Here is a 144,179-nt window from a genome sequence, read left to right on the forward strand (position 1 = left end):
AAGTGCTTGAGTAATCTCAGAGCAAATAAAGACAATGTAATAAGCGGTGCAGGAATTAACTGGAATGTTGTCTGTAGCATTTGAATTGAAACAGAAAATTCAAATCAATTAGATGGTGGCCTGATTGGTGGGGCCAATGTGGGTCCATCTCTGTGTGCACACATTAAAGGATACTGGAGCTTAGGATGTCAGTGACTGCCTATTGGCTGGGACTGCCTAGTGGGCCCCATTGGCAGAACTTGGGGTCTCAAATTTCAGCAGCACCACTGAAATTTGGTGCCCCCTGCCTCTCACCTTCCATTCAACAACATAGTTACTGTGGCACCTCCAAGGCTCCATGCCCAGTGTGACCAAACTGATTGCGCTTCCCTAAATCTGCCTCTAGTGGAGAAGGAAGAGATGGCAAAGCAGCCATATTTTTAAAATATTTCTCCCCCCCACCCCCCGCATAAGTTTGCACAAACTTTCATCATGTTGTAGATGAATTTACCAAGACTACAGCTATGAATTGCTTTCCACAATCCATTACCTAATCAAATTTTGAGTCCTTGTAAGGAGTCAGCCACAAATGACTTTGGAACCGAACAATTAAATATATTGTAAGAAGTTATTCCAAGTGTTTACTTTCAACTGCTGGGGTGATTCCTGCTCAAAAGAATATCACAAGGAGTGGGAAGAAATATTTTGAGTACCCTGTATTAAAATAGGAATGTGTTATTCCCTGCCCCGGCTCTGTTTTCAAGTTTAGTTTCAGATTTAACATACTTAAGCATTTGTTTATTTCATTAAACCTCATAACAAGAGTTCACTGGAAAGCTTGCAAAACAAGGAAACAAATCTTAAAATACAATATAAAAGCTGCCATCAACTGATTAAAACAAAGCACTTAGTCGTAATACATTTGCTGGACATTTTTTACTTGCTGTAGTCATTTTGATTTAATCAGTATGACGTGTTTTTGCAGCAGATGTCATCAAGCTGTTGCCACTGAAGGGCAACGAGTGTAAACTACTTTCACGGTCATGTCTTTCTCGTTAAGGAATCCTGGGAGTTGTAGTCCCCGGTAAACACTGAAAATCTGGGCGCTGCTGTTTAAGGGCTGCATACATGCACACCCTTCTTAAACCAGCTTCTTAAACTAGCCAACCAACCTCCTGACTGTGAGTCTTAAAACCTTTTACCTGGTTGAGGCCACGTTAAAACGAGCCAGATGGCACCCTATTTGGGCTTTTGCCTACGTAGGGATGGCAGGAAGGAAGCCCAGCTGTGAGCAGAAGAGCAATTAATAATTAATGAAGTCGCAGGGCATCCTTTCCCGCATCTCTCTAAGGATCAGTGTTTACGTGAGCAAGAGATGATTGGATTAAAACTGGCAGCCTTATTGTGTTAAGTGAGATGACGTCAGCGGCTGCTCAGCCAAAAATGAAAAAAGAATGAAAATGAAATCAGCTCTTTATGAGAGGGGCAGAACCAGGGATCGCTGTTCTATCCCCCGTAAAATAATCAAGAACTGCTGTAATTGCAGCACCTCCATGAGTGAGGCAGGAGGATTCTAGCCAAAGCAAGAGAGCACAGCTATAGTGCCCCGTTGCTGGAAGTTGCCTGCTGCTCTTTTGAGCTGGTGCATTCGCTCCGACTGCTGTGCAATTTCTCCCAGCTTTTTTTTTAAGGGTCCAATCCTGCGTTTCCCTGTTTGAGGAACTGGCATGGTTGCGACCATGCTACATGTGTTTTTAAAATCGCTTTTCAGTTGTAAACCAAACAAATGCTTAACATACAAATGCAACCAAATGTAGCTTGGCGAATTAATGGAGAAGAAAGCCAAGACCCTTTAGCAATTAAGACATGGAGACACAAGTGAAGAGCAGAACGTAACGCAAACGGCTTAATCCAACGAGTCTCTCCATAGTCCCCTGTGGGCTTGGGTTGGTCGCCTTGTTTGATCGTCCCTGTGTTTACAGGAGATGAATTGTTGTCTGGGAGACTAAAAGTAGAATGGATTTGTCTTTCCTTTGGCTAGTCAGGTTTTCTGCCAGTGTGACATTCCAAAAACATGGCAGCTATGGTATTTTGGACAAACCAATAATGCAAGGTCAAGAATGATCCGGGTCAATGATCTGGGTCAATGTTAATATACTGTCAGTGGTTCATAAGCAAAGCCTTAAAAGAATGAAAATACCAGCATCCCTTCCATTCCACACATTCCTTCCTTCTGCCTTTATCTTTATCCTTAGAGAAATGTTATCAGTAGTATTTGGAATCAAATTTGTGGCAAGGGGGTCTGCTTGGATGTGCACCATTATTTTGGAGATTTCATACATCACTCTGAATGAATGCTGCAAATACCAGTTGACTAAATCAATCCGGTTAGAACCTGAGGTTCTAAAGTGGTGTGTCAAAGGTAAAGAAAATGTGACAGTGAAAGTACTTCAAACATGAGCTGGTAACATCCTTGAAAAGGACATTGTGAGCTGATTATTTGATAGCATTAGCTATATTGAGCCTTAGGACAAGGAGGCTTTAGCTCAGGGGTCAGCAACCTTTTTCAGCCGTGGGCCGGTCCACCGTCCCTCAAACCATGTGGTGGGCCGGACCGTATTATTGGGGGGGGGGGGGGGAAATGAACGAATTCCAATGCCCCACAAATAACCCAGAGATGCATTTTTAATAAAAGGACACATTCTACTCATGTAAAAACACGCTGATTCCCTGACCGTCCATGGACCTTAGCTTGCCTACCCCTGCTTAGCTAGTGTTAGCCTACTATCTTGTACATGCATCACACTAAACAATATTTTACCTTTCCCACATGCAGACCTCAAGAAGGACTCTGTAGTGGCACATGGAGAGAATGGTGTTTTGAAATACCGGTACCTATTTTCTTTATGATGTCTGAAACCAAATCAAAGTGAAAACATTCCTTCCTGACCTCCTTTGCCCAGGAGCCTTATGTTGAGAGATTATTTTTTTTGGGGGGGGGGGGTATCTTGTAACTTGCTTTCACTAACAGAACAACAAAACAGGATGCAATGCTTTAAAAAGGCAATCTGGTGAGGGGGTTGGTCTCCTTAAAGCTTTTGCCCTCCAGAGATGCTGCATTTGAGCTGAAGAGTTCTTTAAAAAAGAACTTTTTATTTGTCACAGCACACACAAGACTTTAGGAGTATGCATGTTATCTGTCTTTAGAAACCTGTCTGTCTTTTCAGCTACAGGTAGGCAGTGGCGTAGTGTGGGGGGTGAAGAAGTGTGCATGCACACGAAAGCTCATACCAATAACAAACTTAGTTGATCTTTAAGGTGCTACTGGAAGGAATTTTTTTATTTTATCTTTTCAGTAGTATGCATTGAAATAGGAATGTTAATCCTCCCCCCGCCCCCTGATAAACTATTTAAAATACAGTATTATCTTTTTCTTAATCCATTAGTTTTGTTATTGTAATGAAAGTGAGATTTTGTTAGTGTCCATAATTGAATTGTAAAGGCTAAAGGCTGAAGTTAAGTAGTTAAAAGAAGTTTAAAGCTTTTAATCCTCAGCATGCTAAGAAGATGCTGCTCTTTCGCCTCAGGTGTGAGGCTGTTTAAGGGGAAAGAGGACACAAGGTGACTGGGAGACTTTTGAAGACCAAGGGAAAGAAAGGTCTCTTTAACCTTCACTTTAACCCTCTGATTCAGCTCAGCTTTACCTACTAAATTCTTGAAGAATGATTTTTAAAATCCTGCAGAAGAAATCAGAAAGGCATGCTAACCACACAGAGAGGCTTTCGGATAATAATTAAAGTAACACAAGGCACATGACCTGCTCTGTAGCATACTAAACTTGCTGGTTAATCAAGCCCTGCTTCTTAACACCGTCACAAAATTTGTCATGGAAGTCCAATAAGATGAGGTTAGCATGGTCCTTCATCTCTCTTTATAGCTTCTGACAGATTCATGATATTGTGTTAATGTGCTATGGTTTATTTATATACCTTAAAGCCCCCAAAGCAGCGAAGAACATATCTAATTCAAAAAATATATACAATAAATATACCATCAATTCACTCAATAGAATATTATAATATGATGTCATGTACTGGCTAGATGCAAAGGAGTGGTGGGAGGCACCAGCTGGGGAACCCCCAGCGGAAGAAGGCTCAGAGCCAAGGGGTTGGTGGTGGGACGACAATGAGGAGCAGAGGTGGTCAGAGGAGCAGACTGGGAGGAGGGAGGAGCAGTGGGAAGCTGAAGAGGCAACAGGATTTAGTGAGCAGGAAGAGGCTGTGGCAGAGAGCGGATCAGACTCAGGAGAGGAGATTGTAAAGGGTTCCCCATCCCTGCTGATACTGAACTAGATGGACCCAATGGTCTGACTCGGTATAGGGCAGCTTCCTATGTTCCTGTGCTATCAGATCCTTGTAAATGAGTCTGGCAAAGATGTAGAATTATTGATCAACCCCTTTCTATAAAACTCTTGCTGAAAAGCTGCAAGATGGTCTCTGTTACAGCAAGAATACAAATTCTACTTACTGTTGCTATCTTGGTGGCTTTAACTGATTTACTTTTATGTAGTGTAGAAGGAACATTTTTCAAGAAGATTCTCTAATCACATCGCTAAATAACAGATTGCCTGCAGGCAAAAATGCCACATTTTCAAACGCCCATGATCTTAACTTCCAGCAGTGACAATCTCTGCAGCAAGTGTGATATTGAATAAACACATCATTCCCTTCTTCTTGATAACTGGCTGTGAATAAACTCTTATTTCAAACCCACATATATTTTAAACATGAATTAAAAGATAATTTTTTTATTCTGTGAATTGGCCTGAAATCTTATGATGATGGGTGGAACAACAACAACAACAACAAAAGCTAGGCAAAACTCAGCTGATCACATACAGAATAATCCGAATTGTTTACAGTAAAGGTGTGGAATGATGTACATTGTAGTAAATAAAACAAGTGAACAAATACAAAACCAGCAGAATCTTCAGAGGAAAGGCTGGTGGATGAGAGAGTACACTAATAGAACTCACCCCTCCCCCCCACACATTCTGAGCCCATTCCAAGCAGTTAAACCTACTTATTTGCTTTATTGTGGGGGTGGCTAACCTTTGGCCCTCCAGATGTTGTTGAACTACTAGTTCCATAATCCCAGAGTATCGGGCAGCAGCTGAAAGATGCTCGGGAGTCAACCATATCTGGAGGCCTGCAGCTTAGTCATGACTAGGTTTTAATCCTAGCCAGTTTTCTCTTGAAGTTCATCTTCAGGCAGCACAGTGTGGTATTTAGGGTAGCGGAATAGGATTAGGGAAACCAAGCTTCAAATTCCTACTCAGCCAAGAAGCATCCTGGGTGATTAAGGAAGAGACATAACTCCTCCTTTTCCATGTCCCTGGATGCTGAAGCTGAAACAGCACTGCCTCAGTTCTCATCCCCTTCTCCCCTCTCTGGGACAACTTTCCAAGGTTTTAATGCTTTTCCATTTCTGCATAAACTCCAATCTTATCCCTGTTGCTCCCAAAGAACCTTACATGGAAACTCCACTACCTTGTCTAAAGTTACTCACGCTGTGCTTCTCTATATTTGGAAAATGCTGGTTTCTGGGTCAGCTTTAGTAGACAGAAAACAGCCTGTCCTCCAGCAGAACACAGTCATGGTTGCAGTGAGAAGCTGTTCCCCTAGCACCTTTCAGTTAAGTTCTTCCTGGTAATTTGTGTTGAGGAGGCCCAGCGCACGTTGTGCATGTGTGATGTCATGTGCATTGCATGTTGCAGGTTCAGTGGCCAGCTCCTCCAAAGTGCTCGGCCTCCTCCAGATGACACGACAACACGTGTGTGATGTTACACGCCTGTGACATTGCATGCTGGGCCCCCTCAATCTTAGGGGGCAACCTGGCACCTCTGGTTGGTAGCGTAACTATGCCTCTATCTCTACAAGGATAACCTGGCTACAGTAATATATGCTCTGCTCACCTCAAAATTAGATTATTGCAATGCATGTTATAGAGGACTTCCTTGGAAAATGGTTTGGAAGCTTCAGCCAGTGCAGAAGGTGACTTACCTGGTTGTTGACAGGTTTGAAATGAACAGATAACACCAATTCTGCTCCACTTACACTGGCTGCCTTTGTGCTTCTAAGTGCTGATTTTGACCTTTAAAACTTCTTATGGTTCAGGACCCCAATTTCTTCTAGAATGCCTTCCCCAATATGAACCTACCTGGACCCTTAGATCTTCATCTGAGTCCCTTTTTCAGGTCCTCTCCTTTTCAGTTGTTGTTCCCCATCTGTGGAATGTACTCCCCAGTGAGGTCTGCCTGGCACCTTCATGGGCATATTTTCAGCACCAGATAGCGACTCCCTGCCCCCGGCTTTTGATAAAGACAATATTGTAGGAGTGCCAACTTGGCCTCATGACTGTGGGTGCCTGGGGCCGTGGATGCCACGGAGTGTGCATGGCCCTGGCACTGAAATTGGTGGATGCCTGGCAGCTTCATGGGCGCTGGCACCTATGCAATATTGTCATTATGCTGCCAAAGCTTCCTGTGGCTGTTGATTTTTTTCTGTTTCGTGCTATAAAATATTTATTTGTAGGAGCAGTGGTTATTGTTTTGTTATTGTTCTACTTATTTGTGCTTTTATCTTGTATTTTTATCTTGTGATTCGCCCTGAGATCTTTGGATAAAGGGCAGTATATAAATTTAATAAATAATATTATTAATAATAACAGCGTTGTAAGTCACTTGGACTTCTGGTAACAAACAGCTAACAAATCTAATAAATAATCATCATACAGAGACATGTCCTGAACAAGCATGATAACACATATGTATGCCTAACGAACAAAAATGTGAGCTTTAAAATTAGTGTCCTCTTACATATGTGTTAATTACTATGTAGACAGATAAAATCAGGAAAGGCATTTTCTTGAGGTGGTGTGATGATGGTGCCTAATTATTGCCATTTACTGAGCACCTAAGTTGTATATTGCCTGGGGAGGAAGTTGAAATAAAAAAATTAGAACGAGGCTCACTTCTACATACATTTTGCTGATTTTTAGAATGTGATAATGTTCGCCTGCTCTTGAGTTAAACTGGGGGTCAGTTTAATAGGTAGCTAATGTATCAAGCTGGCATGGTATAATGGTTTTGTAGTGTTCAGACCTGAACTGGGGAGACCCTGAGTTCAAATTCCCACTGGGAAGCAAACTGGATGATCTTGAATCAGTCCCACTCTCATCCTAACTCCAGGATTGAGGTTGAATCCTGACAAGACAGAAGTACTGTTTGGGGGGGACAGGAGGTGGGTAGGTGTGGAGGACTCCCTGCTCCTGAATGGGGTAACTGTGCCCCTGAAGGACCAGGTGCGCAGCCTGAGAGTCATTTTGGACTCACAGCTTTCCATGGAGGCGCAGATCAATTCTGTGTCCAGGGCAGCTGTTTACCAGCTCCATCTGGTACGCAGGCTGAGACCCTACCTGCCTGCAGACTGTCCCCCCCCCCCCCCAGAGTGGTGCATGCTCTGGTTATCTGCCGCTTGGACTACTGCATGCTCTTAATGGGGCTACCTTTGAAGGTGAGTAGGAAACTACAACTAATCCAGAATGCGGCAGCTAGACTGGTGACTGGGAGTGGCCGCCGAGACCACATAACACCGGTCTTGAAAGACCTGCATTGGCTCCCAGTACGTTTCCAGGCACAATTCAAAGTGTTGGTGCTGACCTTTAAAGCCCTAAACGGCCTCGGCCCTGTATACCTGAAGGAGCGTCTCCACCTCCATCATTCTGCCCGGACACTGAGGTCCAGCACCGAGGGTCTTCTGGCGGTTCCCTCACTGCGAGAAGCCAAGTTACAGGGAACCAGGCAGAGGGCCTTCTCGGTAGTGGCGCCCGCCCTGTGGAACGCCCTCCCACCAGATGTCAAAGAGAAAAACAACTACCAGACTTCTAGAAGACATTTGAAGGCAGCCCTGTTTAGGGAAGCTTTTAATGTTTGACGGACCATTGTATTTTAATATTTTCTTGGAAGTCGCCCAGAGTGGCTGGAGAAACCCAGCCAGATAGGCGGGGTATAAATAATAAATTATTAATAGTATTGGTATATTATTATCTCACAGTTGTGTTGTGAATAAGGATGGGAGTGATGTATTTATGCTGCCGGGAGCACCTTGGTGGAAGCGTCACATTTAAATGTAATACATCGCCACTACTCATATTAAAATCTATCCAAAAGAATATATCACATCACTCCAAAAAGAAAGAAATACAGAAGAATAGTACTGAAAGCAGATAAATTGAAATGAAGGAAGTTATATTACTATCAAAGAGGTTTGATTCTGCTGTCTTGTTATATCATGGAGGTACCAATCCCTAATGCATGGCACTTCACTTTCTAAAGATTACATTATTACCCATCAACATCTAGCTGATTTTCTTTCTTTCTCTTAGCCACAGTTGAAACACATTCTAGTTTATTCAAGTTTTAAGACATATTGGAATTTTCAAAATGAAAAGTGTCTTTGAATTGTATAGGCTTTCAGAAGTGTATTTCTGTGAATTCTGGTAGGTTTCTAAAAAAAAAAAAAAGATGAACTCATACAACCTGCTTACTTGAAGTAAACACTGGGGTGAGTCTTCATGTGATGAGCAATAATTCCTCTTCAGGATTCTTTGGGGGAAATGCCATCTGTCCCCAGTGCCAGGTAAGCCTTGGGGACCTTATTCACTTGTAGATTCGTAAGGTGAGAGAAGCACTACAGGTGCCTTTAGGATAAAAATTGTGGTTGCATTGCTCTCCAGAAAATAGGATTTTCCCTAAAGTTTTGTGGCACACACCCACAATTCTAATCAAAGAGATTTCATATAAATTCTGTCAGATTATTTCCACTTCCACAAAGAGCTGCAGCATATGATATCTCCTGCCCTGACCCGTATCACGCAATTGTACCAAAGTCAGCAGGGCTAAGGTTGCAATACTGGACACAGTTACTTGGGAGTAAGTCCCGTTGAGCTCAATGGGGCATACTTCAAAATAGACAGGTGCACGACCGCACTGTACATCTCCATGTTTCTTTACAAAGTGCCCTTTCACTTAAAGACGTAGTCCGCACAGTATTATGTGGCAGTAGCTATGGCAACAAGTCTCTGGAACAGCCAATCAGATTAGGCACACTGGAATATGAATATGGGCCATGCGTATAATTTTTTAATGCACACCCTTTTAAAGAATTTAATTTCTAATGAGTAGTTCAAGTGTGTAATTGAGCATAGGAAGCACTGAAACCTGATGTTCCTGTTTCATATCAAAATGCTTCCGATAAAACACACATGCACACCCCTAGTTACAGGGATGGATCTAGAGAAAAAAGACCTTAACTCCCTGCCCTTATTTATTATTTATCTCTTACAGTTAGCTTCCGGCCTCAGGGGCACATCCAGTACAATCTCTACTTTGCCAAAGCTGAGCTGCAGGGAATATGAAAATGTCTCCTAAACTGTAGATCATTCAGAGGCTGGTTTATATAAATGTAGCATAACAATAATTACTGATATAAACATGATTGCACAGCAGTTTCAGAAGCGCACTGTTCATATCCATGCCTGAAACAATGAGCTGCTGTTCTATTAAATAGAACGCTTAACCCCTTCTTCCTCTAAATTCAGATAATTTTTCTGGCACTTGAGAAACATAAAGCAGTATGTACCTGAGCATCTTGTGCTATACTAACACAGGGCATTGGTACCTATATAATTCTATGCTCACTAGTAATTGTGTCTAATGCAAGAGGTGCAGATTCCGTTTTATTTCTGTTCTGCAGGTCTTCACCCCTGAGTCATATATATTGATCTGCGGTATTGCATTTCAGAAGCCCGAAGACACAAAAGTAATTTGAGGTTGCTGTTTTATTTGTGTAAAACTGATGCTTTTCAAGCCTAGAGCAGCGGGCAAAGTACATTGCAGAATCTCAAATGAAGCTGAAATGTGGACAGAAACATTTCTCACTTTGCTAATTCTTGGCCAAAGGGGGAAATACACGTGACAGGTTGAAGAAATCCATTATTTTGTCATGTTGAGGAGTAGGACAGGAATTCCTCTTCAAAGTTAAATATGACACGGTGAAAATGCCCCAAAGAAAAAAAAGTATCTTTGGAAAATATGATTAAGAATTAAAGTGGTATGCTCAGTTTTATACTGCTGTGCCTGGTGAAATTGTTGAGGTTCCAGGCCTAAGCATGAGAGAAGAGAAATGGCTTGGAGGTCTGTTTCCAGGAGCCCCCAACAGAGGCAAAGTTAAAGCTAAATGGTAGGTCATGCTTGAGGATTATTTATTATTATTTATTAAATTTGTATACCGCCCTGTACCCAGTAGATCTCTAAGGATGTTTATGCAAACTTTCCCCTTTGTATCTATATGCGAGAATATATTGTAAGATTTGCTGGAGCCAACATGCCTCCCCCATGAGGGGGTTGGAAGGTGCCAACATGAGAATGGGTCCTTTTTACAGTGCCTCCCTGTTTGTGGAAGGGAGGTTCAGTCAACGCCTTCAATATACATCTTTAGGCACCAGGATCATCCCTGACCATTGGACACGCTGAGTGGGGCTGATGGGAAATGGATTCCAAAATCTGGAGGGCTTAGGGGTTCTAAGGTGGAATTTCTACTGTCTTCCATGTAAAAGGTGAATAGGAATTCACATGATGAAAGACAGGGGAATGTACCTGCTGAAGAGTGAAATGTAGCCTACAATAAATGGCCAGTGGTATATACCCTTTGAATGCACCCTTAGACACATAACTATGGATATATGTTTGCAAGGTCAGTCTATAGTGAGGGGTTTTTTTGGTATGCATGGTATTCCTCACTATGCAATCAAATGCATATTCGAAATGTGCTTTTTTCATTGTGTGCTAAACTGCTTAGTTTTATCTCTGTGTTAGAAGAGAGGGACACACACACACACGAAAAGCATGTGTCTGGGCAGCAGGTAGAATTATGATAAAATGTGCTTGTAATATTTTACTCTGACATGAAAAACGCAGCTTGAAGCTCTCCCAACCAAATGGCTGGAGGCCATAAGGCTGGAGGCCATAAGGCCACTGCGATGGGAATTGCAGTGAACAGACAAGACTCTCGCAAGATAGCTGGGAAGATGAATAGCATAAAGGTTGCAAAACTAAAGAGGAAGGGTATGCCAAATAGTAGTGTGGCTGCATTTTGTTTAAAAAAAGTGCAATATGTAAACAAAACTATTGTGCAGTAACTAAGCATGCAGCGGATGTAACGGCTTTCCTGGCAGTTCTCCCCAACAGTGTTTTCTAGATAACAGCATCTTATTTATTTATGCACGCAATAATACATACATAGCATGCTAGTGGGATTGTTAAACTAAAGTTCAGCAGCTCATTTCTAAGCAAATAAATGCTGGATTCAATCCTAGCAGAAAATATCAAGTGCTGCCCCACACCCAATCCTAGATGGCAGCAGATTCTGCTTATCAGTCAGTACTGAAGGCACTCTGTGCATGCTCAGGGGTGCTGTCACCTCCAATGTCGTGTCTCAGCAAATGGGTTCTCCGGGCTGAACCCCACTTGGCACATTAGTAGGTTCCGTCCACACACACGTGTGGGCGCTCTCTCGCTCTCACACACACACACACAGACACACACACACACACAGAGCCCTCACCGTCACTCTTGCGCACCCCTTCGAGAGGCACCCCCTGAAAGGAAACGCAGCCCGTCCCCGCCCCCGCCCGCATCTCCCACACACCTGCCGCGCACCCCGCCAGGCGGGGCGAGAGCCGCTGGTCAGGTGGCTCCGGCTGCCTGCCTGGCTGACGTGGACGCCAACAGGATCCCGCCCTATATGAGGCGCGGGCGGGCGCGCCGAGTGCGGCGGAGCGAGGAGCCGAGCGCCTGCAAGGGTGGAGGAGGTGGGACGGGGCGGGCGGCGACGAGCCGGCTGCTCTGCTGCTGCTGCTGCTGCTGCGCGTCCCCTCGACGTTTCCCCTCCTCCTCTCCGCTTGCTCCCTCTTGGCACGCCCCGAAGAGGAAAACGCGCCCGCGAGAGAGAGCGTCCTGAGGACGATGGCTGCCGAAATGGACCCCAACAGCGAGCAAGGTAAGGGAAGCGGGAAAGCGAGAGGGCGCTTCCTCCCTCGCGGGGGGCGGGGGCGGGCATTGTTCGGGCCTCGCTCAGGCCGGCTTTCTTTCCGCCGCCCCCCCCCCCCTTTCCTGTTCAACCGCCCCCACCACCCTCGATAGCAGTTTTTGCGCTTTTCGCGCGCGGGCTCCCCTTCTCTGTTCGGGAGGCGCGGCGCTTAACTCCGGGTGGGCGTGGGAGAGAGACGAGCAACTGCTCTTGACCCTCGCCGTGGGTGCAAAAAGGAAAAGTAGGGGGTGTAAAAGTGCACGTTGTTTTTTGGGGGGAGGGTGGGCGTGTCGGCCGGGTTGGGGCTCCCCCGCCAAGCCGCCCCCCTCGCAGCTCCTCTGGAGGCCTGCCTCTCTCTCTCCCCCCGGGGGTCGGCTCCGCCCTTCGCTCTCCTGCCTCGCAGCACGAGCCCGAAGAGAGGAGCGAAGAAGGCGGCAGCTCGCCTCGCGCCACGCAGCCCCTCTGGACCTTGGGGTGGGGGGGCGTCGAAGCACTCGGCTTCTGCTGAGCAGCCACCCCGTGCTTATCTGGCTCGCTTCCTTCGGAGGCTGCTTCTTCTTCCCCCTCCTCCTGCTTGTTGCATCCGGAGGCGGGAACTGGCTGGCTTGGAGATTTCTATGGCTCCGTGAATGCAGCTGGCGAGCAGAGCCTTCTTGTCGGTGCAAGATGGGCTAGGATCCCGGGGGTGGCTGGGGGCGCCGTCGTCGTCAGTGCGGCTCTTGGCTATAGAAGCGCGTCTGAAGGGCGCAGGAAGAGAGAGGCCAGAAGTGGGACGACGACGACCTGTGGCTTTCCATATGTTGTTGGGCCACCACCACTCTAGCACCCCTTGATGTTGGCCTTGTTGGCTGTCGCTGATGGCAGTTGTGGGGCATCCCAGATGTTGTTGGCCTGCATATCTGGACAGCTTGGTTAGAGCGTGGCACTGATAACACCCAAAGTTGCAGGTTCGATCCCCGTAAGGGACAAGTGCATATTATTGCATTGCAAGGGGTTGGAGTAGATGGTCCTTAGGGTCCCTTCTAACTCTTATGATTCTGTGAAATCCCATCAGCCCCAACCAGCATGTCCAGTGGTCAGGCGTAGTGTAGCCTCATCTAGTGTAGCCACAGGCCCACTGCCACTGATCTAGGAACAGAGGTACATTCCTTCCAGGAGGCTTCTAGGTGCCGAAGTGGCATCTTAGAAGACTTGTACCTAACCCTGTGTGGGCTGGAAGGGGGTCTCCTTTCTAGGCTTGTCTTGGGTGGTTTGAAAGGGTCTGAGGCAAATGGTGTGGGGACAAAGCAAAATGTTTCAGAGGAGACACTAGATTCCTTGCCTCTCCCACCTGTCATTTGTCATCTTAGGCATTTGCAAGCCCGCAACACACCCTTTCTGTTCTGCACCCTACATTAGGGTACTGAAGCCTTTAAATTTGTCTTGTGTATATGTGCAAGTGAAAAAGAAAAGCAGAGAGATATTTTAGAGTATGTACCATTATTCATGTTTGGGTATTACGGTACATTTAGTGCATTTTCACATTTATTGCTGTTTGAGAACAGAAAGCAACACAACACCCACCCTGAGTTTTCATTTGTCTTTTTGTTCGCTTGTGGTCTGCCTGCTTTTCAGACACCCAAGGCTGAGCTCCTTGGATCTGCTGTAACAATGGTAGCCTAGGGTGTGTGACTGAGGAAGAGACAAATGCCTGGGAAAGCCTTTTTGAAGTTTTCCACTTGCTTCAGCTGACTTGAGCAGTTGCTTTGTGGGCTGTGCTGAAGAAGGCAAAATACTCCTAGCACAGCAGGTGCCAAATGCCTCTGTGTGGCCAACAGCAGCCACAGATCTTCTGGTGACCATGTGACTTGGCTTGCCCAGGATAAAGCAAGAGAGCGCTGATTTCTTCCTGCATCGCAGAGAGGTGGCTAGGGCCTCATTTTGTGTTTGTGCAGGAGAGACAGACTGCCCCACTAAGTTCTCTGGTTTGTTTTAGGTATTGGGATCTTCTGAAAGGAAGTAGTAGTCCGTCACTTTATGGCAGGCATTAGAGCCCCAGAGAGCAAGAAATTATCACTGCTTCAGAGTGTCTTCAAAGCTCAGCATGGGCCGTGGAAACCAAATAATGGCTAACCACCAAGGTCACTGAAATAGTATCATTCAGTGAGACTGCAAAACAACTCTAGTTCAAGGTCTTACAGTCCTCTTTCATGCTTTATATAACTTTATATAACACTTGCAATTTCCTTTTAGATTGTCTGTTACATTTGTGTTTCTTTTCTTTACATTTCATTTTTTTCAAATGTAAGCTGTTTTATTTTTATAGGAAGATGGGTAGAAATGAATAATGCATTAAAATGGATCAGGGTGCAGACCTCCTAATGAAGTTGGTGGCAAAGTGCCCATTTCTAAGGAGCAGGATTGTGATACTTGGTATTTCAATGGGGCTTGCTGAGATTTTAGTTTTATAGCCTATATGTGAAAGATATTTAGTCAGCAAAGTTGAGCAGTTGAACACCAAGGGTCACATTAAAAGCATCTAATAAGCTGGACTGGTGCAGCTGAGTGGGATGTTTATGCTCGATCCACATTAGCATGAACTAGGAGGGTGCATGGCCTGCATAGCTGCTAGAGCAGTTACAGCATCCCAGATGAAGCTTATGAGGTTATTATAGGTCCAAAATGACAGCTGTTGAAAGTTATTTTGGGTGGTATAAAAAATTCCCAGAATGATGTTTTTCAAATGGAACTATAAATTTTGGTCATTTACAGTCCCTCGTGATAATAACCAACGTTGCTACGTGTTTAAAATTTAGTAGGTCTTAGAGCTGGAAAGCTAAAGTTGCAAAACCAGTGAGATGAGAAACTGCCTACCTGTCTCTTCAATTGTTTTCTCCTGAACTCCTGAAAACTGGTCCCTAACCTTAAAAAAGGAAAGAAGAAAGTCAATACATTATAACAGGGGTTGGCAAGGTTTACCTCGCCTGTGCCAGTTTACTCCTGTGGAGATCCCTCTGCAGGCCGGATTGCGCCCGTGTGTGAGTGTGCGCACCCATGATTTCCAGCGTTTGCGCAGACGCGATTTCCGGCGTCATGGAAGTAAGTCCCCGTGCCTGGGGGCTGGGGGCCTGGGGACTCACTGAGCGGGTGGCTTGGTTCGGGGGTGGCTCGTGGGCCGGTTAAATGACCCCCCGTGGGCTTGTGGCCCATGGGCCTTAGGTTGCCTACCCCTGCATTATAATCTGCATAAAGCAGGCCTCCCCAGACCATTTTGGGCAAGCCACCTGCCAATACAATGGACTTATGATGTCAAGATGTAAAGCAAGTAAAAATCTGGCCTTGCTGAAATGGAGTTTGCAGTCACCACTGATCAGCTGATTGTTGGGTTTTGCTAGACCCCTTGCAAAGCCTTTTGCCAAGACTCCTGCAGGCAAGAGAAGTTCACCTGACATTGTGATATCAGGCAATTAACAGGTGGGTACCTCTGTTCACTTATAAAGCTTGGCTTGTGAGGGCTGGGGAAAATAATTATCTGGCCTGCTGGCCAGATCTGATTCTCCACCCTAGCCTAAAGTGTCAGATGTAGCTCATAAGCTTTCTACATTGCCTGTTTTAGCTGTGGCGCATGACTAGGCCAAACCCTAGGACGGTTGTGGTCTTTTTCACACGTCGTATAGAGATAACAGCTGTGGATGATGTGGCCCTGTGTCACTAGACTATTTGATTGTCCAAGCACAATGCCATTTGCTTGACCTGGAAATACCTTGAGCTATAAGCCTGATCAATTTTAGTGTAGGAAACGTAAAATCTCGCCAGTGTACTATAGTCCTGTGTACCTCAAAGTAAACATGTTTAGGATCGCTCTGTATTTTTTTTTGTCATATGAAATGACCACTATTCGCGTAATTTCAAAAGTGGATGATCTAACAATACATGGAAGTTAACTGTTGTCAAAAGACAGTTTCACATTTAGAGTTTCCCATTCTTTTTCTAAAAGGTCAATAACTGGGGAGGCGCAGGGAAGAATTTAGATAGTGACCATGGCACTGAGGAAGCACTGCCAGATGATGTTTACCATTTTCCAGGTGAAAATTGAGCTCCCTTCCCCTACAAGCTATGTGCTCAGTAAGCAAAGTAGACCATTCTCCTACAGATGATGGTTTTCACCCTGTGGGCAAACAGCTCTGAGGGACCACATTTAATTGGGGGAAATGGTATGTAGGAAGAAAGAGTTTAACCTCCTTCCCCAGTGCCAAGAATTATTTTGGGCTACTGTTAGTGCTTTAAAGCGCATGCACACACACAAAGTCCTATTTGTGTATCTCTTACATCACATCTTGTTTGGCCCTCATGCGTTCAGTCACATCTGAGTTGCCAATATTTACTAGGAACTCTTGATTTTTCATAACATGGAATGTGGTTACTAACAGTTCTAATAGTCAGGTCTAAAGTGGTTATTACTTCAGCTGCTTATCTTCAATTTGTATTGCTGTTTCTGCCAGTTCTGCTATCAAGGGTAGGTGATCAAGTGTCAATCCGATCCGTGGATATCAGCAGTGCTCCCTCGTCCTTTTGATGCCGTTTCAGCGTTTCTGAAGAGTTCATGCCAGCTGAGCTATTTCTGCTGACTTCTGCAGAGCAGCTGAATCGAGTACAGTTTTCTGTCTGTGACTGGGATTCAGACAGAACTGACGGCAAGGAAAATAACTTGCAAAATGGCCATGTTTAAGTTATTGGGAAGATTGCACTTAGAAGGCACAAGTGTTGACCCGTGACGTATGGCAGAAAAGTTTCCACGGAAGAATATAGCAGTGGAAAAGTTTACACTTCTAGGAATTTTCCACTACTATATATTTCTGTGGAAAATATTTCATTTTTAAGAAATGCATTTTGTGATAAGCTAGTTAGTATGGCGTGTGGCTGGTATTTTGTTGAATCTAAAATTGTTTAAATGCCCTGGGATTCTTTCAAATGAAAGGTGGTTTAGAAGTGAAATAAACAAATGAAGTCAAAGTTATAAGTAACTTTACTTCAGATAACTAGCACTAGGAAGCACATATATTTATGTGCCCCAGTTCTTGAGGAATGCTAAAATTAGTATGTTAACAGCTCTCAATTCCACTTAAAATATAAGCAACGCCAGGTAAACAACAAGCTGTTGAATTGTATCTTAAAATATCCACAAGTATTTCCAATAAAAACGTCTAAATAAATATTTTAATTTCTTTGAATATAATATTTAAACCATACTAAGTGTGCTCTATTTACAGCACCCCCTCCAATAGCATGTCAGTTTTCTCTTACTTGCCTTTTCTTTCTACACTAAAGAGCCTGCAATGTTGTAGTCTTTCCTCATATGGAAGTTCTAGCTCCATAAACACTTGGCTGGAACTTTTTCCAGCTCTGCAATAACCTTTCTGAGATACCATCTATTTCTAAAATGACATTCATTATGATATTGGCAGTTTTATTTTCAATCCCTTTTCCAATGATCCCTGACCTGAAATGTACCTTTTTCACAGCTGCTGCAGGCTAGTTTGCCATGACTCCCAATTCAAACATTATAAATATAAAGTTAAGAGTTTTCGTCCCAGTGTGCTGACACATGCTGACATTGGGTCATCTTTGCCATTTTGATGGCAGAGCCCAGTTTGGAGAGAGTCTTTTGGAGCTTCGTGCAATCCTTTGTTTTAACCACCCTGAACAATTTGGCATTAGGAAGCTTGCTCACTTCACTGATCACCTCTAGCTCTAGATAACTTATGGACAAGTTTTAAAAGCTCAGATTCACTGAACCATTGAGCACCTCACCTCTTACATCCCTACACAGTCAGATGGGTGGTATATAAATAATAAATTGTTGTGAGAATTGTCCATTTGTTTTTATTCTCCGCTTTCTGCTCTTTACACATCCATAAAAGGACCTGCCCTCTTATCCCATGACTACCAAGCTTACTCATGAGGTTTTGATGAGGGGCTTAATAAAAAACTTGTTTGGAAGTCTTGGACTGCAATCCTCACCATGCCTACTCAGAAGTAAGACCCATTGAATTAATTGGGGATCATTCCCAGGTAGGTTTGGTTCAGATTGCAGTTTATAGTACACAGTGTTGACTGGATCATCTCTAAATACTTGTTGACTCTCTGAGAACTCTGAAAAGTTAATTAGTGCTGGTTCTTCTGCAAAATTCATTCTTCTTTATGCTTAGTAATTCTGTTTTTAATACCAGTTAAGCTAACTGGCCTATAATTTCATGGATCTCTCTTACAGAATTGGTGTTTCAGTGAATACTTTTTAGTCCTTTGCTATAGAAGCTGATCTTTGAAGAACAAAAATGGTCTCTTGACACATCTGATAGTTCAGGCAACAATGTCTTATGTTGTGAAGAAGGATGAAGATAATTCATTCAGCTTTTCTGCAAACTCCCTTCCCTCTTTTAGCAAACATATTACTTTTTTGTAGTTGGTGATGCATAAAAAGCTCCCAGTAATACCAATGGGAGGTTTGTGTGTTTTTAAAGCTACTACTATTTGTGACACTGGGGAGAGACTTATACAGGGCCACAGTAGGGGTTGAATGTTTGAACATCTCTCTCTATGTGGGTGGTCCAATCTGGATCAAAGCCCCGTGCTTTGTTTCAATTTTTAAGAATTCTGACACCAATTCAAGTGACAAAGTTAAAAGGAATGTGTAGTTAAGCTCTAGAACATGCTTGTTTCTATTCATATTGTCATGTCTAGAATTAAGAGTATCGTGTACAGTATTATTGCCATTTGGATGGCCACCTGTCATGGCTGCTTTAGCTGAGTTTCCTGCATTGCAGGGGGTTGGACTAGATGACCCTTGGGGTCCCTTCCAACTCTACAATTCTATGATTCTATCTCAGGGATGACTAATCTGTGACCTTGTAATATGTGTTGGGCTTCAATTCCCATCAGCTTTAGCTGGCATGGCCAATATTCAGCGTAATTTCTGCCATGCTTTAGAGACATTCTGGACCTATTCAGCATGCATAAGTAATGACTCTGGGTGTACATGGTCATTCCTGGTGCATCCCCTCTGCTGATGAAAATTATGCAAAAGTGACAATTTTATTGTACTCTTGGCAAATGTGCTGAATCAGCTTCAGTTAGAATGAAGTGTTAAACGTTTCACAACATTGCTGATTCTCTTTCCTAAGGCTTATTATAGTACCTTCAGACAATGTTCCAAAAATATGTTTGAAGTGGGAAGACCAGTACTAGGGGAGGTTTGCCTGCCAGCAAAGCCTCTTCAGTATTTTTGGCATAGTGGAAGATAAGATAAACTTTATGCAGGATAAATGAGTGTTTAGACTCCCATTTGACACTTTTAATGGTTTGGAAATACTTTCCCTAACTTTGCCAATATGCATTGAGCAAGTCATCTTTTTTTAGCTTGTGTAACAGCCTGGTCTAAAACTTGCCATTTTGTCTGCATAATTAGGACTTGCTATCCTCTTGCACATCAACACCCACTTGCCACTGGTATTGCGTTTCCCCTTAATTATGCACCGTCATTTGAGGAACAAGGTACCCCCCTCTACAATACCCCACACAAGAGACAGCAATCCATGAAAACCAGCAGGAACAATGAAGTGTAAGGAAAAGGCGTAGATGCAGATCAGTGCATTGGATTGTTAGACCAAAGTCTCCCTACAAATTATCAGTGCAAGCTATGGGCTTCCTAGAGTATTGACCCTGAATTCCTAGTTAAGGATTCCAAATCTGTTCAAAGGGCCATGTGCTAATTTTTTGTATTGGTTGTACGAAATATTTTTTTGGGGGGGGGGGCACTGTCAATAGACCTTCATTATGTATTGCCTGAATCTGCACACTGATAGGAAAAGGGGACCTACCAACAGGGAATGAACAAATTATTCTCCCATTCCTAGGAATGCGGATACTGTATGGGCAGTGCAGGAGTTTTGTTTCTGTTTGACGCCACTGGAGTTTCAGCAAACTATAAAGTTTGGGCAACTACCCACGTTTTCATGGGAGAAACCAAACTATCGAAACTCTTTTTTTTCCTCTTCTGAGACAGGCGTAGCTGCTTTCTAGGGTTCATGTATATCTACATTCTCAACTGGTTTTGACAAATGATTTAGCAAAATTGAGCAGAATCCCTCTGAAGAGGGGAGGATGTCTGAAAGCACTTGTGGAAAAAGCAAACAAGACCTGCAGTTCCTGAGCAGCTCTAAAATACGAAATGGGCAGGCCCTGGGCTTAGTTTGTCTTACATGGCCCGAGGTGTGAGTGCATGTCCTACGATTAATTTGAACTGCACATTTCCTTGTATGTGTCCTGGTAATCCTATTACCTTAAAGGCATAGTTTAATCTGGATATAGGTGCCAGAGCAAGCTTTACTTGCAAGTAGGGCTTCCAAGATTGATACTTGTATTATAGTAAGAACTTTTGGCATTTTCATGCATCCTAGTGAGGAAAGAGTGCTGTACAGTGGAACCTCGGGTTACATATCCCTCTGGATATGTAATCTTCGGGTTGCGAATGTGGCAAACCTGGAAGTGTATACTTCCAGGTTTTGCCATGCACGCATGTGCAGAAACGATCTGCACGCATGCACAGAAACGTTCAATAGTGTCGCGCATGCACGCAGAAGGGCGCCTCTGGTTATGGACTTTTCGGGACACGGCCGGGCCTCCGGAACGGATCCCGTCCGTAACCAGAGGTGCCACTGTACTGTATTACAGCCTTTTAAAACAAGCCCACAAGAGCTATTGATAAGCAGTTTTGTGATTTTAATTTAACTGACCACAGAGGAGGGGAAGCTCCCTTCTCCACAGCCAGCATAGAAACACAGACTGCTGACCTCTTTGCAGGCAAGTACCCAAAAAGAGAGCCTTCTATCAAGCAGATTGACACTGCTGGTCCATACACTTGTCAGCATAGAATTCTGTACACTGTGATGGCCAGGTGAGTTGTTAACCATGAGTTAAAATGCAAAGCTGCCATACAGCTGCCATACTGTTGTGGGTGCACAAGCACCAGTGTGGAGTCATAGTCAGTGTTGGATTATGACCTGGGAGACCAGGGCCCCAATCCCCACTTAGCCAAGAAGCTTACTGGGTGACCTTGGGCCAGTCACTATCTCTCAGCCCAACTCTCACAGGGTTGTTGTGAATATAGAGTAGGGAGGAAGACAACCATGTACACAACCTTCAACTCCTTGGAGGAAAAGGTGGAGTATAAATCTAATAAATAAATGATAAAACAAAGTGCAGTCACCGAGTACCAAACACATGCTTACCTTATTAGAATAGCACCTTAAAAGCACAGTAAGTAATTCTAATGTGCCTTATGATCTAAAGTACATAGGATAGCTAATTTAGCATCAGGGAGTCAAGTCCATGGATCAGTTGGGAATAAACTCTTAATATCTGTGATACAATGCTATTTGCAGCTCCCAATTTCACAGTACCAGCCTTTTGACCTGGTACAGTTACTGCAAACGTGGATTTGTCAAGGCTGTTCTCGTGACAGCTTTCTTTAAGCACACTTTTTGTTAAAGCAGTGTTTACTGACGTAGAAATCAACCTCTTATGTCTAACTTTAATGTCTTTGCAAAAACCTGAGGACTTTGTGGGTTCTTTCACAACTCTGACAAAAGCAAGCCAATACCAATAATGCTATGTGTAAACTTCCTCTTGTCGCACCTGTTGCTTAATGTCTGCCCTTCAGTGCAGGTGAAAACCAGGTTTCAACTAAATGGGTTGAATTACAACTACATGGAGATTTCTGGGTGCTAGGGTGGTGATGGACATCTTCTGCTTCTGCGCCGCCCCACAAATCATGCACTGGGCATCTTAGTCCTCCATCATCACATGAAGGAAAGTAAGTGCAGGGCTGAGTACAGGTACATTTTACTGTGTTGCTGACTTTCCACGGGCTATCTAGATGGAATTCACAGGCCACAATTAAGAAACCTCTGCCTTGGTCCATAGTTAATACTTTTTCCATTTCTCCTCCTTGCCTACTGAAACAAGTGAATTGTTGTAAGATCAAGCAAGGTAGTTGAAATCATAGAATCACAGAATTGTAGCGTCGGAAGGGATTCTGAGGGTCATTTTTAGTCCAATCCCCTGGCGAATAGACATTCCGATGTGGCGACTGTAACCTAGGTTTCAGGATCCATTTCATGCCTAGCTTATATAGCTATGTGCTTCTAACACTTTATACAGTATTCTGAAATGAATTGCTTCGTAAAAGTACAGTTCAGAGGAAGTTACTAACTGCAGACTCATGACAGCTGGCGAAACAAAACTAGCTTTTAGTAGTTGTGATTAGTATCTCATGACTGTCTTGCTCGATTTCATGCAACAGCCTTACTGTACGTTAAAATCCATTCTGTTTCAAAATATAAATGGGGCAATCTAGAAAACATAGGCTTTCCTGTCAGAAGGATTTAATTCTAGTGGTCTGGGCCAGAGTGTATCTCTTGGATCGAGAAATGACATAGTTCACATGGAAGCGCTTTATCTGAAACATGAGTGCATGTGGCTAATTTGTGACACCTTGGTTTTTCCATGGTGCAGAGGAGAGCCACTGTGGTTTAACCATAGAGTGGATTATGACTTTCAGATGGACAGGGTTCGAATCCACACTTGGCCATGGAGCTCACTGAGTGACCTTGGGTCAGTTACTATCTCTCAGATGGAACCTACCTCCCATGGTGGTTGTAAGTATAAAATGGGCAGCGGGAGAACCTTGAGCTACTTGGAGGAAAAGGCACTCTGTATATGTAATAAATAAAATACCAACAGTTGAATGGACTCTTGACATTGTAATAATTGACAGTCTTATTGATCTTGGGGTGTTAAAAGCCATACTGAGTCTAGAGAATGAAGAATAACATTAAAGGGCATTATTTCACCTAGTGCAGAAGGTATTCTCCCCTCCCTCTGAAGAAATCCAGGGCCACATTTTCTCAAAGGGATCCATTAGTTTGCTTTGGGAGCAGGGCAAGAGTCTCTGTTTCTCATCTGTCACTAGGGCTGTCAGAAGGCCTTGCTTCCCATTTTGCCCTGCATTCATTACATACAGCGGTGTTTCCATTCTTCTGCAGTTTGTCTCCCACCAGAAACTCAAGTTGTCTCACTGCCTGTTGCGGCAAAATTATTGTCTTTATGTTATCCCATCTTACTCATTTTTGTACAAAGAAAACACAAGTATCATTTGCAGACTGGAGGCAGCTGTTGGCTGCTGTGGGAAGTAGGATCCCCCCAAAAAGCTTGTAGAGATAATGCTGCATTAAGTTAAAATTTGTTTTGCCATATCCATGTCCTTGTAAACTAGCAAATAAAACTAGTGTGGAAAACAAGGGTTGAATAGACACAAGTCTAGAAATCTGAGTCGCTTTGTATATATGTTTGTTTTGGTGCACGATTTTTTGTATGCAGTTTTCCATGTAAATATTCATCCAACCCCCCCCCCCCCAAAGTATACAGACACAACAGAATGTCAGTAGGGGGAGCTCTCTTACTTTATTTATATGGCTGTATGGTATTCTGTATAAAAATGCAGAACGTGTAGAATACTTACACTCAAGTGTTTTAAGTTTGTAGAAAATTATGTTTGTGCAATTTCTGTGTAAGTGGATGTTTGCTAAAGACATCTTAGTAAATATTGGTGATTGTTTATGTGGTCTTGAATAAACAATAAAAACAGCAATATAGGAAACAGCAATATAGGAAGTCATTTGCTGGGTAAAATTGCTTTAAAAGCTTGTATATTTTAGAAGGGCAATAGATTCTTAAGACTAGTTTTAAAGTTCCCCTGGTAGAGGTGAGATGGAAACTTGGCATCTGTGTGCTTTATTGAGGGGAAAACCATGAACTTTTGTGATAAGGTACCTTGCAATTCTTTCTTCCTGAAAAACTAGCTGTCTGGGCAACTTGTGGATACTTCTCGGCTTCTGAACTGAAAGATCAGCCAAGAAAGCTATGACGTGTGGTTGTGCAACCCTTGTTTGCAATTAAAAAAACAACTGTCTGATAGCCCCACCCCATGGAACTGGCTTTCGCATTCAGGTGGACAAATATTTGCACAATTGCACCTAACTTACCTGTGCAAGAGTGTGGGTGGAAGTGGCATCTGCATAGCATGCCATGTTTAGGAGATGGTAGTAGATTTATCTTTGATTATTGACATATGGGCCAGTTACACATTTAACTGCACCCTGATAGGGCATTTCCTCCCTGATTTTGGCTACCAATGAGATTGTACATATTGAGTCATCCTTACGTTGACCTTCCGTCCCTCAGATAAGAGGGCAATATAAATAACTACCATTACACAGCACTATTTTGTTGTATAGAGACTCCATTTTTGGAAACCGAAACCATATGCCGTGGGTGAAAACAGGATCCAGTCACTCTAGTCTTATTTGGGAGGGGGAGCAAAGTGAAAGGAGCGTTAACTTGCTCACAATTGTTCAGAATCTATTAGCACTTTCCCATGGTAGAACTGCTGCACCACATTATACAGTGGTACCTCGGGTTACATACGCTTCAGGTTACAGACTCCACTAACCCAGAAATAGTACCTTGGGTTAAGAACTTTGCTTCAGGATGAGAACAGAAATTGTGCTCCGGTGGTGCGGCAGCAGCGGGAGGCCCCATCAGCTAAAGTTGCTATATTCAAAATTTCTGCGCTGTTTCTTCACTCTAACTAGAGACCTGGTCCAGCTCCATAATAATGTTTCATTTTGGACCTGGTGTTACCAGACACTTCCTGGTTTTTACAGGTTCCTCGGAGTGAAATCTGCAGAGAAATAAATGGGTTTTAATGCCATTCCTAGGGCTGTAGTTAAGCACACAAAATAGGAAATGTTTCTTTCAAATCTTTAATGAAAGCAAGGGATGCCAAGATCATGTCATTCATAATCTAGTTTTATTTCTTTACTTGAAACACTTAAAACGTTAAAATCAATTCCTTTTCTCAAGTACATACGGGTTACATACGCTTCAGGTTACATACGCTTCGGGTTACAGACTCCGCTAACCCAGAAATAGTGCTTCAGGTTAAGAACTTTGCTTCAGGATGAGAACAGAAATTGTGCTCCGGTGGCGTGGCGGCAGCAGGAGGCCCCATTAGCTAACGTGGTGCTTCAGGTTAAGTACAGTTTCAGGTTAAGTACAGACCTCCGGAATGAATTAAGTACGAATTACCACTGTAATACAGTCTCCAAGCTACTTGAAAATGACATTTCAGACTCAAACTTTATAGCCCTTTGTAGAAGATAATCCTCTACTAGATAAAATCCTCTTAAATATATATATTTTTATCTGAACACCCCCCCCACCAATAGTATGGAGTGTCCCAGCCTCTCTCCTTTCTGTTCCATTTCAGCCTCTAAAACAAATTGGAACAGAGACGTCAGAGCTGTAAGATGCAGTTTATGTAAGAATGATGCTTCTAGTTTTGTGGCTGACTGCCAGATGGACACAGAGGCCAGCTTTGTGATGTATAAGCTAAAACAAGTCTATAATGCTACCTGCTTTTAAAAATAGCAGTCACTTCAAAGGCAAGAATCTGCTTTTAAACACATTAACAGTTCCCGTAACACAGCCTCCACAATCGTTGGCTGTTCCTGTTCATATACACCTTGACTTGATCCAGGATGTTGACTTATTCTAGTTATCCTTTTGTCTGTCCTGTCTTCCCCCACAAGACATAGAGGACTTTTGGAAGAAGGAAGATCTCACATTCCACTGAGTGTGGAGGCACTGTGCCTCTGCTGCTATCTCAGATGTTTGTATGTTCTAGTGGGGAGAGTATAATCTGAGCAAGCCCCTAGGTATAACTGTCTGGCAACAGCAGAATATCAGGAAAAGCTAGTCTTTTGAGCACTTAGAGAAAGACGATGCAAACCTGCATTTCTAGTGCTGTAAAACGAGCACCCGCCCCTTCTTGCTCTTGAGAAGCAGTTGAATCCTGAGCTGAATTGGGCTGCTTCAGAAAGATTCAGGGCTTTTTTGATGAGAAGCAATTGTCCTCTGAGTTGTCCCGAGGAAGATGCTGTTGCTCCCAAAGCCTTTGGCCTGCTTCACAACTGTCACTGTTTAAAATTGCTGCATTTCACAAATTTAGCATCTAGGCATTGGCGGGGTGGGGGGTAGTTTTGTGACCAATGGGTCTAGCTTTCTGTCAGGAAACACCTTTACTAGGGCTCTGCTTTTTACTACTAGTCCCGATTCTTTTGGAAGGGATGTACCATAGGTATCAACTGAGCATAAAATAAAAACTTCAATCTGTTTTCAAAACTCTCTGCTGGAATTTTGCAGATGACTTACCTGGGACCCTTGATGTTTCCATCTGCATATAAATTGCCCAAAGACTAATCCAGACAAAGCCTTGGATTTACTGAGATGGACTTTGGTTTTGAAGATGAAGTGGGTTGTGTTTGAGGTGACTTTCTCAAGCGCCAAAGTGGGATCCATACTGAAACTTGTACAGTATTTGGTACATGGTAGTTGATAGTATGCCCAAAAGCAGGAGTGAAGGTTTTCTTTAGTATGGAATATAACTCTGAAAATGTTGTTACTTACGATTGCAGACCTCCTTTGCATTAATTTTTCTGCAGGTCTTCCCAGCTTATGACAGTAACATTGAGGGATTATACTGAAAGCTACACTGTAGTAGGTTACATTGAGATGTTTCCACACTTGCGGGTTGCTCTCATCCATCATTTAGCTACACACCTGGTGGGAAATTGGGGATACTACCCCCTGATGTTGGGAAAGATTGAGGGCACAAGGAGAAGGGGATGACAGAGGACAAGATGGTTGGACAGTGTTCTCAAAGCTACCAGCATGAGTTTGACCAAACTGCGGGAGGCAGTGGAAGACAGGAGTGCCTGGCGTGCTCTGGTCCATGGGGTCACAAAGAGTCGGGCACGACTAAACAACTCAGCACCACCACCACCACCACCACCAAAGCCAACATGGTAAGTTGGACCAGGAAGTTGTAACTTGCTATATTAAGGAGTGTTCTAACCTGTCCTGTTTTGATATGGAGGCATGTACAGGGTGAATCTGTACTAAAGCTAGGAAGAAGAAGAAGAAGAGCACAACAACCCTCTGATGGAATGGTAACAATGCCAGCCTGTCACTCCCGGGATTAGAGCAGTTTCCTGGAGTTGCATCGTGCGCTCTGTCTCTGTCTGTCTTAGGACCTCTCTCACACAGACTTCTTTGTAATTATCTGCAAGACCTCTAAGACGGGCTTTTCCAGCTCTCTGCACTGTTTCATGTGAGAGGATTCTGGATCAACCTTGCCACATGGATGCACTAGAGTACCTGCTCTCCTTCAGCTGCCCAATTAACCGCTGACGGTTGCTAATTCAAGCGATGGTTTAGCAACTTAGTGGAAGGAAGACTAGGCTCTTCAGAAGGAAGGAGCATGGCAGTGTGCTTCAATGCCACTCAAGAAGAGGTGTTATGTTGCGTCCTCAAAGTTAATCCATTTTAGTAGCATTCTGCTGTCCTTGGAAGGGGTGTATGAATTTTCCCCACATAGCTGTGACAGACTGCCTCTGCAGTGCAATATGTTTTTGCGTCTGTGTGTATCTATTTAGGTGGCTGCTTGCTGGTTTTCCCAGGACTGCTCCTGAGGGATGATTGGAAAAGAAACGGTGCCTCAGCAGATAATATTGCAATCCAATTACTGCAACCAGCGTTGAAGACACTTGATAATGCTTGGCTGAGCCTGAACAAGCCAATTTACGTTGCAGCGCATTCAGGTTAATTCCATTATAATTGGCTCAAGTGCCTTGGCCACAAGCAATATACTCTGTTGTCTCATCAACACCTCTGTAATAAAATTAAAGCTTCTGGCCCACAGTTAACAAGGAATTGTGTTAAGATTCAACTGCAGTAGGCATTTACAGGCTTGTGAACAAGTGCACTGCGGGGTTGTGCTCCAGAACTTCCCTGCACCTTCTCAACAGACATATACTGGCTCCAAACTCTTTGGAGAAGGAAAGTACAGTTGAATGTTGAGGGTGGAGGTGAACATGAAGTGCCTTCTGTATTGCCTTGAAGGGAGGGTGGTAGTTGCACAAGAAGACCAGCATTTGCAGAGGAATTGTACCTACTGTCAATCCTCCCCAGCTCCTTTATGCTCACTATTTTGGAAAATGTTGGGTTGGGAGTACAGATCTTTAAATAAAGCATCCAGAAATGTGGGGTGGTGGTGCCATTTGTAAGCACCAAAAAGGAAACCAGTTAATGAGCAACATGGTACATCCAATTTCTGTTGGTGCATGTGGCATATTAATGACCACCCAAGTGTTCAATGACCACCGAAAGTGCTATTCTAGATTGAAAGGAACACAAATAACTCATGCTAATTTTTTTGTATTATGTTCCTTAAAAGCTATTAATATTTAGGTATTTTAAAAGTCAGTCCTGTTCGCTCCCTCACTTCTACAAATTGTCCTTTCCCTATAACTTTATTACTCTTGCAATGACTTTTTAGAGGCTTCTGGGGGCTTTAAATGACCTGCATAACTATCAGGGATCAGTGTAGTAATCCATCTAAAAAGAAGCTCAAACTTTTCCATGAAGGCACCCAGCGTATGGAATTGTCTCCAGTTTGAAACATGGCAAGCACAAACTTGGATGGGCCTGCAGTGCTTATTAAAGGTGCATCTGTCCACCTAGGGATTTGCAGGTTGATATTGAGCTTGGGAGTTATGTTCTGTGGATTGTGATGTACCTTATATATTAATGTGTTGGTTTACTTGAAAATGTGTTGTGTTGTTGTGAACCGCCCCAATATTGTTGATGAAGGGTGAGATAGAAATACGTTCCATAAAACAACTTTTTAAAAATAACGGACAGTAATATTTTACAAATAAAGCATGGTGATTTTCTTTAAGCTCTTTTGAGTTCTTAAAACCATGTGTCTGCAACACAGCACTAGCAAGATGCCCACTCAATACTTGAAATGTGGCTCAAGTATAGAGGATCTCTTGCATAATTCTTATGCTTGAACCGTCCTAAGATCTTCAGATGAAGGACAATATACAACTCTCTAACAAATAAATAAAATATAAATAAATAAATAAGCCAGCTTTTTGTGCAAGGGCTTTATTTTGGGGGCGGGGGAAGAGGCCTGTAGTGCAATTGTAGAGCCTTGCATGCAAAAAGTCCCAGATTTAATCCTCAGCAACTTCAGGTGGGACTGACAGAGACACTCTACCTGAAACTGGGGAGAGCTGCTACCTGTCAGTGTCGACAGTATTGACCTAGATGGAACGATGGTCTGATTTGGTATAAGGCAGCTTCCTATGTTCCCCTCCAAAATAATCACCACCACTTAAGTTTTGGACCAGACCCTGAAAAATGTGTCTTGCTTCCGTATCCTACACAGTCAATTTAGTTCGGCATCCAGTTAGTGCATCTACTGTCCGCTTGCAATTCTGTGCCTGTATTCATTACTCATTTTCTCCCCAATTTTCTTAAATGGATCCTTTCTAAGGATGACAGTTAGCATCTTGTTTCTTCCTTTGTAACCTATTATGCTTGCTGTTGTACTTTCCTGAACGATGGGGAGCCACATATCCCGTACCACTTCTGAGTTCAGCAGAGCTTGACAAAGGCTACATTACATGCCAGGACCTTCATCTGAGGTGAAGTCAGTTGACTGACACATCTCTGCAGTTGATAGTGTAGAATGCACAGCAGCAACGTGATGAAGCTGGAAGTAAGAAAAGGGATTGTTGCAGTCTGACAAAGAGGCACTTCACTCATAGAAACCTGCTGTGTGCAAGCAACAAACACAGATCCCCCCCCCCCCACTAGGAAATTTGACTAGAGCTGTCTACTATATATACAAAGACACACAGGGCTGGCAAGCTACACACTGGAGAAGAAAAATCTATTCCATTAATCAGGCATAAAGTCCTACACAGATGGCTTATAGGATAGATTATGGCTGGTAATCCTTTTGTGCCCTAGAAGATTAAGAATATCCTGGTGCAACAGCAGTCAGCTGACGCTTTAAAAAAAAAGACTGAAAACTCTGGTGTAATCCTGCACAGGACCGAGACTTCCCAGAGCCCATGGCAATTCAGTTTACTGAAAATGCCTTGTTGCGTACAGTGGATTTGGGCTTACTGAAAAGTTGTAGCCTTAACCACCAACTGCACAAACTACGGCAGTTAAGGAGTACCCGAGCCATTGCTTTTTAAGTTGGTATCCTAAACCTCGCAATTATATCAAATGCTTACGATTCTCCAGTGGAAACCTGGTACACGGTGTGAGTGCCTAGCATCTTTAAATCGGTGCCTCGGATTTTAACAAGTCAAATGACTTGCGCAAAGAAAAGGAAAGGAGAAGACTGGATGCAGGAGCAACATGAATGGCCCCCATGCATGCTGAGATCTCTGTGATGGACTGGCTGGATATGGATTTATATGAGGATTACAAATCTCCTTTTGATTTTGATACTGGAGTTAATAGAAATTATCTCTACCTATCGCCCAGCATGGCTTTTTCTCCTCCTGGATCTCCTGTGTTGAAGGATTCTGGTAACTGTTTTTATATCTACAGCCTTCTTAAGAGAATCCATACTATAAGAGCAGATCATAGCTCAATAGTTATATGTTTGTTGTAATGTTCTCTGTGCTTTTCAGATGGAATGGAAGTGATCATAACAGGGTTCCAGAAGGGAACAAAACATAGCATGTTAGATTTAATGGATGAAGAAATAGGGATGCACTCAATAATATGGATGCAACTGAAAGCCTGATTTGAATAATAGGTAATTAAATGTTAGTGGAACTTTGCCTCAGAGCTGCCTTAAACACTATCTGGCATAGACAATGATTTGAGAGAATGGGGAATGTTGTGTTAGCATCCAGTTCCAAAAGAAGCTTTCACACGCATCTGACAACAAGGACTTGCGCAGAAGCTGTAAGTTTTCTGTGTTTCTCTGGTCCAGGGTCACCCAACGAGCTTCATGGCTGGGTGAGAATTTGAACCCTGGTCTCCCAGGTCATAGTCCAACACACTGTAACCATTACGATGCCACACTGGCTCTTGGAGACACGCACAACCAGTTAAATGTTCTTCTGGTTCTTGGTCCAGAGCTCACTTGAACATCTCCTTTGTGCTTGATCTTGGAAAAAATGTGTGTGTTTCCCAAGTGTTCATAGAATACTGATTTAGGTAACTATAGCACAGCCTTCCTTACCCTGATGTTCTTCAGATGATGTTGGAATCCAACTCCCATCAGTTGTCCAAAACATCTGGGAGGGCACTAGTTTGGGGAAGATTTTGGGAGTGGAACCTTTGTGAATTTCAAAGTGATTATATATATTCAACATAACTGCTAGAAACTATTCCAAACAACTTAGAATAAAATTAGCTCTGTCAAATTTGAACATAGTTTGGCATATTTTGACCCCACCACCTTTTATTTATTCTCAAAAAAGAATGAATAATGCTCAGATTTCAGCAAATCTTTTTGCAAAAAATTAAAGGTGTGTGTGTGGAGAAATGAATTTACAAACATGAAAGACTTCCTTAGACATCACAAGCTAGGTTCTGACAGACTAGAATTTCTGGTTTTGTAGAGATGGTGTGATGCCTAAGGCACCAAACTTTTAATACTATTTCATGCTTGCAGGCCATAACTAACTTACTAAGTTATTTGGTAAAGCTAGATACTTGCCACTACAACACTTTTCTTAAAATTGGACCTTGGCATACTTTTAAAACTGATTACAGTGTTTAAATAAGATTGCAACTTAGTTAGATAAAACTGAATTTGGAATCTGCACTTAGACACGCTCTGCACAGCAATCTTCCAGCAGAGTGATGGGTTATTATGTACCCCATGACTACTATACACATCCTATGAAAAGCGGGTTCTTGCTGTGAATATTGGTGCTTTCTACCGTGAGTACATATGATGGAAATGACCTCTGTGCAGTTTCGTCTATGGTAATGAGATCTATGTAAGAATATATCTGAAATGCTTCTTGGCCTAGTTGGATCCTAAATGGCATTAGTAGCAAGGCATGTTTAGCTAAGTGGGTAGGATTCCACATAAACTTGTTTACCGATGACCAGTGTCCTTCCAGTACTTCTAGCAATACTCTTGATTGTGGAAGAGAAGCAAATCTAACTCTTCCCCACTCCATTCTCTGTGAAGGGAAGTGACCGGCCCAGGGTTACCCATTGAGCTTCACGGCTGACTTGGGATTTGAGCCCTAGTTTTCCCAGATCCCAATCTTAACGCTCCAACTGCAACACCGCACTGACTCTCTTCTGCTGATGTGTTCAGCTGTCATTCTGTGCATCCTGAGACAACTTCCCTGCAGCGTGACTGGGAGGCAGCCAGGAGAGTTGTGTGGCACAAGAACCAAAAACCCTTTTGCCCACCATCCTTCTGGGGGATGCAAGATGGCACATTCCTGGATGGATATCCCCAATAAAGTCACAGCACAGCTAAAAATATAACTAGAATACTCTACTTGTATAAAAAATTAAACCAGAATGCACTTACTGCAGAGAACTAGAGGCGTTTGGCGGAATGTTTTAATTCGGTTGCTTGCTGGCTCATGAAAACTTAAAACACTATTTACCATCCTTTGAGGATAGGTTTTGCATAAATGATTTTTATGTTCCTGTAATGCAGAATAATTCTCAATTGGTTAACTGCCTTCTTGATAGTAATCTGAAGAGAGCTTTGCAGGAAATGCTTCCGTTTGCTATTGGAAAAAGAACATTCTCTTTGGTATGTGGAGTGACAAGATTGTATTGGTGTTATTTACTACATCGGTCTTTAGCACCAACCTCTGATTTTCAGACTGTTCCAGGGAACCATATTGGGGGCAGTTATGTCCTTGAGAAGACTGGTAATGCAAAATAGCTTTTCCACCATTACTGAACTTACTGTGCAGCTGCATAGGAGTGTTGGTTGTGCTCTGGGATGCATTCTGGGCATTGGGAACAACTTAGGACTTCCGGAACAGACCAGTGTTGAACGGTATACCCTCTACAGTATTTGAGTTGTTTGGCACACAGATTTGCAAGTTTCAGATTTCCAAGCTTCAGGAATCAGATTCATGTAAACCAGCGTCTTTGGTTGTCATTTCTGCCTTGTCCATATGATCTATAAAACCCTTGCCCAGTTTTTGCCCAAGATGAAGATACCATGAGGGCATGAATATGATGTGAAAGGGAAGGTGTGAAATGGGGAAATCTTGGATCACACAGAAGTAGTAAGGATAGAAGGTTTTAAGAGGTTAGATGAGGCCAAGGCACTGAAATCTGAGTAGCAGTTAATTCTGATCTTAAAATAACAAAACCCTGATAAAGCAGCTCAGTGTTGTAAATGTAGTTTTTGCTTCTTCCTCTATTGAACTCTGTATTCACTGTCAAATATCGTCTGTTGTCATGCATCCATTCATTGAAACGCTCCTTACAGCAAGATAAATCAGACAGTCCTCTTATCAGGGGCATGGGAAACCTGTGACCCTTCAGCACAGCCAAAAGGTTGGGGATGATGCAGTCCAATGTGTGAGGAGCCACAAGTTCACCATCCCTGCACCATTGCAGTGGTGGGAAACCCCCACTCTTGCTTTTCACACACCCCACCAGCCTTGATGACGAATGTTTGACAACAAAGCAATCTTAAAGTAGTGATTCTTTTTCTTTTTAAAGGTCTGCTGAAAAATGAAGTAATTCCTGAAGTTGGAGAAGATGCTGCTGCTTCAGTTAATGTTGCAGAGGCTTTGTCAGAAGAAGAACAGGAAGAACTTAGAAGAGAGCTTGCTAAGGTAAACCTGTTATGTGTGGCCCTCAAAAATGATCTGATTCACATGTGTGAGCCACAGCTGCATTTAATATGGAGTTATGAGGCTGTCTTTCTGATAGTGCTGTTGGAAAGTAATTTGTTTTTATAATGGACACAGTGAATGGCCTAAGGCTGCGTGGTGCTGTTCTGTAGTTAATTGTGTCTTGGTCTCAGTGGAAGGTCCATGTAAAGCAGCCCTGTGTTTGCTGGAAGAACAGTACAATATGTACAACCTTGATTTATGGCTTAAGCTACCTCTGCATGCATGAAAGGTTCAGCTGATTTGTTTGCTTCATATATTTGGGGGTTTTAACAATTGCAAATTCATTAAAGGGAAAACAAAACAAACAGAAATACATTTAAATATCAATGCATCCATTTTAATTTACACATATTTATCAGTATATTATTTTGCAAGCAAAAGTAGTTCCTGGTTACCTGTTGCCACACTTGCTTCGATCAGCTCTGTCTCCTTACAGAATTAAAAAAAAGAGCTGAAGCAGAAGTTGGCATTTGGAATTGCAAATGCAGAAGGCTTTGGTTTAGAGTAAGAACACTTGAAAGACATCGCAGATGTAGCACTCACTTTGCTCTGATTGTGCCTTCAAAGCTTTTCATGTTTCTTGCTCTTAGTTCTGTGACATTGGGACCTGAAACAAAACATTGTACTGTGCAGCGATGCTGTTCAGGAACTCAACCATTCTTTTCCATTACCCCGCCCCAAACCAACATGGCCACTGAGCATTCTGTCAACACCAAACTTTTGGGGGGTTCACCGTCGCTTAGGGGTTGTTGGTTTTTTGGGGGTTTTTTTTGCCTGAGGGCTTTCTGTAGTTCTGTTAAAAAACCCCAACAAAAAACCAACAACCCTGATTATCTTGCAGCCTGAACATTGGGAACAGAGGGAATTATATTGCCTTCAGTCCATTACAAGTTTTAGATTTTTCTGTTTTGGTTTATGCTGTTTTTAATGTGAATGTTATTTTGATTGTAAGTTGCTTTGAGTTGCTTTTGTGGAAAAAAAGCAACCAATAACCAAAAGCAACCAATAAGTTCATTAATAAGTAGATGTGAAAATTACCCATGCAATTGAATTGGGGCACTATTAGTTGATTACTGAATCAGAATCTGTTGGTGTTTTGTCTCAAACTGAAACCTATAATTAACATATATTTAAACCCTTAAAGGAAGCAAGTGTAATTTGTTCCAAACAAGGAAATGTTCATAGTAAATGTGAAAACATCTGCTCTAAAATAATTCCTCAGTAGCTTATGCTTCCCTAGTTGATTTTCTTCATGGGCTCTATCTCGTAGGTGGAAGAAGAAATCCAGACTTTGTCACAGGTACTAGCTGCTAAAGAGAAGCATCTAGCAGAAATAAAGAGAAAACTGGGGATCAGTTCTCTGCAGGAGCTGAGGCAGAACCTTTCCAAAGGGTGGCAAGATGTCACAGCAACAAATGCGTATGTTTCTTCACTTAAATTATTTTGCCTGAATGCAAGGGATGGGCTTGAGTTTCCTTGTCAGCTGAATTTGGTGGGCTTTCTGAGAGGAAGCCTTTGTTTCAGGGTCTAGTGATGACAGGTTATATGTTTGTAGCGAGGGTTTCAGCGGGACCATTCAGAGGAGACCATTCTTCCTAAAATGTTAGTTTTCTGTATGCCTGAATTCTCTTCGGTGATGGGAGAACATTCAGACACTTTGCATGAAGCCTGAGCTAGGAAAACTTTGTGAAGTGGTCCTTAATGTCTAGGCAAGGTTTAGTCAAAGCAGAAGCGAGCTTCTTTCTAGGGTTGGTTAAAATTGTCATATCATTAAGCATCTGGCTCTTCCAACGTTGTTTAACGACAACTCTCATCAATCCCTGGCAGCATGACCATTGGTCAGGGTTAAGCTGTAGTTCGACACACATATATTGGAGGCAGTGTTTTTGTTGTTGTTGTCTGTGGGTGTGAGAAGGCCGTTGCAAATGTTTTTGAACATTGATGTTTTCATTGTGAAAACACTTCCAATGTATTTTATGGGAAGCAATTGATAAATGGAATCAAATACATACAGTGATGCCTCGCAAGACGAAAAACTCGCTAGACGAAAGGGTTTTGCGGTTTTTGAGCTGCTTCGCAAGACAAATTTCCCTATGGGCTTGCTTTGCAAGACGAAAACGTCTTGCAAGTTTGTTTCCTTTGCTTGAAGAGGTGCTGTTGCGACTTGACTTCGAGGAGCAACTCATAGCACGCGGTGTGGTAGCCTTTTTTGAGGTTTTTGAAGACTTTGGCGATTTTTGAAGCTTTTCCAAAACTTCTTTTGCAGCCATTTGGTAAGTTAAACTTTTAAAACTTTTTTGGGGGGTTTTGGATTTTGGGTTGGGGTGTTTGGAATTCAAGGACTTGGTGTTGGGGAGGGGTTTGCAAGAATCTGGAAGCTTGTGTGTTTTTTTCTGCATTTTTATGATTTTCTGTGACCATTGGGCCACTCTGCTGTTTTTTAAAAAAAATTCTGGATTTGAATTTCTGTGTGGTGGGTGGCTGGGGGAACAGTTGAGGAGGGGTTTGCAAGAATCTGGGAGCTTGTGTGGTTTTTTCCTGCATTTTTATGATTTTCTGTGACCACTGGGCCACTCTGCTGTTTTTTTAAAAAAATTCTGGATTTGAATTTCTGTGTGGTGGGTGGCTGGGGGAACAGTTGAGGAGGGGTTTGCAAGAATCTGGAAGCTTGTGTGGTTTTTTTCTGAATTTTTCTGATTTTTATTGTTCCTTCAATTTTTGAATTTATTGTTCCTTCAATTTTTGAAATGCTCTTTACAGTATGTGTGACTTTAAAGAGCACTTAATAAACTCTTGTACCAAATTTGGCTTTGTTTGGACTTTTTTTGACCATAGGAACGCATTAATTGAATTTCAATGCATTCCTATGGGATTTCGTGCTTCGCAAGACGAAAAATTCGCTAGACGAAAAAACTCGCGGAACGAATTAATTTCGTCTTGCGAGGCACCACTGTACTTTCTTCATTTCTACAGCACAAACACACACACATCTCAACATTACATCAATTTATCATTCTCATTGTCCACTGTGGGAGCAGAATGCTGGGCTAGACACAGTCGGTCTAGCAGGGATGCACTTAAGTAACATCTGCAGGACCACAGCTTCCTGTCCCTGCTCTTAAGCACGTGTGCTGAACGTGTGGCCAGATGGTTTATTCTTTCTGGTCAGCTAGTTGCTGAAAACGCCTAATGCAACTGTGTGTAAAAGACTCAATATGGCGTTTTGGCGATTGGCAAAAACGTTTTGGCATCTAAGACAAAAGAACCTGGATGTCTTGCAATTTTCGAGAACTTTTTCTGGTTAAGTTTGATAGGAAGATGAGGCAACTCTCCCAACTGTTTTCTTATCACACAAATTGTATCGTGGAGCAAATATTTTGCCATGTATGTTGCGAAAGAGATGTGTTATTGGCAAACCTTTTCCATTTTAAACCAAATCAGTTATACCACGTGCTCTCCTATAGATGCCTTGTTGTGACTTGTTATGCCACTTTTACAAAAAAAAGAGAGTTCTAAACCCAGTTTCTCTCATTTTGATAGAGGAAAGGGATGCAGGATACAGAATCTAACTTTTCAGACAAATTTGATGTACCAAAGCTAGTGTTTACTGGAAATGCTAAGGGTTGAAGAAGAGCTGCCTTACTAGCAATGCATGACTTCTTAATTTCAAGTGCAATAGGAGCAAAGTAATACGTATGCCTGTTCCAACACTTGTGGTGCAGGTGTTTGAGAATTGTGATAATAGGTTGACTCTTTTTTTAATTTAGGTATAAGAAGACATCAGAAACACTGTCTCAAGCTGGGCAGAAAGCTTCTGCTGCATTCTCAACAGTTGGCTCTGCAATAACGAAGAAGTTGGAAGATGTGAAGTATGACTTTAATTTTCCCCTCGCCTGTAGTAGTATCTGTTTACACTGCATAGGGTTTCAACAGTGCCAAACACAAAATTGCAAACCCTTCCAGGAGTGCAGAGTTTGTGGATTGCAGCTGGGAACTGACAGCTTGATTCTATAACTAAGCAGGTTCCCTGCTTGTTCATTTTGACATGAACAAGCAGGGAACTACCACCTCTGGCCTTGTGCTAATGGCATTCTATTTTTTTAATGGGTGGGTGGGGACTGTGCCACTTACATGTGAAATGGTCCCCAGTCCATTGAATGGACTAATATTGATCCACATTGAGACTTGCATCTTCCCAATGTGCCTTGATTAGGTTCCTCCTATTCAGTGCACTTCCCAAGATATTTAGGTGCATGAGGCTGCAAATTGTGTTTCCTTCCTGAGTGTTAACAAAGCTATCGCAACATTGTGCTTCTCTCTAACGAAACCCCAAAATTTGCCATCTGAAGCAAGCCGCCTCAACCTACCTAATAGTTGGGCTGGTACTGCTCTGAATTGATAAGACTAATCCTGGAGAGCTCCTGCATCTAGATGTTCCTTTCTTGATGTAATCATGTTGGAGGGTAGGCAGTAGGGAATAAAACCTCAGTTGGAATGGGGTTAAACTAGTTGCATCAAGCTACTGAAAGCAAGCATGTGAGAGCTGCATGAATCCCAGGCATATAGAAATAAATCAAGAACGTTCTGAGTACCTGCATTTTTGTGAAAACTAACTCCCATCCTAGAACTGTGGCTTACAAAACTTCTGATCTTTTATTCTGTTTATATGTTTTGTACTGTTGGTGAGGTTTTCTGGGGGTGAGGGATGGAACGTGCTTGTGTTGGGTTGTAACATCTCTAGGTATCCTTAGCAGAGCATGTGTGAACTGTAGGTTTGGATTCTATATCCTGGAAGCTTTATTTATTTTATTTTTTAAAGATTTAAAATATTTGCATTGTTTCTGAGGTTGAAGGGCCCAATTGCTTTTCTTCATTAAAGCAATGGTTGTGGGAACTTGTGACGAAACCAAATGGTATAACAGCAGCCGCACAGTGACCTGGTTTGCATGTCAAGTTAAGCCAAACTTTGACTGAACATGAATGTATGAAGGTGTGGACCCTTGAAGAGCTTGCAATCACATTGCTCCTCCTTGGCCCTTTTATAGCTGCTGCACTGCACTAAGGTTTGGCTTTAGCATGTCACCCAGACCTGGACACGTCATTAAACAAGCTATAACCAGCTTGCATTTGGCTACACCCCATGGCTAATATGCAGGGAGCTTAGCATGGTGTCCCAATCTGGGCTTGTGTTTAAGCTTGGCTTAGTTCTGTGCAGCTCAACATGGCAGCAAAAAAGGACTGGGGAGGGGCAAAGTGGCTGCAATTTCCTCTTTGGGAGCCTGCACTAAGCCAAGTTTGGGTTCTTCGTTACACTCTGGGCAGCTTTTCGTGTAGACGACACAAAAATGTGCATCTTTCTTATTTCAGTTTGTGGGTGCTTGCACTCAGATTTCTTCACTCAGAAGTAAAATCACTTGCATTTAATTGCACAATATTTCCTTGGAACTGCTGAATCTCAGAGCTAGATTTCATTGCTGAAAACGAACCCTTCACTTCTGTTGCTGCCGTTTTCTTCTGGAGTGTAGTCAGTTAACATATAAGTGCACTACCTCAAGCTCACTACTTTTACTGTGAAAATCCCTGTGTGTTTATACTGGAACTTTCTCTTTATTTTTAAATGTTTGCTTGGTGTCCTACAGAGTGCACGCATTTACACATTCCTTTAGGTAAGATTGTGAAAAGTTGCTGTAGAGCATGCAAGTAGTCTTTTCGTTGTCTAGTGAATAGCTCCTGACTGACCATAATACTGGGTAACTTGAAGTAGTTTTCCTTCCCCACCAGAAAAACTTTTTTTTAAAAAAGTGTTTAATAGATTATTAGAAATACTAGGTTATTTCCAATGAAGTTATCCACAGAGAAGACCCATTTGTGGAAGAGACGTGGGAGGTAGCATATGGCAACTCTGAAGAGCACTTCAATGTTGTTAGCCATATATAATATGTGAAATTCAGGGGAGGGGGGATAGCCCTGTGAAGTTGATTGCAATAGCAATGCAATTAAATAAGGAATGGAAGAGGTGAAGGGAGCCAGGGGAAAAGAGCAGAGGGTTTCTGTGGTGAGTGGAAGGATGCTGTCTGGATACCACATCTATCCATCCATGGACAGGTGCCTTACCTGTTGATAGCCAAACAGAGGGATAGACCTTGAATACAGGTTTCTCAGCCGTCAGGTCTACCCCAGGTTTTGCCACCTCTCAGTCACAAGATGTACCAAAAATGTTAGACCTGTTGTTTGATAGTTACATATGTTGGTTTGAATTTTTTTTACTATGAGTAATTTCTGCAAGTTCCTATGAACCAAGCTTCCCCTGGATTGAGCACTTAAAACATATTGAATAGCCTGTTTCAAGAGAATGTTACCAGTGATCAAATAACAACAGATTGACTTTGTAGTTAGTGTTAAGGAAGAGAGTCTTAGCGAGAACAGTTTCGTTGCCCCCTAACACAATGCGCACTGATGGGTGGGATTCAACCAGTGAGTCCCCTTAGTGGAAGCCCTGTGCAAGGACTTCCACTTGTGCAGTGAAGCTTCTCTCCTCTCCTCCCAAATGACTTTTTTTTGGGGGGGGGGTATTGGGAGAATCACCGAAACAGCACACAGGGGGATCGTTCTGTCTGGCAAGCTGGAAATGTTTGCCACGATGGAACGATTTTCTTAGCATGGCATTGAATTTCTCCCTTTCAGATAATACTCTTCTACTTTATTGGAGCAGAATTTCAGCACAGAAATGAGCGATAGCTTTTCTTATTTATCTAAAACTCAGATATTTTTCCTGCCCCCTCTCTAGTTCCTTCTATTATATGACTGAATGTTCCAGACCTGCTGGGGAAAGTAGAAGGGGATAGTGCTGTGCACATAACACCTTCTTCCAGTGGAACACCTGAAGAGGGAGATTTCTGTTGCCTCCACAGTGAGATACCTGGGCACCAAACAAGAACAGAGGCAAGATAATCCTCCTTTGGATGGCGGCACTGGAAGAATGAAAAGCAAACGATGTTTCTGCCGAACTTCCCTGTGCAGGATCACAATGGCCAAAAAACATTTTACCTTTTAATTCTTAGCAATTTTGACTATTGCTCACTTGCAACACTGGGCACTATATTCCTTTAGAAACATTGGAAGTTTCTTTATACTGAATCATACCAGTTGGTCCATCAAGTTCAGTGTTGTCTACACTGACCGGCAGTGGATTTCAGACAGGGTTTCTCACAGCCTTACTTTGGAGGTGCCAAGGATTGATGCTGGCACATTCTGCATGCAAAGGATATGTTCTGCCACTGAGCTATGGCCCTTTGGGGTGTGCTGTAGCTACAGTAAGCATTTCAAGGTGGATAGCTTGTCTTTAATGCCTAAGCAAGTGGAAAGTGTGCTGTATTCTTTCCAGTTCTGTTGTCAATGATTGTGCAGCACTTTTGAGAGAAATTGGATCTGTGGCAATATAGGTCAAGGGGTTGCAGGGATAGCAGCAGAACTGGGACTGCTACCTGACAACCTTGAGGCTGCTTCATCGCCAAAGAGCAGAACAGCTGGAAAATCAGGAAGAGGAAAACAGAAAAGAGCTTATGTGTGAGAGAAAGTGGCAACGAAGATGATAGGGCAAGAAAGTGAATAAATGTTAAAAGGTGAAAATGAGAGGTTAAGTCAGGCATAGGCAAACTCGGCCCTCCAGATGTTTTGGGACTACAACTCCCATCATCCCTAGCTAACAGGACCAGTGGTCAGGGATGATGGGAGTTGTAGTCCCAAAATATCTGGAGGGCTGAGTTTGCCTATGCCTGGGTTAAGCACTGATGCTCCTGCGGGAATGATGTGGTGAGTTAGAGGTGCATGTTCACACATGCACCTTGACTCACTTTTGGGGTATATGTGGTGGCATGAATGCCAAATTCCTATTATGTAGATGGTGGTGTTTTGGTTGTCTATGCCTAGCATTCAGATGAGCTGTTAGCGGTCTTCACAAGGCTAAAAAAATTCAGATGTTAAAATAATGATCCAGTGACTTAAACTCCAAGCTAGAAGACAACCTACAGTGTGAACCATGGTTTGTACCCGCTAAATCATACTCTTTGAGCAGACCCATTGAAATCAGTTCAGAAGTTAATCATGACTTAGTTGGACTCAACCCTATGTAGCTAGTATCGGTTGTGTAGTTGGCAGACTAATTGGTGTTGCCCAAACTGTATATAGAAATAGTTTATATAGGAACATAATTGAAACATTCGGACCAGTTTAAGTGAGAACCATTTTTGCTTTTTCTCAAGATAGAAAGCGTTTCTGTAGAACAACCTGTCCCTTGTTATTAACTGATAGCTTTCAATAGCTTTGTTTTAGCTTCCTGATCATCTGGAACATGTCATAAAACTGACTTGTTTAACAACTGCATCACTAAATCCGGATAGGCTTGGCAGCATCTAATGGCCTATAAAGTAACAGCTCACCATAACAGTGTAGTGACTGCCCCAAGGCATTATCTACTCCTGTGTTGCTGAAGGAACAAGCATTATTAGTATATTGAAAGCTATTGTGATCCACTGTATAGTTATTGATAGTCCAGATCCGATTCTTCCTTGCACTTTTCCAGGCTGGGTGAACAGATAAAACAATAGGTGCCTGGTGTATCCTGTAGGATGGTTGTGAGGATGAACATAAAGTGCTAATATAAAAAGAGGCATGGTTTTTGGCAGAAGCTGATTGGCCCCATCCTGAAAACACATTGAATCATGTTTATATCCCTAGGTTAAGGTTTTAAAATTCTGGGTGTACTTACTCCTGAAGTTTACACTCATCTGATTAATCTGTAAAGTTTGGCATTCTTGACTAAATCTGATCAGTTACTTTAAGAACCACCCTGTGGAGTTTGTTTACTAACCTAGCATGATGTGCTTATATGTTGCTACTGCTTGCCTCTTAGTGGTGCATGGTGACAGATTTGCATGCCTGTTTTGAGTGTGTTGGATAAATATTCTCATAATATGTTGCTACACGAAATGGCAGGGACATGGTGCACCTCTCCTCATAATCTGACTGATTCTCCTTTCTTTTAACGCTGCCGTGTAGTATACGTTGTCTACAACATTCAATTAGCATGCCTGCTATGAGGTAATGTATGTAACTGCATTAAGTTTTAGTTCCTATTCTAATGTAAGGAGGGACAAATAATCTTGATTGCTGCAAATGCATATTTAAAACAGGTAAAGGTGTATTTGACTTGCCCCATATAGAGTGCTTGGGTAATGCCATTTTGTATTGAAGCAGGAACATACCCTGCGTTGTCACCACTGATCCAGTGGACTTCTGTTAGAGTAGGGAAGGTGGGGGAAGGAGAGGTATATATGTGTGTGTGTGTGTGTGTGTGTGTGTGTGTATTAAAAGTTTCATTTAACATATGTGCTTCTGCATAACTGCAAATACTAGAGGGGAACAGGGAGTGGAGAAACAAACACAAATAAAACAAAGGAATAATTGGAGCTTTAAAGTGTGCTGCCTATGGCTCCTTGGCAAATGGGGTTTTCATTTGGTGTATTATATATTTGGTGCCAAATGCAAGGTGGGATAGGTTACACTCCAAGAGTTCAGCTGATTGGTGCTGGCTGAAGCTCTTACTAAAATCAGCTGCACAGAACTTTCTTTGCAGCCCAGTTTGAGGTTAAGCTGGTCTGTGAAGAGTAATGTTTAATCTGACAAAAGAAGATTGAGGTGGGTGGCCTAACTTGTCTGGCAAGTGCCCCCGGGGGAGTGTGTGTGTCAGAATCTGGCCCACTGGCCAGATCTAGTTCTCTCTCCCCTGGCATATAGGATTGTACTGGAAAATAATTAAATATAAAAAGGAAATTGTATAATTGGAATCTTGCAGGCTGCTGACTGGCACCATAGCTGCATCTTAAAAGTACTGTTCTGCTTTTCAAGTTTTTCTTTAAGTGGTTTGCCATTGCATATACATTTTCTAAGGCCAAACAAGAAATGTAACTCTTGTTTTCTTTCCTGAATAGAAATTCCCCAACATTCAAGTCCTTTGAAGAAAAAGTGGAAAACTTAAAGGTAAATCTAACAACAAACTTCATTCTTAAAATAAAATTTTAAAATTAGCTGAGATTTCTAAGAATCCTTGATCTGTAGGTATTCTGCTTCCTTGGAATACTGGAGAACATTTAACTACTATGGTGTCTACTACCAGTACCACACTGTTGGGAACTAAATGAAGTTTAATTTCTGCATTGTTGGAAGAGAAAACACAGGACAGGTTATTGGTTCTTAAGGGGACCAGAATGAAGTGTGCTCAGTAAAAACAGCCTGAGAAATGCATTAGCAGGACAGTGTTAGTTTCCCCCTTTCTCTCCCCATATATCAATTTGAAGCACAGTTGAACTCTCAGGAAGTCAAACTTGCATTGAATTAGGACATTAGCTTATACAATGCCTTGTGTGCACCTACACCCTGAGGATATGCTTAAGGTAGGCTACTAAAATTATAACTGATTTAGATAGATTTTGTACACCCATAATATCATCATTATTATGTGCCTTTTAAAATAACTCATGACAGTATAGAAAATAAATGTTGCTGGACAGTGTTTTAGCTACTGACCTTAACTGATTTTTTTTAGTATGTCTGTCCAGGTGTGGCATTTCTGCAACCAGAATTATGCAAATTGGCATAACCATCTTTCTACTTTATCTATAGGGCACAGAGATGGTTGTTTTAACATGTTGCTTGCACGTCAAATTGGGGATTACATCATTTATCTACCTCTGGTATTTTACTACAAACTTTCCTCTACTATTGCTGGGGCTAAACTTAAATCTGTATGCTAAGATGCTCACGTGTACACACTTTATTCAGTTGTATCAACCTGTTTTTCAAAAGCTCAGAACTTAAACTGTTCCCAGTAGAAATACATAATGGATTTTAAATTGCACCATTAATTACTGCATGAAGAACAAAACTATTCTGTATTCAGGTTTCTGCTTTGGACATTGGGAGAAGGAAGTTTCATAATTGTGAGACAGCTATGGAAAGCACCTGTGTTCCCTTGCTGTCTAAACTTGGATTGGACAGAGAGAAATAATATTTGGGTATATAGCCATAGGCTGTTAACCATAATTGCAGTTTAACTTCTAAAGAGTGTAATCTGAAGTCTCTAAATCTCTCTTCAGTATAAGGTTGGGGGAACCAAGCCTGCTGGGGGTGACTTTGGAGAGGTCTTGAACTCTGCTGCCAATGCCAGTGCCACAGAAGCTACTACAAAGCAGACAGAAGAGGAGACTCAATGATTGTCCTGCCTTCCTTGTGCTACCCACTGCCAGATGCTGCAAGCAAATGCTGAAGCACAACATCTCTGCTGTAGACTCTTCCAGGATGTCCTTCTGTTTAGCACTTAGCTTTATAGCTGTTCAATGTAAATCGTTTCTATAGGTTCAGAGTATTTTTGAAACCGTAAAATACACTCTTGCCTATGTTATCTGTGGGATGGGGAATTTTTATGCATTTTGAGTATTTAAAAAGATTTATTTCTGGTCCAAAGAAATCATTAAGGTTTTACAAAAGGTTTAGAAATGGGAGACTCATCACTGTATATGATGGATGCTGGGACGAATAGCAGTTGCTTCATGCCATGTCTCTTCATACTTAATTCACTGCCAAAACCTTTGAAAACTTCATTGTTGTTTTAAGTGTGTACCTTTAATTGGTTCTGTTGCAAGAGGTTCCACAGGCAGAATAAGTTTGCTTTGATATTGCAATGTTAAGTTATCAGTGTATGTGTTGTGGTCTTGGTAAGTGGACACTGAAAGTAGGGTGATTCCAACAAACATTCACTATTTTTATGGTTTCCCTAAAAAAATAAAAACCCTGATAGTAAACTTCTCTGAACAGTTCCAACTAGCAGAGATGATGTTTTCTCCTGGGTATTAGAAGTTGACTTCCAAAATGTAAAATGAGTCAGGCTGTTAGCATAAATTATATAGGCTGAAAGCCTACTGCAAAGGGAGTGGTTTAGAGGCACCATACTTATAAAAATAAAATGGTTGCTCCCTTCCACTTGCTAGTTGATGAAAAGGAACATTCAACTAAAAGTCCATGTTATTTCTGCTGCTTATAACACTCCCCCCTCTCAATAAATCAATAAAGTAAGTGTATGGTACCAACAGTGCAGAGTCGGCTATGCATTTCCATTTGGGGGAAATGCACATTGGAATGTAGGCAATATAGACCCAAGCTCTGAATTGGCTGCAGTGGAAGATTGGAATAAAATAAAGTGGGCAATCTCACAGCCTGGAAATACAAAAATGACCACGGTCAACTCCTTCTATGCTTAAAAATGTTCTCTTAACTAAAACCTGTTGCTGATCTTGTAAAAAGACTTGGCTTCCTAGAAGCTAAATGCACTCCCACCTTGTATGTATACTACGTGCCTGCATTAGACAAATTTCTGGCACACTGTAAGGTTATATTTAGGAGAAGTGTTTTGCCACATTAATCACAAAGCTTGAAATGAACTAGAACACATTCTTAAAAGGTGCATTGCAATCTAGGCTTCATCTTTATAGCTGCACCAGAGCTGCCACAAATAATGCCTATTAAGCAATTTTGCTGTATTTGACAGCGTTCTGTAGCATTTCAGATTTAGCCTCAATACTTGATTACTTGTTAAAATAAAAGCATTGTCTTCTCAAATGTAAAATGCTACTTTGAGTTGGCTTGTGTCTTTTAAACAAGGTTATCCTTTTCAAATGAAGGTCTCAATTAGAGCTTCTAAATATGCATTTGAGAGACCACTTCCTTTCTAGATGGGGTTGGAGGAAGAGCAAGCATTTTGCTCACTGATTCAACCTGGGCACCCAGATATTGTGATGGGATGCTGTTTTTAGATCATATTCTCAAAAGTCACGTCTGGACATCAGTTTCCGTTTGGATCCATTTTCAGTTTCAAAGAATGGTCATATACCAAGTAAGTACTGGAATTCCAGGATTTGATTTGGAGAAAAAAGTCCAGAGAATTGGGTGTCAAGCTTTGGGTCTTGATTGTTATTGAGTGTTGTTATACTTACCTGTCCCCCACCCACAAGGCTTACTCTGTCTCCAAAAATATTTAGGTCTTACACACTGTTTTAAATATAAGGAACTTAATCATATGCGGGTGGCGCTGTGGTCTAAACCACAGAGCCTAGGGCTTGCCAATCAGAAGGTCGGCGGTTCGAATCCCCGTGATGGGGTGAGCTCCCGTTATTTGGTCCCAGCTCCTGCCAACCTAGCAGTTTGAAAGCATGTCTAAGTGCAAGTAGATAAATAGGTACCGCTCTGGTGGGAAGCTAAGCAGCGTTTCTGTGAACTGCTCTGGTTCGCCAGAAGTGGCTTAGTCATGCTAGCCACATGACCTGGAAGCTGTCTGCGGACAAACACCGGCTCCCTCAGTCTATAGAGCGAGATGAGCACGCAACCCCAGAGTCGTCGGTGACTAGACCTATCGGTCAGGGGTACCTTTACCTTTTAATCATACCTAAAATAGGCTAGTCTCACAGTAGCCACAAGGTGGAAGCACTTGAACAAACTATTTTAAATAAAGCTATTGAGATAAACCATTATATTTACAACAGCAAGAGGGCGTTTTGTTTTCTAAACTTTTGAAAAAGTAATGTCAGGCAGGTTTATGTCTTGTGCTGAAACCAACCAAGCATCTACTTCTGTTACTTTAATATCCCAATTTTTCCGTAACAGAAGGGTCACAAGTACAGTACATAACTATAGTCCTCTGCAGTCTTGCTCTGCTAGTGCCATAGGGTTAGACGCCTGTGCACAAATTCTTGGGAATCAACAATTTCTGTTTTCCCCATTTTTGCATTGAAGTTAGTCCTGTTTAATAAAACAGTATCAGTGCAATGGAAAATAGCAAACATGATACAATTCAAGGTGGTATGATTCTTAAAACTTACACTATGATAACATTCAGTATAGTGCACCAACCTATATCATCTGCTTATATAAAGTATTTGACACTGTTCTTCAAAAGTTGACTTAGAACTTACCTAGATTTCAAATTCATGTGGTAAACCCTTGTACAGTGGCACCTCGGGTTACAGACACTTCAGGTTACAGATTCTGCTAACCCAGAAATAGTACTTTGGGTTAAGAACTTTGCTTCAGGATGAGAACAGGTTCTCCAATATTGTGCTGCATTTTGGAGACTAAAATAGAGTAACGGGAGGCCCCATTAGCTAAAGTTGTACCTCAGTTTAAGAACGGTTTCAGGTTAAGAACGGACCTCTGGAACGAATTAAGTTCTTAACCCGAGGTACCACCGTAATTCATTGTTGTTGGACTACAGCTCCCATTATCCCAGGCCATTGTCCATGTTGGGTAGGGTTGATGTGAGGTGTAGTCCACATGCAGGACCGTAGGTTAACCACCCTTGCATTATAGTAACTAACAGATCCATACTTGGGGCCATTTGTGATAGTTACCCACCCTTTCCCCACCTTCCACTTCCTCTGGCACATGCACCCCTCTGACCTTAAGAGTGGTGATGTCTCTCAAGTAACACTGGGTTTTGGAGCACAAGGGTATATGCACAACAAATCTAGCTCTGTTTTAGTCTTCTCCAAAATGCAGCACAATATTGGAAAATCTGTTTTGGTTCAGGGTCCATTACCAGAGGCCTGGGGTATATGCTCATGGCAACCTGATCTATAGAGGCTGGTCAAAAGCTATATATACAAAACTGAGCATACCATGGGGCAGACTGAAGCAGGCATATTGTTTGTAAGGAGATTTCTTCTTCTTGGTATGCTACTGCTGGTTTAACAGTGACAAGACTCCACATCTTGCCTGCCTGGCTCAAGAGGGTCATAAAAAGGAGCAAGCTGGGTTAGGCCAATGGCCCATTAGTCCAGCAATTCTTTCTCGCAATGGCCAGCCAGATGCCTATGGGAAGCTTCCAAACAGGACCTGCGTGCAACAGCACTCTCCCCACTTGCTGTTCCCAGCAATTGTTCTCCACCAATCTAGCAGCAACAAAACAAAGTAACTCGGGTGAAGGAGCTATAACCACTGCCAGTAGGGGAATTGGACGAGTAGGAGTGGCAGTGGTGGTGAAATCTCTTGTGCTAGCCCTGATCTCAGCCTCATGTACCTCATAAGCTTGTCAGGAGGATAAAGGGGGCCAGAATCGGGGATGGTACCTTAAGCTTCTTGAAAAGGTGGAATATACATACTAGTAAGTGGCTTCATTGGGGCTAAAGTTTGTAGACTAGAGTCGTACCTTGATTCTCGAACGCCTTGATATTCATCCGTTTTGGCTCCTGAACATCGCAAACTGGGAAGTAAGTGTTCTGGTTTGCGAATGTTCTTTGGAAGCCAAATGTCTGACACGTCTTCTGATTGAGTGCAGGTAGCTCCTGCAGCCAATCGGAAGCTGCGCCTTGGTTTTCGAACGTTTTCATAAGTCAAACGTTTGAGAACCTGTATTGGTATAATTTTACTGCTATTTTAAGTAGCATTGGAATGATTTTACGTTGTGGGATATAGGACATAATAAAATAATAAAGACAGTAGCTCTGCATATTCTCCCTTTTCTCCATACCCTGTCATAGGTGAGATCTGCAACAAAATGTTGCAGTGTCGGGATGCTCCTGTGTGGGGCTTTAGGCCCTGTTCCAGGATTCTCCAAATCATACTTTGCCCTCTTCCTTCCACCCTTGGTCAGCATCTAGTGACCTATTCTGGGGTTCACCCCCCCCCAGGTTTTTTTGGGGGGGGGGCATTTTTCTGCTCTTGTGTTCCAGAGCTTGCTCCTTCCTCCCTCGTGTGTTTCTATATAAGGATCTACATTCTACAATGTCTAAATGGCCTATTAAGAAACTGGTAGCTACAGCTCCTATAAGTAAATAAGCAAGCTTGCTGTCTGGTTTAAGCGCATGCGCGGTTCTCTCAACAGGCTGTCGGCGTTCACAAAGCCAAGACACTTAAGCCCCTTTCCGCATCGCGAGCGCGGTCGGCCACGTGACGAGATGATGCCTGGTGTGATTTCTCCTAATAAGGGAAGGGACGGGCGTCAACGGCCGTCGCTGACGCGCGGGTTGGTTGCTACGGAACTTCATTCGGGCGGAACTGCAGTGAAAAGGGTTGTGCCTCCCTAGGCCACTTCCGGCGCGAGGCCCAGATACGTTTAAACCTTTCTGCCTCGGGGCGGGTTTTGAAAAGGGACCGTTTCCGGCGCAGGAGGAGCTTGGCTGACTGGAAAGCGCGGGGCAGGTGTTTGCCATGGCGGCGGCCGTTATCGTCGCGAGACACCTGAGAGCCTCTTTGTTAGAGACGCGAGTACTCTGCGGGGCTGCAGGAACGGCAGTTGGCTGGCGGCGCCAAGGTCTTTCGGGGCCAGGAGGCGGCGGAAGCCAGGTGCGGCGCGCGCGGACGTGCATCCCTTCTTACCCTCCCCCTGCTTCCTTTTAGCATGGCTTGAGTTTGTTCCGGGGCGGAGGGCGACAAACCCGGCCCTGCTAGTGGACGTGTGGCAGTGGATGCTTTTTTGTGCGGGAATCTCCCTTTCCCTCCTCCCAGTCCCTTCTTTGCCTCTCTTTTTCCTCTCACATTTACTTCTGAGAGGAACTGCCTGGCCACGTGTGTGCGCGTTTACTCGGAAGCCGGTCCCGCAGAGTTATATGGAGTACAGTGGTACCTCAGGTTAAGTACTTAATTCGTTCTTAACCTGGAACTGTTCTTAACCTGAAGCACCACTTTAGCTAATGGGGCCTCCTGCTGCCGCTGTGCTACCGGAGCACGATTTCTGTTCTCATCCTGAAGCAAAGTTCTTAACCTGAAGCACTATTTCTGGGTTAGCAGAGTGTGTAACCTGAAGCATATGTAACCTGAAGCGTATGTAATCTGAGGTACCACTGTAATTAATTACCCCCAGGTAAAATGCACAAGAGTTGTAGCCTTAGGTTTCCACATTTGCATGTAGGTAAGCTCGTCAAAAGGGACGCGGGTGGCGCTGTGGGTTAAACCACAGAGCCTAGGACTTGCCGATCAGAAGGTCGGCAGTTCGAATTCCCGCGACGGAGTGAGCTCCCGTTGCTCGGTCCCTGCTCCTGCCAACCTAGCAGTTTGGAAGCACGTCAAAGTGCAAGTAGATAAATAGGTACCGCTCTGGCGGGAAGGTAAACAGCGTTTCCGTGCGCTGCTTTGGTTCGCCAGAAGAAGCTTAGTCATGCTGGCCACATGACCCGGAAGCTGTACGCCGGCTCCCTCGGCCAATAAGGCGAGATGAGCGCCGCAACCCCAGAGTCGGTCACGACTGGACCTAATAGTCAGGGGTACATTTACCATTTAAGCTCGTCGAACGTAGCGGGACTGGTTTCCAAGACGGGAAGATCCGAGTCTGTGCATGTTTACTTGGGAGTAAGCCCCGGTTATTGCCCAATGTGGCTTACTCCCAGGTCAGAATGTACATGGCTGCAGTCTTGGTAGGTAGTGTTAAGTAGGGATGAGCGGATTTCAAGCTCGTAGAATCTACTGAATAGATTTCTACTAGAATGCTGCGATCCACCAACTGGAGTGGTGGATCTGTGAGACATATACTAATTTGGGCGTTTAGATTACTCACATGTAAATTCTGTTTTGTTGTTCAGGGAACCTTCATGAAAAAGAGTGCTCCGAGCTTCAGACCTCTGTCAAATATGTGGAGGGCTGTAAACAAGATCAAAGTGGTCAGGGCTTGGCAGTGCCCCCCCCCCCCGCCATCAGCCTGATTGTTTACACACGCATAATTTGACTGCTTAAATAGGTCTTGTGAATTAAATAATTCTGAGCCCAGGAATTTGTTTCGAGTACCAGAACAAAATAGAGCTCACACTTTTTTTGGCCCTTGGTTTTTAGTATTCATGATGAAACCGAATTAGTACTCACGATGAAGCCAAATTTTTGGAATGCAAGCTCCTTCATTTGGGTATATTTTCTTATACTTTTTTTATTAAAAGCAGACAACACCATGGGCAGGATATACATTTTTATATAAACAGACAAAATAAATAAAAGACTGCAGTCTTCAAGAATCACCACCACTGAAGTAGGCATAGCGCGCAAACTAATCTGAATAAGTGTGCATAGATTCATCTTATAAAACACATTGAGTATTTGTTTCTAGCTCTTTTTATCAGCTGATATGCAATATTTAGGTTTTAATTAGAAAAGAAAATTTTACAAAGAAAATGTAAAAACTAAACTTTTCTGTTTAGTTCCTCTCAGGAAACAGCACTTTCTAACAATTCTCAGTGGCTCAGTTTGCACAATCCAGACATGCATTTCATTGGGCAAATACATATTTTTAACCTAGCTTTTAATGGAGTTGTACACAAGACTGAAGGTGGCGCTTGGTCCTGGAAGTCCTTTCCAAGTCACAGCTTGGAATCTTAGGGTATTCAAACAGTTGCAGCCATCCTCAGATGTGTGCTCAAACAAGCATAGCATATGAACCAGGCTATATTTCTGATTGTGACAGCTGGGAAATATGGCTCTGGTCTCGCAGACTGCTGCTAAATATACAATCTGGTTTGTTGCTTTGTACTGAAAAACAGTTGGACCCACTTAAATCTGTAGAAAAGTAATTTTGTGGAGCAGCCCCAAATCTTCTCCAAACAGCTTCTTAATGTGTTAGGGAAAAAATGTAACTTGGGAAGCTTTTCTTTCCAGAGCTACAAACTAGCTATATTTAATCTCCAGAAGTCTAAGAATGAGGTGAATATTTCTTGGACAAATACATTAATGAAGTACATAAAATATGAGGCCCCGTCTTTAGGTTAAGAAGTGACACACAAGAAAAGAAAGGGGGAGAGGTTAGAGGTATGAGATCAGTTAGAGAGTAATAGATTGGTTAGAGTAGCATGTATTGGCATACTTTTCTTTGCATATATCTGGTTTGTGTCAGCTACAGATATGTATAAAAACATACCTTTGCAAAACTTCATTTTATGCATGTGTTTATTCTTGCTGTGTTACTTGCAAATAACCCCACAAAGGGTACTTCTTTTTTAATGGCAAACTGGGGGCTGGCAGAGGATGGAGGAAGAACTGCATTTCTATACTAAATGTGCAGCAGGAGGAGGAGGCTCTGTCTTGTAGCAGCCCACTTGATTTCTATGGTGTGAGCTGAGAAAGGATGTTTAAATTGTTAGTTAATTGTTAGCACTCCATCTACCCTCTGCTGGCCCACTCATATGCAATTCCTCATCATATTTGGCTATCTGTTAGTGCCTAATATTTATACTTGCCTTTATTTCTAATTCAAAACTGGTGATTTGTTTGTAACATGACACACACAAGTGGTATGGTATCTTGGATAAGAATAGTTTGGCTTCAGATTTAGCTGACAAATTATTCTAGGTCAATACTTTACTTAGGTTGCTCCTGCTGTTTGTTTTCTGTCGGCACGCCTAAAACATCAGACTGCTATTTTTAAAGCAGTGCTAACAAGGACTAGGAGTGGTTCTCATGTCTCTTACTGGGTTGAGTTGTATCTATGTCTAGTGTTTTCAGCATCTAGGTGATATTTTTGGTTTCATGCTTCAGCAAATGTTCAGATTGTCCATTGTATATTGTTCTTCCGAGTCAGAATGTGTTTGTATTCTCATTACCTTCAGTTCTCACCTTATTAACTTCATTTGCTGTTGGCTTGTGTATACATATAAAATGTACACACACTAATATGTTTATTGACCACCATGTGCCAAATAATGGTACAAAATCTTTTGTCAGATAAACCAAGTAGTTTCTAAGGCAGAAGGAATAGTTTCTGTTGTTGCTGATATGTGCTAGCATAGTTATTCTTTTGGTTTTTAAAATTCTGTTTACCCAAATGTTGATGACAATGTTCAAGAGAGGTTGTGTACTTGTAAAGCAGAAAGGTGCTAATATATGTTTCCACTTGGCTTGTCACTTAAAGCTTGTTACTCAGTTTGTTTGCACTTTTTTATACAGAATGCTGAGTTTCATTCATTCTATCAATATTATGTTAAGTAATATATGAACATTCAAAGTTTGTCTTCGTATTTACTCCAGCCATGTAGACTTAGAACAGGGTTGGCGAACCTTTGGCCCTCCAAATGTTACATATCTTTTACCCATGCTGGTTGGGGATGATTGGAATTGGAGTGTAACAACTTCTGGAGGGCCTAAGGTTAGCTACCCCTGGCTTAAAGGGAAAAACTATGTTGTTCTCATAAATCTTCTTTTCTTTTCTTGGTTATGGACCGGATTCTAGGACTCAGTTGAGTTGGCATCCTAACCTCAGAGACATTTACTTGTCTTTGTGCATTTGCACCACTAGGATAGCTTTCTTAGAGGTGTGATAACTTTCCTGTTTTCTTGTGGCTTTATTAGCTGCTAGGATGATGCAAAATGGGATGGTTCAGGACAATGTCTTTTGTATGCCATTTTTTTTTGTACCATGGGTGTCATGAATGATCGACGTGAAAGTAAGGAAAATATGAATATCTGGATGTCACCTTTTCCTTCACTGTTAAGAAAACATAAGAACAGCCTTGTAGGATCAGGCCACTTGCTCATGTAGCTTAGCATCCTGTTTTTACAATGGCCATGCAGATGCCTGTGAGAAACTCAGAAGATCTCTTTCCCCTCCTGCAATTTCCAACAACTGGTATTCAGAAACAGTGGAGACAGAGTATAGCCAACATGCCTATTAGTCATTGATAATCCTTATCCTTATTCTCCATGCAGTTGTCTAATCAGCATTGAGAGGGGTTTTTTTTACAATCAAGCGGTGTATAAATTTTATGAAACAAGCAAGCAAACAATCCTCTTAAAGCTAAGTTGTTGGCCATCAGTGTCTCTTGTGGGATCAAATTCCATATTTTAACCCTGTGCTGCATGAGGAAGTACTTTATGCGTCCTGTATCTTCAAACATTCAGCTTTACTAGATATCAACAAGTTCAACAAGTTCATGCTAATTAAAAATGTTCTAAATTGAAACTCTACACCTGGCAACAGAATTCTGAGGGTAGATTTACATAATTAGCTTTTCTACCATAAGCTGCCCTTTGGCTGCAACTTTATAGCAGCTCCTTGTTTATCTGGCCTTGTGGTAATGCTCAGTTTGATCATATCTCAGCTTAATTGAGCCAAGTGATGAACATTCCTTTTGGTGTGCATACAGGCAGGCCATTTTGCTCCTCCCATTGTGGCAAGAACACATAAATCAGGAAGTCTTCACTTAACTATAGTTTTGCCCTGTTCTGATCTTTTGAAGTAGCCCACAAGGCTGGGCAGGTGAGCAGTTGCAGAACCTCAGAGAGCTCTGCCTGTGACAGAGGTGGACTGAGACCTTCTGAGCTTTTTCCTTCAGTCCTCTTCTAGGGTCCATTCCCTTCATGAGAACTGCAGTCCTCAGAGCAGGATTAGGGAATATTTGGCCCTTCAGGATGTCCAAGGGTTCTCCACCACTGCCTTAGAGGAACTATGGGTCATACGTAGTGCTGCAGCTCAGCTGGTGCAACAAACTTCAGTGTGTGCAATGCACCTTTCTTTTGTCCCTTCCAGCCTCCTACATGTCCCCAAAACCAGCTCTGGGAGGTTGGGGACCCTCCAGAGCACATTTAGGAGGCACTAGGCAGGAGGGAGAAGAGGAAACAGAAGTCCCATTATAGCAGTTGAGCTTTCTGGCACCTAACTATATAGATTTAACCCAAAGTGCCTGCCAATGGGTGCTTCTTCACTCTCTGTCCCGTTGGACCTGCGTAGTGGGTTGGGAGGTCTTTGGTTCTTCAGACCCAGGGAAGAAGGTACCTATGAGGATTCCATTTCTATCTCCATCAGGCCTAGCTCTGTTAGTTCTGGTTCATGTTGCTCCTGCCCCTCCAGTTCTGGATTTAGTGATCCCCTGAACACCAACATCAGGCTCAGAGTTTGACTACTTAGCTGGTGAATCTGCAGCCTCCAACTCTGTGTCTTGATTGCCACTAGGCTCTGAGGTCATGACAGGTTTCCTGTTTTGCCCATACCAGAGAACTATGGTTAAAAGCTTCGGAACATGCCTGGATCGGAAACCATGATTGGAAGTTGGTTTGATATTCTGGCTTGCTCCCAAGCTGGTTCAAACAAAATAAGAAGTTCTGCTGACACAGAAGTGAAGGGACTGCATGTGCAGCTGAAAGGCTCATTCATATATCAGCCTGTGCTACTTCCTTGATAAGAAGTTTCAGTAGAATCAGTCCCAATCAAGTAAATGTCCTTGGCTGAGGGGTAGCCAATATGGTGCCTTGCAGATATTATGGGCAACAATTCCCATCGGCCCCAGCTAGAGTGATCAGTGGTCAGGGATGATAAGAGTTAATAGTTCACAACATCTAGAAGGCACCTTGGTGGTTATCCCAGCTTATTACAGCAGTTGATAGGTGACGTGCTAGTTAACAGCACCAATCACTCATTCGGTGTGAGAGTGAATTACTCAATCCCAGTCTTTTCTCCACATAGCAGGTTTTAAAAAAATAGCATCGGTATTTTTTTTACTGTATATAGGTGGATCATTGAATGTAGGCTATTTCTGCCTATTGTTGTCTCTAGATTGGGAATAAAATGATCTAAAACAAAAGTATGCTTATTTATTGTTTTGTTGAATGAGCTGGTGCACCAAATGTGTAACTTAAAGAAAAATTAATATTTTTTTATTTAGGTTCCTTCCAGGAAGGCGGAATCCTTTGCATCCATGTTGAGGCGCTCTCCTTTAATTCAGATGGGACCTTGCAAAGACAAAATTGCCATTGGAGAAATTTTCCACATCACAGAAGATGATCTGTATATAGATTTTGGTGGCAAATTTCATTGTGTATGCAAGCGACCAGAAGTAGATGGCGAGTAAGTAAAACATTCATGATGGAAGTTTAGGGAAGCTTTTAATGTTTAACAGACCATTGTATTTTAATATTTTGTTGGAAGCTGCCCAGAGTGCCTGGGGAAACCCAGCCAGATGGGTGGGGTATAAAAATAAATTTTTATTATTATTATTATTATATTATATTATATTATATTATATTATATTATATTATATGTGTGATAAAAGTTGAATATTCATGTATTTCAGACAAGTTCACCCTCAGATATTGAAACTTCACAATCACATAATTGCCTTAAAAGTCTGTTTTTTCCTTTTCTTTCCAGCTGCTAAAGGGAAGTGACGATAAAATATACTTTGCATTTAATGTCAGTATAGGAACCTGTTCACCCCTCTGCCTCTTAATGAGGCAGTACAGGTGTATAATTTTTGTCCTGCTTGTCCTGGCTCCAGAAGAAGGGAAGGAGCTAAAACAGGCAACTATGGCTAAATATTGCTTTTAGTACTTTTTAAATCTGCTCATAGTGTTGCTGGCAATGATCTCCTGCTGCTGTCACATGTGCTCCTGCATTCTAGCAGGAATTGCATGAGGCATCAGATGGGCCTCAGGACGCAGAATGGGTGAAGGAACAGGGTAGAGTAGAAAGCAAAATGAGTAAAACAAGTCTTAACAGAAGAGAGAAAAATGATTTTGGAGAGAGGCCCTTCCCACAGATCTCTATGCTGTTCATGGGAAGTTAGGGTTTGAGATGGTTCTGGGAAGTGAGGTATGGGGAGCAGAAGGGAAATGAGAGCTGACTGAATTGAAATAACTAGACAAATGTGGCTCTGGGTCTCTGGTTTTAGATAATTTTGCCATGCAACAGTGGGGTCAGATAAGATTAAAATATACATACCAGCTATTTCCTAACACTGTCACATTCAAAGAGAAAGAGTTACACTTTGAATTCTCATTCCAATGGGTACTGGGTCTATTTCCTGTGCTTTGTCAGCAAGCTGAGCACATGGCTTTAAGAGTGGGTAACACAGTCCATTTCAGAGGATCTGCACTAATTGCTACAGTCAACTGGAGTAAAGCAGACTTGACTCCCTACACAACCCCACATTGATGGATGAAAGGATGGGAAGCTGGGAGAAGAGTTTCTTATCTTTCTGTCCATCATTGAAGTTGTTGTTGCTATTGGAGGGAGGGAAGGAAAGGCTGGGAGTGGTAGGCAAGGTTGGTTTGTGAGGTCAGGAGATGAGAAAATGGGAGGGAGAAGGGTTGAAACACTTTCCCCACCCCATGTCCCCTAACATGCCTGTGAAACTTTATAATTCTTTAGCTAGTTTACAAGTAATAACCAGTGACTTAAGTGAAATACTTTAAGTTAAATAAATTTGGTTAAAAGTCTGTGCAAAAGGTAAGCAATTTAAATGAAAACTTGTTTCAAAAATAGAGTCTGTAAACCAGGATTGTAAACTATAACAAAAAGGTTTTGTTGTAACTTGTTCCTTTCCTCACTGGATGGAATTCCTAAGCTTTGTAAAATATGTTAAATAGATGTGCTGACTTACACCCTTGCAAGCTCTTTTCTTTTTAATAATGAATAACCAAAGCTATCAGATTATTAACAGTTTCTTTTTGTGTGTGTTCATTTTTCCTTAACTTCCTCCTCAAAAGAAAAGGTGGTGTGAGTTTCAGTGACTTGAGATGGTTGCTGGCAAATAAAGTATGTAATACTTGCGCTTCTAGCCGCAAACTACTGAAATCCCAGAAAGAAATCTTTGACGTTTTTCCTTGTCCTGTTTCTGTATCATAGAAGTGTATGTGTTTTTAAGAGAATAGCTGCTATTTTATATTTAAAGAAGTTTAAATTCAAAGAGGGTAGTATTTTAGAGCTGCTGTTACACATTCACCATAGCTTTTAGTCTAAACAATGCATGTGGTGCCAGTATGTCTACTGTCAAGCAATAGACAGCTTTTCTTTTTTTTACAGCACTCACACATAGTAGCTGTGTGATTGCAGGCTGAATCTATGCATTCTTCCAGCAAATAACTCCCCAACTTTATTTATAGCAGTATATACTTTGGAAATTATAACTCTTTATCTACTGTGGACATCATATTATTCGCTTAGTTGCCTTACAGTGTACTTTTTGTTTTGCCACCCACTTTGTTGTTCTGAAGAAGTTATTTTCAGCCGCAAATTGAGGTGCTGCTTTCTGTGGCTTGGTATTCCACAAAAACACTGTTGCTCAAATTGCTGAGACCATGAATCTGTACCCATTTTTGGAGTACGTCTTTGTTTAGCGCTGTAGACAATTAAGCATTAGCTAGCAGAATTTACATCTTGGAGCCAGAGTGAAAGTCATTGCAAAACACAATCCATCAGTATTGTCATTGTACTTGAGGGTCTACTCAGTTTTTTCTAAATGAACTCGTATCCTTTGCTTGCACATGTAGATGCACTGTTGAACTGAACTAAATGTTAACCAGTTCATGGCACCTCAATAACTTTGGCGACTCCCTAAAATATTTCATTTCAGGAGAACTTTGGCATCCCAGCTGGGGCAGTGGCTAGGAATATATCTCTTCCCTTGTGCCACCTTTTTCCTATGGCCTCTAGAGGCTGTACAGGCTGGGACAAAGGTGGTGCTTCTATCAGTGGTGAATAGAACTTCCTAGTTTTCTGCCCTTGCCAGGTCAAGGACATCTGAGCAGAAAGATAGGGATAGGGTCACCAGATTTATGTAGCCATTTCTCTCTCCCCCCGCCCCTGCTTCACACCTTCTCCCCTATAGAAAATAAAGAGAAAGAGAGAGATTATGGTGGCATGGATAGAAATAAGGAATTTCCTTGTTTACTTTTGGCTCTGGCTGTATGTGACCTCCAACCAGTTCCCCCTGAGGACCCTTAATAACACAGTTTCAATGAAGCAGCATTAAAAATGGGGTCCGGAGAGCCAGTACTAACCAGAGAACAACTCATAATCATAGGCTGCTTTAAAAGAAGAGTCTTTAAGTGCTGGTTGAACACAAAGCGGAAGATGATCAAACCTCTTGGGACAGCAAGTTCCACATATGGGGTGCTGCAACAAAGCAACCATTTTTGCATGTTGCCACCAAACATGCCTCAGAAATGGAGAAGGCCTCATGTTTTCTGGTTCCACATTTGCTTTTTAAAAATTGGGAGAAAGGGGTTCTGGGCTTTGAGGGCTGGTTAGCTGCTTGACTCTCCCTTGCCCACCTACTCACCTACCAAGGAACTGCTCCTGCTCAGGTGAAGAGGCCTCCCATGTCCAACTTTGGGAAGGAGGCAGCAAGGCTCCAGAATCCTGTCAGAGCATCACGTCTCCTTCCCTAAGCTGGGCAAACACTTTCTGGGTTTGGGGAAGGAGGCGCAATGCTCTGATGTGGTCCAAGAGCCTTCCCACCTCCTTGCCCCTCCCCCCAAATGTGGCGGTACTGCTTACCATTATGTAGTGCCAGAAAAAAGCACTGGCTGTGTAGTCTGAACCACTTCTACTCAGAAATAATTCGGTAGGACTAACTCCCAGGTAAATGGGTTAGGATTGCAACCTTTGTGCACTTTTAACACTCAACGTCCCAGGACTTTGCAGTTCTCAGATGTCTAACAAAGCAGTAATGTACAGAGGCACCAGGATTAACAAGAGAGAGAAAAATCAGGCAAAAGTGAATCTCAAGCTCACATCCTAGTGGTAGAAATTGTTCCAAGTCCCTGCTGCTGGATCTTCAGGGGAAGAGCAAAGGTGCTGTGGGAGTAATTAAGGTGGGAGAGAGTCAACTGGTGACTTTAGGCTTCTCATTTGACCTTGTCATGTGCACATGTCATGTGCAGAAGAGAGTGCAGCGCCATTCTTCCTCCTTCACTTCCTAGGCTCTTTAGCCCCCATTGAGCCGGGAACAGTGGCTGAGGACAAAAGCTGTATACACTGTACAAACAGAGCACCAAAGCAGCAGTACACTGACTCATTCTTCGCTCTGTGTGAGAACTGAGGGGGACTCTATTCACTTCCTTTGTGCTGGTGTCTGTCAACAGCGCTGTTTGAGGCAAGGCCTATTGTGCCGGCCAATGTTTCTTATTGACCCAAGTCTGTGCCTGCAATGTTCCCAGGGTCGAAGTTGCGAGTGAGAGAATGTTTGAAAAGGGGTAATCATAGGGTAAATGCATTTTGCTGCATTGTCATCTGACCTATTAAATCTAAACTGTGGTCTTTGTTAATGCAAACAGGTAATTATGTAGTCACAGCTGCAGCTATTGACATCTGGTTACCGCCCTAAGGGGGGAAAATAGGTGGTTTTCTCTACAGTGTCTAGGTCCTTGAAAGCTTGACTTTAATGATATTAAGTGGAAGTAGAGGATGGATTAGTGAGACTGACAGGTCAACAAGGTAGATACTTTTATACATGTAAGGGGGGAAAGCTGTGATCACTGATATGAACTTCTTCATCCTACCTGTTTCAGCATTTTCCCATTGCTGTACATTTGGCTGTTTTGTATTTCCCGATCTAGTTTCTCAGTGACTGTGAGCCAAGTTTGGGGAGTACATTTTGTATCTTGCCTTCCTGCCTCTTTTCATATTCTAATACCATTGTCACTTTCTTTCTTATAACTGACTTACTGCTGTAGCACATATGTATGTTATACCATCCCTCTAGGCTGAGCTGCTAGGAGCTTAATATTTATAGCATTATTATGCGTAAGTTTAAATCCTTAAGTGGTAAGTGTGCTAGGGTGGTAATAGCATTCCTGGCAATAAATTATTTTTATTGCAGCTGCCTTGCTTTCAGCATAAAAAAGGTTGACATTCATGGTACCAGTTGAAAATCCTCCAATGTAAAAGCCTGTTTCCAGTGTATTTTCCAGGGAATTTTAAAGGCAGATGTTTTGAAAGTCACAATTCTCCTCAGGGCCTAATAATGTTTGTTGCAAGATTGGTGATGAACTTGAATTTGGAAAACAAGGCTGTAGTGAATGTAAAGTCACATATAATTCTAGCTCACTTGGATCAGCAGCTGAAGAAGGAGCAAAAAGGGTTTTCTTGTGTGTGTGTTTCTTTGTGGCTGATTAGCTGCTCTCCCTGTGCAAAGGTCAGAGGGGGCAGTGTTTCTGTTGAGGTAGGTGATTAGCTGTGGGAGGAGCTTATCAGAGCTTGCAGGGCAGCGGCGCGCACAGTTTGATCCATCTTTTAGATTTAGGGGAGCTAGTCTCAAACGTTTGTTGGGGGAGACCTAGGGTTTTTTGGGGGGGGAGTTATTTGTCCTGTCTTCACGCTTTTTATGATGGAGGACCGCTGTAGCCACCCCTAACGACACGTTCTCAAGATGGAGGGGGAGGGAACAGCTGCAGTCGCCTGCGGTTCCTGCGCAATGTTTGCCATCTTGCCAAAGGTTGCAGGCAGCTTTACCTGCAGCAATTGCATGTTGATTGCCCTCTTAGAAGACAAAGTCCAGCAACTGGAGGAACGTGTAGCTACGCTCCAAAGAATTAGAGAGCTGGAGCTCTAATTGGAAGCAACAGAGCACACCGTCTCCACCAAGGAGGAGACAGGGGACTCCCCTTAGAAGGAGGCTAGTTCACCAACACAGGAGCCAGATATATGGAGAAACGTGACTCAAAGAAGTAGGAGGCCCAGGGTTCGCTCTGATTGTTTAGAAATACACAATCGCTTTGAGGTCCTCTCCCCTAGCATGGAAAACGAAGAGCAGACTCCATTTCAGGATTTCTCCCTCATTACAGTCGATCAGGTATATGAAGATGAGCAGCAAAGTCAGTCCTCAGGGAATGTGCAGGCGACCTTGGAATGGACAGCTCACAGAAGAACCCCGACCAAACCTAAGAGGAGGCATGTAGTGGTGATAGGGGATTCCCTACTGAGGGGAACACAAGCAGTGATCTGTGGGCCTGACAAAATGTCTCGGGAAGTGTGCTGTCTCCCCGGGGCTAAGATCCAAGATGTAACTGAACGACTGCAAGGAATCATAAAACCCACTGACAAATACCCCTTCCTCTTGGTTCATGTGGGAACCAATGACACTGCAAGCAATAGCCTCCAGAAGATCAAAAGAGACTACGAGGCTCTGGGCAGGAAACTGAAGCAATTAAATGCACAAATTGTCATCTCATCTGTCCTCCCAGTTGAACGACGTGGCCCAGGGAGAGAGGGAAAAATAGTGGAAGTGAACAGCTGGCTTCGCAAATGGTGTAAACAGGAACGGTTTGGATTCTTAGATCGCGGACTGCAGTTTCTTGAAGATGGACTTCTGGCAAGCGATGGGCTGCACCTCACAACGGTTGGGAGGAATGTTTTTGCCAAAAATCTCAGAAACCTCATCAGGAGGGCTTTAAACTGACTAATGTGGGGGAGGGAGACAGTGCTCCTGAAGGTAGGAGTCTATCAATTGATGAAGATGATCATCCAAATGTCATAGACCAAATGGAGCAAACAGCACGCAGACCTAGTGGTGGGAGGAAAAAATCCTTAAATAAGAGACACGGGGGGGGGTGATTAATGGACTTCAATGTCTGTACACTAATGCGCAAAGCATGGGAAATAAACAAGATGAGCTTGAGCTCTTGGTACAGCAAACTAAATATGACATAATAGGCATCACTGAAACCTGGTGGGATAAGTCCCACGATTGGAATGTAATAATGGAGGGATACAATCTATTTCAGAGAAACAGACCAGACAAGAAAGGAGGAGGAGTGGCGTTATATGTCAGGGATGTGTATACCTGTGAAGAGATCCAAGATTTAGAACCTCAAAGCCAAAGTGAGAGCATTTGGGTCAAAATTAAGGGAGAGAAGAATAACAGTGACCTCATTGTGGGAGTTTACTATAGATCCCCAAGCCAAACGGAGGACATAGATGACGCCTTCCTGGAACAGATGGCCAAGCATGCAAAAGGAAGGGAGATAGTAGTAATGGGGGACTTCAATTACCCGGATATTTGTTGGATGTCAAACTCAGCCAAGAGCATAAGGTCAAACAGATTCCTCACTGGCCTTGCAGACAACTTCATTGTCCAGAAAGTGGGAGAAGCAACAAGAGGAACAGCCATTTTAGATCTGGTCCTAACCAATGTTGATGACCTGGTTAGTGGGGTAGAAGTGGAAGGATCATTAGGCGCGAGTGATCATGCTCTTCTGAAGTTTACTATACAGCGGAAAGGAGCAGCCAAGCATACTAGGACTCAATTTCTTGACTTTAAGAAAGCCGACTTCATAAAACTTAGGGAAGTGCTGGGTGAGATCCCATGGACAGTAATACTAAAAGGAAAGGGAGTTCATGATGGCTGGGAGTTTGTTAAGAGGGAGATAGTAAAAGCACAACTTCAGGCAATACCAATGAGACGGAAACATGGAAGGTGCCTAAAGAAGCCAGGGTGGCTATCTAAAGAACTTTTAACTGAGTTAAGATTAAAAAAGGATGTGTACAAAAAATGGAAAAGGGGGGAAACCACCAAAGAGGAATTCAAACAAATAGCCAGCACGTGTAGACACAAAGTCAGAAAAGCTAAAGCACAGAATGAACTCAGGGTGCTAGAGAGGTTAAAAGCAACGAAAAAGGCTTTTATGGGTATGTTCGTAGCAAAAGGAAGAACAAAGAAACAGTGGGGTCACTCAGAGGAGAAAATGGTGAAATGCAAACAGGGGACACAGAAGGGGCTGAACTCCTCAGTGCCTTCTTTGCCTCAGTCTTCTCCGATAAAGAAAACAATGCCCGACCTGAAGAATTTGGAGCAAATGATTCAGCAGAGGAAACACAGCCCAGAATAACTAAGGAGATAGTACAAGAATACTTGGCTAGTTTAGATGTATTCAAGTCTCCAGGGCCAGATGAACTGCATCCAAGAGTATTAAAAGAACTGGCAGATGTGATCTCAGAACCACTGGCAGTCATCTTTGAGAATTCCTGGAGAACAGGCGAAGTCCCGGCAGACTGGAGGAGGGCAAATGTTGTCCCTATTTTCAAAAAGGGGGAAAGAGAGGACCCAAATAATTACCGCCCAGTCAATCTGACATCAATACCAGGGAAGATTCTGGAGCAGATCATTAAGCAAACAGTCTGTGAGCACCTAGAAAGGAATGCTGTGATCACCAATAGTCAGCATGGATTTCTGAAAAATAAGTCATGTCAGACTAACCTGATCTCGTTTTTTGACAGAATTACAAGCCTGGTAGATGAAGGGAACGCAGTGGATGTAGCCTACCTTGATTTCAGCAAGGCATTTGACAAGGTGCCCCATGATATTCTTGTAAAGAAGCTGGTAAAATGCGGTCTTGACTATGCTACCACTCAGTGGATTTGTAACTGGCTGACTGACCGAACCCAAAGGGTGCTCATCAATGGTTCCTCTTCATCCTGGAGAAGAGTGACTAGTGGGGTGCCACAGGGTTCTGTCTTGGGCCCGGTCTTATTCAACATCTTTATCAACGACTTGGATGATGGACTCAAGGGCATCCTGATCAAATTTGCAGATGACACCAAACTGGAAGGGGTGGCTAGCACCCCAGAGGACAGGATCACACTTCAAAACGACCTTGACAGATTAGAGAACTGGGCCAAAACAAACAAGATGAATTTTAACAGGGAGAAATGTAAAGTATTGCACTTGGGCAAAAAAAATGAGAGGCACAAATACAAGATGGGTGACACCTGGCTTGAGAGCAGTACATGTGAAAAGGATCTAGGAGTCTTGGTTGACCACAAACTTGACATGAGCCAACAGTGTGGCGCGGCAGCTAAAAAAGCCAATGCAATTCTGGGCTGCATCAATAGGAGTATAGCATCTAGATCAAGGGAAGTAATAGTGCCACTGTATTCTGCTCTGGTCAGACCTCACCTGGAGTACTGTGTCCAGTTCTGGGCACCACAGTTCAAGAAGGACACTGACAAACTGGAACGTGTCCAGAGGAGGGCAACCAAAATGGACTTCCGGGTTAGCGCGATCGGCAAATGGCGGATTCCCTCCGAGCTCCGGAGGGAATCAGCTTTGTAGAAGACGGGTCCTGCCGCGGCGGCGACGCGGGGACCCTCAGAAACCACAGGCGCTGAAGCCTGTGGACCTGGTAACTCGGCGGGCACCATTTGCGCCCTCCCCGACCAGCGAAGAAGCCTTTTTAAAGGCTTCAGAGCCGGTGACGGAGAGTGGCGTGGTGCTGTGAGTGGATCGCTTCTTTTACGGAGTGAAGCCGCGAGCCATGGCCGGAGAGCGCTGACTTCTTCTTTGAACATTTGGGCACTAAAAGTAACAACCCGTGAGTAATACGGAAATTGGACTTAAAAATATCTTTTAATTGAATTCGGTACGACCGGGGGAGGTGCTAAAAGGAAGTCCGCCTCCCCCCCCCCTTGCAGGCATTTTTAAAGCAAGAATCGGATAACTAAGGTTGTGAGACTGTTTTTTTCTCGTTGAGATAAAAAATTTTAATTTCACGATTTGGCTATATAAGTTTTGTGCTGGAGGACCAGAATCGACTGTGTGAGCTGAAGTTTAACCCCCCCGGATCCGGGAGCGACCCGAGAGAGAGCCTGTGGAGGATTTAAATAGAGTTTGACAGCTGTCAAATGAGCTGTCAAAGTCAGGAAATTTGGCTTTGTGCTATTTCTACCGGTTATCTTTGTTACATTGGACTTTAAGCTTTTGGAAATAAGAAATAAGAACAAAATAACCTGATTGTTGGATACTGTAACCAGAATCCCTCTAGAGGGGATTCTGAGATACTACAATGGCTGCAGATGGAAAAGTACAGGCAGAGCTGGATAGAGTGTTTCATTTCCTGGGAATATTGCAAGAGTTGAGTGATGTTATGGCTACAAATCTTACAACCTTGAACTCTAAAGTAAACAACTCTGTTGAAATCGTTGAGGATTTGATTCAAGAAGAATCTGCAGCTGGAGAAGAAGAAATTTGTGTTGTTTTAGAGGAGTCGAATGGAGGAGCTGAAATGTGGCAGGTGGAAAAGGACAACCAGAGGCCTGTCAGGATGGAAGTTAAGGAAAACAAGGTCCGGATGATGAAAACTTGGTATGAAATGGAAAATGAAGATTGGGGACTCTCTCCTATGGGGAGTCCGAAAGACCTTTGGATTACAAATTCGATAAAGGTGAAAATTGAAGTATTTGGGACATTTGGGACATTGGTATCTGAAAAGACCAAGAAACAGGATCTGGACTTTTTCTTTGAATATGGAGGCCTGGTTCGAAAAAATACAGATCCTAGTGGGTCAAAGCTGCTCCGAGACTTGATGTTCAACATGAAGGATTGTCAACAAAACCGGCGGAAAGGGACTGAAAGAGACTTAAGGGCCTCGGACGTGATAGACCCAGGCTGAGAACTGATAGACTGAAAGACAATTTTTGGGGAGCAAAACCGGGGAAGGGGGGGGAGATTTTGGAATCCAAAGGGGTATAATTATATGTTTTTATTGGATAAGTTGTTGGGTAACAATTATAAAAATTGGGAAACTCGTGAAAGGGAACTTGGTTCGACCTTAGAAAAAGGGGTAAATGTTATGTATTAAAATGAAGTTTAGAAGTTTAAATTCGATAAATTAAGATAATTTAAGTAAAATGTTAATAAGGGAAAATTTGGGGACAAGAACTTGCTGAGTTAATTATTGGAATAGGGATGCAAGAAGGGGAGGTGGGGGAAGTCCGGGAAAGTGGTTAAGAAATTAAGATTTTAAAATTATATGTGTTATGTGTGTGTTGTGTGTTGTGTCTGTATGTTTTTGTGTTTGTCTAAAAAACCTTTTGAAAACCCTAATAAAAATTTTATTAAAAAAAAAAAAAACAGAGGAGGGCAACCAAAATGGTCAGAGGCCTGGAAACGATGCTTTATGAGGAACGGCTAAGGGAGCTGGGCATGTTTAGCCTGGAGAAGAGGAGGTTAAGGGGTGATAGCCATGTTCAAATATATAAAAGGATGTCACATAGAGGAGGGAGAAAGGTTGTTTTCTGCTGCTCCAGAGAAGCGGACACGGAGCAACGGATCCAAACTACAAGAAAGAAGATTCCACCTAAACATTAGGAAGAACTTCCTGACAGTAAGAGCTGTTCGACAGTGGAATTTGCTGCCAAGGAGTGTGGTGGAGTCTCCTTCTTTGGAGGTCTTTAAGCAGAGGCTTGACAACCATATGTCAGGAGTGCTCTGATGGTGTTTCCTGCTTGGCAGGGGGTTGGACTCGATGGCCCTTGTGGTCTCTTCCAACTCTGTGATTCTATGATTCTATGATCAATTTGACTGATCTCTCAGCTCTTTGCTTTATAGCTGGCTACTTGAGTTTTGAGTCTAAGTCACAACAACATTCAACATGGATAGGTGGGTGCCATAATAATAAGAGAAAACTAGGACATTAGTGGGCAGATAAATTTTGGTTGTATATTTCTGGTTATTTTTTATAATATACAAGTCACTTCCATATTTTCATAAGCTTCTGAGTTTTTCAGGAGTGCTTCTAGATTAGCCTTATTCAGTTACTTACCCATTTATTTATTAGTATCAGATATTTTAAGTAAACTATTTCTACCTAGTCTTTCCATCCAAAAGAACTTGCAAGGTGGCTAACAAAATAGAATCACAATAAAACAATTAAATAATCATTGAATTACATAACAGTAAATATACACATAGCTGCAACACCAGCAAGCGGTAGATCAGTCATACAGTAGTAAATATAAACAATAATCAGCTTCACCTATCTCAGAAGCCCCACAGACAAGTCATGTCTTCTCTAGCCTCAGTCTAATAGGACTGCAATGAGTCCCCAACCCCCCTCTTCTGTATTGTGAGGCATACTTGCAAATCTTCCCACTACCCTTTTCTTTTTAAAGATACAGTAATTAAATAAGTTTATAGACTATGAAAATGCATATTACAATCAGTATATGCCAGCCTCAGCTGTGGGCATTTGCCACCCATACACTGACCATTGTAGCCACTTTCCCTTATTGTACGTAGCATGAGACCAGTAGAGTTGAAAAATTGTGTTGTGTGCTTTTTTTTAATATGTGGGAGAAGTTGGGCAATGCAATGCTTTGACTTACAATGAGTTTACTTCTATTATTTATTTTATTTTGTAGCCCACACTTTTCCCCTGAAGGGCTCCCAAAGTGGCTTTACACAAAAGCAATAAAGAGTAAAATTGTGTACAATATAAAAATTAAAATTATAACAGTCAAATCATGTAAAATACAGAGAGTGGGGAATACTTAAGCTGCAGCATCAGCATTATTGAAGAGCCAGTTGTAAAAAGCAAGCAGTGACTGGGCCAAAGAGACCTACTCAGGAAGATATTATCAGCAATGGCTGACAGGTCCCAGGCTCTACTGCTTACCCACCTCACTTCTGAATGCAGGGGAATGAGCAGAGGGACTTGGCTGTTGACAAGAATGCACAAATTGGTACATGTGGGATGATACAATTATTCAGGTATTCTGGCACCAAATGGCATTAAAAGCCCTTAACGGCTAATGGCACCTTGAATTGGACCCAGAAACAAATGGCAGTCAATGACGATTGAGATATGTTGCAAACAATAAGCCTTAGTTAAAAGTCTGACTGCTATATTTTGTACCAGTTGAAGTACCCTGCTTATAGAACAAGGTCTCTGTCTCCAGATTTGGCTCAGTAAGAACATTGGTTTGCTTTTTCTTCTTCTTTGCCTCAGAAGGGATAGTGGGGGAGCTGGGCAAATGCTATATGCAGGCACTTCACCTATTCTGAATATTTAAAATACTTAATAAGCTACTTTTTAGGGTAAAGCTTGCCAAAGCCTAGTGTACAAAGATAAAAGAAAGCTGAACGTTCAACCATACTTTATAAAACGGTAGTTTTGAATCTTTAGATCAGTCCAGCAGTTCAGTCCCGTGTTTTTGCATATTTAAGAGCAAAGGAGTATTCTGGGTAAAAAGGTTTAACAAAATAATATTTTACACAATCTAAGTGATAGTGTTGTTGAATAATGCTTTATTTTTCCTTCTTTTTGTCTGCCTTCCAAGGATTCTATAGGAGTTGAATGACACTGGAGTAGAAGAAATTTCCTACTAGTTTTGGTGCTTATTTTTAATTTGTGTCCCTGGAAAATCTATATAACCTGAAACCCTTAGGCATCCTTGTAATCTTATTAGTATAGTTTGCTCAGTTTTCCCCCTTCCTTTGTTGTAACTAAAAGAACCCAAAGCCTTGGCATGTTACAGCATGAAATTGTAAACCAATTTTCCTCTGGACACCATGTCTAAAGAACAACATGTTGTTTAAAAAGCTTCCTTGCAATATTTGTAACTCCCTATAGGCTGAATAAAAGACACATCTTTCTCTGTTTTGCTAAGTGTCTTAATTAGGTATTGGCTGAAAGCCATGGCCAGTATAAAATGGGATTTTCCTAAGACAACAGCAGAAACTCGTAGTATCAGTTTTTGGCAGGGTCTTGTCTGTTTTAGCAACATTCTGTGCTTGTACTTACCTGTTGTGAGAAAGTAGGATGCTGCCCAGGCTTGAAGTAAGCAGGTGGACATTTTCTCAGTGCAAGTCTAAAAACTCTATAAAGGTTTCGGAAAGAAGGGTAACTGTCAGTGAACATGGTCATTGTTACGAGCCACTGTACTCAACAAAACTCAGTCACAAGTGGATGGACTAATAAACCTGTAGAAAAATGTCAGCTTTGTCAGACTGTACCAAATATAGAGAAGTGCCTCTCTTTCAGATCTTCTGCTTTTGCTTCGACTTAGTATTTTTTTATTACGCTTCATTCCTCTGCATCTGAAATCTGAGCCCAGATGAAACACTTTTCCATATAAGAATACAGCACAAAGAGCAACTATGGATACCATTTATTTCTTATGTGAATATGAGTAAGAATATATAGGAACAAGCCTTTCTGATCTCACTTTTAAGATACCAGATTACTGTGTCAGATTAATGAGCATTTCTTAAATGCTGGTTGCAGAGTTTCTGATAGTGTGAGTGAGATACCTTGAGGGAAGGAATGGGGATTGTGGAAAGGTTAAACGAAACTACCTTGCACTTGCATAGTGCCACATCCCTGTCTGAAATAATGCAAGAAATGCGCTTGCCTCTTCTGTCTACTGTGTGCTTAATTTCAATGCAGTAGAAATGGCAGCAAGTTTAGTTGCATTTTGTTTTCATTAGATTGTAGGCATGTGAAATACAGAAGGATCTCTAGAGCCCGAACAATGCACCGAGAAGGGTATGGTGGGTGGGTGTGATGGTGGCAGGATGCCTAGCACCTCAATCTTGTCCACTGTTCAGAATTTGGGTTTTTTTTTATTGGCATGTACAGCAAAATAATAAAAGGGCCCAGTGTGGAATCTCCTGGAATCTGAGCACCTCTCACAGCCAGCGTCTTCTGGCATACTGCCCAATCTAGGCCTGATCAGACCCAGCCTGTCTCCTGACCACCACCACCACCTGCTGCTGTGAGTTCCCAGGGGGCAGGGGCAGGCTTGGATTGCTCAGCCCTTGATTTCCTCCTGTTGATATCCTAGGACTCAGCTAGATTTGTAAAGAAAAAGCGATTTATCTGCGTTGTATATGCAATATAACATTGTGCCACCAGATGGCGATATGGAGCCCCATTTTTCTCTCCCTGTTTTCCCTGTTTAAATTTACAACACCTTTAACTGAAACGCTTCTTTGATCTAGCCCTACTGTCCCTCTCAGTAGGAGCATGTCAGGGATAATAATACAGTATCACATTCATTTTTTGTCCCACTTTTGAGGGGCCCAAAGTGTAACCTTTTAACAGCAAGCAGAAAAAAGAAGCAAACAAAGCAGATAGCAAGCAACAGAGAAGAGATAATGTAAGAACACTTGAGGAGTCAGGGAGAGTCAAATAATACATCTAATGTTCCATATTGGCATATGAATGTCTTTTTCTTTCAGGTCTGTTTCTTAAAGCTAACTTAGTAGATTAAAAACAAACAAAAAAATAAGGCAGTACTGCCTTGGAGAGAGAGCATCAGTCATGAAATTTGAAAAGAACTTGGGTAGCGGTGAAAGCAATTTCTCTATATCGTCTTCTGAATAAAAGAAGACATTCATGGAATTCTTAGATGTTTTGTGTCTTCTGCTCTGCAAAATCATTGTGAAATGTGAAGTCTGGCAAGAATGATATTAAAAAACAACAACAAAAAACAGCTGCTGAATTTGCCCAACTTGTGCAGCTGTTGCTTGATGTCTGGTACTGTGAGAGCACCTTTCTGGCAGGTTCTCAGGCTCCACTCGGAGGTCAGAACAGGATTAGGACAGGAACCATTTTGCCTATACTGACAGCTGCACTATTCAGTCAGTGGGGTCTGACATCAGCTTTGGAACTTCAGAAGAATTTACAATTGGTGCACAATCAAAAACGTTTATATCTCTAGCCAGAAGTCAGACATACTGAAAAGATAGATATGAGAATATGGTGCGTTGTGGTTTTTTAAAAGCACAACAAATAATATTTCCTTCGCCCGTCAGTTGTATGATGACCAGCACTGGGTGAAATCCCCAAACATCTCTGACTTCTCCCCAGCTATAACATGACTAAGTGGCTGGAGGAGCAGAGAGGAAATGCATGTTTCCTCTGCAGCAACAGGGAGTGATGGGAGCGGTGAACCAAGAAATTGGTTCAGGGTGTAGATATTCTTGTTTGGTATAATTCTTTGTTGATAGTTGTAAGACACCACTGAATGTTGCCCCCCCCCCCCGACTTTTTCCCAGGCCACGTCCCTCCTCAGCCCTGCTCTGAGCCCTCCCCAAGAGCCACTGCCTGGCTAGAATGTGTCCTTGAAATTGGATAGTGCATCTTGCTTGTCTGGATGGAGAAGTGTGTGTATGTGTTTGTGTTTGTGTGTAGAAACCTCTGACTTTTGCGTGGCTGGAATGTCTCAACCGTAATACAGTCATTCCTCTTGTTACGTTTGCTTCATGGTACGTTTTTTCAGGTTGCGTCCCATGGCGACCCAGAAGTACCGGAAAGGGTTACTTCCGGGTTTCGCTACTTGTGCATGCACAGACGCACAAAATGACATCATGCGCAGAAGCGGTGAATTGCGACCCGCCCATGCGCAGACGCGGGTTACGTTCCTTTCAGGTTGCGAACGGGGCTCCAGAACGGATCCCATTCACAACCAGAAGTACCACTGTATAGAATTAAGATTATAATACTACTATAGCACTAACAGTTCAACAATTAATTTTATTTAAGAGAGCATAACACTTATCAAAAAGCCACTTCATATCCCACAGTGGCCACACACAACTTTTATAACGGGACGCAAAAGGTCAGAAACCCCTTAACAGTTTTTCTGGCAGCTGTTTCCTTAAGAAGGCGACAAGGTGGGTAAGTGACAAACACAGTCTCTCTCCCCACCCCACCCCTCAGTGTTCCACCATCAGCTGTCATATGAAGACTTGTGGGGAAGAATAGGTTCATTGAATCATAGAACTGTAGAGTTTGAAGGGGTCCTGAGGGTCAGCTAGTCCAACCCCCTGCAGTGCAGGAATGTCATAAATGAGTTTTCCCAAAGATAAGTAGAATAAACCACATTTTACAGTACTCTGTGGTTCAGTCATACATATGTCACAGTCCTATTTCAGTGGGTCCCATGTGGTTACTCATGAAACGTGAAAATTGTATTCTTCCCTCCACTTTGTAGAAAGAGAATAAAGTTTGCATTTGGGACTTCCGGGGTGGCGCCATCGGCAATGGCGGATTCCCTCTGAACTGGAGGGACCAGCTCCACAGGAATTGGGTCTTTTCCGCTATGGCGAAGCGGGGACCCATTCAAAAATCACAGGCGGATGAAGCCTGTGACCATGGGACTCGGCGGGCACCTTTAGCGCCCCCCCAACCCGCAAAGGAACCCACTAACGGGCTCCGGAGCGAAGAGGGGGAAGTGGCGCGGTGCTGAGAGTCAACTGCTTCTTCCGTGGAGCGAAGCCGCACAGCCGTTGCCGGAGAGCGCTGCCTTTTTCCTGGGACAATTTGGCTTTTAAAACAACCACCCGTGAGTACTTAAGTTTCGGACAATTGGACTCTAAATAAGGATTTGCGAGCAGAAAGGAAAACTGGACTTAAAAGTTTAATTTAATTTGGCACTGAAACGGGAAGGTCTAAACAGGAAGTCAGCCTTCCGTTTCTTTGTAGATAGATTAAAGCAAAGACACAGCAAACTAAAGTTCTGAAAATCGCTTCTAAAGGATTAATTTTCATCATTTAAAATTGTGGAACCCCCTTCGGAAGCAGGAGAAGAGGGGGGATTTTTTCTGGACTGTTTAAACCTGCAGAAGTGAGTGTAAAGTAAAGTAACTTTCCACCGTCTTGATCCTGCAGCGGGGTGTCAGGACTGACGTTCTTTGAAGCTCATTGACCAGACACAAACGTTTTTGACAGATAGCTAAAGGAAGAGATACATAGTGATTCCATTGTTCCCCTTCGCATTTTAAAGGAACAAATATTGACAAAATATCTGAAAATGGAAACTTTGTTGTTAGATTTGTTTTTAAAAGAAAAGAACAAGCAGAAGTTTTTCCCCTAGAGGGAGCCTGTGAAACTGTAACCAATTTTGAATCGGGAAGCTCGCAGCTGTTACAGATTACGATCGTGGGAATAGACTCCTGACCTTGCAGGACAATGTATTCAGAAGCTCTGTTGAGTGCTTTCTGTAAAACAAGTGCCCTACTGGAACAGCTACATGAGAAGACGGATTTTATGACTGATGCATTTAGAAATTTTGGACAGGCAGTGGGATATTATATAGAGCCCACCCAGGAATTAGATGAGGGAAGAGGATGTTGCTGAATCTTGGGCGCCAGGGATGGAGGGAGCTGCGGCCCAGCAGGAACATGAATTCTTGGATTTGACAAATGAACTTGGAAAAAGCCAGATTTGGAAAGATAAAGTTTGGTTTGGTTTGGAAATGGGGGGTTGGATAGACCCCCCCTATGCAGGGAGGTTTGGACTTTTCGAGTCTGGCAATGGGCCGTGAGATGTTTGGGGTTGTGGGGGCTCTCAATTTTGGAGGGTCTTTGAAACATGTTCTTAAATACCACATGGAGCTTAGTGGGGACTATGGAAAAGGGGCTGATTTGTCGAGAAGGGTCAAAAGTATTGTCAAGCTGGAGTTCCCAAGAGTGAAAGAAGTAAGAGATAAAGGAAAATATAGCTATAAATATGAAGAAGAGCTGCGGAAGGGACATGGAAGAGACTTAAGGGCCTCGGACATAAGGTTACCAGGTTAATGCGCTAGATTGATGGGATAGAAAGGACTGACAAAACCCGAGTCCAGGAGGAAGAGACGCTGGATGAAGATTGGATTGTTATTTCTTTTATTATGATTGTTTTATAAAATTGATGAATGTTAGAAAAATGTTGGAACAAAATTATTTGGCTTTAGCAAAAATGTTTAAAGAATTATGTAAGAATATTATGGTTATGAGAAATTGGTAAAAAAGATTTAAGTTTTAAGTTTTAAGGTTTTCATAGTAAGATAAGATTAAAATAGATTAAGGTAAAGCAATGACAGAATATTATGAAATATGGAAAGGATTTGCTGTGACAATTAATAATCAGGATACAAAAAAAGGGAGGAGGAGGAGGTCAAAGAAAGAAGGTAATGACAGTTAAAGATATGAGAATATTGGATTTGTTTTTAAATATTTGTGGTATATTTTTGTTTTTTAATTGTGTCGTGTTATTTTTTGATTTTGATTTTTATTAATCTGTATTGTTTGACTGTGGTTTGTCTTTTCTTTGTTTTTTCTTTCTTTTTTTCTTTTTTGTTCTCTTTTGTAATTTTAAAATTTTCAATAAATATCATTTAAAAAAAAAGAGAGAATAAAGTTTGCATTTGTTTGCTTAGTCTTTGTTGGATGAAAGCTTCCAATCCGGGTGTTTGATCTGGTCATCAGCTGCCAATATGTGGAAGGCCTTGTCTGTACGAAACTTCCTGTCAAATTCTCAAGTAACATAAGGTTCTGAATGAAAAAGAAGAGGGATTAGTGAAAAGCCTAAAAATACTGTGTGTAACATAAAGCCAGGCTGTCAACAGTAAATGACCAACGCCTTCCCCTAAGCCACTTCAGACTTTGTTACTTCATTCAGCATTTTCTTCAAAATTATGCAGGGAACATTTTCTTTAAAGTGGGGAGTGCAAAGAAAGGCCAGAAGCAGAATGGGATATTTAATATGCAGTTGTACTAGTCTTTTCCATGTGATAATACCAGCCATTGTTCAGATCAGGCTCCAGTGACAAAGTGCATTACACTTTTGAGCCTCTTGTAGTTTTTAATATAAACTTTCTGGGATAAGGAGTGCTTGAAAAGTTAATAGCAAGGCATGAGAGGATCTTGGTATTGAACAAAATGTCCTTTCTAATGGAAGAGGAAGGCCTACATTTCATAAAATCTCTTGTACCCAAAACAAGTTGTTCAGCAACAATGTGATGGATGTTTCTTCCATATAGGCAGAGAGGCTTCAGAGTACATGTTAGAAGTCTTCTATTCTTCTTATTTCTTTTGTCCCTGCATTTCACTTCAATGCTCACTTAAAAATGTGGAAATTTCTATTTTCTTATAAATATGTTATCTTTCTGTGGTATGGTTATAATTAAAATCTTAGAAGTAAAGTGCTTGGAATTTAAAAAGATACATTTCTGCTGCTGTTTCTTTCACATTTACTGGAGTTGACGGGAGGGTGTTCCACATGGTGCACGCGACTACAGAGAAGGCCCTCTTCTTGGCTCCTTGTAACTTCATTTTTCACATTGAGGGAACTGCCAGAGGGCCCTTGGAAGTGGACCTCAGTGTCTGGGCTGAACAATGGGGATGGAGACACTCCTTCAGGTATACAGGGCGGAGGCCGTAAAGGGCTGTAAAAGTCAGCACCAACATTTTAAATTGTGCTTGGAAATGTATTGGGAGCCAGTGAAGATCCTTTAGGACTGGTGTTATATGGTCCCAGTGGCCACTCCCAGTCACCAGTCTAGCTGCAGCATTCTGGATTAGTTGTAGTTTCTGAGTCATCTTCAAAGGTAGCCCCACGTAGAGTGCATTGCAATCGTCGAAGCGGGAGATAACCAGGGCATGTACTACTCTGGCGAAACAGTGTGCAGGCAGATCGGGTCCCAGCCAGAATCCCAGATGGAGCTGGTAGATAGCTGTCCTGGACACAAAGTTAACCTGCACCTCCATGGACAGCTGTGAGTTCAAATTGATCCAAAAGTTGCATGCCTGATCTCTTAATGACACAGTTACCCCATTCAAGACCAGGGAGCCCACCCCGACCTGCCTACCCTGCCCCTACAAACAGTACTTCTGTCTCGTCAGGATTCAACCTGAACCCGTTGATTATATAAAGCAAATTTGCCACAAGTGCCACAAAGCACCACCGGAATTCTTTGTTATGTATTGAGAGGTAAACAAAGAACCAAAGAAAAGAGAATGATTAAATATGATCCGAGAGCAATTAAAGATAGTAAAATGAACAGCCTTGAAAAAATGGGCAGTGGAATGGCACAAGCTGATGTAAAGTTGTAAGCTAAGTATTGAATACTAAATTGTTTTTATATCTGAACTGGATTTGGAATTTATTAGATGGAAAATTTTGAAAATTATTGTTTGGTTCCATGTTGATATGCCCTTGGTGTTTGTATATTTTTTTATAATAATATTTTAGTAACTTCACAATTAAATGCTATTCAAATTATGATCTTAATAAACAATATATTTTAAAAGAAAGTAATTCTCATAAACTGCAGTCAATATCTGCTTTCCTGTTTAGGTTTCCAAATCAGGCACCTCCTGTCTCAGAGAGCCAACTGTTAACATTATTTAGATGTCTCAAAGTGTTTAACGAGGGATTGGATGGCCCAGTACATCAGTGGATAGAATCACTTTATACGCACTGCTTTCCCCCTTTTGTCTGAGTGTGAGAAAACTTTCAGAATAATTCTTTACCCCAAGGGTATTTCTAGATTGCTGGTACTGCCAATAGTTTCCTCAATCTTTTGTTGAACAGTAAAGCGGCTCTGTTCTTTTTATTGAGAAGTGTGCTAGAATTTCACCTGCCACTTAAATGCAGATAAATGCTTTTGTTTAGAAAAGTTTGTTTGAAAAAGTGGTTGAAAGTGAAATGAATTATCTCTGAGGTGTTTGGTGTGTACACACCCACACCCACACACACAGAGGCAACTTGATATTGTGGGAAAGCTTCAAGCACCTTCCGAGATGGCAAATAAAAAGAGAGATACTGAGGTTCAATTAATCTTGCTCACACTCAGGTATATGATTTGTGTAGTGTGTCTTAATGTACTCTGCTGTGAAATGGCTGATAACCCTCACCAGCTGAAGGTGGGCTTTTTTCTTGTTCTTGGCAGTGTGATTCTCACCCGTAGAAATCTGTGAACAATCTGGAGTGTTCTTAAAGGCTGTCACATGGAAGAGGGAGCATGCTTGTTTTCTCCCGCTCAGGAGGGTAGAACTTGAACCAATGGCTTCAAGTTACAAGAGATCAGCTGTTTGAAAAGGCATGACTTGGTTGTCTTTTTAGTTCGTTTTTTAAAAAAATGAATTCATATAACATTTTCAGGCCACAAGGCCTGCTTAATTTTTTTTAAAAGAAGGGACAGGATCTTGAAATTTAGTCTTCCTTGGACCTGGTTCTCACTGATGTTGTACACTTGTGTCTACGCTGCATCACCTAAAAATTACAGATGGGACTTAATAATAGAATTGTAGAGTTGGAAGGGACCACAAGGGTCATTTGGCCCAACCCCCTGCAATGCAGGAATCTTTTTGCCCAGCGTGGGGCTCAAACCCATAACCCTGAGATTAAGAGTCTCATGCTTTACCGGCTGAACTATTATATTAAACTTTGGGACATTCCATCATGCAACAGGAGCAGGTAGCAACAGGAGGAGTTTGGAATGTTTCACTTCTATTTTTGCTTAATCACAGTTTTATCATGCTGTCCAAATCAACAAACTGCAGTTCATGTTGATTATGGTTTGGTTTGTGATAAGCCAGTTCAAAAGCCAGGTTTAGCATGTTGTCCACTACATACCCTGTATATAGAAAACTTGATGTCATAGAGAAGGCTAGACTTAGAAGGAAGGGTTTAAGATCCAGGAGGAAAGTAGAAGATCATTTCATCATGTGAACCAAGTGGGACAGCCCAGATACTGGTTTACCAACTCATTGAGAAATAGATCTTAATCGCAGTACAGTTCTCTAAATTTTGACTCTTCCATTTCTACAAACTTCTTCTTCTTCTTCTTCTTCTTCTTCTTATTATTATTATTATTATGATGTTGTTGGCTCCCACCAAGTCACAGTGACTTCCACTGCCACAACAGGACTTCCTCTCCCCTCAAACCTGCTCTCTCAGAATAGGGAGGGCTGCAGGGGGTAGCATAGTGAGAGAGAGAGAAGGGAAGTCCCATTGCACAGGTAGTAGTAGTAATTCTACTACTACTACTACTACTACTACTATATTTGTAGCCCGTCCATCTGACTGGGTTGCCCTGAGATAAAAGGCCTTGTGCTAATTTATTTATTTTTAAATATTTTATTAAGGATTTTCTTGTTTTACAGAAGTAAGTGTAATGCCTCGTATTTTTTCCCCCTGTGTAACATTTTTACAAATCCGTTTCATTTGTTGAGGCATTAGGGGGAGAAGAAAAAAAGGAAAAAAGAAAGGGAGGTGGAGAGAGGGAAGATGGATGGGGGTGGGGTCGGGTGGCGGTGTTTCTATTATGTTTAATGTATGTAGAGTTTGGTGTCAGCTTTGCTTGTGTTGTTCACTTGTGTTCCTTTGGTGGTGAGAGAGGTTGGGGTTGGCCTAGGGTGTGATTGTTTGCTTGTGATTGGCTGTGGTGATCTTTGTTTTCGTGTGTGAGTGAGGTGGGTGGGTGTTTTGGATCAGGTTAGCCATATTGATTTGTATGCTGTTGGTGGATTATTGTCATTGTCCTGTTGGGCTGTGTATGTGATAAAGGGGAGCCATACCGGGGTGAAGGCGTCTTCTTCTGTTTGTCCCCGTGTCAGTTTCAGTTTATTAGTTAATTTTTCTAGTAGGGCTGTTTCCCATACTATTTGGTACCATTGGTCCATGTTTACTCCTGACAGGTCTCTCCAGTGTCTGGTTATGGTGTTTCTGGCTGCTGAAAGTAGGTGGGTTATGAGTTCTTTGTGGTGTAAATGGGCATTGTTGTCTTGGAAGATGTTTAGTAGGGCCAATTCTGGGGTGATGTCTATTACTTGCTTAGTTATTTTACATACTTCTTGTATGGCTGTTGTCCAGAATAGTTGGATTTTGGGACACTCCCACCACATGTGGAGGTATGTGCCTGTGGAGGTGCACCCTCTCCAGCATTTTGGTGAGGTTCCTGGGTGTATTAGCGCTAGTTTCCTTGGTGTTAGGTACCACCTGTAGGTGAGTTTCAGTGTGAGTTCTTTTCTTTTCGTTGATATGGATTTAAAGGGGGGTTTAGACCACATTCTGGTCCATTGAGTGGGGTTAATCTCATAGCCTATGTCATTCTCCCATTGTTTTTTGATTGCATCTAGGGGATTTGCGGGATTTTGGAGTAGTATTTTGTATATTGCGGATACCGTCCCTTTACCGTTTCCCTTTGTTGTTAGGAGGAGGTTTTCAAAGGTTGTCAGGGGCCTAGTTGCTGCTGATTTTACTGTTGGGTTCTTTAAGAGGGCATGTAGTTGGTGTTGTGTTAACCAGGGCATTTGGGTGTCTTCTAGTTTGTCTTGTATTTCTTGTGTTGACAGTTATTTTTATAAAAGTCTATTAGGCGATATAAGCCTTTGGTTTGCCAGGTTTTTATCTGGAGGTTTTGTGCTGCATGGTGGAATAATGGGTGGTACGCCGTGGGGATGGGGTTGGGGATAGTTTGCCCATTTGTGTTTTCCATGCTTTGAGCATGGTCTGTGTGTACCTGTTAAGTGTTGTGGGAATTTTCTTTAGTTTTTTGGGAGGAGTGGGTATGTTGTGGTGCAGGTATTTTCAATTGTGTCCCTCTCTAGGTGTACCCATTGTTTTGTCTCATCTTCTAGTATATATGGGATTATATGGCGTATTTGGTTGGCAGGCCTTGTGCTAATTAATGGATGACTTTGTTAGGTATAACCATTCATTTATTTTTATTTATTTGTTTTATGGGTCAACTTTTTATGAATTTCAAGGCGACTTACAACTATGCAATAAATCATGAAAAGTAGATTTTAAAACAATGCAACGTCTCCCACAGATAAGTTTAAAAACAATGCAAATAAACAACCAGGGCAGAGACCTAAATCCGCCCCCCTCAAGCTTTGAAAAGCTTGTTGACATAAGGATGTTTTTAGTTATTTCTGGAAACGACAAATAGTGGTATCTGTCAGATTTCAACAGGGATGCTGTTCCACGATACAGGGTCAGCTACACTGAAAAGGCTTGTTCCAAGTTGCTATGAAGGGGACTTCTGATATTTTTTGGTTGCTTATTTTTTAAAACGGCATGTAATAATAACAATAATAATTTATACCCCGCCCATCTGGCTGGGTTTCCATCTGGCTGTGTTGTACATATGTTATGTGTCAGGGAACTGCCATCGGAGCTGGAGGCGGAGGGAAGGCTCCAGAGGGATGGCGGAGAGGGTTCCAGTAGGGAGAGAGGCAGCCCGTCCGCTGGGGAAGGAAATCAGCGTAACACCAGTAGAGAAGGGGGGCAGATGGGGGAATCGGAGAGGAGGCTCCAAGACTCCTCGCCGGAGACCAGCAGAGAGAGTACGGGTACTCCGCTGCCCACACCCTCCCTGCGCAGAAGACTTCCGCACAGGGAGAGTAGGAGGAGACTTGGCGTCAAGGAACTTTTGTGCTGGAAGAAGTTTAAGAAACACCCACTGACGGATTCTGCCAGCGACTGAGACAGTCACGATGCTGGAGGCTGTTCAGTCAGAAAGGGTTTAACCAGGTAACCTAGCCAGGAGTGGCGGCAACTTACGCACGAGCAACCCCTAAACCCATTACATTATGCATATGTTATGCATCTGTACAACACAACTACAGAAGGCCTGTTTATATTTCATTTTAGCATCAGCTACTTCCTCCTATTTTAATAGGGTACTTTGCTGACTTTCTTTTGGTCAGAAAGGATAAATATAGCATAGTAATTTATTTTGTTTTTCATAATAAGAGCAGAATTAGTTAAAGCTGCTGTGATTGTTTCACCAATACATAGGCTTATTTATAATTTCTAGTTGGTATTTTAAACTTCTTATGATCAAATCAGTAAACTTAATTTGAATTTATTATATTTTCTCAGAAATGTATACTACTGAAAAAATATAGGTTCATTATGCTCTTAGTAGTATCTTCATAGATTTATTTTATTTTCTACCGTCCTGCCAAAGTAGCATAGTGCAGCAAACAACAAATAATAAAACAATACAATTGAAAATAAAATAGAAACACATTTAAAAACATCTTCACAACATTATAAAACAGTAACATACCTTCATAGCTAATACTTTCAGCACTGCCAGAAACAGTATGTTTTAAGTCACTAAATGACTCACTGAACAGGAAGGTTTTCCATTCCTCCTGAATATTAACATGGGAGACAGACACACTTCACCAGGGAAGACATTCTACAAATGGGGATTGGCTACTGAGAAGGCCCTGACCAAGCAACACCTGGTGGCACTGCTACCTACAGGGCCTCTCCTGTCAGTCATAGGACCCAAGATGGTTGATATAAGGAAGGAGGCCTTTAGATACTTTCATTTCGTTTAAATGAGGTTATAAGCCTGAAAATGTCTGACTGAAGTGCAGCACATTTTTAAAAGTGTGGTTTGTTTGAATGCCCAGACCCAGCCAAGCAGATTAACCATGGTTTGCTTCCTGGCAACAAATTACAATGTGAGGGCAAGGCTTGTTTTATTTAGATTTGGTGTTTGGTTGAAATGGAACAGCCTGGCATAGCTTTGGTTAGTTCGGCCATCCATCCTTCCCAAGCTACAGAGCCAGTAGCAACTGGAGAACAAATCAAGGTTTGGAGAAACAAACCATGGCTTGTTTGCTCATCTGTGAGACAACCTGTGGTTTGTTAAACAAGCCATGGCTTAGTCAAGTGTGAATGCAGCTGATATTAATTTGCAGCCATACTCAGGAAAACAAATGTTTTCCATCACAGAAAAACATAGGTATGCAGAAAATTTTACATCCAAACATCTGCCTAAACACACAGCATTTTCCTTGGAAGGTGGTAGCTCTGATGGTCCTCCTTACAAAGTTGTAGCAACACAACTAAGAGAACACATCTTGATTTGCAGTACTGAATTGTTTCATGCAGATGATTCCCAGGGTGAGAGATGTTACCAAGCAGGGGACTTCGATGAACTGAGACTGTGAAGAAGTCTACCTGTCTCCTTAATGCCCCCTTTTGTTGCCCCTTATGTGGAATGATCTCTTTGTTAGATGGAGCAAGCTGAATCACCACTGCCTGGGACCTCAACAAGCTATGCTTGAGAGAAACAAGGCAAAGAGCAAAAACTCTGATCATGGCCTATAGGTGGTGCTATAATAAATAGAATATGCCGTAATCCTATCACACTGTCCACTTATTTTGGGACACCTTTATGTTTGACTCAAACCAAGTATTCTTTATTACTAACTGTGCCCATTATTAATTGCATCCATGTAAAATTTAAATTAATTTACTATGGTGATCATAAAAACCCCAGTTTTTGCACTGACTGCTATACTTACCCTGATGTACCATTACTACTACTACTAATAAATTATTTATACCCTGCCCATCTGGCTGGGTTTCCCCAGCCACTCTGGGCGGCTTCCAACAAAGTAAATAAAAAATACAATACAACACAATTAACCATTATTTACCCACTTACATTCTAGAGTGTACTGCATAATTGTGGCCCGTAGCCAAGTTCTGTAATACAGCCACATATTCCTCAGTGTTAAGCACACACACTTGAAGGACTTCACAGAACCTGTGACACCTATTTGATGAGCTGAAAAGACAGATTTGGTATCAGACTAAGACCCGCAGAAGATCTGCTGCACTATAGGTTTATTGGAGAAGATGATGATAGAAAACCCCTTGTGGTGGCCAACAGTTCCCAGATGAAATTGCTCAGACACATCCTAAATAACATACAGTTTAAATAACATACAGAATAATGGTTTATTCAAACAGTATGTCTACAGGGATATGAATCAATCATTTTTTTCAAAAAGGGAATATATGAAAAGAAGTAGGGGGGCTATTTTAGTTGCACATAACAACAACAACAACAAAAATACAAGGCCCAGATACAGTAAGTTGAAAAAATGAAATTCCTTATAGTTATTATTGACATTTTGTGCAGCATCAAGAAGATCAGAAGTATTTTTTTTAACTTCAAAACATAGTTTTGTCCTGTTTGAAAGAAATACTGTGAATACAAGTTACATTTAGGGTATGCATTGCATCCATACTTCATATATGCATGATCCTGATTTTTTTGGGGGGGGTGTAATCATTTAAGTTAATTAAAATAGACTTTAACGTGGTACACATGATAGCTTTTTTCCCCTTCTCATTTTAATGTTTCCTCATCTTTAATACCTATTCCTATAAATTTCAACTGCCATATTATTGTTTGGTGCAAGGTGGTCTTAGAACTAATAATGCTTAAAAATGTGTATTTATTAATTAACTGGGAGTGTTCAGGAACAATGTCTGATTCTGGCTTCATTTATTAACTGACATAATTTTGCCCAGCCCTTCAGTTGAAGAGACCCACCAAGGCACCTAACAGTAATTCTTAGACAAACGTAAGACCTGGTTGACAGTGGAACAGACTCCCACGGAAGGTTGTGGACTTTCCTTCCTTGGAGACTTATAAGCAGAGGTCAGATGGCCATCTGTCATGGATGCTTTAGCTGAGATTCCTTCATTGCAAGGGGTTGGACCAGATGACTCTCAGGGTGCCTTCCAACTTTTACAGTTCTATAATTCTGTGATAAATAACATACCATTAAACACAATAAAAACCTCACAAACCATAAAACGAAGAAGTACTTTTAGTTGAATTCCCCATATCTGAAGATTATGCCTCCATGTAAATAATTTTTAAAATGTAGGGTTTTGAAGTTTTTTATGCTGCAGCTCATTGTGTGCAAATATGTGTTTGTGAGTCTCTTGTTAAAATCATGATGAATTACAACATTTCCCCCATTATAACAGTTTGAAAAACTGGTGGCTATCGCCATGATTTTCTGTAGTACAATATACATTATCCTTAGGATTTACAGTAATCTCATATTAGTTTTATTCTGTGATTAAACTGCAACCATTATACCTGGCATTAATGCTACTCAGTGATGAATTCTGCTTCTACAGCAGTTGCTTATTCTAAAAAGAAATGCAAATCAGTGTTGGTGATAGAAGATAAACTTCATGAAACTCAATTAATTTAGACAATGAAACATGCGTTTGGATATAAATAATAAAATACATTTGAGGATATGGGAAGAGAATGTAGGAGTGCCTCCTAACCAAGCAATCACATGGGCATTGTTTGTGAGGGTTTTTATTTAAAGCCGGGTTTGTATAGTTCTGAGCACACAGATGTTCCTCTTGGCGTTCTTACAGTATTAGCTAGTATAGAGATTTTAGTAGCGTAGAATGTGAGTCTCTTTGTTGAAGACAAAGTGCTGCCTGTGGTGGGAACTGCTGCAGAGATGGGAATGTAGTGTAATGTATTGTTTTAGTTTTCTGACTTTCCCCCCACTCCAGTGGAGACTGTACATTTAAAGTAGTTTTGTGAGCAGTGGATTGTTTCATCCAAGCCTGGCTAATAACATACTCCTCCAGCAGACAGTCTTACGAGGTATGCTTCACATAGTTAGCATAGTCATGTGGCTTGCTTCAATTCTAGGTATCAATGCCGCTTCTGTGCGTTTCAAGATTTAACAACATGAATTACAGGAGTTTTGACCCTAGAGGTGGAATAGAATCTCTTCTTGAAAAATAATAAAAAAGAGCCACACAAAAAACATCTATTCTTTGTAACTGTATAGGCTACCACTTCCCAGAGGCTTGGAGTAAGTATCCACAAAATTAGAAAAGGACAAAAGATCTTGGGGGTACACCCAGTAGTGCTTGAGTCAACAGCAGTTTACATAACAAATCTTTCTCTGTTCCTCTGAAGTTACCTGTACCCTCTCCAGAAAGTTGGATAGAGGACCTACCAGACAACTGTGGGTTTTGTTTTGCAGGGCTGTAGTGGAAGGAGAAACTAGGAGCTTTGTTTGTGTGGTGCAAGATTCCTCCCACCTCGCATGAGGCCCTGCAAAATGCAGCTCACAATGTTCACTAGGTCTTCAGGCCCTTGGGCAAGCTTTTCAGGGGGGTGGGGGTGAGAAGGGCAAGATTGCTTGCATGAGCTGCCTTCTGCACATGCAACATTGGATGTAACCACGAATCCCAATTTTAAATCCAGTGTAAGAAAGCTTAAAACCTCAAACTTTGAAACTGCCAACCTGCTGGATTCACCATTGTCGCTGAAAAAGTTGAAATAGAAAGGACTTAACAGTGTTTAGGAGTGTGTGCGGCAGAAATGCATCTTGCTTAATACAGTACAGGAATGTGCAGTCTTACGTATTTGGACCATAACAATTTTTGGGTTGTGTGGGTCAAAAATAGCTCTTGATTTGAACCTAGAAGACAAGATAAATAGGGAACCAATGCAAATGTTGACAGACTATTGTTGTATGCTCCTGGTAGCCCAGCTTCCTGTATCAGGAAAGTAGTCTGTTGTAACCTGAGCCTCTGGGAGCACCAACATAGCTCTGAACTTACATGACCAAAGGAAGCTGAGCCATATCATTGGTGGGAGTCCCTATCATCACTATGCTCCCTTGTGTGAGACCTGATTCTGTTGAAATTCAAGTGTGAGAGATGCTGAGGAACAAACCCATTCATTTGCTGAAATTTCAGCTTAACAGCAGCCTTGAACTACACTGCAGAATACAGACTCCTCTTGTCAGTTCTGTACCTCAGATAGCATGTCATTCTTTTTCTTTTCAAGGTGCAAACCACTGCAGTAATCATTACGCTCCCTCAGAATGGGACTTTTAAGAACAGACAATCCACGGACTTGGCTAATGAAATACAGTAGCTAGTTACATTAAAAAAAAGAAAACTGCATGAAATTTGAAAACATTTGTAAAACGGCAGCTTGATGTCTTGTTGCCTTACATTCTCATTGTGAAGTTGTGCTTTATTTATTATTCTCAAGGTACTTACAATAAGATATACAATAAAACAACTAAAAATAGGTTTAAAAACAGTTTGAATGAACACACAAAGCAACTTGCATTGCTTTTCATCCAACTGAAATATTATTACATTCAGAGTGGTAACAAATAAAATGTTTCCCACATTATTATTGTTAAATAGTAATGAGAGGCAAAACATACCCTTGGATTCAGTGAAATATTTTCAAGTTTCACAGATCTTACACTGGGAAAGGTTTGCATATTGTTACATATCTGCTTGCACACACTGGCTGCTATGGGGAGAATTATGGTTCGGCCCATTTTTTAGCATTTTGCAACTTCACCCTCTAGAACCAGAAGATAATATGGGGTACAGAAAGATGTCTTGATGTAAGCTGGCTATTGTGACATTTAAGGGCTCTTGGCATGCATGCTTGCTTGCTTGCTTCTGTCTTTTTGCTATTCAAGCCCTGATGCTTGACAAGAGGCACCCGAAAAGTATGTAAACCTTATGGTACTGGAAACATATGGCTGGGAGAGCAAGGAAGAGTTATTTTGATGTTATGCATAGATGTGCAGGTACTTCAGACAGTCTGAAGGAAAGAGACGGTTATCTCCTGTCACTGTCCTTTTGAGATGGCGTTTCATCTCAAATTAGGTGATAAATTCTATAATACTGCCTTGAAAGGTGACTGGCATTAACTATTTTTAATGACATAATCACATGCGATACAAGTTTTGCGATGACAGGAGTTACTTTTCCTGAGTTTCAGTTGTCAAATTCTTCTGCGTTTTGCCACAATGAAAAGGTTACAGATTTCATCTTTGATTTGAAAGGAAATGTATATAAGTCCCACAGGGAGGCAGATATGCCTTAAAAAAGAAGAGAAAGGTGATTCCCCACCCCCATCCCCTGGAAAAAAATCTCTCTAGATGCAACATTCTACAGCACACAAGTTTTTCAATGGGCAGCAGCAACAGTATACAGATTATTGTTGAAAAACTTTTTATTAAAAGAGAGTTTGCAGCCTAGAATGCTTTATTTATGTATTTTTAAAATAAATTTATTTTTATTGATATTAGTCATACTCTCAGAACAATTGAAATCCATTGTCTTAGGAACAGTGATTTTAGTGGATCTACTCTTGAGTATGATTTTGTTTGCTATCACCCTATGCCAGGGAAGGGAAACCTCTGGTCCGTGGGCAAAATGTTCAACCAGCCACCCCACTACCTGTCATCATAAGACATCATGTGTGAGACAGGTTAAAGTTGCAGCAGCAGGTGTGCATTCCTGATTGTTTCTTCACATCAGGGCTTACATTCAGTGCTATTTAAATCTGGTGCTGAGTCTAAGCACTGCTAAGATTGGTTCCACTCAGGAGCTCCTGGCTGAAGTCAATCCCTACTGAAAGCTTTTTAAATATAGCACTCAATGCAGGCTCCTCTGCTTTCTGGTGGGCACAGATTCACCTGATGCCAAATGGTGTCAAGTTAGTGTGGATCTGCCAACGTGTCAAAAGTGGCCTGCTGCAGAAGCCATGCAGATTTTTCTTTCATACGGCTTGTTCTTTTATACAGTTAATTCTTTTAGTTTTAATGTTTTCAACAGTGTGCCTGTTTTATAGCACTTAGATTAGCAAATCTGTAATTTTCTGAATCCCACATGGGCCTTTCTGTTTTAAATGGTATTATTTTGTCCATCTTCCAGTACTTTGGGAAGGTGATTGGCTTTGTGTACATTTGAATGAAAATGACGTGTATAATGCAAACTCACCCCCTTTCTACCATACAAAAAGCTGTTCCTAGAAAATAAATAATTCTGCAGTAATAATTATTTATTCTCAGCTGTCCTAAAAATCAGAATATCTCATCACAGGAAATCCGACTGAAGTGTGTTCTGTTGCATGCCTGGCTGTTTATCTGGATTGGGGAGAGAAACCAAAACATCCTGTGATAGCACTCATCTTGACTTGTATATTGAATTTTCCTGAACCAGTGTGGCACTCTCCAGATATTGGGAACTTCATCTCCCATCATCACCGACCATTAGCCATGCGGGATGGAGCTGCTCAACAGTATAGCCCACAATGTGTAGTGAGCAATACATAGGCTACCCCTACACTGGAGACTCCATTGTGGCCTGTTTATGACAGTTGTTTTAGGTTTTGAATACTACGTTATAAATTCAACTGTACTGTATAACTGTATTGGAAGCCCTGATGATCAGCAAAACAAAGCAAAAATTTTATAGTGGCTTGGCTTGCAACAGTAACTAACAACTAGTTCTTCCAACTAGTTGTAGTAAGAGTTCTCTCACTAATTAGGTCCATTCCTAATTTCAAGGCTATGGCAGGTGTTAGTGGGATGAGGTGTCTGTAATAGCCAGGAAGCTCCAGTTATAAAGAAGTACCAGTAAGTTTTTTTTCTAGCATGAGTCCATACCCAAACAGATGATGGGTCTCTTCGCTTCAGTGTGCTTTGCATTCATCATGTCAAAGCCTTAGCACAGAGAATTCCTTCTAAGAAAGCAAAGCAATTTCTAGAGAGAATTGGCACATGCTAAGGAATGCCTATAGGGGGAAATGTAAAAAAGTAAAAATAAAAATCTCCAAGTGAAAAGCTTTCAAATCACCCCCTCATGCAGAATTGCAAAATCAGATTTAATTGCTTTCTTTCTATCCTGTTCAGACAAGCAGGCTCCTTTGGGTGCATAGTAAATGAGAGTCTTCAAGGCAAAAACTAATATTTGTTTGGCTCCGGCTATCGCAAAAAAATTAAGCGAGGGAAAGTGCAACTGGAAGTCAGAACTGAACTTTTCACATGCTATACTTTATTTGCCATTTCAATCTTTTAATGATGAGATTTCTCCTTTCTTGTAACCATAGAGGAACTTGGTGGTGGCAGAACCTAGGATAACAATAGAATGTTTCCAGATATAGCTTGCATTGACTGATCAAAATATCAGGGGTCAGCAAACTTTTTCAGCAGGGGGCCAGTCCACTGTCCTTCAGACCATGTGGGGGGCTGGACTATATTTGGTGGGGGGAGAACAAATTCCTATACCCCACAAATAACCCAGAGATGCATTTTAAATAAAAGTACACATTCTACTCCTGTAAAAACACACTGATTCCCTGACCATTTGTGGGCCAGATTTATAAGGCGATTGGGCCGGATCTGGCCCCCGGGCCTCAGTTTGCCTACCCATGCAATATAACCTTCAGTTATATGGCTCCTTGTTAATGTTAGCAGTTCTACAAGGTGACCAGGAAGGAGACAGTGATGTACTGCAGCAGTCAGGAGAGAGATGCACACACACAAAAGCCAGACTAAGTTAAATGGAAACTCCTGAAATTGGATATTTTCTCCATAGTTCTCCCCTCTCTCAAACCACCATCAAATCACAGATCTCATGTCTCCATTGACTGAACCCTAAAATTATGGCGCTGGTACTTTCTAGTGCTGTCACAACACAAAAACATGAATCGAAAGCATGGATCCTTAAGGACCCACATAATTTTTATGAGGGGTCCTCTCAGATTATAGGCCACAGATGTGTTCTGTGATTTCATGTTTGTTTTATTGTCAAACTATATAAAAAACACGAGGCTCCATGAGGATCTGTACCTTGGGTGACAAGCACCACAACAAAATAGCTTTTCATTTGAAGCAGCTTATTGAAGATCACAAAGGATAAGGTAAAGGGACACTGACCATTAGGGGTCGTGGCGCTCATCTCGCTTTATTGGCCGAGGGAGCCAGCGTACAGCTTCCGGGTCATGTGGCCAGCATGACTAAGCCGCTTTTGGTGAACCAGAGCAGCGCACGGAAACGCCGTTTACCTTCCCGCTGGAGCGGTACCTATTTATCTACTTGTACTTTGCCGTGCTTTTGAACTGCTAGGTGGGCAGGAGCAGGGACTGAGCAACGGGAGCTCACCCCGTCGCAGGGATTCAAACCGCTGGCCTTCTGATCGGCAAGTCCTAGGCTCTGTGGTTTAACCCACAGTGCCACCCGCATCCTTATATCTTACAGTAAATGAAAGAATTCAACACAGTCACATTATTGCCAAATTTAAAATGCCGTATTTGAGAAGATGTAAGTACAAACAGTGCTGAACATTTTTTCCTTTTTCTCACCAGGAAATATCAGAAGGGATCCAAAGTCCGGCTGAGACTTACTGACCTTGAACTTTCGTCTAGATTCTTGGGAGCCAAAACAGACACAACTTTACTGGAAGCTGATGCAGTACTCTTGGGACTTGTGGAAAGCAAAGAAAATAGACAAAAATAGCAAATGCTATTTCCCCTCCCAAAAACCCTCAATATAGATTCACTCCTGACTACATTTTAGCAAATCTAGGTAGTTATTTGATTTGTGCAGCACTTTTAGTTTTTTTGTGATGGCTTGGCTAAGCAATAAAGATTTGAATTGAATTAAAATGTTGAAACCATTCTTCCACTTCTGTTGCCTAATTGATGCAAGTAAATATAAATTAAAAAGAAACCATCTTAGCAAATTTGGTTCTGTAATATCTATTTCCCTTCTGTTGTCTCCATACTATTAATTGTTTATATTAATTCTATTTTGTATTCACATTTAATCCAAGAAAGAGGTATATTTCACCGTGTCTGATTATATGACAAAACAGCGACACAAATTCATGACAGATGAAATATGAAGTTTTCTGATTAAAGAGTGAACTGTTGAATGTCTTAAACTCTGAAGCTTCCAGAGTGACAACCAACTGGCTACATTCTGAAGGCCAATCAACACTACCACCCCAACTACTACTTGACCTCAAACTTGCTGTTTGCACATAGCAGTGGGGGTGGAGGGAGGTCAGCAGGAAACTGGTGCAGAAGCACTTTCCAAATCAGCTCATCTTTCCTTCAGAATAAAAGCTGCTAGTGTAAGCACATTTTATTCACAATATTTTAAATGTAATGTGTATTTTGGCCTCCAAGATAAGTCAGGAATTCAGTATATGCCACTTTTAAAAGGAATTATTCAACACTTCCAGTCATTTCAGTGACGTGTGCTAGGTAAGTTCATAATGCATTTGTGTCTCATATGTTGAATCCCATTATACCTATCTTTCATAGAATTACAACAAGTCTTAACTAGAAGCGTAGCAGAGTACAGTGGAACCTCGGGTTACATACGCTTCAGGTTACAGACTCCGCTAACCCAGAAATAATACCTTGGGTTCAGAACTTTTCTTCAGGATGAGAACAGAAATCATGTGGCAGCGGCGCGGCAGCAACAGGAGGCCCCATTAGCTAAAGTGGTGCTTCAGGTTAAGAACAGTTTCAGGTTAAGAACGGACCTCCGGAACAAATTAAGTACATAACCAGAGGTACCCAGTATATAAATTATTTCTTCCACCTGTAAGACCAGACTATTGGAAATGTCCTGTGTAGCTACTCTTGATCTTCTCTTCAGTATTTCTGGTAAGTAAAAGAGTAAACTGGATTTAAGTCCAGCCCAGTTATCAAGGGTAATTCTGACTCTAAAATAAGCTACAGCCATAACATATTTCCCACAGCACGTTCTGGGTAATAAGATGCCTTTAAAAATAACATGCTTGGAATGGAGACATGTTTTAGCATATTCTGCATACCAACCAATAATGAGAGGTTGTTTGTCAGATCGGAAATGCTCTAAGCCAAAGACAACTGATCTCTCATGGTGTTATTTATTAGGAGAGCTTCAACATGAATTCCATATGTTACCCTCCGGTTAAAAAACAAAGAGAGATGGGCAATACATTTTCAGGAACCAACAAGTGTCACCAGCAAATATTGGGGGAAGGGAGCAGCAACCAGAAATACTTTTATGTCCCTGCTTCTTTTCTATTCCCTACAAAATATGACATCCGTACTTCTTTGGTATGAGCTTTTGGTATTGCTAGGAATTATCATCCTTCTTGGCTTGTCTGTGAGCTGTTTAGTTAAACACCAAATGCTGGGCCAGATTCAGCCAGCAAGTACTGCTAGCAGAAGCCCACGCAAGGACTTCTGCTAGCACAACAGGGCTTTTCCTCCCCCTGTGCCCCCCTGAAATTGGCTCAGAATCCCCCCCCCCCCAGAGTAGTGCATGGGGGAAGGAGGGGGGGTTCCATCTGGCAAGTTGAAATGCTTGTGCTGACAGAATGATTGCCACAGTGTTACACTGAATTCCTCCCCCCAATACTGTAATTTTAGTTAGCTACAATTGTACATTAAATTAAAATTAATTATTTTGGATGTAGGCGAGCTAACCTTGACTCAGATGCAGAACTGCCCAATTAAAGCAGGGTTCCAATGTTTTAATAAAATTAAACGAAACCTTGCTTCACCTCAGCCTTGCACCCAGGTCTGGCAAAATGTTGTATGTTACAGTGTGATTCTTTAGAAATTATGCAAGTCTAGAACATTATTAACTGGTGAGCTGACCATACTCTACAGCTGCACTGCTTCCCAGACTGTTTCCAGGCCCAAATTAAACTGCTGTTGGCATTAAACTTTAAAACTCTAAGCACTTAGGACCAGGTTACCTGAAAGACCGCCTTCTCCATACTGTAGGTACCTTGGCAAATTTTAATATCTTCTTTAGAGTAGTACTGCCAGACCAAGTGAGGCAGATAACCATTAGGGAAAGGTGCTGTTTTGGTGAAACAGCATTGCCAGAGAGATTTGCCTGGAACTATTTTTTATGGCCTTTCTGGTACCAAGTGAACATCCAGGCCTGTAAAATAACTTATGTTTTACGACCAGGTCCTTAAAATCTGTGTTTTGTATGCGTTTTTCATTTTAACAGTTGTCATTTTAATTGTTGTATTGTTTTGTGAGCCACCTCAGAGAACTTACAGTATCACTAGCAAGTCCACAATTGCATCTCATTATTTTACACACCCTTCCCACTTCAAGAACATGGCTATGTCTGTGGTTGCTCATTTATGACTGCTCAGCATCAAATCAGTGGGAAACATATTTCTCCAACAATTATACCCTGCTTAATAAAGTTCTTTGGATTGGGAATATGTAGAGACTCTTCTGACCTGTCAGTCACAATCCAATATGCATTCCCCCCCCCCTACTATGAGATATTATTGGTTATGCAAATTGAGTTATGAAACTTACCGATACTGCTCTGGGTTAATCAGTGTAACCACATGTTCAAACAGACTTTGCAAAGTACACCCAGAATTCAGGTAGACTACTGTGTCCTGAATGAAGTTGCATAAGACATAACGCCAGTGGCTAAAGCTGTGTTTATTAAATGAATTGGAGCAAATTTTCATATGTTGTGGTTAGTGAGGTAGGTCGGTTGAGTACTAGGAGCTAGCATAGCCGGACAAAAGTATCCATGGCTTCAGCATCACCAACACACACACACACACACACACACACACACACACACAAAACACCCTGCCACATTGTTCTGTTTACCATCTAGTCCAGGGGTCAGCAAACTTTTTCAGCAGGGGGCCGGTCCACTGTCCCTCAGACCTTGGGGGCCAGACTATATTTTGAAGGGGGGGAAATGAACGAATTCCTATGCCCCACAAATAACCCAGAGATGCATTTTAAATAAAAGGACACATTCTACTCATGTAAAAACACGTTGATTCCTGGACTGTCCGTGGGCCAGATTTAGAAGACGATTGGGCTGGATCTGACCCCCAGGCCTTAGTTTGCCTACCCATGATCTAGCCCGATGAGTTATGTAAAACTTGAAAAAAGGCCATGTATTTTGTGATAAGGAATTACACAGTTATATAGTGCATCGAAGTAATAATAATTTTTTTTTTATTTGTATCCCACCCATTTGACTGGGTTGTCCCAGACACTCTGGGTGGCTTCCAGCCTATATAAAAACATAATAAAACATTGCACAAATAAACTTTCAGTTGGTCTGCACTCTTCCTGGGTGCCTGCACTTCTTGGAAAACCCACAATGTTCTTGGCTGAGCTACTCTGTGAGTACAGAAGGCAGGGATGCTAACTACCTTGTGCCTGTCTGCTGTTTGTTGTGGTGGTTTTTAAGTGAGCTCTTCACTTTAAATAAATTAGGGCAGAAAGCTTAAAAAGAAAGAAAGATGGAGGGAGTTCCCTTTAGAAACAAAATGGGCATGCACACCAGTCTTAGGTGCTTGGTATCCACCTACAACTTCCCACATCAGTTAAAATTCAGGGAAGGCTGCCATGAGGTAACTCATAGGGCTTTCAGTGAACAGGACGCACAGGCAGCTTGGGAGGCTGCAAAAATATTTAACTGGAACAAAAAAACAAGCACACTATCCACAGGCACCTTACAAAGATAAATTCTATGCGATGAACGTATACCAAAATTCTAAAGTGTCCTGTGAAAGGTGGAAAACTGAAAGCCTCTTTTGCAGATGTAGAAAACTTTTGAGTTTTCTAGGCAGAAAGAACCAGCTGCACAAACACAAGATGGAGGACACCTGGCTTGTACATGTGGAAAAGATCTAGGGGTCTTTGTGGACCGCAAGCTTAACATGAGTCAACCGTGTGATGCAGCAGCAAAAAAAAGCTAATGCTATTATAGGCTGTATTAACAGAAGTATAGTGTCCAAGGGAAGGAATAGTTCTGCCTTGGTCAGACACACCAGGAATCCTGTGTCCAGTTCTGCGCACCACAATTTAACCAATTTCAACCAGGATAATCAAGGGTCTAGAAACCAAGCCTTACGAGGAACAGTTGAAGGAGTTGGGAATGTTTATGTTGGAAAAGAGAAGACTGAGAGGAAATATGATAGCCATCTTTAAATATCTAAAGGGCGGTCATTTGGAAGATGGAGCAAGCTTGTTTTCTCCTGCTCTGGTGGGTAGGACTCGAACCAATGGCTTCAAGGAGAAAGGAGATTCCGACTAAACATCAGGAAGAACTTTCTGACAGTAAGAGCTGTTCGACACTGGAACGGACTCCTTCTAGAGGTTGTCGACTCTCCTTCCTTGGAGGTTTTTAAGCAGAAGTTGGCTGGGCATCTGTCATGGATGCTTTAGCCAAGATTCCTGCATTGCAGGGGGTTGGACTAAATGACCCTCGGGACCATCTTTACAAGTCTATGATTCTGAGTAGTTGGGGAACAAGGTTTCAGCACAGTTATTATCAAAGCCCAACTAAACATTACAGCTTCCTAGGTGACCTTGGGCCAGCCATTACTTCTGAGGCTGCTCAGGAGGGTAGCTCTGTAGATGAAATGGGAGAGGGAGAGAAGCAGAGGCATAACTGGGGGGGGCGGCAGGGGGCACTGGGCACCGCACGTCTCTCCTAAGAGTGACGTGGTGGCTTGGGCACTTGCAGGCTCTGCGCCACCCCTGGTACCTGAGCGGCTAGCTCTGCTGCTGAAGAGCTGCTTGGAGGAATATTTATTACAGTAATGAGACCAGTAGAGAAAAGCCTGCTGGTGTCTTGTGTAGCCCCATGAACCCTGGGTTGGGAGGCGTGCTAGGAGATCAAGATCTGTGTGTGTCCCCCCGTTTTGCCAAACAAAGCAAGCTGCCTGGCTTTGGGGCAAAGCAAGCGTGAGCTGTGAAAGAGCAGCGGCTGCCTGGAATCTCTCTTTGCTGTGCTCTTTGCCCCTTGGGCTGCAGCTTCCCTGCACACGCTGGATCACAGGGGAGCTGAAGTTTCATTTACCGACTGAGCAGCTTTGAAAAAAAAAGCCCCTGTTCCCAATTAGTGTTGCAAGTTGTCCAGATCAATGGCGGGTTAAACTGAGCTGCCCACTCAAGTGGGGGGCGTAGCGTGCAATAAAAGGAGAGGAAAGAGCCGGGTGCGTGGGTGGGGGTGGGGGACGCTTGCATCTCTTTCAAGGGACTGGATTCTTTCAAGCGAGCTGGATTCTTGTGTGAAAAACAACTGCCACAATACTTAAGTTGTAACCTTCTCACCCCTGACGGCATGGGAAAGTGTACTTCTCAGCTGTCAGTGAGGAGAGAGGCCGCTGTAGTCATGAGAAATTTTGATAAAAAATGCAGCTTCAAGCTTGCCCTCCTCTTTTGCACATGTCATCGTGCCTATCAAACGGCTTAATTGGAAAATTAGTCGTGCTTTTCATTTAGAGCCCTGAAAGTTCAAGTGCCAATAATTTCTCAGAAGCCTTTTGTTTTTGTTTTATTTACTAAGAACATATTCATTGAGGGACACTGGAGAAAGACCTACTACAACAGAAAAACCAAATGTCCAGCACCTTTGTTCCTGATCCATCCCTTTTTTGTTGCTAACATAATAAAAAAATCATTTTACACACGTGATTCCTAGGCCCTTTCATTTTTACCATGATGGTTTAAAATGTAGTGATTTATAGGCTACCCAGTGTTCGGGGAACGTGATTAAACGAACATTCTTAAAAGAATGAGTGGAAATATCATATTCTCTGTTACTATGATATTATGGAACAAAAGATTGCTCTTAAAATAGGTGGTGTCTTGGAACCCATTTGTAACCACATTTTAATCCATCACTATTTTTTGCACCTGTGAAAATAAACTTGAAAGTCACAATAGGATTTTTGAGACTAACAGACTCAAAATACATTTTCAAGATATTTCAAACATGAACAGGTTAGGTCTTTTCCCAGAAAAAGTTAATACTTAAAATAATCAGTGACGGACTCACTCGCCACTAACATCCCACCCAACATTTCCAAACCCTTTACTAAGCCCCCTGGCTTAGCACCACACCTGCTTACTGCACATTACTTCTAGGGCTTCCCTAGATCAAGGATCCACAGCTGTTGCTAGCACATTAAGATGTGTGTGCTGCTCCCTGCTGCTCTCGCAGCCCCATTAGGCAAGGGCATGGAACTTCAAACCAGCAAGGAAAAGAGTTTCCGTTGCCACCATCTTGGGGCCCATCTCCCACATGAACCCAGAAGCCTGAGGATTGCTTTGAATGTTACAAATAACACTGGGAGGTGGAGGGATGGGGGAGTGTGTCTACTGTGCAACGTAACACTAAATTATGTAGTCATATAAAACTGTCCTGAATCCATCTGCTGCGTCTGGAGACATGTGATCTGTGCATTGTAAGACCCAAGTCACAACTCTAAAGTGGTAAATTAATGTAAGTTAATCGTAACTGGGTAACTCTGTGTTTTTTGTAATCTTTTAAGTTGTCTGTTGTTGCTTCAGATTTTGGATCCACTTACAGATACGTTAAGCGGTCAAGAAATTAAATAATCCATCAATATAAATATCAGCAGGAATGCGTAAAGTTGTGCTATAAAGGCTGCTTCGTTTGACAAGTTGCTCGAACTGAAGCATCTGCGATTGGCCTTCAATCAGCTCCTTGGATGATCTGCTCTGACTGGGTTGCGTAACAGCAGTACACCTTTCTGGCCATTATGTAGGTGTTGCCACAGCGCATCAAAGATCAAACCAATTGCTGGGGAACATGAGGAAAAATGTGCTGTTGAGCTCATGTCTTCCCACAGGCAACTGGTTGGCCATTGTGAGAAGAGCATGTTGGGCTGGAGCAGGACTCTTCATTTGTTATTTTATTTTCCCTCTGCCTAAATGCAGACTCAGTGGATCAGGGAGTATGATGCATGGGTCAGGTTCCTTGAATGAACCCTTTGCTGAAGAATTACACCAGCCCCAGCCAGCATGGTCATTGGGTGGGGACGATGAGAGTTGTAGTCCAAAAGAGCTGGAGGGCATTTCATTGGGGGAAAGCTGCCTTACACTCCTATTTCATTCTTGGCCTCACCAGGGCTTGCACCACTGCCAGCTCAGATTGGGGGACTCTCTTTATACAAATATGTTTGCACATATCCATGAATTCCCTGCCACCCCATTTGTTCAGTAGTTCCAGATAGGCAGCAGCAGAAATGTCTCCCCATATAAACATCTTCTCTTATCAAATATGATGAGCAATTTCCTGCAACTATCCCTGCCCAGACAAGTGATGGCGATCTTAGATGTGATAGTTATTGCAACAGCTTTGTGAGGACTGCCTGAAAAGCAGTATTTAAGTACTGTACCTTAATTAAATAAGCAACCAAGATTAGTTAACAACAGTGACCTTATATTTCATGTTGTATAATTTATTGCTTGCTCAATATTGGTGCGCTTTTTGAAAATGTGAAGCGCATTTGAAAATGTTCATTTTACTTCATGCAAATAACAACGTTAGCAAGGTATTCTGCAGGTTGCAAATACGTTAGTCTTTTTAAAATTTGGATTGTCCCACTACGATATTATCTTCCTCCCCCCCACTGCTTTGCCCCCTTAGCCAGAAGATGGATATACCCAGAGACATGAGCTTTACATGAGCTTGTGGCACAGATGGGGATTGTCTGCACCCCAGATAATATTTAATTTGAGTGGGGTAAGGCTCTGGTGGGCACACCTCAAATTAGCCATGTGGCGAGCGTTTAACCACAGATGTACCAATTCCCATCTGAGCAGCTGACAGCCCTGCATAATTTATTGCATGCAAATGGTGAGACCTGCCTTTGACGTGAGAATCAGGATCCAATTGCCACAGGATATTCCCTGTAATTGCTAGTTTGCTGTGACAGGGGTAGTACAGGCAGTACTACCGCGAGCGATTAGGGAGCTGTGGGGAGTGTCTCCTCCACCCTCTTTCCCATCAAATATTTCCCCCCTTTTTATTATTATTGAACAAGAAGGGCTGACCAGGAAGCTCCCATATGGCCCATCCTTCAAGGCGGCCTTTATTCACAATGGAAGCTCAATTAGTCTCGTGGTGTCACTTAATTGGGATCAGAGTTTCTAAAAATGAAGGATAGTGGGCAGCTAAGTAGGACACAAGATATGGTGTAGGTTAATGCTTGCTTGCTTGCTCTCTATCCTCCCCCCCCCCATTATTTATTTGTTGATTTATTTATTTGTCCCCTTAAAGAAAACTTCTCTAGGTGAGTGTTTATGTACACAATGAAAAAACAATAATCAAAAACAACCCAGTCTTGGATTCCCCAGTCTAAAGTCAAACATTAGCCACTGGCTCTCTTGGAAGCAATGCATTCATGAATGCTCCTGGGAGTTAGGACAGGTGGCCACCTGGCCAACAGAAGACTCTCCCAGCATCCATAGCTCATTCTGCCACCCTTCCAGGCCACCCCTAGCAACGTACCAGATGCCAGTGTAACATATTTGTGATCACACTCATTCACCAATTAACAGCCAGGGGGGAAAGGTGAGGCAGAAAATTTGGTTTAATTGCTTTGTGATGTTTCATAGGAAGCAAAGGAAATTAATTGTGTTCAAATTATTATGGTGCCTTGGACAGGTACTCTACATGGGGAATCCAAGTGGGATCCCAAGTATTTTGAGTTCCACTGTGGGAACAAAGCATCTATGCAAACTGAGATCTTGCCACTATCTCCCAGGGGAAAAGGGATGGAAACACACACTAACACGCACGATAGCCTCACATTGTTAACTTGGCCCATTTATGCCCCAGAAACCTTCCATGTTAGCCAGCTCCCATTATGCTGTCCAACCATATTTCCATCTTCATTTGGATGATTGTCATGGCCTGCTGATTGACAATATATGTAGCTTGTGGATTAGGAGAAGGCTGTTAAGATAATACATGTTTCCCTATATTGCAGCTGTTCAGGAGGAGTCATCTGGTGGTATTGGGTGGTGGGCTCTTCTGCTTGCTCTTGTGCGCAGAGTGAGGGATGTAGGATATTTGCAAGTCCTACTTGAATTTAACTGCTCCCGTTTCTTGTTTGCATTTGTTTGGGGAGAGTTCATAGCTCAGTGGTACAGCATCTGCCTTGCATGCAGAAGCTCCAAGGTTCAATTCCTGGCATTCTGGGTAGGGCTGGGAAAGATTCTGTCCTGTCCTCTGTAGAGCTGTTCTCAAGTCAGGATAGCCAATGGTCCAATGTTTTGACACAATATAAGGTAGATTTCTATGTCCTTGAATAGGGTTGCCATACGTCCGGAATTTCCCGGACATATCCGGAATACTGTAGCTGCAAGCAGTGTCCTCGTGAAAATTGGCAAAATGTCTGGGAAAATCTGGATTTTTGGCAGCCCATGTTGCCAGTGTCATTTTTGCCAATTTCCTTCAGAAATAGCTCAAAAACATCCAATTTCTTTGTGAACAACTTTGGCCCAACAAAGTTTGGCTCAACAACTTTGGCCAAAACTAAAAAACAAAATTGTCCAGATTTACACTTTTTGAAATATGGAAACCCTATCCTTTAGGCCCCAGTTGTGGGAGTATTTTGGTTCCTGATGGTTGTTTCTGGTCCTAAGAAGACAAGTGTTAGCAATATGCACTTTCTACATTGTTGTGATTATTGTGATCCTTGGTAGTCTTTTTCTTTTTTTCTTGCAAGGTGACATTTTATCCGTGTTCTCATTTCTGTGCTGAAAGGTATATAAGGCCAGAGCGATGCAGCCCTGTGCCATACATCTTGATAAGGGACAGCAAGTTTCCTTTGCTAGCTCTGATATGCCTCTGGTGTCATGTTGTTGTTTAGTCGTTTAGTCATGTCCGACTCTTCATGACCCCATGGACCAGAGCACGCCAGGCACTCCTGTCTTCCACTGCCTCCCGCAGTTTGGTCAAACTCATGCTGGTAGCTTCGAGAACACGGTCCAACCATCTCATCCTCTGTCATCCCCTTCTCCTTGTGCCCTCAATCTTTCCCAACATCAGGGTCTTTTCCAGGGAGTCTTCTCTTCTCATGAGGTGGCCAAAGTAATGGAGCCTCAGCTTCAGGATCTGTCCTTCCAGTGATACAATGATTTAATTAGCCGTGGAAGCAGACAGAATTGCAACCACCACTACAACACTGGGCGGGGAGTGGGACAAAGAGGAAGGAATGGAGTGAAGACATTTTGGCTTGTTCATTAACTTTAGTCAGTGTTTTCATTCAGGCCAACATAATATTGCAGTATTGCAATTGGCTGGAGAACTGCATTGCAAAATTCGGAGAAGTTTTAATTTTGAAGGATGCCAGTGATTGGGTTTCTGTTGTTTAGGAAAGTGAAAATCACACACGGAAACAATTTTTACCCATCCCTAGTTGTCAGTAGCCTTTCTGCTGGTTCAAATGTAGCACTCTGCCAATGTAATTTCCCCACCCCTTCACTCTCACACACCTGCATAGCATGATGCTCTACCATTCTGAAGGAGGGTGGTAAGAGCAATCTCATAATGGCCAGTAAGAATAGGTTTGCTATCTCACAGCAAGTATGGGGAACATCTGGCACCCAGATGTTGTTGAACTCCTAACTCCTACCAGCCCAGTGGTTAGGGAGGATGGGAGTTGTAGTCCAACAACATATGGAGGGCCACAAAGTTCCCCATCTCTGTGTTAAAACATGAACTGGTAACACCACTATTAGCATTTGGTCTGCATTTGGGGCTTCGTAGGTCAAATCCAGTATTTTGAGCTGTGCGCAGAAGGCAATACGAAACCTGTGCAAACAGTAAAAGGAGAATGTGATTGAATCTATTTTCCTACTGATTGCTTCCCTTTCCTCCACCCCCAACCCAAATCACACACAGTACCTCCACTGTTTACTCAGTTTACTTTTTTGAGGGACAAAAGCAGCCCACTCTAATACAGACCAATAAACCTTTAATACCACATTGCATATTATAGAATAGAAGTTGTGTAGGGGTGAGACATGTTAGCCCTCTTCTTCATTTCCCCCCTAGGACCTTCCCCCTCATTACATTGGAATTTTATGAAAGAAAAAGCAAACAGAATTTAGAACTGGTCTTTGTGGGGAGGAAAGGAGTGTCACTTTGATTTACCATTTTGCATAATCTTCAATCACAACTAGTTTTCAGTGCCTTGGTACAGACTGTCCTTGGAGCAAACTTGAGTATGTTATCTGAAAAGGCCTAGATAGGGAGATAAGCATTTAATACTGGCAGATAATCATTGCTGCAGAATACAATGCACAATGTTTGTTTCACTTCCATTTCCCTGCTGCTCCCTTAAAGATGCCTCTGAATATTTACATGATGCATCTTAATCTTTCATCCTCTGGTTGTTTGTTTAGGCATGCTGATTCTCCTTTCTTCCTTTAACTGATAAAATGTATGCATGTTCCTTGTCGTTTTCTTTTCTTCTTTTTTTAAAAAAAGAAAAGAAGTGTTGAAGCAAACCAAAATCAGATAGCAGGGCAGTTGAGATACCTGTTCCCACAGTGTAGAAGCCAATGTGGTACTCCAGATGTTGTTGGAAACAACTCCCATTAACTTAGCTTGAACAGCCAATGGACAGGGAGGATGGAAACAGTAATCCAACAATATCTGGAAAGCACCAGATTGTCTACCCTTCTGACAACAATGAGAATGTACAGATGCTAACCGACATGGCATGTAGAGGAGGAATCAGGATATTGCCCATTCAGTGTAACATGTCAAGAGTCTAACATTCATATGTAAACAGGCTCTTTCATAAATTATGCCAAAGTATGTGTGTGTGAGTGTATTAACTGTATGTACTAATCTGTGTGTATTAACTGGACACAATTGAAACATTTGTGAAGCTCTGTTAACCTTCTTCTTTCACTTTTCATGAATAAGAATGTCTTCTAAATCTGCAGCTGACAGTTCTCTATTCTGTAATAGATTTTATTATTAGTAGTATATTCTTCCCAAGTTCCGACTATTTTGGGGAGTTATGCTTAGGCCAGAGTTTTCCAAACTGTGTGTCGCAATACGTTAGTGTGTCAGCTGCAGTGAGTCGGTGTGTCGCACGAATGCACCCCATACTCCTCCCAGGGCTGGAAAGGGTTTGCTAGTAAAACTGAAATACTGTGTCGCGAAATGATGCATGTCTAAAAAGTGTGTCGCCAACATGAAAAGTTTGGAAAGTTCTGGCTTAGGTTAATGCTATGTGTGTTTCCTACAAATTACAAAGCTGACCATTGTTTCCACTGTTTATTAATACATTGATATAATTGAAAACTTCAAAAATCGCAAGCTACACAATCATATCTTAAAGGGCCATCTTTTGCTGCTATTGTTTTTTAAAGTACCGTAAAACACAAAATATTTCTGATGCAGAAGACTCAAGCAGTGAATGACCCAGTGCGATGGAAATGTTAATATATTTTTCTATTATTAGCCTTTGGACAGTGTAAATCAAGCCTTGTCTTCCTCAGAGTCATAGACCAGTAACTGAATAAGTGGCGAAGTGCTTCCTGCATCCAACAGAGTAGTGTGCCCAGATGGATACAGTCAACATTATAATATTTATGCCACAGTAAACTAAGGAACCTTTCGTTATGAGAGCAATTACTTTAAGTAACATCACAGGAGGGGAGTTTCTAGGGCTAAGGTGAAACTGTGAAGCTCCCTAGTTTTTCTTTCTAGTGGATGCTATAGGTATGTTGTTTAAGTAATGCTGTTATATTTATAGTACTGACATGTGGGGGTTTTTTTGTATGTTATTAGATTTTTGTTTTGCTATGATAGTATGAAATGGTTCCTATCCTATGTTATTGTTTTGCTGTCACATGAGAGATGGAGCAAGCTTGTTTTCTCCTGCTCTGGGGGTAAGACTCGAACCAATGGCTTCAAGTTACAGGAAAGCAGATTCCAACTAAACATCAGAAATAATTTTCTGACAGTAAGAGCTGTTGCACAGTGAAACGGTCTCCCTTGGGAGGTTGTGGACTCTCCTTCCTTGGAGGTTTTTAAGAAGAGGTTGGGTGGCCATCTGTCCTGAAAACTTTAGTTGAGATTCCTGTATTGCATGGACTAGATGATCCTCAGGGTCCCTTCCAACTCTACAATTCTATAATTCTATGAAGTTGTTTTTATAGTGTTTACTTGAAATGCATTCCCTGTTTCTTTGTTGTACGCTTCTTTGAGCATGATTTTTGTTTTAACGGAAAAGCAGCATACTATATATATATATATATATATATGCATGTATGAATGAATGACATTTGAATAATACGTATAGGCTTAAGCTCTATTGAAATTATTCTGACACGGCTTACTTTAAATTCAAATGGTTTCAATCAGGCTTCAGTACAACTAGCTTTCTCTTGGTTGGATGAGACCAGAAGCTATGCCCTACTTTCGCATCCGTGCAATAGGATGATTGGAAAAGGTACCAAATTCAATGAGCACCAAATAGTACCAGTGAGTGGAAAGAGCTGAAGTGAGTGTGGAGGGCACACCTAGATCTCCCTTTTCCATTTGGCCCTGCATACGATGTCAGGCTGTGAACAAGTGGGTGTTGTAAAACGGTGCCGCAGGCCAACTTAAATAAAATATTGGGCAGGTCCAGGTAAGCCTGCATAATTGATCACATGTCATGGCCCAAACACACAATTCCCATCAACTTTGAGGGGTGGCCCCCTCAAATATTTTATTGGGGGGCTGAAGGGACCTCGGCCCCTAGGAGTTGGCTCCTATGTAGCTATGTCAGCAGTGGCAATTAAACAATTAAGACCCAGTGGAACATCAACTTTCTGCTCTGTTGCCAGCCTCAATGACTGAAGAAACTGTTGGAGAGGAAGCCATAACTTCCTTAACATGCACCTTAGAAAAAATCACAGCGCCCCTATTCCACAAACACAACATGGGCAGTTTATCACCCCAACAGACTGCACTGCATGGACTGAGATCCCTTGTAATGTAGCAATGCTTGCTGGGTTTCAGCTCTTTTACTTCACCTCAGCAGACTCTGTGGCATCATCAGGGACTTGCAATGCACTGGGGTGCACCTCCAGAACCACAGGAAGCTTCACTGGGCATTCCCAAAAATGTTACCGCCGTCCCAAATGACAACTTGGCTTGCTTGTGCCACTGGGTCAACCCAATACTGTATGGAGATTTTATCCCACCACCCCCTCTTTCTCTGCCTCCTTCCCTCAAGCTGCACTGATTCTGAAGAAGTGAAGAGCACTAGCAGTTATTCCCTGATAAACTGTGTCAACTGCCTTCTTGGGGTTGTTTTGGCTTTAGGTATTTATTTAGGTGCTTTCTTAAGGTATATGACGTAGATCTGGGTTGTTCTGGCAACTCACACAGCCTGTGGCGATGCTTCTTGCTCTGAACTAAGCCAAACAGTAGGGGTGGGGGGGGGAAGGGGGAAGAGAAAGAGGAGGAGGGAAGAATACCCTTTGATAAATAACCTTTCCATATTAAATGCACATCAATCTGACATAAACAATTAGCTGTCAGGTGCTTGGCTTTGCAAGCAGAGGCCAATTTTCAGATTAGTGCTAATTGCAGGGAGGGCTGACACATCAACTGGGAGAGCCAGTAGCTTGCAGCACTGGTAAGAGCAGACTTCAATAGCGAGAGCAAGGGAGGGCTGAGGCTGCCTGTCTCCAGATTGCTGGCAGTATGACTGTAGAGTAAAGTAATGGAGCTGGCAGGGTGGAATCAATTACTGGCCAATGAAGATTTTCCCACAGGTCGGGGCTTGGGAAAAAAAGGACGTTCCTGCTGCCTAGACAGCTGGCATGGACTGTCCAGTGGGAAAGGAGCCGGCAGAACGAGAGAGAGAGAGAGAGAGGGACAGTTCTCTGTGATAAAACCAGTGACAGACTATAAATTATGAAAAGGGTACTTGGCAAGAGGATTTAGAGCTCGCTACCTCTCTGTTTTCTCTCCCCCTGCACCCCAGAACCGTTCACAGAGTTATTCACCGACTTGAGCTGGGAAATAAAATGTGTCAGTGGACAAACCCTACATTTATCTCTCTCAGTTCTCTTTAATAGGGTACATGTGTGCTCTGCTTTACAGACCCTTTAAAGCAACATTGTCTTTTGCAAGGCTGCCTTGATGTTGCGCTGAGTAATTATGCAGCATGTTGCTCTTTCGCAGAGCCAGATTAAAGCCCTTGAGACATTTTGCTTGCAGCTCAGTTACATGTATTAAGGACCATTGAAATCAATGGAAGGTATACCCCCCCCCACAAAGGCAGAAGGTTGTGGTCTTTGTAACTTCCACATCCCAGTTCTGTACTATCCAGAAATTAACACAGTTCTTTCCCACCTACAGTGGTACCTCGTGTTACGTACCATCCCCCTTACGAATGCTGCGGGTTATGTGCTCCACTAACCTGGAAGTAGATGCCCCTTGTTGCGAACTTTGCCCCAGGATGCGAGCAGAAGTTGCACTCTGGTGGCGCGGCAGCAGCGGGAGGTGCCATTAGAGAAAGCGCACCTCATGTTACGAGCAGTTTCCTGCTACGAACGGACCTCCAGAACGGATTAAGTACGTAACACGAGGTACCACTGTACTCCTTTATCCTCACATTAACATTGAGAAGGAGCTCAGGCTGCTGGACAGTGACTGGCCCCATCCCACCCAGTGAGCTTCATGCTCGAGTGAAGATTCAAAGCCTGTTTCCCTGAGTTCCAGCCCTAGTTTGGTTCTCTAACCACCAGCAGCCAATGTATGCTTTCTGGATGTTTTTGCACTAAAACTCCTAACATCCTTCTCCTTTGGCCATGGTGGCTGTGCCTGGTGGAAGTTGTAGTCCAGCAGCATTCAGAGGGCACCCCATTGACTACTCTTGAAACTATATCAGTGACAAGAAAACTACCTGAAATTCCTAGGGTTGATTAGTTGTTCTACTTATTACATGAGTCATAGAATTGGAAGGAACCACAAGGGTCATCTGGTCCAACCCCTTGCAATGCAGGGATCTTTTGTCCAATGTGGGACTCCAACCCACGATCCTAAGATGGAGAGTCTCATGCTCTACCAGCTGAGCTATCCCAGCTTTGCACAAGAATGAGAACAAGGGCAATACCTTGGGAAATTGTCCCACTAGCCTAGGAAATTGGATACCCACTTGGCATCACCAAAAAAGAAAACAAAAGGAGACCCAGATTTGAATAGAATATTTAGAAATATTAAGTTAAATAGAATTACAGACTTAAAACTGAACAGCCCTTCAAACAGTACTCTTTCAAATTGAGGACTTTGCTCTGTAAAACAGGACACATGGTCACTCTAAGACAAAATAGCTTGATAAAATGGAGTTTTGATGACCACACCAGCCAACCAGCCAGCCAGCCATGGCACTGGGAATACATTTAATTGGCACATAAAAGCCAAGTGAAAGAAAATAAAAGTATTCTCATGCAAATAAAGAGGGTATCACAGTAACAGTCGCATCTGAGATTTGGAGCGGGGGAAATCCTCGGTATGTTGTAAAATTAAAATGATTGTGCTTGCAATCCTATCTACTTCAGATCTCACTGGGACTTAATTCTGAGTCCGTGTACAAGGATGGTGCTGTTATTCACTCCTACCCTCTACTTAAAGCAATGACATTAACATATTGTGGTTTTTGAAGACTGGAGTCTGAATTCAGTACAAAAAACAACATTGACAAGTCAAGTAGATCCTGGCTCAGTTTAATTTAGCATAGGGCTGTGGTATTACACATTTGAGTATTTAGGAATAGGCAAACACCTGGATGCATGCACCCAGAGATGCACGTGGACCAATAAAAATTGTCCTTCATGTATATTAAACAGGGTTCAAGTCCACACACTGCACCATTCTTGAGAGCAAAGTGCAGACCGTGCTCATGAGAAGAAGCCATCTGAATAGGGAATGAGAAAATGATGGGCTCAGAAACATTCTTCCCATTTGAGGAAAGAATGTTTTTTTTTAACCACCACCTGTGATTAGAGCACCTGTTCTCCATGCACCTGTGCAATTGTATTAAGAGTGCTGGGGCCCTAATGAATGGGGGGTTCTGTTCAGGGATGCACTGCGGAATCTTTGTTTTTTGCTTTAGTTGTGAAATTTTTAAAAATGCTGCTGAAAATAATAATATTTTAGGCAACTTTCATTGAAATCCTGACCTCAAAATAATTTAACTTTGGCCTCTTTATTTTTTTTAAAGTAGCAACATGCCTGGCGGTTCTGACAGGCCTGAAGTCTAATGAATTTGTTCACGAAGAGACCAATCTGGTGGCACATAAACTACAACCACAGGAGGCCTCTGATTCAATTAAAATTGTTTCCTCTGGTTTGACTTCTTGTATTGATAGAATCTCTCTCTCTCACACACACACCCCGCTCTGCTGGGATGAGAGTTCTCAGAGTCTGCTTTAAAGTTAGGCTAATGGAGCCAAGCAGTGTTTTATGTAAGCGTGTTTACAGGAGGATAGTGACAGGAGGATGCTTATCCTGCTAATATGGAACTGCGATGACAACCCCAGCAATTGGCACAATCAGTGGCTTTGTGAATGCATTTAATTGGCAAATAAAGGCCTGCAGAAGTGAAATGAATGTATCATCATGCACAGGGGATTAGGTTCACCCTTGTCCTTCACATGACAGATTAATTTGTGCCCGGGTCTTCTCATTCCCATGACTTCCCACCCATATTTTGAGAATCAACGAAGATGCATCAATTTAATTGTGTGATGCTCTAGATCAGGGCTGGGAGACCTGTGATTTTACAGATTTTGTTGAACTACAGTTCCCATCCTCCCTGATCATTGTCCATGCTGGCTACAGTTGATGGAACTCAAGGGTTGAACACCATTCACAGCTTCTTAAGTCCTGTGTTAGATGTCCTGTGCTGAAAGAGAGAAATAAACGAGGAAGAAATATTTCTCTAGATCATTCTCCCATTGATATGTCGCAGGGAAATCAAAGAGGTATGATATAAAACCACTTCTGATTCTCAGCAGATTTGGGCCTGATCAGTTTCTGGATAGAAGATTCCTGGTGAGCCCTATCAGCAGAATGAAAATAAACCAAGAGCCATGCTTTAGGATACTGCCTCATCATGCCAGACCATTTGCACAAAGTTGACAATTATTGCTCTCACCCTTCACAATAGAGTGTTTTGGGGGACTCTGGTTAAACAACCTATATCTGTACAAATCATCTTTGAAAAGAGGTGGGGAGGGGTGGAAGAGTTGGGGGGCTGCTTGCAATGGAGGCATTGTCAGCAGCCAAGTCCTCTGCCCCACTGGCCAGCCCCCTGGCCCTCCTGAACCGCCCCAAGGCACAGCACCCACCCACGCTGACCATGGTAATGGAGGTGGTGAAGACCCGGAACAAGCGCAAGGGAGTCTCTGTTGTGGCCATAAAGTGCTACATCCTGGGCAGCTACCCCAGGGTGGACTCCATCCACCTGAAGTACACCCTGGCCCAAGGCCTGGAAAGGGGCTGCCTCATCCAGCCCCAAAACTCTTCTGCGATGGGTGCCACGGGGAGATTCAAGCTGGGTACAGAGGAAGCCAAGGGAAAGAAGAGCCATGAAAAAAAAATCGGATTCAGATGGAAAAACAGCGCTCAGACTGAAGAAAGCAGCCAAGAAGCCCAAGGTGAAAGTTCCTGTGGAGAAACCGAGGCAGGGAGCAATCACAGAAGGGGAGAAGAAGGAGGTAGCTCCCAGCAAGAATAGCAAGGCGAAAGCTAGCAGGCATCCAGGCAAACCTCCAGCAAAGCCCAAGGCGAAGAAGTCCCCCGAGGGGGAGAAAGCAGCCCAAATCTTCAAGAAACCGAGCTCTTCCAAGGCCTTCCTGGCAAACACACCTGGTGCCCCCCGGAAAGCTGTGTCTAAGGAAAGCAAGACGGGGGGCCGAGGATGAGGGGGCCCCAGGCAGAGGCCAAGGCACCTGCAGCAGCCAAGAAAACCAAAGAGGCAAAGGGGGAGAAAGCCAAGGCTGGCCAGGGGTCCAAGCCCCCCAGAGCCAAAGGAGGGAAGGAGGGGGAGAATCCAGCCAAGGAGGCCTGAGGGCCCAGATTCTGCAGGGAGGGCAGGAGGGCTGTCCAACACGTCACCCTTCATCCGCCTTGTCCAAGGGAGAGACGACCCCTTTTACGGTGGGGTCCCCATTTATGAATGGACTATTTATGAAGCAAAGACCCTGTTTTTAAACACCATGTCATTTTGCAATAAAGTTCAGAGTGCAGCAAAAACAAACAACCAAGTTTGAAAAGTAGCAACAGAACCCACTGCAACATACAACAACAACAACACTTTTATTATTTATACCCCGCACATCTGGCAGGGTTTCCCCAGCCATTCTGGGCAGCACATATAAAAACATAATAGCAGCACTGCACAAGTGGGAATATTCAAGCATGTTGAAATAGTTGAGCAGTTTCAGCAGTAAACATATTTATACCAATTGGTCTATTGTCAGTGGAAAAGAACAGAAGGGAAAGTATCAGCTGGGCTTCAAAGTGACATAGGGTTGTGCCTTGTACAAATCAAACCACTGCCTCTATGTTGACCAGCAGCAAATCTCCAGGCTTTCAGATGTAGACTTGGAAAGTCTAGGGAATGAACCTGGGGCTCTTGCATTTGAAGCATGTGCTCTGCTACTGAGCTATGGACTTTCCCTAAGCAGATATATTTGGTGGGAGTTAATATGTGTCCTTGTACTTCACAGGGTGACATCAGGAAAGTTGAGAGGGCCTCACGTATATATTTTTGTACATTGTGCAAGAATCCTTCTGTCCTTGTTTCCCTCCTAATAAGATTTGAGCAGCAGCAAGAGCAGCAAGGACAGACTGGCTTCTGTGCGTCAGGCAAATCTGATCCAGGGAGGGACGGGAGGAGACAACAACAACAACAACAGAGTGGCTTAGAAGGACATGTTTTCTCAAGGATATGATTTGTTCTAGGATAATGCTTAGGGAACAATAGAAAGTTTGTAGGCAGAGGGAAACAATTCTGAGAATGAGAAATTGTACAACTTAACTGTGGACTTCCTGATCAGCTGCAGAAAGGTACTTTTCTTAAAAGGAGCCACCCTCCATATATAGTTGGGAATTCTTTTCAGAACTATCCCTATTGTTGTTTGGGCTACCCTTTCTTCATTGACAACAATGGCAAAACTAACATGTACAGGGTCAAAGAGCTCCTGTTAATATTTGCTATATCAGTTGATGGTGATTACAATCCATTGAGAATGTTTCCTGAGTAAGTCCTACAGAAATAAAGGGAGTATGTTTTTATGAAGTTGCCATTCAGTTTAGTGGGATGTTGCTGGGACAGTTGTTGACTCATACAATTTGGGAAGGAAGAAAACTCTGCAGATAACTTCTTTAAATTGTATTATGTGGAGGACAGATTATTTTAAAATTAGCATTCCTAAATATGCCTTTTCTGTTCTATTTCACGCTTACTTTTTCTTTTTTGCTGCTTCTATATTAATACAGTCTAATCTCATACCGGAAAAAGTTTCATTGAATTGAATGGAACTAACTACAAGTTATCACGGACATGAAGGATTGCAACATTAAATGAAAAAATGTGCAATGTTAGCAGTCCACATTTTTAAAATCTTAGAAGTTATATTAAAGTATTTACTGTATTGAAAAACACACTGGTTGCAATCCATCTGATGTCAACCGGGTTTTTGTTTATTTCAAAGGAGAGATTGAAGCATGTGCTTAATTCTCATATTGAGATTAACAGAACTTTAAGGTGTTTGCCAAAGTGTGGGCAATGAGGTGCAGTGCAAGCATGCTATCTTCTAGTTTTGCATTGTTGGATTAAAAAAGCTTTGCAGTGCCATATTCAATATTTATTTTTGCTCCTCCAATTTTTTCCTGAAGTTTGTTCTGTTTATTTGTGTACCTCCCAGCATTTTACCTGATCTCATTATTTATATGTTGAAGCTTCTTGATGATTCTTCTAATCCTTCAGCTCCATACGCAGTAGCTTTGGCACTGATGAATTTTGTTTGCCACCAAGTGATTGCTTCAAATGCTGAAGCTATAGATTTTAGAATCTTCCCATAAACTAACAAGGTGAAGATCAGTACGAGCCATGGATACTTCCTTGACCCATGAAAGCAAATGCTTTGTGTTGATGTCTCTGGGAGAACGAGGATAAAGGTTTTATGCGGTAGTCTAAGAGATGAGGAAGATGACAGGTATAGACTAATATTTGCAGTCATCCCAAATATAGTCCCTTAAATTTCTCCCATACAAGGCAATTACTGGGAGAAAGGGTGAATAGGTCAAAACTATGAGGTGATCTGAGTAGTTCGGAGTTGGGAAGTTAGGGCCACCGAGAGACCAATTTATCCCTCCTCCTCCTCTTAAGAACATAAAAAAGCCTCAGAGAATCACACCAAAGGCCCATCTAATCCCATCTTGTCCTCACAGTAGCGAACCAGATGCCTATGAGAAGCCCACGAGCAGGACCTGAGATTCCCCACTTCTGATCCCTAGAAATTGGTAGTGGAAGCAGAACATAGCCATTGTGGCTAGTAGTTGGTACTCTTCATCATTAGCTTTGCCCTGCTTATCCTCTTCCAGAATTCCCCCTCATGTTCAGAGCCAACCCAAAACATTTTGCTGCTTGAGGGAAAGAACAAGAACAGCTACACAATATACCGTATTTTTTGCTCTATAAGACTCACTTTTTCCACCCTAAAAAGTAAGGAGAAATATGTGTGCGTCTTATGGAGCGAATGCAGGCTGCGCGGCTATCCCAGAAGCCAGAACAGCAAGAGGGATTGCTGCTTTCACTGGGCAGCAATCCCTCTTGCTGTTCTGGCTTCTGAGATTCAGAATATTTTTTTTCTTGTTTTCCTCCTCCAAAAACTAGGTGCGTCTTGTGGTCTGGTGCGTCTTATAGAGCGAAAAATGCGGTAAGTTTAAAGCACATTCAGTGCACATGGCTTCTCCATAGAAACTGGGACCTGTAGTTTCCCCCCTCATGGAGTGGAACTACAATTTTTAGTGCCCTTAATAAACTCCAGGATTCTTTGAGGGAAGTTATGTTTTGTTTTTTTAATGTGCATTGAGTATACTTTAAAATTTTCGTGTGGATCCAACCCAGGATGCCCCCTTCCCCAGAACTCACAACTGGAGCCAGCCAGATTGGCAGCAGAACAGCAATCTCTACCAAATCTGTGGGCAGCAGGCAAGCTCAGGGTGCAAAGCAAACTTTATATGTCACACACCTGACTGCCTCCCTTGAGGAAGGCACCTCACTCTGCCTAATGGTAGGATCAACCCTGCCCACACGCTGTGGTCTAAACCACTGAGCCCCTTGGGCTTGCTGATCAGAAGGTTGGCGGTTCGAATCCACACGACGGGGTGAGCTCCTGTTGCTCGGTCCCAGCTCCTGCCTACCTAGCAGTTTGAAAGCATGCCAGTGCAAGTAAATAGGTACTGCTGTGACGGGAAGGTAAACAGCGTTTCCATGCGCTCTGGTTTCCATCACAGTGTTTCATTGCACCAAAAGCGGTTTAGTCATGCTGGCCTCATGACCCAGAAAGCTGTCTGTGGACAAACGTTGGCTCCCTTGGCCTGAAAGTGAGATGAACGCCAAACCCCATAGTTGCCTTTGACTGGACTTAACCATCCAGGGGTCCTTTTACCTTTACCTTTTACCTACACACCAGGGAATACCAAAATCCCAGTGTTATCAAGAGGCAAGAGACTGGCATTCATTTGTTTCAATGGAGCCTGAGCAGGAAACTTTCTGTGCCCTTTGTGTTTTGGGAAGCTCCACTATCATCTTGTGATGTTTCCAAAAAAGAAAGCAACAAGAACTCAACAAGTATGTCCTGAGAGAGCAGCTGAAGTGTGAGAGAGAATGCTGTTGCTCTGTGATGTATACATCTTGGCCAAAGGAACCTTTCTCTTGGTTTTGACAATTTCCCCATTTGGCTGCCTTGGCTTTGTATTCAGGATGCTGCAGCTGGGGCTTTATCCACCTGTGCCTGCAACAGAGGAGTCCCAGCCCAGCTGCTGTCTTCATGCAACAGAATATTCAACATGAGTCATCCTGTGCAGAGTGTGGGACCACCATATGTCCCTCACTCCATGCTACACACAACTAAGTTGTGTTGTTATCTTCGGTCAAGCTAAGGGGATCATTTAGAAAGCTCCTGTTCCTAGTGTTCCACAATCTTGTTCCACAACTACTAATCAAAAGTTTGGTGCACTTGATCACTGCTGCAAACCAGATGTGGGAGGTGATTCAGGCTAGAGGAATCTCCCTCAGTTCAAAAACTGAGAGGAACAGGCTGTGCAATCATATGACTGGATTCCTCACTGCAAGGGTGTATCAATATAAAAGGATTTAATGCAAGAGTCTTGCTGGTTCAGGCCAAGGATTTGTCAAGTCTAGTCCAGCATCCTCCTGCCTTCCACAGCAGCTGACCAGAGGCACCTCCAGATTGTTGGTATTTTGTGGGAAGGTTTCAAGCACATGCAGGGAAATTTAGGTGTGTACAATTAAAAGGTCTTTGTTGGTGTCTGTGTGCAAGTTAATGCCAAAGATAAATACTGGTAGTTTCTCTTTGGAGTGCAGCACAAACATCTGCTGAAATGAAGCATCAGTAGCTAGCTAACAATATTAGGAGCTGCAATGACACACACACACAAACACGCTCATATATATTACATTTCCCCCCCTTTTTTCTTAAATAATTTTTAGAATTCCTTCGTTAGCCAAGCAGGGTGAAACCACACTCTCTGCTTATAGGAGTAGTCACTTTGAAGTCACTTCAAAGGGGATGTGCATGTAACGGCTGCAGGTTCTTTCAGCGCTGCATGACCATTGACATTTTCATTGTTCAATGCTTTAAAACATTATGACTTATGACCAAATAAAAGAGGCTGGGTTTTCTTTTTTGCATTGTTGACGCTGATCCTCTAGCTTAGCAAAGGCACTTGAGCAGTATTTTGTGGATCAGCTTATCTGCCCAGGGGCATCTGTTGCATTTCCCAACACCATTATGGGCGGAAATAAAAGCTATTCACGTAATCCCCAAACAACTTCATTTCTCTATGGCCCTTCAAAAGACCACAATCTCTTAAATAGTGATTGAGGACTTGGGAGACATTTCACCAAGATACTGCTACCCTTTCTAGTTTCCCAGGAGGAAAAAGGCAAATCTTCAAGGCTGTCTAATGAAGCTTAACGAGCACCACATATCCTTTGAAAGATGATGGCTCTATTGGGGTTTTAATATTTCACTGAGACTTTAAGTAAAAAGTCCTGGCGCTTTATTTCCGAGCTGAAGAAAAATTGTCATCTGTCATGGGTGATCCTTAATTCTTTCTCCAGAGTAAATGTGAGATTGCTCTTTAAGATTAAGCTAAACTAGATGCTTACAGTGCAATTCTATATGTCTACTCAGAATAAGTCCCACAAAGTTCAATGGAGCATACTTCCAGGCAAATGGAGATTACAGAACTGCAGCGTTAGGGTTAATGTGCAGAACTGGAATTTGTGGGAGGAGGATGGATAGTTTTCTTTTAAAAAAAAAAGATGAAGAAATTCCCCTCGATTTTAATGTTGTTTTTTCAGTGGTGCTGTCCAGCAATTAAACTTGGCCTAATACTACTGCATTCTTAATTATAAATATATATATACTGCTATTTCATGAAAATATCACAGCGATTTACAACAATGTTTCTGGCATTCTAACCATCAGTAGATTTCAGCACCAAAAAAGCATGAAAAACATCTGGGGTGGGGGAGGGGAGGAGTAGCTCAGAGCTTTCTCTACCAATGGGAAAACTGGTTAAGGAAATGAGGGAAAAAAACCTGTATCAAAGGTTTCATCTTCACATGCAGAAGCGTGGGTGTAGCCAGGGGGGCAGGGAGGGGCAGCTGCCCCCTCAAAATCAACAAAAATACATAACAAAATGAGGTTCTGCTCCCCCCTAAGGCCTGCCCCCCCCAAAAAAATCCTGGCTATGCCCATGCGCAGAAGATTGAGGCATTAGGCTCCAGTAAGGAATTATGGGCTGTACCGCTTCACATTCCTGGGGATGGGGAATTGTGACTAATTCCACCACATAATTACAACACACACCGTAGCACTATGCAGGTATATGCCTGAAAACATATTATTCTGATGGTGCACCTTCTCCAGATTCTCAAAATGTGGGAAGGTCTGAAGTGGAGCTGGCACATGTGGGGATGTTGAGGTCAGGGCTTGCATGTGCATCTCCACCCTCTCCTCACATTTGGCCCACATGCATTCAACTCAAATGCCTGAAGAAGGCTTGTGGGTTCCTTAAGTGTCTAGAGAGGCCCAAGTTCCTTTGCATAATATGACGTTCCTGGATCGGGCTAATGACCCATTTAGTCTAACATCCTGCTCTCACAGTGGCTAACCTACGGGAAGCCTGCAAGATAGACATGAGCATAAAGCCCTCTGCCCACCTGGGATTCCCAGCAACTGGTATTCAGAGACATAATGCTTCCAACAATGGAGGTAGAACATAGTGATCATGACCACTGATAGCCTTATCCGCCATTAAGTTGTCTAATTCTCTTCCAAGTTGGTGGCCACCACTGCCTCTAGTTCTATAGTTTAACTATCTATACACTGTGTGAAGAAGCATCTGGGGACATTTTCAGCCCTACCTGAATGTGCTGGGGATTGAACCAACTCAAACGATACTTGCACTGAGAAATTTGGTGGGCAATCTGTTGTTGAGAAGTTGGGAACAACCAGTCAATGCAATTGTAGTTTTGCATTAGTCATTCAGACTGAGCTGATACATATGCAGCCATATGTATACTAGTTTAAAAGTACTGGGATATTTCAGGGGACTCACAGAATTGAAGCCAGAAGAAGATAACAAGTGAGAGGGAGAAAAGCAGCAAGAAATGTAGTTAGCTGCCCGAACTCCTGCATGATAAGAATTCACCATTTCTGTCTGCTTTTTAGGCTGCTTTTCAAGATAAGCAGCAAGCCTTGTTCCATCAGTCGTAAAGCAGCCCCAATTTAGACAGAGGTTAAAAGGGATTATAATTTTCTTACAAGTCGATCCAGGGGCAAACTGGGCCTGATCTCCTTTACATCTGCTTCAGGTTCTCAGCCTTATCTGGTTTGGGGGTGGGGGTGCCTTTTGTCTTTGCGGCTGCTCCCAAACCCCTATTAAACCCCTTTGCAAGTTGCTGAGTGGCAGGTATAGGGTATCTCTCTCCACAGCATAAAAGGGGACACAGAGAAGGGGTGGGTGGAAAAGGAAGGTAGGAACGGATGGAGGCGTCCAGAGTGGAGAGTTATTGCTGCAGACAGGCTCCCCCCCCCCAACCCAAGCCTGCCTGATTGACACCGTAAATCTATACGGGGAGGTTGTTTGAGGGGAGTATGTCAGATTGACAGTGCAAATGTGTAACACACACACAGCCTGTGAGAGAGAGGAGTCTGCCGGCGGGTGGGAGAGCGCTGGCTGAGTGTTGGTCACACGGAGATTGAATTACAGTTGAATTAGATCAGAGCTGTGGGAAACATCACCTCCTAAACACACACAGTCTGGGGGGGGGAGGAGGGAGAGAGGGAAAGAGAGGGACGGGGGGGGGGTGCAGCTGGGGCGAAGGCCTCCGCTCACAGAAGCTCAGAGCTAACTTAATTACTGGAGAGCGGCCTACCTCAGGCCGCCACCGCCTTGGGAGCCTTGCCTCTTTGAGGCTGAAAGGGCTCCCCGGTGGCAGGCCCAAGGCAGGCCAGGCCGCACTTCACACAAAACCTTTGTTTCCGTGCCGAGGGGGGGAGAGAGGGGCTGAGTGTGCGCCTCCAGGGGAGTGAAAACATCATTAGGGGGAGAGAGTATGAGAAAGATCTGCTGGGGGGCCCATCCAGCCCCGCAGCTGTAAAGGTCAGGCTCCAGAAGGGATTTGGGTGGCTTTAGCTGCTACCTTTTAAGATCAGTTGTTTTTATAGTGTTTTGCTCAGATTGCTGCAGGGAGGAGAGGCCTTCGCACCCAAGCAGCTTCACACACCCCCTTGCAAGCTGGAGGAGAAGCGCCCTCCTATTAATCCCCACCACCCCAGAGTTTCCCCCCCTTTCCCGGTATGTTCCCTGGTGACAAACCAGGATTATGCACATGTCTCATGGTTGGGATCATTGCATGCGGCAAGCAGGGTGGGGGGAAGAAAGAGAGAGAGAGAGGACAGAAGAAAGCTGGAACCTTTTAAGCTCTATTAAGAAGAGGGCAAAAAGTCAGTTGGCGTCAAAATGAGCTCGCCCAGCAGGGATGAGAGCGGGATTTCCAGGAGACAGAGGGGCAGCATTTGTTTCCTCTGCTGGCACTGAAATGCTGGCCTGCCTGCAATGAAGTGCACAATGCATGGCATTCTCTAGTGCAATCGCACCTCGGCGCCTTAAAAAACGATCCTTTCTCTTTCAGTGTCAGTCTGCAAGGAGATTGGGGGTGGGAGGAGAGAAACGCACCAGGGTGGGGAGGAAGGAAACCGTCTCCCTCCAGCTCCTTTTCCCTCACCCTCCCCTTAATCTCCTGGGCTTGCACATGTCTTTGTGGGCAGGGATGAGAACCTGACCTCTAAACCCTCGTTAACAGAATATTGGGTTTGTTTTTATTATGCAACCCACTTTCAGGACAATCCTCCTTTATTTGACTTCCAATTGCCTTAGCTTGGCAAGAACTCTCTTTCTCTCTGTGTGTGCGCTTAAAAATTTGCTGCTATCAGGTGTGAATTTGACCAAGACTTAGCTGAACCATTTTGACAAACTTCAGCACTAGTTAATTTTTAAATTAGCAGTTGGGGGTGGGTACAGAACTTGCTTGGTAGTCACCTGCTTTGATTTTACTGGAGGTGGTTGTTCAGTGGTAAAAGGAAGAAAATTGTGCATTTCCTCGTTGGCACTGCCATCAGTGTTACGCTTTGGCATTCCCAGAGGGTAAGCTCTGGAACTCAACCCTGGCACAAATCAAGCCCCAAGCCTAAGTTCAGAGTATTTGCCAGTACTGCTGATTATTCAGTCAAAGGAGGCTCTTGTCCATTCAGTGTGCTGGGAAGACATTCAACAGCTGCCATGGCAGGAGACAGTAGACTTAGCCTACCAGAGTCTGCAACTTCTGGTATTTCAGATATCCCCAACATCAATGAAGACATGAGGGTGGGACAGCTAGATGAACATCTGATGGAGTGGACCCTAGTTTGCGAGACATGCCAAGAGTGACTAACTTGTGGCCTTCCACAATTGCCATCACCCCATACCATTCACTGGTAGTGCTGGCTGTGGCTGATGAAAGCTGTAGTCCAAAATGTCCAGGAGAAGGCTGCTTTTTTTTAGTTCTTCTTAGGCAGTGTAACTTAGCATCTGAACTATTTTGGATCATCTCTGTCTGATTTTCCTGGGAACAAGTCAGAGGTTATTCTTGTAACATGGCCTGCTTCATCTGAACTTTCATTTTGCAAAGAAATCCTTGAACGCTTGAAGCTGTCTTGTATCCGTTCAGTCCCATCTCACTCAGGACTATTCATTCCATTTGGCAAAAGTTATAAACGGTCTCAAGCAGAAGTCTTTCTTAGCCCTGCTTCCTGAAATCCTTTACCTTCAGATGTTAGGAATAGGACATGGTCTCTTCTGTTTCCAAAGCATGTTCCCCAGCAGCAATCTAAAGTCATTTGTTGTTGTATGAGTCAGACTTACTCTTACACTGTGGCATAAGTTTACATTTTTGTCTTGACTGATACTTCTTTTTGTTGACAAGCATTCAGCTTTGGCTCCTTCTAGAACACTCATAAAAATGTACAGCTTGTCGCCAAATGGGCCGGAATATAGATTACAGGAAAGTATGACTAACCTAATTTCCACATTTGCTTAAGCATCAGAGCACTCCAATATATATATAGTACTCTGGCAGTCAGAGGGATAGGGTGGCCCTAAGCTCAGTTGATTTAGAGCTGAGCAACGTGTAAATCAGATACAGAATTCAGTCCTTTGATGTGAACAGGGACCAAGGGACTGAAATTGGTCTGTAAGAGGGAGATTACCCCATATTACAATACTGCAAAGTCAGTTACTTGTTTCCTATGCAAGTACTGTAGAAAAAAGATACTCCTGAAATGGTGCTGCATGTTTTGCATTTAATCGGTAATGGCACACAGGAGTTTCTGCGCACTTATCCATTGAAGCTGGCAGGCTGATGACATCAGGAAACTATGAGTGTCCTACAGCTGCTTGGCCTGCTCCAGATCATATATCTCCTTTGGAAAACCCAGACCAGGTGTCAAAAAAGAGGAGAAAGGAAGAGTCTGTGTGAGCAACCAATTGGAATGGCCGTCTTCTGAAAGCACCACCAGGAATGTATGAAAACATAAACCCTCTTCAGGCGTTCTTTATTTGAGTTCAGTAAGCATGTGCACTAGCTCTGCCCCCAACCCTTTGCCATTCCTGTTGCCTTCCATGAGTTGGGAGGGCAAACTTGTGAACTTGAAAATCAGGGTTCTAAAATGCATGGGGAATCTTCCACAGGAACCTTCTCCATGAGTACAGAAGATAATCAGCAGCCCATGAACTTGATCAAAACAGTGATGTGTATGTGAGAAAAAGAGAGTGCTTGCAAATTCATCCACATTGGCCCCATCATCTGTTCACCCAACTTGAATGATGCTGGAAGAGGCCAATAGTGAGAGTAGAAACAAGTCTGCTGATCTTAGCTACTTCGGACTGACTTGGGGACATTTTGCTATTCTGTCCTACCAGCTTCAGCTGATTCTTCTAAAAAATGAGCTTTCTACAGTACTGGGGAGTTAGGGAGTGGCGAGAATGATGTAGAAATCTGCTCTGCCCTTGTGCACTATATGCTTCTAAAATAATTAAATCAGTTTAATTGTCAGCTCTTTCCCAAAGAATCCTAGGTAATGCTAAAGATCCACAGCCTTCCTTGCAAGGTTTCACAAAAGGGTCTTACATCCATATGTGGTGATTTTGCAAATCTGTTTACCCATTTTGGGTTTTGGCATTTAAAGAATTGAGCTTAATATACAAAACAGACCTACAACCTTTCCTTCAACTTGATTTACTTGGAATAAAGGACATGTCTATTCCACTAATGGTTCATAAAGGACTTTTAATGTTTCTCCTTGTGGCAGCATATATGGAAATAGCAATGCAATGGTGCAGTGTCTTGGGCTTGAACATTGAAGCATAGTGATCCAGAGAATGGACAGTAACCCTGGCTGAAAAGCTGATGTGCCATATTTATGCAACTGAAGGGTATTCTAACTCCCATCTTTTTAAATAGTGTGTGGCAACCATTTTTGTATTATATGCGTCAAGAAGATTGTGTTTATAACCTCCTACGATCTCAATGCAATATGTGGAAAGGTTTTTTGGAGTAAACTGTAGGAATTTGATAAAGCAAAGTGGTTGATGTGTTGTGAATTGTTTTCTGTGTGATGTGCATAATTTTTAAAAATAAAAATAAATAAAAGCATAAAACACACACACAAAGGTGGGTCAAGAGAGATGGTGAAAGGGCTGTACTCTTCCCATTTTTCAAATACTGCCATTCCAAGGATGGAACTGCAAACCAAGAGATACTAAATAGGTAGACACCCCTCATGTTCCACATGGAATGCACTGTCTGAGGGAAGTGTTGCAATTTCTCAGGCAACACACAGGACCCTCACAGCAGAAGCACCATCTTGACATATGCAGATCATGTGTGTCAAACAAGTGTTTATTTGCAGCCATGGTTGCAAGGGAAGAATTAGGAGCTCAGTGTGGTAAGTGCTGAAGTTTCAATCAACTGATGTCATAGGTGCCCTCCTTAAACCATTAGGTAAAGGTAAAGGACCCCTGGACGGTTAAGTCCAGTGAAAGGAGACTATGGGGTTGTGGCGCTCATCTTGCTTCAGGCCGAGGCAGTTTACCTTCCCACCACTGTGGTATCTATTTATCTACTTACACGGGCGTGCTTTTGAACTGCTAAGTTGGCAGAAGCTGGGACAGAGCAAAGGGAGCTCACCCCAGTGCAGATTTGAACTGCCGTCCTTCCAATTGGCAAGCCCAAGAGACTCAGTGGTTTGAAAGCACACCAGTGCAAGTAGATAAACAGGTACCTTTACCTTAAGCCATTAAAAAGGGAGGTGGCTTTAAGTCTCTTCCCTGCCCTGCTACAAATACGGTCATATTTTTTATTGTGTGGAGCATTATTTTTTAAAGGGATGTATATGTTTGCACATTTTACTGAAACTAATTTTAAATGTGATATATGTTTGTGGTGGGGGAAGGGAATCAAGACTTTTCAGCGGAGAAACAAATGAAACGCCTCTCTATAGCAGGTTGGTAAAGAACAAACAGCGGCAGCTGTCGGAGGCAGCTCAGAAGTTTGGAATGTTAGAAGCTGATCCAGCTGGAGTGGATTAGTGAAATGTGTGGAGGTGAGGCAGTCAAAGGTGCACCATAAATTAATTTTATTGCACACATGGTAGCGTGACAACTTACTGTACTCTTCTCTTTATGTAGCACAGGCAGACATTTCGGAGGCTGGAGAACTACCTGTTTGACCCATGGTTACCATCTCCTCTGGCAGATTCCTGTGCCTATAGTTGCTGTGTGACAAACAGGAAGTCAGCAGGTGGTTTTCCTCTTGAAATCTGCATGCCGGGAAATGCTTTGGCTTTTTCAAAATTTCTTCTAGCTGTGCAGCTGTTAGAGGAGTCAAGCTGCATAAAGAGGGGGCAACCCTAATGTGACCTAATGAAATACTGGCTGACGAGATTACTAGTAACCTGGCTAGGTTGCTAGAGCAACAAGGAGGAAGCAAGTAAGGAAGTGTGGGTGTGCTTATTTAGTAATTAATTGTCTTTATGGCAAGCCTTAATTAAAGACCAAGGCGGAGGGGAATTGGTAGGATCCAGCCAAAGTGAAACACCTTTCAGCCTCACTACTGAGAGAAAGCTGGGCATCTGGTTACAACCTCATCCCCTCATTGAAACCAATCACTTTCCCTTGCAAACATCTCCATGAGTTTTCTGTATATGAAAAAAGATAATTTTCTAACAGAGAGGTGGGGAACCCAGTGGGGCACATTCCTTTCTGGGCTCCACATGTCAGTGGTAGGTGAAGACAGAGGTAAAATGTGGGATGGCCAGAGGTTAAAGTGGACAGGATAACAAATGTGAATTCTGTCTTTATATGGGAGGCTAGTTTCTATACACACTCACACAACTCTTTTTATTGTGCATTAAGTCAACCAACCAAGAGGCATTATCAGAGGTCAAGAACAAATTCCAGCCAGGCAAAAGAAGAAGAAGAGTTTGGATTTGATATCCCGCTTTATCACTACCCTAAGGAGTCTCAAAGCGGCTAACATTCTCCTTTCCCTTCTTCCCCCACAACAAACACTCTGTGAGGTGAGTGGGGGTGAGAGACTTCAAAGAAGTGTGACTGGCCCAAAGGTCACCCAGCAGCTGCATGTGGAGGAGCGGGGAAGCGAACCCAGTTCACCAGATTACGAGTCCACCGCTCTTAACCACTACACCACACTGGCCCAACCAAAAGCAATAAAGGAGGGTATTAAGAAGGACCAGTGATGGATGTGAACTGAGGAATGGGCTTGGCCTAGGCAGAGTCTCAAGGGCCAGATAAAGACACCCACATTTTGCCCTCAAGCCTGAGGCTGCCCACCCATTTTCACAGCTGCCTCCCACAGAGAGACTTGAGACTGACTCACCTTGGCCAATAAAAAATGTTAAATGTTTTTTGATCAAACCCCCCCCCATTCTGATTAGCTGTTGCTTTAAGGCAAAACCATAGCGATAAATGTGTGTGCAGTAATCAGACAGTAAGCCTACAACAGTTTAACCATACAGTGGTGCCTCGCAAGACGAAATTAATTCGTTCCGCGAGTTTTGTCGTCTTGCGATTTTTTTCGTCTTGCGAAGCACGGTGTCGGGAAAGTTTTGGAAAAGCTTCAAAAATCACCAAAGTCTTTAAAAACCTCAAAAAAGGCTACCACACCGCGTTCTATGAGTTGCTCCTTGAAGTCAAGTCGCAACTGTATTAACGGTGTTAAGAAAAAGGAAACAAACTTGCAAGACGTTTCCGTCTTGCGAAGCAAGCCCATAGGGAAAATCGTCTTGCGAAGCAGCTCAAAAAACAAAAAACCATTTCGTCTAGCGAGTTTTTTGTCTTGTGAGGCATTCGTCTTGCAAGGTACCACTGTAATTTAAATGGTCCCCTTTTAGCCCCTTATTCACATGACTTGCCCTTTCGAGCCAAGAATCTTTGTATTATGGATGATCTGGGTTATCTGAAATGATTTAAACAAAATGGTCCTTAATCAGAAAAAGAAGTCAGTGCAATTCTGTAGATGCCTATTAAAGCAAGTCACTAGGACTTATCCCCAGGTACGTGTGTAGAGGATTGCAACCCGAATCAGGTTCACATTAGTCTATATGGCAACAGTAATTTCTCCCGGTGACATGGAAGCAATTAAGCTCCTCGCTACTGGTTTTCGCCTGGGGTAAGTGCTTTGTTTAGTTCCTCGTAGATTAGTACAACTGCTCTACTATCCAGAAATATTTCCTGTAGGCCCTGCTGTTTGCATCTGAAGCACTCTGGGGCCACTTATCAGACCACACAAATTGTAATTATTTCCCAAATAGCAAGACAAGCATTCCAGATCTGTAATGAGCTCAATAAGAAGAATGCCATGAGTGGAGACGGGAGGAGGTCTTCATAAAGCCCATAGACTGACAAAACAGCACATCTAAAGGAAATGCAATAATAACAGAATCAGGAATATGATGAGAAAACAATTGGGGGAATTACATCCACCTACTTGGCTGTTGCGGCAAAATTGAGGGGTGGGCAGAAGGTCTCCTTTCAGCTTCCCATGTATAGTTTCATAAACTTAAACTGCCCAATTCTGCTGATACTTTCTGTTTTAAAATAAAATACAGAAACAGTGGGCAATCCAGTTTTAACATGCATGTCTTGACTTGGATACACCCCTTTGCATTAGCAGGGTATAAGCTTTCTGCCCAGGAATCAGCATAACTTCATGTCAGTTCAGATCCTGTTTTTGCTAAACAGGTATCTTTACCATAATTTGTTCGGCATGTGACTCCCCCTCCTCGTAAATGCCACATATTGCTTGTGCAGTCTGTTTTTAATACTATATTCTGCCCCAGTTTGCGTCTCAGCTTCCATTTTCCCTTTTACTAAAATTAGCACCTTTCCAAATTACCAATAACCTTAGCCATGGTCATTTGGACAAACCTTTCAATCCCTTTCATCCTGTCCTTTGTTCTAGCTCTTCTTCTTCTTCTTCTTCTTCTTCTTCTTCTTCTTCTTCTTCTTCTTTAAAAAAGGTGTTTTAACCTGCTTTAGGACAGGGCGGCCTGCCTGTTTATATTTAGCAAATTTATAAATCGCTCTTCACCAGATTAATATGTTATGACCATATTCTAAAACATTTCATGGGCTAAAACATTTAGAACATAAGGCAAAATGTCAATTAAATATCTATATGGCAGCAGTGAACAAAGAAAGCAGATTCCACCAATTAGCAAGAGATGCCAGGGCAAAAAGGTGTGCCACTAATTTTGATTCATGACCCACTTCAGAGGGGAGGTCATTCCATAGGCATGAAGCCACTACAGAGAAGGTCCTCCTGCACAACTGCAGACCTCACTGGGGGTGGGGGCAGAGGTAAAAAAAAGAAGAAGGTGGTAAAGGACACCTGGACTGTTAGATTCAGTCAAAGGCGACTATGGGGTACAGCACTCATCTCGCTTCAGGCCAAAGGAGCCAGCATTTGTACACAGACAGCTTTCTGGGCCATGTGGCCAGCATGACTAAATCACTTCTGGTGAAATGGAACACCGTGACGGAAACCAGAGCACATGGAAACACTGTTTACCTTCCTGCCACAGAGGTACCTATTTAACTACTTGCGCTGGTATGCTTTCAGATTGCTAGGTTGGCAGGAGCGGGAACATAGCAACGGGAGCTCACCCTGTCATACGGATTCGAACCGCCGACCTTCCAATCGGCAAACCCAAGAGGCTCGGTGGTTTAAACCACAGTGCCACCTACGTCCCTTTATGGTAGAATCTGCTGATCATGGTCAGCTATGCATGGGGTATTTGACACATTCTTTCAAATATTTGAGCCCCAAGGCATTTAGGGCTTTGTATGTCATCATACGTGCCTGGAATTGGGCCTGGAACGTAACTGGCAAGCAGCATGATTGTACGAGAACTGGTCTTATATGTGCCTGACTCGTGGTACCCATTTGTATTCTAGCTGCCAGAGTTTACAGTAGTCCAACTTGGAAGTTATCAGGCCATGGATAACTCTAGGAATGACCATAGCTGGAGAATGAGCCAGAGCTTGGATTAAGCACCCTTAGCCACTGAAGCTACCTGGGCTTCAAGTGACAATGCTGGCTTCAGGAGCACCCACAAACTACACATCTGCTCTTTCAATGACAGGAGATTTCTCTCAATCCTTGGCCTGACAGTCTTCCCCACCTGACACCTGCATCTTGTCTGGCTTTAGCTTCAAGTTATTGGCCCACATCCAACGTATTACCACCTCTAGGCACTAGTTCAGCACCTGCATGGCCTCCCTTCATTCCATTGGAAGAGAATTGGGTGTCCTATGTATAGTCATAATGCCTTGTTTCAAATCCCTTGATGACTGCTCCTAACAGCTTAATATAATTCAGGGATGAAGAAACTTTTTCAACTTGAGGGTCTTCTGGGCACTTCCTTCCAGTAGTGAGCAAGGCCAGAACCAAATGTGGACAGAGCAACAAATGTGAATTTTATCTTTGTACTTTAAGCTAGTTTACACACATACACACACACCTCTATCATCCATTCAGGCACATAAGAATCATTAACAGAGTTCAAGGACACATTCCAGCCAGGCAAAAACTCTCAAGGAGGGTGTGGAGCAAGGCTGGAGATGGTGTGTAGCCTTGGAAAAGTCCCAATTACCAAATATTTGCCACCTGAACCCCATCCCCCAGGCCTGAGGTTCCCCATCCCTGATATAGTTGTCAAATAGTCTAAGACTGAACCCTGTGGGACCCTGCAGGACAGGTTTCATGGGACCAAGCAGCAGTATCCTATTCTTATTCTCTGAAAATGACCCTGGAGGCAGGAGTGAAATTGCTGCAAAACTAGGCTTCCAGCACACACAAATCCTGGAGGTGCTCCAGGAGGATACAGTGGCTAGTGATATCTAAAACATACCTTTGATAGAGAAAATCAGAGATCCATAGGTAGGAGGGTTATACTAAGACCAGAAGCAGCACCATGGGAGACCATTAAGTGTCAAGCATCATGGGAGACCACCTTAGTGTGAATGCTGAAATCCCGCAACACCACCTCTGCTAGCTCAGCCTGGGAAACTGACAGCCAGAGAAATGGGTGACACACCAGCAGCATCCTCAAATCCAGTCTCAGAGTGGATTGGCTTTCTGGTAAGAATGATAGAATGTTTATAACAATGGTTCTAGATTGGACTTGTGTTTCAGTCCACACAACTTGCCCACTTAGGTCTTTGTAACGCATACCATGTGGGCCCTGTCCTACATAATTGAATCAGGAAGTATAGATGACTTACTGTGAAGTGACCTGGCATTTCATAACACCCACCAAGCGAGGGGTTGACTAACATGGACAACCCAACTTTGATAGCTGTGGGGTGGTCCAGGAGGCACAATGGACTTCATGTATATAACACCCCTTCTTCGAGGTGACCTTGACTACTGATGATCACAGTATGAACATAAGAGCCTGTTGGATCAGGACTATAGTTTATCTAGTCCAGCTTCCTGTTCTCACAGTGGCCAACCAGATGCCTGTGGGAGATGTGCAAGCAGAACCCAAGCACAAGAACATTCTACCCTCCTGTGGTTTCCAACAGCTAGTATTCAGAAGCATTACTGCCTCTGACCAACAATAATATCCCATTGCCCATAACCACTGTAAGGGTGGCCTCCATGTACCTCTGCTCAGGGCTATTTTTCTAGAAAAAGAGATGCTGGAACATGTTAAGAAGAAGAAGAAGAAGAAGAAGAAGAAGAAGAAGAAGAAGAAGAAGAATTTATACCCCACCCATCTGGCTGGGTTTCCCTAGCCACTCCGGGTGGCTCCCAGTAGAATATTAAAAACATGATAAAACATCAAACATTAAAAACTTCTCTAAACAGAGTTGTCTTTAGATGTCTTCTAAAGTCAGATAGTTATTTATTTCCTTGGCATCTGATGGGAGGGCGTTCCACAGGTCGGGCACCACTACTGAGAAGGCCCTCTGCCTGGTTCCCTGTAGCTTCACTTCTCACAGTGAGGGAACTGCCAGAAGGCCCTCGGAGCTGGACCTCAGTGTCCAGACTGGACGATGGGGGTGGAGATGCTCTTTCAGGTATACTAGGCCGAGGCCATTTAGGGCTTTAAATGTCAGCACCAACACTTTGAATTGTGCTCAGAAATGTACTGGGAGCCAATGTAGGTCTTTCAGGACCGTTGCTATATGGTCTAGGTGGCCACTCCCAGTCAATGGTAATGGTAATGGTAATGGCAATGGCACCCATGTGAGAGGTGCCAAAACTGAGTTCCAGCAGAAGAAAAGCCCTGCTTCCACCCTTCCGCCATTACCTAAATACACAACCAACTGCCTCATGAAGCTAAAGGCAGCCCACTCTCAAGGGAAGCTATTTGATCTTAAAAGCAAAGTGTGGTAACAAATAGTAAAATAATACAGCATTCTAAAATCAATTCATTCTAAAATCATTTCAAATCAAATTGATTTGATCAGTTCAGATCAAATCATCCGACACATATAGCAGCTCCCTGTGGGTTAAACCACAGAGCCTAGGACTTGCCGATCAGAAGGTCGGTGGTTTGAATCCCCATGACGGGGTGAGCTCCCGTTGCTCAGTCCCTGCTCCTGCCAACCTATCAGTTTGAAAGCACGTCAAAGTGCAAGTAGATAAATAGGTACCGCTCTGGTGGAAAAGTAAACGGCATTTCCGTGCGCTGCTCTGGTTTGCCAGAAGTGGCTTAGTCATGCTGGCCACATGACCCGGAAGCTGTATGCCAGCTCCCTCGGCCAATAAAGCGAGATGAGCGCCGCAACCCCAGAGTCGGTCATGACTGGACCTAATGGTCAGGGGTCCCTTTACCTTTACCTGCTGGTACAGATGTAATAAGGAATAGTCTCTCATCCTAAGGTTGGCTATTGTCTCATGGTCCTACCAATATATGCATTCATTTACAGCACAATCATTTGCATGTTTACTTCAGAGTAATACAAACTGGAACTTATTCCCTAGAAAAGGTATATACTTAACCGAGAGTGTCTCACTGAAATCAATGGGGCTTACGTGTATAGAATTGCTGGAAATTCACAGTAGCCACTTCAAAGAGCCCTTTTGGGCTAGAAATGAAGTATATAAATTCTGTGAGAAAGAAAGTTGTGCAGTTTAGATTTTATTGCCTCTTTCTTAAAGAGGGCCTTAGTTTTGTCCATTTCCCATCCTGGATTTAATCACTGGCTGGAATCTCCTGGCAAAGGACCTTGGGTAGCAAGACTTGAAAAGAAACTGGGAGATCACATGCTGGAAATTTAGATTTGCAGAGTTAAAAGTGGGTTAAAGCACTCTGGCCCAACAAACCCACCTAGAAACACAGGAGTTTTTGCAGCTAGGAAAGTGAATTGCACTAAATAGGGTGGGAAAATTGGTTGATTAGCGGATAAGACATATAACCACTGCACAAGCAAATCAGGATGAATGTTCATTGTTGTATAGCTGCCCTGCAAACAAATCAGAATGAATGCTCAATGAAGACAGACATTGTCTCACCTTCGCATAAGCTTTGTGCAAGCGTATCAGGTTGAATGCCCATTAATGCTCCAGAGGAGCCCAAGGACTGAGCAGCAGTGATCTGATGAGTCACTAGGAATACAATTGATACCAACAGCAGATTCTATGGAAAACTCTTGCTAGACTATATATGCCTTCAGACTACAGGTGTCTGGGGGGGGGGGGTGTGTCTCATAATTGAGTGATACCCCATAAAGAAAACTATCGCCTTGCCCTGCCGCCAATCCCAGCACATAGAAAACCAGTATCCTGAATTGTACAGTTTCTAACATTACTGCCTGTGGCCTGAGCTAGCTTTAGTCTCAGCAGGTCACCCAGTGATATATGTAGTTTTAAAAATATAAAGGAAAATCCCCCAGAATATATAGCTTTTCTCTAAAGCCCTATAAGCCATAGGAAGCCTTTGAAAAAAACCACTCTGCAAAAATAAACTCAAAGTGGTGGGTGGAGTAATATGTCTGTACCTTTAATTGTTTCTAACAATGAGGGCCGTTTCTCTCTAGTGTTTTGCCTGCCGGCCAACAAACGCTTCCACGTCGGGGGAAGGCCTGAGAGCAAAAAAATAAATAAAAGCAAGGGAATTGTTCGGCTTTCCTCGCCTTCTCCAGGAAGTGATCTCTCTCCGCCGCTGCTTCAGCCGCGCGCCTCCCAGCGAGGCAGCGGCTGCGGCTAATTAGGACACGTGATGGGAATAGGAAACAAAAGCCCAAACAATGGCAGCGTGGGAACGCAGCATAAATTGCAGTTACATCCCTCCTCAAATAAATAAATAAATCCCCAGCTAAAAGAAGGCCTGCCTTGCGACCCGCAAGCCACTCGTTGGGGAATAAATTCCACTGGGTTTAACTGGATAACGATTATAGCCCTACTGATTTCTTTCAAATTTCGCAACCTCCTTGCTGGCTACTAGTGGTCCACAGACTTCAGTGGGGCGCACAAGTATCTCACGCCAAGGTGCTCACTGGCTCTGACGCAGCAATTATTTCCATCTCGTGATTCTGAAAACACAGACGCTGCCTCTCTTTGCAATAATAATAATAATAATAATAATAATAATAATGGGTGAGGTGGTGGGGAGCAAAAAATATATCTGCATGGATAATGTTTAGTACCCTTCGCTTTTGTTGAGAGGTAAGAGAAGTAAAGGAACACGCTTCCATCAGTACTGAAGCAGCTTAAAGCACATGGGGGAGATTATTATCCTGCAAAACTGCACACCCCTTGTACATGTTTGGCTGAAAGAAAATGGGAGAGGGCAAAGCCCATATTTCCTTTGCAGCTCAGGAGATTCCTTCGAGAATACCCCTTGCAGATTAAACACACTGGATATGGAGAAACAGCTCTGCAATGTCTAACGGCCTCTCTTAGCCCCCTGGGGAAAATAGTATTCATAATAACAACCTACTGTGTTTCTGCAAAAGTCATCATTGTGGTGTCTGGGCACACTGGCCTTATATAATTCAGTATTTATGCAATACGGCATTCGTTTTGAGACAAATAAAAACCAAGAGTGCATTTGGTTTTTAAGGCTGAGATCTTCAAAGTGCTGTTTGTGTATTATAAAAATCCCCATGCCTTCAGTAGAAACTCCTTGGGCAGTTAACATAAAATGAATTATCTACACAAGAGTCATGTCTGAAGAAGGCGCATTGAAATCAATGTGACTTAGGACAAAATCAATGGGACAAGGTAGCTTGCACTGCAGGCCCAAAGAGACTTCCACATCAATGAGGCTAGTTCACACATGCATGGTTATTATTTGATGACTGAGGGGATGTTCAAATGAACATCACTCATGCGTTGATGGGGGAGCAGGTTGTTGTGGGCCAAGACCCCTGACCATCAATCATGCTCCCCCTGCCTGCCACATGTGCAGCCTACATGTGAGTGAAATGGCCCTACATCAGATCGGGTTCCCACCTCACAAGCAGCCACTGTGCGTGTGAAGGGCCCCTCCAATGTGCACATTGGCTATGGGGAACTGTGGCTGCCAGACTCAACCATTTTTCACCCATCAACACCTGAAGGGGACTGAAGGCAACATCTAGTGACGGCTTTCTTGTGTGAATAAGCCATCGTAGGTGAAATTTTTGTATAATAAGCACACGGCTTTTCTACGACACCTTGTTCATACATTCAGCTGTTGTAATTAACTGAAATCAAGTGATGTTTATGATCTGTGAACCAGTCCCAAGCCTAAATTCTGAGCAAACATGATTAGCACTGGGCCAGTGGATCACTGGTACAGTGGTACCTCAGGTTAAGTACTTAATTCATTCCGGAGGTCCATTCTTAACCTGAAACTGTTCTTAACCTGAAGCACCACTTTAGCTAATGGGGCCTGCTGCTGCCGCCGCACTGCCGGAGCACGATTTCTGTTCTCATCCTGAAGCAAAGTTCTTAAGCCGAGATACTATTTCTGGGTTAGCGGAGTCTGTAACCTGAAGCGTATGTAACCCAAGGTAACACTGTATTTAAATGATGTCCTCCGTTCTCAAGCTAATACGCTCTCTGTTGAATCATTGTGGCTGCTAAAACACTGGTCAATAAGCAAAACAATCATTGTAAAACTTAAGATTTTCATTATACCATTTGCAAGTCAATGGACTTGCTTAGCCTTTCTACCCAGATTTTCCATTTTACCGTTAATCTAATCTGTGAAATTAGATTATCTGGGGTCATATTTATATAGCCAATGCTATGTCTCTGCCTCTTTCGTTTAAGTAGAATATAATTGCTGAAATCACCTCGTCATTACAATTGATTTAGGCTGCAATCCTAACTCTACATACCTGGGAATCAGCTCCACTGAATTCAGTAGGACTTACTTGTGAGCATGCCTGATCAGGATTGTGCTGTTGGTCTTCCCCATGTGTAAGGAAGGACGCTCACATGTGTTTGTTCTAACTTCTGATTAGATACCCCAGGCCATTAGATGAATGAGGGTTAATGTATAAGTATGATCAGACAGCTCATGCACTACGTTGGCATCATAGCTGTCAACTTTTCCCTTTTCTTGCGAGGAATCCTATTTGGAATTAGGGGATTTCCCTTAAAAAAAGGGAAACGTTGACAGCTATGGTTGGCATTCATGCCGTCTACTAGAGGTAGCAGGAATGCCAGTACCATTTGATGATCTACAGGAGGTGAGTAAGTAACCATAGTGACACAGTAAGTTTTCTGGACTTAGTATGACAGGTTGGCAGGATTACTCTTCAAAGCAGTTCCTCCTTCCAGAAGAAGAAAAGTGGGTGGGTGGAGTCTAAGGAGAGAAAGGCTTTCAAAGTTAATTTAGCACACCCACTAAGCAAAGGTCAACAGGAGTGGTTTCCTGTTCAGGGTGCCTTAAAGCTACCTCTTCTCACCTTTCAGTATTATTTTGACTAGGCTCATGCAATAGCCTGCAGGAACTGTTTTTATTTTTGTTTAAAAGAAAGATGGTTAGATACTTCTGAGCTGATCCTGGGTTTGCAGTTGAGTTTCCCCTGAAGGCTTAGTGACGTCTGCCAAAAGAACAGTTAAAAGAAAAGAGGAGGGAGAGGAACTTGGCTCAAAAGACCTCTGGACTCAATTCTTGACTTCTGGGGGGGCGGGGCGGAGACACCCTTTATGAATCTGAGCAGCGTATATAAAAGAAATCTGCCAGCCCTGAACATCTTGTCTAGTTTAGCTCCAAAGTCAAGATCAGGAAATGCAGCACCAGTTGTAGAGTTGCCATACATCTGGAATTTCCTGGACATAACCGGTATTCGGTTCCCTTAAGCAGTGTCCAGGCGGAAATTATTGAAATGTATGGGAAAATCTGGACGTATGGCAGTCCATGTCAGAAGTCTAGATTTTGGCGATTTTCCTTAAAAATAGCTCAGAAAGTTTTGGGCAAAACTTTTTTAAAAAGCTCAATGACTTTTGTGTCCGGATTTTCATTTTTTGAAATATGTTAACCCTAGAAAGGCTTGGAGGTATCAGGGCAGCACCAGGATTCCTGCCTTGCTGCACCAGGATTCCCTTTGCCTGACAACAGGCCAGAGAAAAGGCATTTGATTGGCAGAATGTCCAGGTTAGAATCTGTCAAGCTGGCCTACAAGCTCCAGGTAATCATTCCCTTCAGCATCCTATCCACTTCATCTGCAAGTACTTACACAGGCATGCCTAGATGTCAGTTGTCCCCATAAATTCCCTTTGAAGTGCCTAGAAAAGAGCCTAAAAGAATCTCGGAGGTCTCTTAAGTCAACCAGAGCAGTAAGCACAGAAAGCAGATGTGATCATTGTAAAATCATTACAGCCAACTTCTATGATTAAATGCAGTAAGCGATTTAACACAGACATATTTAGGGACGTGCGTACGTCGGGGTTTCTAGAGTCTGAGCATTTTAGTGCCAAAGTAAGATTATCAGGAGTTCACAGGCGACAGTAGAGGCAGCATGGAGGCTTACATGCCAATGTTACAGCTTGGGCTGCAAGGATGGTTCAAACCAGGTTGGTCGCATTTCATCTTTATGTATTTTATTTACCAACCTTCCCTTATAGGAACAAAGGCTGGCAGTCATGGGGTTTTTCAAATCGTCCATCCAGGTACAAAGTAGGGCCAGCCCAACTTTTTCATGAATAGAAAGAACTACATGAGATGATTTCAAATCATTATCTACAATGAATGGTTTTCTGGCTCACTGCTACTATGCAGACAAGATTGGGGACAACTCAGTTCACAATTGCCTTGCTGACTGAGCAGTCAATTCCCTCTCCCCACCTAAAGTGCAGCCCATATTTATGGTTAATTTTATATATATACAAAACATTGAATTTAGTCTACAGTGTCCTGAATTATGAAATAACTAGCATGTCACTTGATTGACATGTTTTTAGCAACTGAAAGGGGTATGTAAACTGACTCTATAAGTCAGTTATAAGTTACCGCTTGCGATACAGAGCACAATTCTATACCAGTCTACTCGGAGCAAACTTCCATTGTTTTGAATGCAGTTTACTCGCAGGCAAACGTGTAGAGAATCGCTACCAGTCGCCGTCAGGAAGCGACCGGCCGGACGTGTGCACGACCTGCGGGCAACACAACGTTTTCTAAAACGCTCCAGGGTCGGGCCTTACGAGGAGTGAAGTGCTGCTGCTGAACCTAGAAGCGATTCTTCATCGCAAGCGCAACAAATGCCCGACAGCAGGCAAAGCCGGAGAGCGAATCGCGGGCTCCCGAGTTGTTAGCGATCCCTCGGGCTCATCCCCGGCTGGGCTCCGCGCCGCGGCGCCGGTGGCTAAGAACAGGCAATTCAGCGCAACAGCCGCCGTTGGCCCGAGTGCCACCGCCGCTCCACCCCGCGCCCAGGGGAGGTTCACACGCGGCAGCCGCCGCTCCTACACGCCCCGCTCAGTGCCGCCGCCGCCGCCGGCCCCGCTTGGCCGCCAGCCGGGCACAGAGCAACTTTCCCACGGCCGCCCGGCCACGCGTGTGGCTCCGCAGGCCCCCAACTGGCCCCGAGCCCAGCCAGTTGCACAAGCGCGGGGAGGTCGGCGTGGGCGGAGGAGGGAACGGGAGAAGAGCTTCGAACGCCGCCGTGTAGCAAATTCTAATGCTTCCAGCCAATGAGCGGCGGCGGGCGAGGGGGCGTGCCATCGAGTATCTCCCTGAGTCGGCGGCCATTGGCTCAGGGCGGCGGGGGCGCAGCCAATCGGAGGCGCCAGGGCGGTATGTCGGCTGCTCGGAGTTGCCTGGAGCCGGGAGCGCTTGGCGCGCCTCCCAGGCTGCCCCTCCCCCGGGTAAGAGGCGAAGCGTGGGAACGCGATGGGGGAGACGGAGCCAGAGGGCGAGCGGCGTCGGCGGTGGGAGCACAGGGCGCGCTGAGCTGGCACCGGGGAATCGCCGCTCGTTCGCACCAGGCGGGCAGCAGGAGCAGGACCTCCCCTCCCCATTCCGGACGGCTGTTTAGAGGGAGCCGGCAGCAGCAGCATGAAGCGCTCGCACCCGGACTACAGCTCCTCCGACAGCGAGGAGCTGGATGAGCCCATCGAGGTGGAGAAGGAGAGCGGAGACGAGAATGGGTGAGGGTGCTGGGGGGTCGGGCCGCGGGGAGGGCCGCGGGGCACTTGGTCCGAGTTGGTCTGTGCCAGGTGTAGGGTTGAAGCTGTAGCTCCGGGCAGGCAAACTCCCGCTGTTGACACGCAGAGACACCCATCTCCGCGGCCGCCCCTGCTGCGGCTTCGATCCTGTGCGCACTTACCCGGGAGTAAGCCCGGTCACGCTCAGCGGGTGTTAATTCAGAGTAACCATACGCTACCGTCTACGGTACGGCCCCTTGGTTGCCTTGTGCTAAGAAGCCGGTTCCATAATTACTGTACACTCGATTTATTTCCTAGTGAATTTGTTGGTGCATTAAAACAAAACATACGGGGAATCGGGTGGGGCGACGGATCTCACCCTCTTGATTTGGACGCCTTTATTTTAAGGAAAGGAGGGTGCTTCTGGCTAGATTCATTTGGTGGCGAAGGAAAGGGCCTCTGCACTCACTCAAGGCAACCTCGTTCTAGGTCGTCTTCTCACTTTCCGGAAGACTGCGGCCGCAACCTGACACACACTTGCCTGGTGGCACAGGGCCAGACGGCGAATCTTGGCATTGAAAACGGGAGGAAAAGGATGGGTCTTTGCACAAATTAAACCATGCTCCATTGCCTGCTGCCCATGCTCTGCATTTGGCACTGGGTTACCTGGGATTATCCAGGCGTTTCTGTGCTACAACTATTTATGTGCCTACAGGCTTTCCAGCTGTTTCTTGTGGAAATCACTGCTCCCCAACCTCACTCCTTTTCTGTGCCTTCTCAGTATTGACGCCCGATTTCTTTCTTGCTGGTTTCAGAAATTTGAGCTCCGCTCCAGGTTCCATGTCTCCAACCACCACTTCCCAAATTCTGGCTCGGAAAAGACGCAGAGGGGTAGGTCTCTTTCTGCTGTGCTTGAAGTCCCTTCTCTTTCTGCTCCGCTTGAAGCCCCCTTGAAAAATATTCCTGCTTCCCTTTCAGATTATTGAAAAACGTCGCAGGGATCGGATCAACAATAGTTTGTCAGAGCTGAGGAGGCTGGTGCCTAGTGCTTTTGAAAAGCAGGTAATTTTGAGGCAGCCCTCTGTGTATGTGAGGGGTGGGATGCTGCAACTGGGCTGCAGTATTATTAGGCAGCAATGTGCTATTTCTGTGCTGCCTCCTTCGCTTGGCTCGAATCCAGCTGCCTTTATGCTGATCTTTGCCTTCAATTTCTTAGGGATCAGCTAAACTGGAGAAAGCTGAAATCCTGCAGATGACTGTGGATCACCTGAAAATGTTGCACACAGCAGGGGGGAAAGGTAAAGTCCTTAACCTGGCATGGAAGTCAATTCTGTGTACTAATCCCGATCAGATTTTTTGAGTGTGGTTCCCTAGGTAGCCAAAGCGAAGCATCATTGTTGAGCTTGGCGGTGACCCAAGGTTTCTGGAAGTACTAAAAAGGTGGGGAAAGCCCTTAAGGTGTGTGTGGGGGGGGGGGTCCTCCCACAACAGCTCAGGAAGGAATGGGCATGGGATGCTGACTGACTGTTGCAGGGAGGAGTGGGCAAAGAAGGGGAATGGATTGGAGTATCTTGGAAAGAGCATGGCTGGCTGGCTGGCTGGAACTGTGAGTGGAAGCATGCGACACTGCAACATCTCATTTCAGGTCCCACTGTGTGTGTGTTAGAATAGATTTGTTCAAAATTCAGCCACCCTCTAGCAGCACATCTGCAGCCTGCTTACTACCTAGCAGTCTAAATGGTAAAAGCTCTACTTCAAAATAAGTGACGGAATGGCTATCACCTGAAGGGCAGGAAGTATTTGTGTTTGGCAAGCAGAATTTTGTGTTCGTTTGCTAACTTCAGGGGAAAGTACAGCCAATTAAGTTTGTGAAGGATCTGGCTGTGCATGATTTCCCTTTGGCTGGAGGAATCTTCAGCTAATTCCTCTGTGCCAAAGGCACTGGATCTCATGTACGTGTCACTGTCTCAGCCATTTAGTATTTTTCATTTTGTTCTAGTATCTTAAAGGCTGTTGGTAGCTGAGCTGCTAAGATTATAATCCGTGAGCCACATTGAAGGCTCCTGGTGGGCCAAAAGACAGGACATACATTTAACAAAATGGTAAAAGAAGAGAGCAGCATGTGTGCATATATATCTATTTAGTGGTCATTCCAAATGTTTAATTTGCTGTTATTAAACTTGTAATAAACTATATACTGGTGGATAGTAGCAGCAAATCTTGGACTGTACTTCATAACCCAGTAACTGCAGTACAATCCCATAAAAAAATCCTGGAGTTTGTGCTTCAGAGTATCTTGATTGATTGTGGACTTTTAACTGGCGCTTAGACTCTTTGCTGAGAACATCACAAATGCTTATTGGCTGTTTTGAGGTTGGGTCTGTGTGGACTTGGAGCAGATCCCTGTATTCTAGATCCTATTCTCATTCATGAGATTTGGCTTCTTGAAATAACCAGCTTTGCACCTATATGCTGCCTTGGGTTCCACGGTGGAAGAAAGGTGGAATGTAAGTCGGTGGAAGAAGATTGGAAGAAATTTAAAGACTATTTACAGAAATATTGTAAAATTAATGAATGTTAGAATGATGTCAGAATGAAATTAAGTGGTTCTAGTAGCAATGCCATAAAGGTGTATGAAAAAATGGTTGGTTAATAGGTGAGAATTTAAAGCTATAATATATTAAGTTAAAGGACTAAGACAAAAACAAAGAGGGAAAGGAATTGCTGAATTAACCAATTGAACCGGAATACAAAAAAGGGAGGTGAGAGGAGGTCAGGAAAGCAAGGAAATGAAATGTAAGATACGGAAGGATAAATTTGTTTGTAAGTGTTTTTTCTAATTTTTTTTTCTATACTTTTTATTTTGTATGTTTTTTCTCTTTTTTCTATATTTTTGATTGTCTTTTATGTAATTTTTTGTTTCTGAAATTTTAATAAATATCATTTTTTTTTTTAAAAAAAGAAAGGTGGAATGTAAAATAAAATAAAAATTATGGGCACAGTCACAATAAGACGTGAAGTGTACTTGCCAGACACTTCGCTTCATGACGGTTTGATCAATATTTCTATTGCTCATGGGTTTCTATAAAGTGAATGTGGAGTAGCACATCTTTAGTGGGGGATGCCCTGGAGAAAACCCATCTTCTTGAGAGAGACGGCCGCAAATAAGGAATGGAAATTGCTGCCCATGCTTAAGACATCACTCTTTCTTCTGTTCCTTTCTTCTAGGCTACTTTGATGCTCACGCTCTTGCTATGGACTATCGAAGTCTGGGCTTCCGAGAGTGTTTGGCCGAAGTTGCCCGCTACCTGAGCATCATCGAAGGTCTGGACACTTCTGATCCTCTCCGTGTCCGCCTTGTGTCTCACCTGAATAATTATGCCTCTCAGAGGGAAGCCGCAAGCAGTTCCCATACAGGGCTTGGACACATCCCTTGGGGCAGTGCCTTTGGACATCATCCCCACATCTCCCACCCATTACTGCTGCCTCAGAACGGGCATACTACTACGAGCGGCAGTGCAGCTTCCACAGAAGGTCATCATCACCACAGCAGAAGTGGGGCTCCCCATGCTGAATCATCTTCACTGAGAGCGCCCCCTAATGGCAGCATTGGACCAGTGCTTCCCGTGGTCACTTCAGCTTCTAAACTCTCTCCTCCCTTGCTGTCTTCCATGGCTTCCCTGTCTGCATTCCCCTTTTCTTTTGGTTCGTTCCATCTGTTGTCCCCCAATGCTCTCAGCCCGTCTACACCGGCACAGTCGGCCGGCCTTGGCAAACCTTACAGACCATGGGGAACGGAGATTGGTGCATTCTAAGAACTAGCAGGGTGGTGAAGGGGTGCGTTGTCTGTAAAATAGCCAGCTGAGCTGGGGCATCTGAACTCCTTTTAACAGTTTGTTATCAAAGGTACAGTTCCAGTTTTAACAGAGTTTGTACAAAGAAAATGTTTCTCCCCACCCTGCTTTCTATTAGCAGATTTTAAAAAAGCAGCAGTTGCCAGAAGTTTATCCATTTTTTTGTAAAATCTTCATAGATGTTAATTTAAAAATGATAATAAAATAGAATTTTGCTGACTCGTTCGTTATCTTAGTGGCATTTCTCAAATGATCCTGTTTGTCTGAAAACACTGGATCTTTTTTTTAAAGAGTAGAATTTTCGTCTCTCTCCCCCCCCCCCGCAACAGAGCCTTAACTCACATTTTTGTTTGGTTGTGGGGGTTTTGTGATACTGAGATGTTTTTCAAGGGAGAAATTGTTTGTAAACTATGTTTTGACTTTTGTATTTACGAGCAAAAGCGTTGACAAATCAGATGGACCAGCTTTATCTCAGATGTTGGTGGTGGACCTGTGGGCCTCTCGAGCTCCCATCAGCCCCAGCCAGTATGGCTCATAGCTATCAACATTTCCCTTTTTTAAAGGGAAATTCCCTTATTCTGAACAGCATTCCTCACAAGAAAAGGGAGAAGTTGACAGCTATGGCATGGCTAATGTTCAGGGGATGATAGGAGCTCTAGTATAACAACACCTTGAAGATCACTGGTTCTCCATCAGTATTCTAAGAACAGAATCTTTCTGTGACTAGTGCAGTGCTTCAGTCTGCCTTGCAAGTTTATCCTGCTCCCCAATAGGTATATTTATCCCCATTACAGAATCACTGTTTTGTTTCTTGTGCCAAATTTTGTTGTGGTTTTCTTCCATTGGGGCAAACAACACTAAAAAGTCGCAGGTCAAATCCTAATTCTAGAAGCTTTACCACTGCAACTAAGTTCAGCCAACTTCGTCCAGCTCCAATCCATTGGATGTTTTTTGTTTTGCTTTTTAGGATGGAGGGATTATGAACATTAGGGCTTTGGGGATAGATGGTGCTGGGTTTGGGGATGTGGGGACAGAGACCATCACCTGCCATGTGGCTAGAACGTAGGATGTGTCTTCAACTCAAAGTTCCTGCAAGCAGATGTGCCAAGTTCCAATCCAGAGAACAGGAGTTGCATCTAAATTAAATTGGTTGCTCTTGGGTTTCATTCAGTGGGACTTGACGTGAGTCATGATGACTAAGAGTTGTGTCCAACTTTATTCTGTTCAGATTAGACCCACTGAAATGAGTCGTGTCCATAAATTTCACTGGGTCTATTCTGAGGATGACGAATGGTGGACACTACCCTGTAGTCTGCCTTGCCTTTCTTGCCTGGACATGGAAATAGTCCTGCTCCTGCCTGCAGGTATGGGATAGCTGGATAGACAAGGGGCAGAATAGGTGGGGAAAGCCACAGTTCCTTGTCCCGTGCTTTATTGGTGTGTTTGAAGGTTGCAATCTGGCAGACATCCATCACACACTTGGCTGTATCCCATAAAAAGCTGTAATGTGGTCATAACTGTGATTGGAAAACATGGCCGCTGACATAGAATCTAATAGTTCCTTTGAGAACTTGAGCAAAGTTTTGTTTTTTCAAAGCAAGTTTCAGCATTAAAACCCCCCCCAAAACAATTGCATAAAGAGCTGCTATCCAGTACCTAGAAACTTGAAGGCTTTATATGGCTTTCCATTAGTTGAGAAGTGAAAATTTGGTCCAGCACAACTTTTAGCTGCCTCCCAGTGCTCTTCATTAATGTTTCTTGAGCCTGCATTTCTATTGTTACATAATGTTCTGTTCAGAGCAAGCAAAACTGGAGAAAACGAAAGTGATTATTCTATGTTTAAAAATACAACCAAAATTAAGATACTGAATCATAGTTCGGTTTGTCTAAATCTGCATACTTTATCCTTCTAGTATGATTGTAGTTTTCACATCACAGAATGTGGGATTTTGTAGTACAGTGATCCAGCATTCCAGGGCAAAAACCAGGTGAGCAGCAGCTATGGATAGCCACAAAATCGATTGCTGTGATGTATATACATACTGTGCAGAAAAGTACCGTAGTCACTGCATTTTTGTAGGGTTTAAAATGAATTCAAGAGGGTAATCCGAAGAGGATCCCTATCTATTCTCAACAGGCTTGTTCCTTTAAATGACTATTCTAAAGAGGGTTCCACCAAATTGGATTTGATCACTTTTGTATTTGCATTGTGCCTAAATAAAAGAATTGAGAACAAAAAAAAAGTTGACTGGCAAGTTTGTCTAGCTACATGAGAGAAAAAGGGTGTTTTAAACAGATTATGGTATAATTAACTTTGTGTGTGTTGCTTTAAGTCTACTATTCAGTGCATCTTCTGTTTTACTGTTCTGTTTTCTAATTTTGGCCCGTGAATTGATATTTCAAGACATTGTTCATGAAGTGGACGTTAAAAATAACTGAAAATTTGATAGTTCATTTATGCAATAGAAGAGGAGAGCACTGTTCACATGTTCAGTGTTGGGTGGGATGTAAGAGACAGAAAATCTGGTTTGAACCTACTGCCCCAGCTTCACTTATTATTCTGAAGGTTTTAACAAACCCTGTATAGGTACAGCTGATTGCGCATAAACCTCGTGTACTGAATTGGAGACCTTGCCTTTTGCAACTTGTGCATGGGGAAGCTTTGTTCCAGGGGTGGGCAGATGTTTCATGTTGAGGACTGCATTCATTTTGGTTGTAGAATCTCTTGGGGCCCACTTGCCAGGGATAGGCAGGTCTAGTTGGTGGGTGGCATTGAAACCCAACATGAACTAGGCTACTTTCCTTATTGGTGTTCTGAAACCTTCTGGTCTTCTATGATGAACCTTAGGTATTTCCCCCGCAAAATGTCCCCCTTCTCCCACCCCCAAAGTGGCACAAAGAAAGTAAATAAACATGGTTGTGTCACTGCAAGTATGTGATATGAGCTCCACAGGTTGGATTTCTGCTAATTGTATAGTTACTTATGGCAGCACCTGCATGTTTAGGAAATGAGCTGACAATCTAATTCTACAGGAACATATAAGGGAGATTCCCCAAACTGCTCAATGTTGCCTTGGTTCTCTGAATACTATGGCACAGGGTGTGTGGGTGTACCTAGAATAGGGTTGTTTGGCTCCACACCAGCCGGCATTGCCAATGGCTGAGCATGATAGATATTTTAGTCAAACAACATCTGGAGGGCCACAGGTTCCCCACTCCTGATAATTATATTTTTTAAAATCTCATATTAAGTAAGGCTGCCAGTTATCTATTACAATGGAATGGTGCCAATTGGCAGAAGATTGGTGTGCACCTGGTTGCTTTAAGTAGCATGTCAATCCAGTAATATAATTTGTCTTGCTTACCTGCCTGCAACGATCTTTGTAGGTTGGCTTTTCCCAACGTAGTGCCTTCTAGATACTCAGCTACTAGCTTTTATTAGCCACAGGCACCATGGCAGATGGTTGGAGATGATGGGAGATTCCAAAAGATATAGAGGTTGAAGAAGACAGACCCAGTGCTTCTGTATCATAATAATGAAGGGAACGTTTTGTGCTTTGGGAAGAGTCTACTTTACATACATTCAA

The 144,179-nt window shown here is 42.9% G+C and overlaps 3 protein-coding genes and 1 long non-coding RNA gene across 5 annotated transcripts; 3 read left to right on the forward strand and 1 right to left on the reverse strand.

Annotated features, from left to right (window-relative positions):
- The first annotated feature begins 11,824 nt into the window (after positions 1 to 11,824).
- On the forward strand, positions 11,825 to 46,676 carry LOC308481336 (tumor protein D52-like). 2 transcript variants are annotated; one of them, XM_081013658.1, is made up of 7 exons: positions 11,825 to 12,098; positions 33,822 to 33,937; positions 35,268 to 35,416; positions 37,765 to 37,866; positions 43,055 to 43,096; positions 43,987 to 44,035; positions 45,151 to 46,676. In XM_081013658.1, exons 1-7 carry the CDS (start codon positions 12,065 to 12,067, stop codon positions 45,265 to 45,267), a joined length of 609 nt encoding a protein of 202 aa, XP_080869784.1. In that variant the 5' UTR covers positions 11,825 to 12,064; the 3' UTR covers positions 45,268 to 46,676. The 2 variants fall into 2 exon arrangements, with proteins under 2 accessions (XP_080869784.1, XP_080869785.1); XM_081013659.1 differs by lacking the exon at positions 43,055 to 43,096 and having other exon boundaries at positions 11,839 to 12,098.
- On the reverse strand, positions 45,479 to 49,723 carry LOC308481422. Its single transcript, XR_013988664.1, has 2 exons — positions 49,572 to 49,723; positions 45,479 to 47,845 (listed from the first exon to the last, which is right to left on the reverse strand). It is a non-coding gene; the product is annotated as an uncharacterized lncRNA (long non-coding RNA).
- Positions 49,724 to 50,090: 367 nt separating this feature from the next.
- MRPS28 (mitochondrial ribosomal protein S28) lies at positions 50,091 to 91,574 on the forward strand. The gene is made up of 3 exons (XM_081013683.1): positions 50,091 to 50,386; positions 56,674 to 56,855; positions 91,275 to 91,574. Exons 1-3 carry the CDS (start codon positions 50,252 to 50,254, stop codon positions 91,423 to 91,425), a joined length of 468 nt encoding a protein of 155 aa, XP_080869809.1. The 5' UTR covers positions 50,091 to 50,251; the 3' UTR covers positions 91,426 to 91,574.
- A 44,859-nt stretch (positions 91,575 to 136,433) lies between these two features.
- HEY1 (hes related family bHLH transcription factor with YRPW motif 1) lies at positions 136,434 to 142,213 on the forward strand. Its single transcript, XM_081013916.1, has 5 exons — positions 136,434 to 136,741; positions 137,554 to 137,629; positions 137,717 to 137,800; positions 137,955 to 138,036; positions 139,967 to 142,213. The coding sequence occupies exons 1-5, from the start codon at positions 136,650 to 136,652 to the stop codon at positions 140,551 to 140,553; spliced, it is 921 nt and encodes a 306-aa protein (XP_080870042.1). The 5' UTR covers positions 136,434 to 136,649; the 3' UTR covers positions 140,554 to 142,213.
- Positions 142,214 to 144,179: the final 1,966 nt, after the last annotated feature.

This window comes from Podarcis pityusensis (genome assembly GCF_964106645.2).
Source record: "Podarcis pityusensis genome assembly, chromosome: 7".
NCBI lineage: Eukaryota > Metazoa > Chordata > Lepidosauria > Squamata > Lacertidae > Podarcis > Podarcis pityusensis.

Excerpts from the sequence above, each read along its gene's own strand:
- LOC308481336 (XM_081013658.1), top strand. The coding sequence starts at position 12,065 with ATGGCTGCCGAAATGGACCCCAACAGCGAGCAAG. Across the intron at positions 33,938-35,267 it reads TTAGAAGAGAGCTTGCTAAG|GTGGAAGAAGAAATCCAGAC; the intron begins GTAAACCTGTTA and ends TCTATCTCGTAG. Across the intron at positions 44,036-45,150 it reads AAAAAGTGGAAAACTTAAAG|TATAAGGTTGGGGGAACCAA; the intron begins GTAAATCTAACA and ends ATCTCTCTTCAG.
- MRPS28 (XM_081013683.1), top strand. The coding sequence starts at position 50,252 with ATGGCGGCGGCCGTTATCGTCGCGAGACACCTGAGAGCCTCTTTGTTA. Across the intron at positions 50,387-56,673 it reads CAGGAGGCGGCGGAAGCCAG|GTTCCTTCCAGGAAGGCGGA; the intron begins GTGCGGCGCGCG and ends TTTTTTATTTAG. Across the intron at positions 56,856-91,274 it reads CGACCAGAAGTAGATGGCGA|GAAATATCAGAAGGGATCCA; the intron begins GTAAGTAAAACA and ends TTTTCTCACCAG.
- HEY1 (XM_081013916.1), top strand. The coding sequence starts at position 136,650 with ATGAAGCGCTCGCACCCGGACTACAGCTCCTCCGACAGCGAGGAGCTG. Across the intron at positions 136,742-137,553 it reads GAGAGCGGAGACGAGAATGG|AAATTTGAGCTCCGCTCCAG; the intron begins GTGAGGGTGCTG and ends TGCTGGTTTCAG. Across the intron at positions 137,801-137,954 it reads CTAGTGCTTTTGAAAAGCAG|GGATCAGCTAAACTGGAGAA; the intron begins GTAATTTTGAGG and ends TCAATTTCTTAG.